Raw genomic sequence first — 121,896 nt, 5'->3', positions numbered from 1 at the left:
CCACCCCCAGTGTGCTCTCCATCCTCCACTTCCTCATCCAGACCAAAGGCTTCGTGCCTGATCTGAGTTCTTGGGAGAGAAGGGATTAAAAGCTGGAATCACTATTTTTGTTAATGAGACGCTAGCAGAATCGACATTTGTACCAAGTCTCTGTAGCCAAGTGGATGCAGGAGAGATGGTCCTCCTCGTGCCTGGGGAAGCACAGCTGCTCCACCAGCTCTGGAGAACAGCCTGGGGCCTGGGCAGCCCCTGACCCCTAGACCTGAAGGGGTGAAGGCCAAGGCAGCCTTTCAGTGGGAAGGCTTGGGAGAGAAGACCCCAGGTGGGCACCGTTTTCCTTCCAAAAAGGACATGGACATGCACGACACGTGAGGGGCTGGGGGAGGGAGGGGCAGCTCTTCGTGGTGGCCAGTAAGAGAAAGCGTCCCCCAGGCTGTGCCCCAATCTCCCCAGTCCCCCCAACACCTTCTTAAAGATGAAACAGGGAATTCCAAAACTGTGGCTTCTGCATACAAACAAAGCCCACCTGGGGGGAGGAACGGCAAGTGCATCTCTGGGCAAGTGGTGCAGCTTGAGGAAACAAACACCCCCAGTGACTGGGAACCCAGTGTTGGGAGTTGGTTTAGAGCACTTTTCACTGTGAATGATAACAGCTTGGAAAATGCTCTGAGCAAAATGGGCCAGTTTAGTCAGGCTCTTCCAGCAAGAAAAAGAGAGACTCACATAAGAGCAAACTCCTGCCCTTTCTGATCCTGCACGTCATGGACTCAAGCAGAAGAGTCAAGCCAGGACCGGGGGGAGGGGAGGACGAGGAGAACACCCACCAGAACATAGCAGGAGGATGTTAAAAGTGTAATAAAAGAGAGGGTCATGGAAGGAGAAAAGCTCCATTCTGTTTTCAAGATACCAGAACGTGGTCAGGTGTGCTTTAAAAAAAGTGAAAAAAAGCTCTGAAAAGAGAGTTAAAGGCTAGAGATCTTTTTAAAAAAAAAAAACAAAAAACAAAACCCTCATCATTTCCACCTGTTTAGCAAGCACAGCCAGCACAAACACGGGTGAAGAAATTAGAATAAAATTAGGGGAAAACTCTCAAGTTCAAAGAAATCTGCATAGCTAGAGATGAGGGTCTCAAGACAGAGGGGAGGTCAAGTGAGTCAGAGGGCGGCTTGTCACAGAATGTTCCAGAAGGTAGGGGAACAATGGTAGACTTAATGAATACTGATGGGTGCAGGTGATGCTGAACGGATATTGCAAAGTGACGGCGTTCTACCTGAAATTACTTCCAGGGATTTCACAGAGATGTCCTGAGAACTGCCTTTGTACCGAGTCCGCTGACCCAGTTAGCTAATTTACAATGTAAACCTGATTCGAATCAGGTAACCAGCAGCAGCTGGGCTGTGCCGCCCAGCCAGGTACTTGGTGAGAGGCAGAGAGCGGGGATGGAAACATCTCCTTCGGGCCCATCTCACGGTCTTACCATCACTCCAAGCCCCCGCCCTTCTGTCAGAGCAAAGCCAGGACCCTGCACAGTGCCGCGCCCATGTTCATCACAGCGCGTGCAGGCAGGTGTGGACGGCAGCGTGGAGCCTGGCTGCCAGCTCTCACCAGGGCTCCAGGGCTCCAGGGCTCCAGGGCTCAGCGGCCGGGCCCTGGATGTGCGCAGTGGTTGACGTACGAAAGTCAAGTGAAGTTACCAGATGCTGAGCGGCGCTGTGATGTGGGGCAGAAGGCGGCAGGCTCCGCAGTCAGGCGAACCCAGATCCAAACTCCCGGCTCTGCCCTGAACCTGTTCTGTGACTTCTCTGAGCCTCAGTTGCTTCATCTGTAACGTAGGTGTAAACAGTGAGGACAAGATGAGAGCACCCTTAGCGCCTTCGCACGGCACCCGGCACACGGGAGCCGAGGCGTGAATAAATGGGGCACAGGCATGGGTGTGGCTCTACCAGGTTAGGCAATGAGGTGTTGACAGGTGGGGATGGATGTGCAAGGAGAGGGTGAAGTGGGCAGCAATAGACGTCACTGAACACGGATGCGAAAGGTCCTCATCACCCCGTCGCCGAGGGCGGCAGGAGTACCAGGGGCCCTGCTGTATCAGGCACATTGCTCTGCGGTGACCAGAAAAGAATAGAAACACTTTTCCCCACCGAGAACCAGTTAGAGCCGATATCAGGCTCCAGAGCAGGAAAGGGCAACTTCCCACAAGAAGGAAGCAGCATCAGAAACACGTTCTGTGTCTAGGAAACTTGGCTGGCCGGACAGGATTGTGGGGAAGAGAGAGACGCCAGCTGCCGTGGCCCAGAAAGGGCTTCTAGGGTCTTATGACGAGGGAGTGGGGAGAGGAGACACACGAATGGTGTCAATAAGACAAAAGTCTCCGGGCCAGACAAAAGTCTCTGGGCGTCCACACACCACTGACGCAGGGCTGGGCCAGCGGAGGGGCAGCGGCTAGGTACACAGCCAGGAGTGGAGTGGGCAGCCGGGCTGGAGATACGCTGCCCGAGAAGCAGGGACACTGGTCGGGCTCCTGCGTACCGAGGCTGCGGCGTCCTGGCCACGGGCAAGATGTGGCCCTGCCCAGGTGGGCCAATGAGCTTGTCTGGCTGGCGTGGCGCTGGTCCTGACCCCCCAGTTCTAGGACCTGAGCCGGTCTAAGCCAGCACCCCTGCTCTGCCAGGCCAGCGCTCCCCCTGGACAAGCACTGGGAGCCGAGTGCCACGTGGGCAGGAGCGGGTCCCCATCTTCTGTTTTGTTGGGCCCACTGTGCTCGGGGTGACTTTGGGCTTTTCCGCAAGTGATGTCACTCACCGCAGAGAGAAGGAGAGAAGACCATGGAACAGTGGCAGCTGACACACGGCGGGGGGGAGGGGGGAGTGACCAACCAGGAAAACTGCAAACCAGGACTGTGTAGCGAGTGGCCAGCACACCTGCCTGGGGCCCTGTGGGCAGTGGTGCATTGTGACAAAGCTGACGGTCACACGCATCAGCTCTGACCACCGGAGTGACATTGCAGCCAGTTCTACAACGATGGGATGTAGAGCACGTGAGGCGCCTTAGGAAGATTTCCACCCAGGATGGTTAAAGCGTCTGCTGTTCTGGGGCGAAGTTTCAGCTGGCTGGAAACACCTGGCGAAAGCTCTTCTTGCAGAGAGTGCTGGATAATAAGTCCATTGTCACCGGGCTGGGTGTGCGTGTGGATGGTGTCCCACCAACCTGCCAAGTCCAGGCAAACTGTGAGCGCCGAGAACCCAGCAGCCCTGGCTGGCAGACAGCTGTGAGCGCAGAGCTCTCAGACCCGCAGACGCGCGACGTGACATCTGCCCCCTGGCAGCCCACGAATCACACCTCTGTTCAGAGGGGACCTGAAGTGGTCATCGCCAACCTCTGATCATGCCCTGTAACGCGGTGTTCGCCCACTGCATCTGCTCTCCCACCAGGAGCACCCGCTTCGTGGAGGCCACTAGGAATGAAGCAGGACAGACACTGTCCCTGGTACCTGGGAGTTTAGGCATTTAACTCAGATTAAGACTTTCTGAGAATTTAGAACAGCCACCCTGGTCCCTTCAAGGATGCTCAGCCTTTAACCTGGATGAAGATGCCTGGAGGAAGCTTGGAGGTGCCGCCCGGAGAGCTGCACTAGGGCGATGGGGTGGGGATGAGTGGCAGGGACAGCTCCTAGTATTGAGCGCCTACTGTATGCCAGGCCCTGAGCTACTGCTTCCTGGCCGCTGATGTCACCCCGAGACCCCGTGAAGCAGGCATCATGTCGTCTCCTTTAGAGGAAGCCCCCTGGAGCTGGGGGGGCAAAGTCACCTGCCCCGCACCAGTCACCCACCCCAGCCCCGCACCCACAGCTGCCAGTTCCAAAGCCGAGGTTGCTGTGCGGCCTCGGTGGGAGCATAGCGTTCAGGGTGCGGGCCCAGCTGGGTTCCTGGGAGGACAGCCCACCACCTCCACGCCCCTCCAGCAGGGCCTGCTGAGCCGGGGTGGCAGTGACGCCCACGCGGTGGGGTCCTCTCTCGCTTCCGGGGTGGATCTCCCTGGGCACGTTCAGGGCAGGGCCGTCCCGTCCCCGTGCCCGGGGAGACTGGCTCAGGGGGAGGGATGGGCAGGTCCCTGCAAGTCAGGGGAGACCTGCCCTGCAGGTTCCTCGGTGTTTTGCCCACAAAACCCAAACGGCAGTGGAGGTGTGTGCTCCGGGGTCAGGTCCCTGGGAGGCTGCAGCCGCCCTCTCCCTGGTTCTGGAGGCCTGCACCCCTCCCCCCAGCACACACTCACACTCACTCACACTCATGGCTCCCTGCGCCAGGTCTCACCCGGCCACCCCCAAGGGGTCACCCGTCCTGTCACAGCTGCAGGGACTCAACCTCCTCCAGGAAGGGGACCCCCTCCTCCTGCAGGACCAGGGCCTGACGCACTGGGAGGGGTCGAGCATCCCTGGGAGACAGAGTTGTGAGGGGGCAGGAGGGTCGAGGCCTGGCCTGGGACGGGGTCAAGCTTCCCTGGCTGACCTGCCGCGATCCCCTCTGCCAAACCCCAGCCTGTCCCCTCCTGCTGTTCCAGGCTCTCCTCCCTCTGCAGGCTGCATCCCCCTTCAGGCGCAGCCATCCTGTGTCCCAGGCACCTGCAGTCCTCTCCCTGCCCTGGAGGGGACCACGGCCACCCTGTTGGCCCCCTTCCCCCCTTGTGCACATGGGACGCCAGCCCCCAGCCCCGGGCTCCTCCTGGGTGGCCACCCTCGACCCCTTACCTGCAGGCCTGTAAGATGCCCTGACCGCGAGGTGCTTCTGGTTCTCTGCTGTCTCCAAAGCGCAGGCCAGGGCCCTGCTGTGCACCAAATGGCAGGGGAAGCAGGGGCTTAACTAGGTTTTGGCAAGAACACCTAGCTGTCCTGTTTTCCCAGCCTGAGTGTTACTGTCACTTGCAAGTGGCCTCCCTGAGGCTGGTGCAGAGCTGCAGACCTTGCCCACTCAGGCAGAGGCCAGGGGGTGGGGGAGGAGGAAAGAATGATGTCAGGACTGATCCATGCTCTGAAAAGAGAAAGCTTGAGTTAGCAGGAAGCAGAACCCAAGATAGCGGTTGAGGATGGGGCTGTGCTCGCCCAGAGGGCCGGCTCCCTCCCCGGGTCACCTCCTGAGACCCCATCTCTCCATGTGGAGAGGATGCAGGCTCACCTCCTGTCCGCTGACGTCGCTGGGCTGCATGCTCTTTCCAGACAGAAGCCCCAGCTCCGTGTGGACCTGCATCTGCTCAGAGACTGGGGCTGCTTGTGTGACTAAAACCTCCAGGCAGGCAGTTTAATTCATCAATTCAGTCAAGGAAGGAGTAACAGCAAACTTGAGAGCAAGGTCCTCTTCCAGTGGATACTTTCAGGAGCGTTGGTTTACACCAAATGCAAACATGAGGTGTAGCATGGAATAACAAGACCTTCTGTGGGTCAAAGATGCTTTGAGCTTTGCTCCTAAGGGCGCTGGTCAGAGATGGGGAACCTATTATCCCATCTCACAGCTGAAGATACGGACACACAAATTAAGTTCCGAGATCATTGATGGAGTTAGAACCCAGAGTTCAAGTCTCCTGAAAGTGTCTGAAAAGCTTTCTGTTTACAGTGTAGTGTTTAATACTAAGAAAAAGTAACAAGAATATTAAGCATCTTGGATTTTTAATCACAAGTCCCACTAATGAGATAAGAAAAGGAAATTTAAAACGTAGATTTGTATCTTCAATATTCTTCAAAAATAAGTAAAGGAATTGGGCTTTAATTGAGAGCCCCACCCTTCCCAAGTGGCTTACGAAGCAGTCAATTCCCTGAGCTGGTCTGGCAGGTGGACCTGTGTCCTCCACCCACCATGGTTGTCAGTTTCGTTGAGAAATCCATCGCTTATTATGTATTGAGGTCTCTGCCCTCCTCTGGCTCCAAGATGAAACAGGGATCCAGCTTCACGATGTCTTTCTGTGAGGAGTGAGGCAGCCAGAGAGCTCCCTCTGTGCCTCTCTCTGCGGCTGCGTCCCCTGGACTTGGGGTGGCCTGGGGTGGGTGTGCATCACCGAGGGGGTGGCGAGCTGTTTGTCCTGCTGCCCTCTAGGGAAGGACAGAACCCTCCTCGGTCTGTTTGATGGGCTGAACCAGAAGGAGTGGAATTTATTAAGTGTCTCAGGAGGAGAGAAGCAGTTTGTTCCTTCCCTGCAGGCGGGGTGGGGCTGGGGGGGGCGATGTCAGGAAATTTTTAGGAATCAAGAGGAGATTTGCTTGAGAAAGTCGCCACGGGGACTCCAAGGCAAATGCCCCTTCAGAGCCTTGGTCCTCACTGTTAAGGACTTGGGGACAGTCCCCAAGGCCGCAGCTCTTGATCTAAACCCTGCTACGCAGAGCAGTGGGCAGAGATGAAACATATGAGACCGTGGAGCCTGGGAGTTTCCTAAACAGGTTTCTGTGCTTAGGGCTGACTTAGTAAATCCACGAGTCAGGCCAAGTTCACAGCTCCAGCCACCTCTTCCTACATCCTCCTGCCCCCTGGCATCTTCTGGGGCTGCCTGCTCTGGCCCAGTGCCGTCAGGCAGGACCCCTCTGGGATTGTAAGTGAAGGGTCCCCTCCTTCCCGGTGTCTCTGTAGAGAACCCTGGACTTGGTAGAATGGGATTAGCTAGAGGAGCAGTATTCTGCAGGGACAGAGAGGCTTTCTCTCACCTCTGAAATCACACTTCGAACGTTCACTTAATAAACAGGGCTCAGCATCACCTGTGCACCAGGTTCTGAATGCAACCGGCTCCCTGCTTTCTTGAAGGCAGGTGGCTGCATCCCCACCTAAGGATCTGCCGTCCACCCTGGACTGGAGAGTGGAGATGCTCACAGTGCCATCCTAGCAGAATGCCACTCAATTCTACCGCCCCCGGCCCTCCACCAGCCCTGCCCTGTGGAACGAGAGCTGCACAGCAGCCCCGAGAGAGGACAGGAATGCTGGACACAGCAACCCCTGTCCTCCGGGGCCTGCCGTGTCCTCTGAGGGAGGCTCCCCTCCTCTTCCCAGCCCCATCTCTAAAATTGGGGAAGCCCTCTTGAGTCCCCTCCCCAGCTTGGCCGGGGTCCCTGGGAAAGTCACGTGGGCAAAAGCCTCGGGGTGCCACGCTCGGCTGTCGGGCGGGTGAGGCTGGGATGCGCTGCTTCCCTGCAGCCTCTCCTGGGCGGACCAGCTGCTCCAGTTCCTGTGTTTCTCATCTGCGGCCAGGCTGTCCCTCCCTGGGAGGAGGATTTCGCCCCAGGACGTGGGGTGGGTGGGTGGGGAGTCTTCCTCCTCCCCTTGCTCGGGTTTGCAGAAAAGGAGGGGGTTCCCATCCCATGGCAAGGCTGCCGCTGGAGCTCTGTCCTCAGACACACGCAGTCGTGGTCCTGCCTGCTTGTCCCAGCTCTGACGTGAGCCCCTTGGGCAGGTTGGCAGCGAGCTTGGAAGGAAGCCCCGTGCGCAGTTGTGAGTGACATGGCTGAGCAGCTGTCCAAAGAGCAGGTGGCCGAGTTCAAGAAGGTCTTCGATAGCTTCGACAAGGACGGGAGCGGCACCATCAGCATCGAGGAGCTGGGTGCTGTGATGCGGGAGCTGGGGCAGAAGATGTCGGAGGCCAAGCTGAGGATGATCTTTGATCAGGTGGACACGGACAGCGACGGCATCATCAGCTTCCAGGAGTTCCTGGCAGTGATGGCCAAGGGGACGCAGGCCTGGGTCAGAGAGGATGAGCTCCGGGAAGCCTTCCGCGCCTTCGACCTGGACGGCGATGGCCACATCAGCGTGGATGAGCTGAAGCAGGCCATGGGCCAGCTGGGGGAGAAGACGTCTCAGGAGGAGCTAGAAGTCATGATCCAGGAGGCCGACGTGGACCAGGACGGGCGGGTGAACTACCAGGAATTCGTGCACATCTTCACCCAGAAGTGAGGCCCCCCCACCCCGCCTCCCCCTCTGCCTGACTCTGGTCCTGCTGCCTGGTCGGGCCCTGCTTCCGTGGTGGTGGGTGGGAGGTGCCTCCCCGTGGAGACGCCTGGCCTCTTCCGGGCCTGGGGTCGGCCCGGTGAGACCTCGCGTGCTTGTGAGATGGGGTGCTCCCTACGTCTCAGGGGTGCTGTGAGGAGCCCCAGAGTGATGTGGTGGTTGGAATAAAAGGGATGTGAGCTCTGAGGTGGTGAGCACTGTGCTTGAATGTGGGGCGTCAGACCCCCCTCTGATGCCCGTGGACCAGGAGGCTGGGGAGCACTGCGGCGTGGGAGGGGGACAGAGGGGACTCGAGGGTCTGCCCGAGCTCCTGGTCAGGACCCGAGGCTGGAGCCTGGACCCAGGGCTGGGACACGCCTACACCACAAACGAAATTTAGCATCCTTTGCATGTAGCCAGCTGTTCTTCAGGCTCAGGTTGAAAGAAAAAAGTGTGTGTGTGTGTTTGTGTGTGTGTGTGTGTGTGTGTGTGTGTGTCCTGTGTCTGAGATACGGGATCTTCTAGAGCAAAGGTGGGGGCTTGCAGGACTGGCCCTGCCTCAGCGGAAGGAGAGCAGGACAGTCGAGAAGTGGGAAGGACCAGAGGTGCGGTGATGGAAGAAGGGAGGGGGGCGTTTCCCAGTCAGCTCCAGGAGCACATGGCTCAGGGAGGAAGGTGCCCCCCCAGACTCCTCGGCTGCAGCCCCTCAGGGACCCTCTGTGGGTGGGGGCTCTGAAGCGGCTCCCAGGCTGCGTGTGTGCCTAACGGAGGAGGAGCTGGGGAGAGTCCAGAAGATGGAGATGGGAGCCGAGGGTCTGCCTGCAGCGTACCCCCTCTCCCCCCTGCTGTCAAGCAGAGGCACCATTTGAACTTGGGTTTCTGTGGTGTTGCCATGTGGTTTTTAAAAACTATCCTAACCAGGGACTTCCCTGGTGGTCCAGCGGTTAGGACTCTGCGCTTTCATGCCCGAGGGCGTGGGTTCGATCTCTGGTCGGGGAACTGAGATCCTGAAGCCACACAGCACGGCCGAAAAAAACACCAGCACCACCACAAACCTACCCTAGCCAGAGCCAAGGCAAAGGTTCTCAGCGCAGGGTGGGGAGAGGCAGAGCCCACTTACCTGGGGGAATTGTTGCAAAACACCTGCCGGGCCCTTTACTGTCCCTCATTCTGCCCCTTGGGTGGGTGAGTGACAGCACTGTCCCCGTGCGGTGGGGCGGGGCCAGGCCACCCAGGTGTGGCTGCAGCATCGATGACGTTGTTTTTTGAGGGACATTTTCAGCGGGTCACTCCGTCTCCCGTGACCTCACACACGGCTGCCCTCACCGTCCTAGCCCTGTCCTCAGGGTCTGGCCACAGTCCCCTCCTCAGGCCTGGGTTGGAGGGTGGCGGAGGCAGAGAAGAGAGGCGGCGCTCCTGTCCCTGAGGGTGGAGGGCGGGAGGGGCGTGGCAGCTGGTGGAGAGAAGATGCGAGATAAGGAACTGGGGCAGAGGCTGCGATCTGAAGGGGGCGGGATGGCAGCCACACGCGCCTGTCCAGGATGGGGGCAGTCCCTCCCCCCAGAAAGCCCCCATCCTCTTAGGGCCGCAGGTCACAGAAGTCAGTTTCTAAATGAGAGATTCCTAAATGCCAGGCTGGCCCAGGATGCAGCGCTCTAGGCTCTGTGTGCAAACGAGAAAAATAAAGACGTTTTGAAGAACTTAAATGTACTCAGTTTTTAAAAGTCTGAGAATATGCTCTTTCTATAGCTTGGGTTAAATGTCCTTTCTTTAATGAAGTGACTCTGATAGCAGATAGTGCTTTTTTTCCCCCTTTCATGTACTTCCTCTGAAATGTGGGGAATCCCATGTTAATTTTGGCATTTTACTGTCCTGTGAGGCCCTAGATTCTGAAACTGACGGCTCCAATCTGTGGAGCATAAAACTGATTTTCTTTCCTTAAGAAAAACTATGTTTCTGACTTAGTAGAAGTATGAGGCACACACCTGGAAACTGTAAACTCCAAGTTCAGGGCTGGTGTTTCCTCTGGGGGATCAGGAGGGATCCGGGTGGCAGGAGAGGCCCTTGAGTGATGCCCCAGGGCTTTGTTTCCGAGGCTGCCTGGTGCTGGGATGCTGATACCCGGATGTACTGTATCCTCCATCTTCTCGCGTGTGTAAAACACGCTCTACTGAGAAAAATGCAAGCAGTTCATGGACGGTTAGAACTTGGAGGAGAGAGGTGAAGCCTCTGGCAGCCTAGGGAGGTGGGGGTCACCCGGCGTGAGAGGTGGGACCCTTGAGTCTCATCCCTGCTGAGCTGTTGCCGAAAAGGGCCTAATGGGGCCACATGGCAAGAAGAAAGCCGCAGAAACGTCTCTTCAGCTACTACTTTGGGGAACAGACAGGGAATCTGTGGGTCTGGGAGAGGAAGTGACTTACTTCAGGGCTTGGATGAGACAAGCGCCTGGATGGACTTCAGGGCTCTACCAGCACAGCTGCTTGCCAGGGGGGAGGGTTCCTCCCCTCTAGGAAGTAGCCCTGGGGAGGGGTCTGCTGGGAGGGCTGGGAGGGACCAAGGCTGGACCGTCTTCTTGAAGCTGCGGGCCTGTGTTTTAGTGCCTTTCTCCTTACACCTGACACCTTGGGAGGCACAGAAACAGCTTCAAGTTGGCTCCAGGGGGCCTGGATGACTTTGGAGGGGGCAGCCCAGGTTACCTGCCGCCCCCACTCCCAGTCCTGAAGCTGCCCCGCCCACTCTAGACCCTGAGAAGAGCTGGAGAGCGAGCTAGGAGGTCCTGGGTCCAGGTCACACTGGGAAGCTGGGGCCTCTGGAAGCCACTTCTCTGAAAATCCACTTGCCAAGACTCATTCTGCAAATGGTCAACTTGCTGGTATTTCCCAACTTACCAAAAAATTATTTCTAAAGACACTTTATAAGGATTGCAGAGATTCACATCAGATAAGATGTTCTCAGCAGTTGTTGAATATTTCTCTGCAGTTCTTTGTTCAGTTTGATATTTTAGTTTTCAGTTGGATTGTAGCTTGGCAGTTGTGTTAGTTGCTGTCAGTTCACCTAAACCTCAAACCTGAAACTGACAGAAATGAATGGTCTCTCTCTCTATTTTTATTTTTTTAGTACCTTGTTGGGTCTGATTTCGGGGAAGCGGAACTGATTTGTTTCAAGGTGGAGTAGTTAAACTCTTGACATCAGAGATGTAAGAATTATAGATGGGGCAGGTTTCTCTCTTCTAATAGATTTTCAACAGAGACTGCTGCTTTGGTATCTCTTTCAATTCACACATTTGTTAACTGGCTGGACTGTCTTCTTGAAGTTACGGGCCTATCCCATTAAAGGGATATTTTGCATGAGTTTTAAGTATTTGGTAAATGCCCGGTGTCTGAAAATGTGAATCACACACAAAACTGACATTTGGCTGAGCAGAACTGAACTGATACATCTATGGGAACCTGTTGGGGTGAAACCATTCTGGTGAAAACAAAACTCATCTCAACTAAAGCCAAAATTCCCCTACATCCTTCGAGGTATTAATTTTAATGAATTATGCTACTTCTGGTCAAAACAAATGTTTCAAATTCCATGTGCTAAATAATACATTTTCTTCACTGAATTGCCCCTGGATCTTTTAAGTCCTCATTTATATCTATTCTTGATAGGCCTTCTAAGGTCCTCTTTTAAGGTCCACATCAAATGCCTCCTCCTCCAGGCAGCCTTCCAGAATAAGACCAAGCATGTAGTGGATCCCTAATGCATACCCTTGGAGTGAATGACTAAACCTCTCCCTCTTAGTACGATTCTCATCAAGGTGCATTTCATATCGTACTTCCTTGTGAAAAAGGCCAAGTCTCCTTCCTCAGGACCCCACGCGATACAACAAAACTCATCCACTCTTACCCTAGGTTGTCAACTCCTTGAGGGCAGGGCGTGTGGGGTTCCGGAGTGGGGCTGATGTAGTATGAACCCTCCCACCACCTGCACTAGAAGCTGGGGGGGATCGGGTGGGCTCCCTGGCTCCCTCCCCCACAGGGCATGGCCTCTGCCCGGAGGAGGTGGCTCCCGTGGTGCCAACAGGTTGAAAAGGAAACTCTGCAACTTCACACTCCACACTCATCGCACTCAATGGGAAGATGTGCGGCTGGAGGGAGAGGGGGCCGTACACCCTGGCTGCTAAGAACCCTGAAGACAGCCTGCGTGTGATCATAACATCCCAGCTGTCCTGTATTCGGGTTTTCTGGAGAAACAGAACCAGTAGGGTCTGTAGAGACACGAGAGGAGGTTTGTGATGGGAACCGGCTCCTGCATTACGGAGGCGGAGAAGCCCCAGGACCTGCCCCCTGAGGGTGGAAACCCAGGAGAGTGGGGGTGCGTAGTTCAGTCCAAACCGAAGGCAGAGCATCGGGGGCTGACGGAGTGAATCCCGATCTCAGTCTGAAGGCTCAAGCCAGACCCGTGTCCGAGGGCAGGAGAAGGCGGACGTCTCAGCTCAGAACGGGGAGTGAACGTGCCCTTCCTCTGCCTTCTTGTTCTGCTTGGACCCTCAGAGGCTTCGATGACGCCCACTTGCAATGGGGAGGGAAGTCTGCTGAACTAGGACACATGCTCGTGGCTTCTGGACACGCACAGAAACACTGTTTCCCCAGCTCTCTGGGCATCGCTTAGCCCAGCCAAGCAGACACTTAAGATTAACCATCACAAGTTCTTTCCCTCTCAGTGTGAGAGGGAAATAGGAGATTCCAGCTGTAGGACAGACAACGATTGAGACGTCAGGCCACTTGGACCAGTTAAGATTTCAGATCAATGCTTCTCTCTTCACAATACACCCCCTTTCCTGAAAAAAAAAAAAAAGTCTTGGAGAGCAGGTTCTCGATAGACACAGGCTATGCCCCAGGTTCTCAGGAACAGCCTAGATAAATTATTCAGCCCGTTTCCTCTGTCAGCCCATCCAAGTTCTGAGTTTGGGGGTCATGAGTACGGCTGCCTTACCCTTCCTGCACGGGGACCCTGCTGGGTGGCCACACTCCAGAGGGTGCAGCCCGGCACCCGTGAACCAGGGCCTGCCTTCCCCCACCCTTCCCAGCATTGCCCGGCGCAGGTGACTTCACCAACCCCCCCGGGCCCCGCTCTGGAGTCGCCGTGACCTGGGAGAGGGCCGGAGCGCCTCTGCAAGCTCCTTCTTGCTCACCGCAGCTGTTCGCTATCGCGGGCGCTCGGGTCTCTTTCCCACTCAGACGCCCTCGCCCCAGGGCCCTGGCAGCAGCTTCCCGCGTCACCTCTGCCGTCCCAGCCCGAGCCTTTGCTCTGAGCCTGATTCTCAGTCCTGGCTGTCACCTAAAGCACCTGGAGAGCTTTTGAAAAAGGCCGTGTGTGGGCAACCCCCACTGATGTCCCGACCCCCGGTTGGTCTCAGGCACCCTGATGTCCTGAACCGCTCCCCCATGGGTCCGGGGGCCGCAGGCTTGGCCCCCTGCTTCACGCTCCCAGGTGCTTGTGTGGCCAAGGTTGAGACGCCGAGAAGGATACGAATTGCTTCCCTGCCCTGAATCCAGAGCTCCACCCTGTGCTCCGGGGCCTGGGCCTCCTCTGCCCCACCGGGCGGGGGGCAAGGCACTGGGGAGAATCGCGGCGGCGGGCACAGGCTCCGCAGCCCACACGGGGAGGCTGCTGTCGCCCAAGTCCAGTCCGAGCTGCTTTGGGAACAGACGGGGCTGCGCTAGGTGACCTGCAGCCCCCCACCTGCTCTGCCCCCAGGGCCTGGACCGAGGCTCCACAGGGCAGCACTCCCGGACCGCAGGGCCCCCCGAGGAGTCTGGGGCTGCCTCGGGGGACAGGGACAGAGGCGATCCCGCAGGTGCTTGGGAGACATTTGGGGAGGAGACACCCATCCCGAAGGGCCTGGGCTGGCTAGACGCTTCTGTTCCCACCGTTTCTGAGTTTCAGCAGGTGTCTAGTTCGGGGATGGTTTCCTAAGGTGGATCTAAAGATCCTTGTTTTATTGGAAATACTGAGTGTTACGGGCTGCATGTTTGAGTCCCCCCAGATTCATGTTTTATTCTAATGACGTATGACGTTTTCTCTGAGAAACAGAGCCCAGACAACGGGGGGACAGAAGCCCATGTGAAACGGAGGCAGAGACAGGAGGGGTGCTTCTACAAGCCAGGTGCGCCGAGGATGCTGACTGACGGCCACCTGCACCCAGAGAGGCGAGGAGGAGACCCCCACCTCCCCCCCCGGAGCCTCTGGCCGGGGACCCCCCCCCCCCCCCCCGCCTGCTCGCAGAGTCTGGCCTCCAGAGCTGTGAAGGCGGAGCCACCAGGTGTGTGGTCATGTGTTCCAGCAGCCACAGGAGACCAACGCGAGTGGGTAAGAAGTGTCTGGCAGTCGCTCACAAATGCACAGCAAGGAAGGAGCCCCCAGGCTCCTGAGGGCGGCGCCCAGCTGAGCCGGTGAGGTTCTCCCACTGCCTGAGCCTCTGGGCAGATCACCCATTCTTGATCACATCTGGAGAACAGATGCTGCAGCAATGGTGGTTTGCTTGGCGAAAACACCATTTGGGGAATTACAGGGGTCCTGGGTAGGAGAAGAGTTGGGAGGTGTCAGATGCCAGGTTCTGGAAGACCCTGCACTGCGAGGCCAGCGTGGGCAGGAGGACAGAGGCCCCCCCAGGCCACGGGGCAGCCACGCGCCAGGCCTTGGGAGTGAGAGCCCGGGGTCTGGCTGGACGCGGGTTCTGTCCTGGGCCTCGCTCTGCCTGCCGCTGGAAAGGAAGATGGGCAAGTTCTCCCTATTCCCCCTGGTCTTGGAGAAGGGCTGGGGGAGAGCACAGTGGAAGACCCCCACGCAAGTCCTTGGGGCCTTCACCCACCCCCCACCCCTGAGGCCAAGCCCCATTCGCCCCGGGCTGGAGGGGTGGGTGGCGGGTGGTCTTTGATGTGAGGACCCAACCCTGTAACTGGGGCCCAGCTGTTCCCTGGGGCCCAGGGCAGAATGGGGGTCTGGTCCTTGAGGGGAGAGAAGGCAGGATAGGGCACCCCATCAGCAGGAAAGGAGGCCCAGGGAAGACTGGGTGGGGGGGCCTGGAGGCACCAGGGCAGATGCCGACCCAGGGTCTCCCCCTGCAGCTGCTCAGGCCCACCTCACCAGCGGCCTTGCCGTTCTGGAAGGACGGGCAATACATCTGGTGAGGCCTTACTCATGCCCACCGGGGGAGGGAGGGAGTGAAGCTGACCTCGGCCTGACCTTGTTCGATCTTGGGCAGAGCTCTTGGCCCTGGTTTTCTCACTTGCAAAACAGAGGTAGCATCTGCTCTTCCCCTGCAGACTTTATCAAGTGGTCATTAGACTCCAAACACTGCGGGCCTGGCAGAACACGGCACAGAGGCCTTGGTGGTGCGTGTGTCTTGTCACAGGCTCCCGGGTCCCTGCAAGGGGGTGCAGAGCCCATGGGCTTCTGGACCCGGGCCCGAGTTGACGGGCTTGTTTTACTCCTACAACTTTGGGTGGAGCCTGAATGGTCCACAGGGCTCCGCTTCCTCCTCTGGGTTTTCCATGAGGCACAGGGGATTTCCTGGCAGGAACCACCGCGGTATCTGTCAGGGCCCGCGGGCAGGGATGTTGGAAACACAGCCCGTTTTGGCTATCGCTCCCCAGACAATGCTGGTGTCTTGCTCAGAGGGCTGGTGCTGGCAAAAAAAAAAAAAAAAAAAAGCCTTTTCAGCATGCGCTTTTAGACCAGAGGGTTGTATTTATGTGTATGTTGTGATTATTATGGGGGAAAGAGAGAGGACAAAGAAAAACTGGTAGATCTGAAAGGGAGCCCATGGTTGACCAAAGCTTCGGGCTGGCAGTATCCGAGTTGATTTTAGGACTTCACCCGGCAAAGGTAACAAAGGAGAGAGCTGACCTCCCTCTGGAGGCAGCAGTGTCTCCAGCAGGACTTACTTGTGTTGTTGTTTTCAGGATGCTGATTGTTACTGTTTCCTTCTATTTGTAGCGAGGGAAGCTGGTTTTCCACTTATAATCACCGTCTTTTAAATACATTTACTAAAGGCAGAATGCATCAATTAAAGAATAGCAAGTAGAGAATGGTACCAAAAAAAAAAAAGCAGAATTGTGACAGTGGCTCTAAGTGACTGGGCCTTTGGAGACACAGATGTGCCTCAAACCTTCCATCATACTGAAGATGGGCAGAGACCACGGAAGGGATGGGCTTGACCCGAGTCCCAAGAGGGAAAGATGGGGTGATGGGGATGGGGTGTGAGTGCCCTGAAGAGTGAGCAGGACAGAGGATGGAGACAGTGAGGGATGCAGGAGAGAACTCTCCCGGGGCAGGCGCAGGCAGGGGCAGAGGAGCCTGCGGCCTTGCCCTACTGCAGGTGCAGGCGGCCTGCCCACCTCAGCTCTCCCCCTGGGGAGGGGACACAGCACAGGTACCTCCTGCCCCTTTCTCAAGCTTGGGACTCGAGCCAGGGGCTGAAATCTGGCCGCAGCCACCGGGGACCTTTTAAAGATTCAGCTTCCAAAACTTCTGATTCATTTCAAAGGTTTTCAAAAACTCCCTGAGGTCTCAAGATGTCTGTTTTCGCTCATGGAGAAGACCACTTTCTGCCTCGTGACATGTGGGCTTCCATCCAACCTGAAGGGAGGCAGAGAAGCGGGGGCTGGGTGACTGGCCTGAAGTGAGGAGAGAAGAGAGAGCTGTTCTTCGGGTCCAGGGGAGTCAGAGAATGAAGGTCCGGTTCAATAACTCCAGGAGGGAGTTAGGAAGACATCCAGACATTCTCAATATGAATGAATAGGTGATAGCAGGCAGGTCATCTGGTAAAGCCGCCCAAACTCTGAGGCAATGGGCTTGGCCAAGTCACTGCTGGAAGCTTCTAGTGTCCACAGGAGTCTAGATAGAAGTGTGGTGTGGAGGTGCAGAGGGAGAGAGCCTTCCTGAGATCGCCCTGCAAGCCCTTCTCTGCATCTCATTCTCCTGCTGGGCCTCCCAGCAGAATGGAGACGTGGCTGCAGAAGCTGGGAGACAGCCCTGGTTTTGAGGAAGAGGTCTCTCCGGAGACTGGAGAAAGGACCTCTCCAAGGACCAGGTGGCAAGAGTCCTGCACAGGCCTGGGGATGGGTGGGAAGGTGTGTAGTTGAGTTTAGGGGTCCCCTGGGGACACCAGGTAAAACCTGGGGGGGATAGCAACACTGCGCGGCCTGGACGTTGAGTTGCCTCTTCAGTGAGATGCACACGCCACCAGAAGTATGAGGGTCAGGCCACTGGGGGAGCGACTACTGTCCTGTCCTCGAGGCGGGGGTGAGGGAGTCCGTCAGCCTCCAAGCCGGTCCGTGGGGCGGTGCAGCCCCGAGTAGCCCTGCTGGAGCCACAGGAACGGGGCAACTCCATGGACAAGTCTGTCCTCCACTGCAAAGTCCAGAGATTGAGTAAGACCGGGGAGTTCAAGGTCAGCTTCTCGGCCTTGTCCAGTGGGATGCAGGACTGCAGGGCAGAGGCCTCAGACCACGGCTGTGTCTGGTCCATGTCTGTGACCTACTCCCCTGTTTGGGGCCCACAGGAGACGAGCCTCGTTTTCTCTTCCTGGGGTTGACTTACTTGCTCCCTCTGGTTTGATTCAAGCCCCAGGGCACCCATGAGCCCCTTGCACCGGGCTGCCCCTGAGTCTTCCCATGACAGCTCCAACCCAGCCGAGCTTTCAGGGCCCGTGTTAACCATCGCTGCGCTATAAATTCTGTAAAAACTGTTACCAAGCCAGGTTTAGTTTGCGCAGCAGCCGGACGCCGAGGCAGGGCCTACCCCGAGGTAGCCAGGCGAGGAGACGGGAGAACAACCCCCACAGCCGCCTCCCTGAAGGTGAGGGGCTGGGGTATTTATGGGGGAGGACACAGCGCGGTCTGAGGTGTGGGGAGTGGGGAAAGGTGATTGGAAATAAGAAAAAGGTGAGCTTCATTGTGGTTCTGAGCAGGTGGTAACAAAGCTGCAGGTTTTTCCACAGGGCACTTGTCCAGAGGATGGAAGAGCAGGTTCTGAAGGTGGCATTTTGGACCCCTGATGTCACAGGTCACCTAGCAGACATGTGTGCGTGCCCCGTGGGAGGGTGGGTGGTCCTACCCAGCCTTATCCGGCTGGAGCTTGAGCCAGACACAGCTGACTCCAAGTTCCTGGAAAACAACTTGGGCAAACATCTTATGGCTTGGGCTCTGAGATGTGTGGAGGGCGTGCAAGTCTTTCATGGCAGCAGTGAAAGTGAGCTTAACAGGTGAGGGCAGGAACGGGTGAGGGCAGGTACAGGTGCAAGGGATTTAGCTGACCATTACCTTCAGCTTCAAGACCTTAATAAACACGCAAATCAGCGAGTGGTTCTGGCCCAGCATCTTTGATGAGGTTGCAGTGAAGAAGCCAGCGGCTGAGGCTGCATCACCTGAAGGCTTGGCTTGCGCATGAGGTCTGCCGCCCCAGCCCCCGGATGGCTCCCTGACGCAGCGGGCAAGCTGGTGCTGGCTGTGGGCACGAGGCCTCAGTTCCTCCGCCCAGGGGCCTCTCTACAGGCCAGCTTGAGTGTCCTCACAGCGTGGTGTCTGGCTTCCCGCAGGACCGAGCAAGGCAGAAGTGGCTTCAAAGTCACATGCTGTCACGTCCGTCTTATTCTCTTGGTCACACAGACCAGCCCTGATGCACGGCGGTAAGGGGCGGGAGAAGGTCTGGATTCCAGGCCAGGGGCTCATCGGAGGCCTGGCGGCCACGGGGCCCTCACGGGGCTGGAGGTCTTCGACCAGCTCGTTTCCTGTCCCACTGCCTCTTGCTAAGGCAGAGCTGAGATAATTCAGCCTTCCTGGTTCCTTCGGGAAACACGTCCGAGCACTTTCTCTGTGTCAGGAGAACTGGTGAGTGAGACGCAAAGACCAGTAACCTTACAGGCGAGCAGAGAAGCTGATGCTCATGCTGGAAAGTGTTAAGTGTCACAGGGGCAGCCACAGACCCCCGGGGGGGCGGCGCAGGGGCCCAGCGGGGGACGGGTCTACAGGGGCATCAGAGGCGGCTGCCCGAACAGGTGAGGCCTAGCTGGGTCCAAAGGACCGAAACCAAGGGTAATCATTAGTTAACTCTATCGCACCTGCTTTACTCATCCAAGGTGGTTTTCACTGTTGCTACAGAAGACTTGCATGTCCTCCAGGCTGCATGGGGCCTGAACAGTAAGGTGTTTGCTCCGGTTGTTTTCCAGAGAGTTGGAGTCCGCTTCGTCTAGTTCAGCTGAGCGAGAGTCAGCTGTGTCCAGTTCGAGCAGAGCTGGTTAAGCCTGGACGGGACCACTGACCCTTCAACCGGGCTGGCGCACGTGTGCACGTGGTGACCTTAGAATGTGCAGAGGCCGGTAGCTCAGTTACGCCTGCACAGAACGAGGATCGTGTACCAGTACCTTCTTCTAATCACCTTTCCCCAGGCTTCCCACACCTCCCACCGCCCTGCTTCTTTAGTCTGCATCCCATAAGTCCCCGGCCCCTTGCCTTCCGGGGGAGGTGGGGGGGAGCCGGATGTGAACTTGTTTTCGCATCTCCTTTCCTGCTGTGTGAGTAATCCCTCCCTTTGCTGCAAAGCTTGGTGTCTGAGCGTTTTGGGGGAGCCTGATTCAGGATCAGAAGGAGGTTACCAGGCAGAGGGAGGGAGGGGGAGGGAGGGAGGAACAGCATCCCAGGTCGGGGAGCCAGCCTAGCTGCTGCGGGGGAGAGGGCTCAGGGTGCCAGGCACTGCCAGGTCAGGGTGTCATTTTCACTGCTCTGATTTCAGAACCTGATTTCGCATCCTTGGGCGCTTCTGTTCAGCAGGCAGATGCCAACAGCTGCACTTGTCTGTCTGTTACAGCAACAAAGAAACTCACTGGAAAGTTCTTGGGGGAGCCATCCTGGGAGGACCTGGCTGTCAGAGCAGCAGAGAATGACTGCAGAAATACTTTCCTCTTGTGGAAAAGATTGTGTCACGCCCCTGCCCGGCAGGCAAACACCATTTCATGTTTCGGGGACTCTGCCCGGTTGCTCTCAGGTGGGGGTGCGGGAGTGTGTATTTACATGCCTGTGTGTCATTTTCCTTTGTTTTGGGAAAGTGCACTGCCTGCTGGGATGAGGCACGCGTAGCTCTAAGACAACACGCCTGACTCGGGCCTGCGGGTCCCCGGACCGCGGGAAGGCAGTGCTGAGTTTCCAGCTACCTCTGCTGCCCCGTAAGATGCATGTGCCTTTGATGCTATGGAAACATCACCAACGCTGTGCATCTACCCCTGTGGCCTGTGAGCTTTGTCCTGTGCGAGCTTCACTGCTGGCTGTCTTAGGCTACACGTTCATTTGAGGCAGAGACCCTGTGCAAAGGGCCCCCCTCCTGTCCTGGGAGTGGGAAGAAAGTGGGGGCGAGGGCTCCACCCTACGCCTCGTTCCCTCCTATCTGCAGAGTCGACCCTGGGGTACCTCCTGCCCTTCTCCTTCCCCCGCTCCCTTCCCTAGTCATCACAACTTCCATGTGTTTCTCTGACGACTGGCTGAGGGCCTGAGGGCTGAACTCACACCTGGAGATGGCCCGAGATGAAGAGCACCCGGGCGGGCCCACAGGGGTGCCTGGCAGGGTGAAGGCGGACCAGCTCGGGCTCGATGATTAATGGTTGGTGAAGATGTACGATGTCAGATAACAGCCTCTTTTCCAGCCCTGGGGCAGCTTCCAGGAGCAGAGGGAGGCCTGGTGCCAGGCTCTCAAGTCACGTTCCATCGGCAGCTGTAGCCTGAGTGGCTGGAGGGGAGAGTTACTCCAACCAGAGGGGCGCAGCCTGCTCCTTCCTGATGCCATGGCCCAGCCGTGCCGGGGAGGGGCTTGAGCGGCAGCCCGGCCTCTGTTCACGCAGCACGGAGGAGAGGCCCCGCAGAGAGACAGGAAAGAGGCCGGGGCCTGTGCCCGCGGCTGGTCCACCCCAGCTCAGCCTTAGATCCTGACCCTTCAGGAGCTGGAGGCGCTGCTGCCCTGGGCGGGTGGGGCCTGGGATCAGAGCCTGAGACCTGGCCTCTGGGTGCACAGTGTCCCCAAGCAGGGCTGAGAGCAGGGGCTCACTGCCCGGACACCCGCACAGACGAGCCTGAATCATTGCGCTGGGCGCGTGTCAGCAGTGTTTGTAGAGCGTGTGCTCTGCTCCTCCAGTTTTGATCTCTGTAGACGGTCCTTGAAAGGTGTGTGCTCCTAATGGCATATTGGGTCTGGGTAATTCTTCTCTTTCTCTTAAAAAACAACAACAACCTTTTTTTAAAACAAATTTATTTATTTATTGGCTGTGTTGGGTCTTTGTTGCTGCACACAGGCTTTCCCTAGTTGTGGGGAGCAGGGGCTACTCTTCATTGTGTTATGTGGGCTCCTCATTGCGGTGGCTTCTCTTGTTGCAGAGCACGGGCTCTAGGTGCATGGGCTTCAGTAGTTGCGGCATGCAGGCTCAGTAGTTGTGGTGCACGGGCTTAGTTGCTCCACAGTACGTGGGATCTTTCTGGAGCAGGGATCGAACTCGTGTCCTCTGCACTGGCAGCCAGATTCTTAACGACTGTGCCACCGGGGAAGTCCCAAGACTTTATTTTCTTAGAGCAGCTTTAGGTTCACAGCTAGGCTGGTGGAAAGTGTGGAGTTCCCGAATCCCTCCTCCCTCACACCCACACAGCCCGCAACACCCCCACCACACAGTGTGTCTGTTACAACTGCTGAACTTACACGGACCCCTCCTCATCAGCCAGAGCGCACAGCTGACGTGAGGGGTCACTCTTGGTGTCGTCTATTCTGTGCGTTTGGACCAGTGTGTAACGACATGTATCCATCACTACAGCATCATGCAGAGTGGTGTCTGTGCCCCACCTGTGCATCCCTCCCTCTCCACCAACCCCTCAGTAACAATCATCTTTTTACTGTCTGCGTAGTTTTGCCTTTTCCATGACGTCAGTATAGTTGGAATCATACAGTCTGTAGCCTTTAAATTTCCCCCATGTCCTATTTGTGGCTTGCCAGCGCATCTAATTTTAGTGGTGAATAATATTCCACTGTCTGGATGCACTGTCGTTTATCTACCCATTCACCTACTGCAGGACGTCCCGGTTGTTTCCAGCTTTTGGCAATCATGAATGAAGTTGCTGTAAGAGCATCCGCGCTGCAAGTTTTCACGTAGACATGTTTTCAACCTCTTTGGGTAAACGCCGAAAAGCATGGTTGCTAGATCGTGTGGTAGGGTTTGTAGTTTGGCTAGAGACTGCCGAAACTGTCTCCCAATGCAACTGCCGCTGCAAGGAATGAAGAGGCCCTGTTGCTCCTCGGCTGCGTATGGCATGATCGGTGTTCTGAATTTCGGCCATTCTGATAGGTGCGTGTCTCATCGTTTTAATTTCCATTTTCCTATTGATATACGATGCTGAGTATCTTTTCATATGTTTGCCAGCTGTGTCTTTGGTGAGGCATCGACTCAGGTCATTTTTTTTGTGGGGGGGGGGGTTTCATTGCTATTTTTTGAAGAACTTTTATTGAGATATAATTGACAGACAATAAACTGCATGTACTTAAAGTGTACAATTTGATTTTTTTTTTTGTATTCGTAATGTATGTAAGGCAATCCCAATCTCCCAATACTGAGGTCATTTTTAAACTAGCTTGTTCATTTTCTTACTGTTGAGTTTTAAGAGGGTTGTTTTGGTTTTCGTGGGGTTTTTTTTGTTGTTGTTTTGTTTTGTATATTTTTGGGTAATAGTCCTTTGATAGATGTGTATTTTACAAATATTTTCTCCCAGTCCGTGGGGCCTGAGGGGTCTGACTTTTCTCATTCTCTTCAGGCAATTTCTTTTTTATACTTTCCTGAATTACTGAATTTTCCATGATGAAAATGTATGAATTTTAGCAGCAGAAAAAATTATTTTTAAAGCTCTAACATTTTGCTTTGATATCTTATGATGGAATTCTTTAGAAAGACCATTCTGCGGGGGGGGTGTATGGAGGGTGGATTGAGAGTGGGGAGGAGTGGAGTGGAGGGACAGAGCTCGCTGCAGCTCACTCTGGGTGGGTACCTGAATGTGATGTGACGTCAAGGTGACGCGACTCAGGCAGAGGTCATGGCATGTGAGTGAATTAGAGGAATCAGGGGTGGATGGACGGGGGTGTCATCTACTGAGACGGGGGAAGGTTTGGGGGGGAGAGCATTAGGGGTGGACAAGCAATGGTCCTCTTGGGTCACGTCAAGTGTGAGATGTTAGACTTCCAAGTGGGCACATCGGAGATGCTGCGGGGGTGGGGGGATGGGCCTGGAGCTCAGGGGAGGGCTGAGGGCTGGAGGTGTGAGGCTTCCAGAGAAGCTGGTGTTTGAGGAGAAAGAAGGGAGACCCCACGTCCAATTAAGCCTCTGCTTCCCCGTTTTGGGGAGGGAGCATCCTGGTTGGGGGCTGGGAACGCCTTGAGGCTCCGCACAAGCAGAGAGCCCAGCAGCCCGGGGTGTGGAGCTCGGGTCAACACCCCGCCCCCTCCCCATTATCTACACCAGGGAAACGGGGTCACATCTTTTATTCCCCTTCACTCCCCAATCTTCTGCCAGCCCTGTGCCACCTCTTCCCTTTCACATTGAAAGAGCACCTGCGGCCACCTGGGTGGGGGCGGGGGACACTGCCAGCCCCCCCACCGCAGGGCAGCAGAGCTCCAGCTTTAACTTCCTGCCACCTCCCCCTGACCTCCTGGGACAGAAGCCGTGAACACAGCAGAGAACATGGGACCAGGAGTCCAAGCCCAGTTCCCAGCTCCATGTTTGTCACCTGCTGGCTAGGAGGCCCTAGGTGATGCTTTGACTCTGAGCCTGTATTTGCATAAAAGGAACATAGTATCCGTTCTGCCTCTGGGTCCCAGGAGTACCAGGCATCAAGGGTGGAAAGGGCTCTGGGTTTTGGTTTCCGATTTGAGAATAGCGTCTGCTCCTGGGAACGGACTGAAGCCAGTTTCTGCAGAGCTGTGTGAAGCGGTGAACGGACCAGGGTCGAACCGGCCGCCTGTTTGATAGACGCCAGGCACGAACCTCCGCCGTGGTCACTACTCATGACACACTCATTTTCAAGGTCTGCGGGAGTCCTCCAAGGCGGGAGGGCTGGCCCGAGCTTCAAGGGCCAGCAGCAGAGGTGGCGTCTTCGGGGGATGCACACAGGCCGGCTCGGGCCTTTGACCCCAGCTCTGCCACACACCTGACAGGTGATCCTGGGTGAGTCTCGTGATGTGTCCAGATCTCAGACGCCTCAGCTGGTGAAGAGGGGATCAGACTAAATGCTCTGTGTGGGGCTCCAGGCCTAGCTTCGCTGATCCATCTCTCCTGGCCCTGCCCAGACAGGGAGGGAGACAAAACCCCCACCCACGCCGCCAGCAGCAGCGGCAGAGAAATCTGAATTCCGTGGGAGGTGATCTGGAGTCTTCGCAGGTACTACTGATTTTTGTCTCTCTTTCTGGGCTACTCAGCAGCACAAACATCACCAGAGACTGCGATGTGTCCCCTCTCTTAAGGGGCAGGGATGCAGTGAACCAACTTGCCCCCGCTGGACACTCTCGGGTTTGGGCTGCGTGGAGCAGCTTCCCTGGGGACCCGGAAGCACACCTGCTTTCCCACTGCCTCAGCTCGGGGAGGGGGGTGCGGACTTCCTGAGCCTGGGAAAGAGGGTGGGTGAAGGGAGCAGATGGTGGTGGAGGGAGAAAGGAAAGGCTGTACTGATTAAACCAAAATCCAGACCAGTCTGGTCCCGTCTCCAGACTGTAACAGAGGACATGAGTGTCAAATTCAGGCAAAAGGCTTATGTATCTGTGAGAGGGCAGAGAGCAAATCTACATCTGATAAACATTCTGCCTTCATTTTGAAAAGTGAAGACTCGGGGTTCAGAGACTGAGGAGTTGGAAACATTAGAATGCTGGAATCTGAAGTTCTATTTTTAACTTTCCCTTTTTTAGTGAAAAATTTCAAACGTCTTCAAAAAGACACGCAAAGAGTGTAATGGATTCTCGTGATCTCTTGTCCTGCCTCAGCAATTCTCAACTTGTGGCCACTCTGGTTTCATTTCTATCCCCAACCACGCTGCTGCCCTGTAATTCTGCTGGGAATCTCAGACCTCGTACAACTTTATCCATAAACATTTCAGTGTCCCTCTGAAGGGGCTGCAATCACAGTATCACTGTTAAACGTAAAGGCAGAACCAGATCTGGGGACTTTAAATACCCACTCAACCCTGGATATTTCAGATTGTCTTCTTTAAAAACAATTTGAAAAAAACAATTTGAAAAAAAAAATAAAAAGTTTGTTCCATTCAGTATCCAAATATAAGTCCACACATTGCAAAGGTCTGACATGTCTCTCAAGTCATAAAGTCCTCCATCTTTCAATTTCATTAAAAAAAATGTATATACATACACGCAATTTTCCTTTGGTTGTGTGGAGTCTTTAGTTGCGGCTCACTGGCTCCTTAGTTGCGGCATGCATATGTGATCTAGTTCCCTGACCAGGGATCGAACCCGGGCCCCCTGCATTGGGAGCATGGAGTCTTATCCATTGCACCACCAGGGAAGTCCCCAAATTCATTTTGTTGAAGAAACTCATTTAATTTCCTGCAGCTGCAACTCAGGCTGATTTTCTCGGCAAGATGGCGTAGGTGGTAGGGGCACCCCCACCAGGAGGTGTGCTGCATCTGGTGGTCTTTATTACTGGCTGACAGGTAGAGCCACCAATTCACAGGGCTTACAAAACAGCGATACCCTGGCACGTCTGCTTCGTTGATTAGCTGGCCTACTGTGATCAGTTTTCAGAGGAGTAAGTTGCTTTCATGAGACACTCCAAAGGGGATTTAAAAAGCGGTGTTTTTCTTACAGGATCATGTTGAAGCTATGGATGTAAACATTTGTCACCCTAGTGGATGCCCCCACTGTCTCAAAGCGGTCATGCGAAGATTACGTACCACTGGACCTGAGCAAACTACCGTTATCTTGGAAGTCCTTGGACTTGCAGCTGGCTCTGGAGTTGCTCCCATATGCAGGTGAAACCCCAAACTCCTCCCATCTAGGAAATTCCAGACTCCAGGATTGAGGGCGATTTTTCTTTGCTAGGATATTCCTCTCACGGGAACTGGCTTCAACGGACAAAGGGATGTGATTCTCTCAAAGGCACTCGCTAAGGTTGATTAAGAAAAGCCCAGGTCTGCAGGTTGAAGTATCACCTACGTTGAATCCCAGGACTTCTAGGCCTAACAGACAATCCGACCCACCGGTTTCCCCTCTAAGGACAGGCCGGAGTTCTGACGAGGAAGAGCACTGGAGAGATGCCCGCCTCGGTCTGCCTCTCAGTCACTGGGGCTGACCGATGGGAGCCTTAGCCAGGCATCTGCTGATGGTTGTGTAGTGAATTCGGTAACACAGCTCCAGCCACACGTACCCTGCAGAAAACCAAGCCCTGTGCTGGGTCTGCATCTTCACTGAAGCACTGAACGTAAAGAAGAGCTAGGCCGGCACATGCGTGGTGAGTCGCTTCCTGGGTGAGCCGAGGAAACGCAAGTCTTAATACTGTCAAGGGTGATTCAGTGACACTGGCGTCCACCGGCTGACAGCTAACCCAGATGCCCGAGCTGCCCCCCGCCGTGTGCACACATCCTAGACTGAGCCCTAGGTTTAGAGAGACCACCCTTTGCGCAAACTATGCACACTCACGGAAAGGAGTCACAAGATTAAGACTGGACTTTCTTGAACTCAGACTCTGAAGAGTTTAAAGGCAAACTGAGACACTAGTAGATACATGTCAGTATTTACTCTATATCATTTACATAATGGCTACTGGCTAGATCAGTGGTTACTAAGTGCTGACCCAAGGAACTCACCGTATCAGAATCACTGGGGGGAGTGCTTACAAATGTAAAGTATCAGCCCTCTATCCCTCTCCCCCACCCCACCCCGATACTGACTCAGTGAAACCTGTGTGGGAACTGGGGGCGGGGAGCTCAGGGGTGAGGCGGCCTCAAAGCATCCCTGGTGACTCTGATGCCCAAACAGGTTTGAGAACTACTGGGCTAAAGTGTCAGATGTTCTCAAATACAGACGCAATCTCTGAGAGTTCATTCTATACAATTATTCAGTTTCTGGGTCTTATTTTTTCCCTTGAGTGAACCCAAGGGAGCTAGAGTTTTCAGTAAAACATCATTTCATCAGCAACATTTGAACTACCACTGTTGCTACAACTTCAGAAGCTGATCAAGGTAATTCTGGAAGAGACTGTATCTTATAACATCTCCAGAAATGATCAGAAATCTTGCTGATTTTTCAGATCACAACCACTGGTATAATCTACACTACTGACTATGAATTTCCAGAGTTAGAAACCCGAGATAACTAAATTAAAATCTGAAATTAAATTAATGAGGATGCGTTGCTAATTAACAGCTTTATTGTATCCAGAAAGTGGCCAGATGTTCAGCTGTCTTCAATTCAACCTCTATTTCTGATCATAATGTGTTCTAAATAGTTTAATAAGACTCAAAGCACTTGATCTAAATGACTCTTTCTCTTACTGTTCAATGAATTGCAAAGGTGTAAGTATTTACGACTTTTTAAAACATCTGTGAGGCTCACTGTCACCTCCTTTGCTGTAGCAACACTTTCTGGCAAATGTCCCCAAATATCCACCCGCCAAGAAACCTTTCAGGATGATGTGTGTGACTTTGTTTTAATTGTATAATTCATTTATACAGAGAAATCATTTGGATGTAACTATATACAGTCTTTTCCAATTTTCATTTCCACTGGCCAAATATAGATCACATAATAGTCAACATATACTTAAACCGATCACCATTACAAATCTGCCATGACACAGGGCTTTCAGTCTCCCCCCTTAGAGACTATGACCTCATTTCAACAGAAACATTTCATAGTACAGGATTCACCAGTCTCTTTTCCCTCGAATAAATCTGCCAAAATTGGCCTAATATGGTCAAATGTTCAACACATTTCCTTTTCTTTTCAAACCCATTATTTGCAAGTACTGTAAACCAAGGCAAATACTGTTCACTTCCCCCAAGCCTTCTACAACTTACTACACACTCTCAAGTTTAGCTTTTATTATCTTTCATAAATGTCTGACACAACCAGACATTTTTACTTTAAGACAAAACTACACTCTTTTCCCCTCTTTTTTTAAAAAAATAACAAAAAACCCCCCCAAAAAACCACAACAACTTATTACCAATTGCCTTCCCTCTTGCTTTTCAGACAATATTAACTTTCCGTGAAATCCTTAAGGTGGTTTTCTCTCAGCAGTCTAGAACAGACAGCCATTTCATGTGTGTTCACCACCCTGAAATACTACACTTTAAAAATCGCAATTTTCTTAATTGGCTCAAAAACAGTATGGCTTGATTTCACCTGGTAAAGTTAATATGATTTAAACATACACACACACACGCACACACAATTTTTAATCGAGGAAGAAACATACTTTAAAGGCATGCCAATCTGAAAAGGTATCAAAGTAAAAAAATAAAAGCAAATACTAAAAACTACTTTACAATAAAAAAAAATTAAATAATCGGCAGGTTAAATCAATGAAAAATGAGGAATGTGCAGTGAAAAACAAAAAGCATTCCAGTTGGTAAAATGGAAAACCTATTAAGTTTTGTTTTCCAAGGTACTTATGTTTCAATGTAAATTTTGAAATATTACACATATATTCCAAGTAGATCTTAGATGCCAACTTTAAAATTTCAAATTCTGCATGCAAAGTTTATCAAAGAAACACTGGTAAAATCCCAGTGTTTGTAAAATTTTAAACTTTGGCAAATATTGTAAATATCACAATTGGTATTAAAAACACAAGATGAATGCAGAATGAGGAGAAAATCCATTTCATAAGCATTTCATTTGATTAAAAACACCAGGCTTGCATGTTCTAAACGATCTGAGGAGAAAAAAAAAAAAAAATCACAAAAAACAAAAAACCTGTTGTTTAACAGTAACCTGTATATGTATTTTTAGCTGCCATTAAAAAAAATAAAAATAAAAAAAAGAACAACCACCAAAACCAACCACAAACACAGAAAATGTGAAGACTGGTATTAAGTAACCCTGCCAGGCTCCCATGCTCACATGACAAGAAAGAACAACTGTACAGTTATAAATAAAGTCTCTCCCCTGGGCACAATGCAGAGCTGCCTTCACACCAGCGTCTCTCTGCGCTCGCCACCGGCCTGGGCTTTGTCCCTGGCTTCTCGGAGGCCAGCCTGGGCTCGGGGTACTTTCACACGCTGCACATCGGCTGCTGGGTGCGCCGGTGCGCCACATGCGGGAGCGTCTCCATCGACTTCGACCCGAGCCACGCTGGACGCTGTGGATGCCCGTCTCTGGGCCCGGGTGTGCCCAGTGGGGGGGCGGTTCTCTCCGCACTCCTCGTGGAGCCCTGGCAAGCCCTGCAGCTCAGAGGGGCTGGTGGCCTGCCGGAAAGGGGCGATGGCGGTTCGGATACAATTGAACCACTGCTGCTTGTGGAACACGTCATTGGCTTGTAGAGTGTGGGACTGGCCGGGAGAGGGGTCCTGGAAGCGAACTCGGAAGATGTTTCTAGCTAGAAAAATAAAAAAAAAGAAATCAGACTTAAAAAGTTTATTTTGGATAAAGTGAACACGGGTGCTCGTACTTAGAGCACGCACATCTATTAGGAGACACGTTAAACAGTGCCCAGACGCTACTTCTTAGATATGTGTGCTGGTGGCAGAGAGCACAACAGGTATAGGATGAAGGAACCCATTTCACGTTGAGTTTTTTTGTGTGGGGACAGAAGTCTTAAAGATTAAACCTACAATCATTCAGGGTTTGAGTTTAGGACTATTGAAGCTATTTTAAAGTGTGTATTTTTACCTTTATCTGAGTTGCTGAAGGCCCCTCGAAAGGACCCGCCCATCCTCACGTCTCCATCCTGCAGGTCTTCCAAGACCAGCTCCTGGACTGGGATCGGCTGCCGGTACACCTGGTAGGAGTGACGCTCGTTTCGGGTAACAGGCCGAGTCAACACCAGGATATCTTGAAACAGGAAAATGTACAGTTTCTGGAGAAACGAGAAACAAAGCTTCCTAAACACAGAACTTTGTGACTGTAAGTGGTTGAAATCTATTGTTAAAACTTAATTTGATCTAATTTCATCACATTGATTTACTAACATCCCCTTACGAATGACTGCATAAAGATGGTGATTTTAAAGCTGTGCATGTTCTCCTTGGAGAGCTTTTCTCATCGGAGACTATACACTGCTTTCTTATCCGCATGTAACAGCAGATTCTGCAGCAGCTGAGCAAGCGTGGTGCACCACAGAGAGCTGACTGTCTTGGTAATGTGACTGGAAACAGTAGGAATGACTGTACAGCACAATTTTCTAACAGGGCGAGAACTGAAAACTGTAAGCTGGTAAAGATGTTACTGGTTCTGTTCTGTCCCACATAAATGTAAGCTTTTATAGAACCATGAGCCCTCACGACAGAAATCAGAGATGAAAGATGAACTCTTTCCAGAAAGAACCTCAACGTGCAGGTTGGGCTTCTGAAAAGGCACACAATGAAATAAAAACACCTTCCCAGGCTTATACTTAGTTCTTGCAGGTACCTTTGTAATTAAGATTTAAAAAACAAGTTTGCTCTCATTTAATTTGCTGCGAAAATTTGTTTAGTAGTAGCTAAAAACTACTTCCATTACTATAAACTCTTCAAAAATTTTTTCGGAAGGATATGCTTTTCTATTAAACATCATAAAACTAGTAATTTATTTAGAAAGGAACCCCTAGCAAAATAAGTTGATTTATGCTTCAAAACTAAAGAATACATTATTACTGATTCTCCAAGCCATTTAAGTCATTCTGCAATGACAGAAACCAAATGTTTGCTCTATCAAAGCTGGTAACAAAACCCAGTCAGCTTCTTTCAGTGCGTGATGAGTTCATTTCACAAACCTGTTTCATGATTCATGTGGAAAAAAATGAAGCAGTGGGAAAGGGCAGAAACCGCTCACTTCATGTTAGCGTTCAAACACACTTACGTGTCCATTTTTATTTTTCAGTTCCCCATGGCAAAGTAGTACTTTGCTTGCTTCAATTCTAGGGTCCTTCTGCTTTTCATCCAGGTACTCCAGCTTGTCGATGTAATACTGGCATTCTGATTCACCTTTCTTCAAGTTGATATCAGAGAGGACTCCTTGCATTATCAATATCTAAACATTACCAAAAAAATCAATGGAGCACTTGCAGCACAGTAACTTAGCCTGTTCTCCTACAGGACTAAAATGTCACATTAAAATAAAACTTTAAAGCTTGAAGGGACTCTAGAAATCAGGTAATTCAGTCAGTCCCTTTGGGTGATTTGCCTAAAGTCACACAGCTAACTAATGGAAGAGATCAGATCAGAAGCCAGTCTTTTGACTAAAACTTCACTGTGCTGATTCAACATGCAGAAGATGTGAGAGTATCACTGTGTATCTTTCTCAGGCAAGCTAATACATAAACTTGAATAACACGAGTCACTTATTGGACGACTTACAGCTTCCTCCAGAAGCTGAGCATCCGGGTGGTCTTTTGGAGTGTGTCTAAGAATTTCCTTCAGCAGTAAAGGGTATTTGACGAGGCGGCTTCGAGGAATATCTAGGAAGCTCCAAAGATCTAATTTTCGACTGAAGGGAGACTCAAGACATCGCTGGAGGAAGTCTTGGACTCTTGGATCCTGTTTCTTTTGGTCAAGAAGAGCTTTGGCTGCCAGCTGGTTACTGCAGTAGCCTTTGTAGGCATTTAAGCCTGGCAACTGAAGAGTAGTAAGAGAAAACAAAGTGTAATACGTTCCTGTTATAATTTAGTCCATTAGTAAGACTGTGAATACAGAACACAAAACTTACAGCTATTCTTGAAAGTTTTAACAAGCTGTAAAATCTTCCTGCAGGTGATAAAGGGGGTTGGATAGTGTTTCAGGCCATCCTGACAATGCCCCTTTTCAATTTCCCTAATGTGGCTAAATCCAAACAGAGACTCACGCCACCTCCTCCCCCAGCCTCAGTTGCATGCCGCTCTCCTGCATTCCCAGGACACCTGAGCCCTCCTCTCTCACAGTCTTCACCAGCCTGAGACTGCTTATTTACTGACTGCTCCCTCACTCGACTATAAGCGCAGAGACTGCCTTTCATCACTGAATCCTCAGTTACCCCTCCTAGAACAGTGCCTGGCATCTGGCAGGCACTCAAATGTTCACTGAGAGAATAAAACAGATAATCAATGCTATATAATCTGGGAATTCTGTCCAAGGAGGAACATATTCTTAAAACAAACGAAAGTGCATCATTCATGAAGTAGTTTTTAAAACAGACAGTGCCTTCTTACAGCTATGTAAATTTGTTCAGTTTTAATGCCTTATTTATCTGATTTTGCAATCCAGTAACTGGATCAAACCAATGTGGCACTCACCACACATGACAAGCCTGACACATCTGTACAGACCTGGCTGAGGGCAACAGCTCACTACGTACCCAGCTGACAAGAATGTGACCGATGTGCTCCACAGTCCCTCCAGGCTTGGTGGCTTCGCCTATTCTTGCCAACAAATCTGAAGTGTAAAGAAGCAGAAATACCAATAAAACTAATTCAGGAAGGAGCAAGATAGGGGTAGGGGGTTAAGAGGCACAGACTGCTGTGTAGAATATAAAGAAGCTACAGGGATATGTGGTGCGGCACAGGGAACGCAGCCAGTGTTTTATAACAACTTTAAATGGAGTGTAATCTATACAAATGAGAATCACTATGTTGTCCACATGAAACTAACATAATACTGTATATCAACTAGACTTCAATAATTTTAAAAATATTCAGGACGAAATTAGAAGTTCAGATTTAAAATCACTTGTTCTTGCTGTTCAGAATCCTGTGACAATTAGGCAGCGTATCTTACCTTCGTGCAGGGGTATGTAAGCGTCCAAGTCACCAAATATGTGCGTGAGTTCCTCCTCTGACATGATAGACAACTTTAACATGGGGTCATGGTAGGCCTGCCAGAGGGGAGAAATGTGTCACACACAGAGGCCAAGCAAATAAAACATGATGAGAGGTCTGCACTTAAAGGCAAGCATGACTGACTACGTAAAACGAGCGTGGGGTCTATTTTCCCATAAAGGAAATTAAGGTATATGTTGATCCCCAAATAGACCCTCATTGATACTCATATTTGAAGAGATGCGTCTAATAAACCTCATCTAAAAGAAGTATTCACCAGGAGATCGTCTCTAATTCTCCACTTACAAAGGTAAGAAAACCATCCTTTAGAATTTGTGAAATGCAATCTTTAAAAACTACGGCACATGACAGAAAGTTATTTTTTTCAACTTTTTTATTGGGGTATGGCTGTTTTACAGTGCTGTGTTAGCTTCCACTACAGTGGAGTGGAGTTCCGTGTGCCGTACAGCAGGCTTACTACTTACCTATCTTATACATATGTTAGTCCCAATCTCCCAATTTGTCTCACGGTAGAAAGTTACCAACTGACCTTTCTTGCAAGCTTGAGATCCTCAATTAAGTCCTGTTCCCCTCGGAACATTTCATAAATTGCCTAAAAAAATCCAGCAAACATCATAGGTCACTCCTCCCTCTGAGAAACGGAAAGTATATACAATTGGTATCTACCATTACTTAGCTGACGTTTTAAACAGTGCTTTTTAAAGTGACTCAGTCTGAAAGCTGTAATTCAGGATGGAATCTCAAATTAGAGGATGCTGTGCATTCCATAATCCTACCCCACCAGAGCGCTAAACTGGATGACTGCCCCCCTCGCAGGCGCTGCACAGCTTGCCTTACTAACTGCATTCAAGTACAAAAATGCAAGTTTATTCTGCCATAGGCATTAGTTTACTATTCTTCTGGCAAAACATATGTTTAGGAATCAGGGTCTATTTTTTCTTTAGTTTAAGCCAGTACACTGGTCTTGCTACTGAGTACAGCATACCTCCTGACGTCTGATTTCTCTGGAGGTTAAAGACTGCTTCATGCTGATGTCTAAGGTCTCCGACCACAGGGCACTGCTTCTCCTTTTGGTGGGCGCGGGGACGGTTGATCTGCTCGATAACTTCTGGGCAGAAGCTGGGGATCTGCTGTCACCACGAAGGGTAAATGACTGAAAGGAAAGAAAGGGGTGAACAAGAAGGTTTGGAGGGTACAGGAATTATTTTCTTTTCTTAAAAAAAAAACAGACAAAAGCAAAGTTCTGAGAGTTTCTCTATGCATGAAACAATCATTTATTCAAGCTTCGATCTAGTAGTATTCCTAAATATTTATCACTCAAAATTACTTTCTGGGGATAAAAACTATCTGAGATCTTCCTTTGATATAAGTTACAAACTAATGTAATGAGGTTATATAAATACTGTTCCAACAACAATATTCCTTACTACCATATTCCAGAAAATGCAAGTTATGCTTAAGTATATAACAGTACAAACTCAAAGAAAATGCAAATTTTAGGCTTCTCTAAAAAGTCTCCTGACTACATTACTCGCGCCTACCTGTATTGTTTGACCAAAGCGTCTGACGGCTCCATTTCTTACAGGAGAGATCAAATTTGCCAAGGACGTGACCCGAGCTAGCGGTCGAACTCTTTTATTGCTTGGCTCCTGTGAAAACAAAAACAAGTTATACTAAATGTGTGTTTAGGTGTAATGATTTCAAACAAGTTTGGACAAAGTTAAGCCCTCTCAAAAACCAGACATTTGTACAGTATAAAATACAGAAACATGGAACTCTGAAAATGAATGTTGTTTCTCATTGTTGAAATACGAAGAACACTAATGAGTAACTGTAATTTATTACAAAATAAATGGTATAAGAAAGGCCAAATATCTGAACGTCACTATAAGAACATAACATACTATCATTAAACAAGAAAAAACAAAATTAAAACACAGAAATTAGATTCTAAAATCCTATAGAAGTTTTTAGATTAATATAGAGAGTAACTTCTTTTTTGTTTGTTTTTTAAAATATTTATTTATTTATTTGGGTTGTGCCAGGTCTTAGCTGCAACATGCGGGATCTTTGTTTAGGCAAGAAGGATCTTTTTTAGTTGCAGCATGAAGATTTCTCAGTTGCGGCATGCATGCGGGATCTAGTTCCCTGACCAGAGACTGAACCTGAGCCCCTTGCATTGGGAGCATGGGGTCTTACCCACTGGACCACCAGGGAAGTCCCTCGAGAGTAACTTTTAAAAATCGCCTCCTTATTATGAAAAATTTCAAACATACACAAAAGGGGAGAATAGCATAATGGACCTCATGTACTTGGCACTCAGCTTCAGTGGTTTTTGGTATAACAATTTATTTCATCTCTGCCCCTACTGAAACATTTTAAAGCAAATGCCAGACATTGTATCATTTCACTTCTAAATACTTAATTAGAGAACAGCTTTTAACTGAACACGTCTGAGGTTGGAATGGGTCCACTCTAAAGACATTGAGGTGCCTCCTGCTGTGGAGGTATTCTAACACACGCCAGATAGTGGTTAAGAGGACACTCAGCCTCTGGAATCAGACTGACTGAGCCCAAATCCTGGTTTGGACACCTGATAGGAAACACTGTGGGTCCTAGTTTTCACATCTGTAAAATGGGATTAATATGAGAACTTCTCTTAACAAAGGTGTTATGAAGATTAAGATATGTTTAGAGGGCTCAGAACAGTTCTTGGGGCATGTTAAGTGTTTAGCTATTATTAACATTCTTTCTTAGGAATATTTCCACTTACTATGTAAACACTGGTATTTATAATAATCAGATCCTTTTCCATACATTTAATTAACTTCAAGGAAAATATATACAAATTTAGAAGACATACTTATTTTATATATATTGTTTTAAAAATAATAATAGTATAGCAAAAATAGTACAGTATTTAAAAAAAGTTATAGTACAGTACAGATACACCGCTTATCATTCAAAGATCTCAAAACTTTACAAACTGCATTGCTCTCATTTGACCACTAGGAAAATGGGGGCACACCATCAGGTGACTCACACAGCTCCTGAGGTAAAGAAGGCCAGATCATACAACGGGCCTCTCCTTCATCTTGGCTACGGAGCATAATTATTTATTTGTATTTGGTGACTCTGACACTTGCGGCATACTTGACAGAATAATTTTAATGAGACTTCAGAAGGATATGTGATTTGAAAATTGTATAAAAGACATGAAAAAAATTTTTTTCCTAAAAATTCTGATATGACTAAAGTTATAAAAAAAGAGATGAGAAAATGAGAAAAACAATCCCCGTAGAATAATTTAAGAGTAAAGTGGCAGAAAGGGTTAAAATCCTCTGAAAAGAAACTTAAACGATTTGAATATTCAAAGAAGCAATTAGACTTATTAAAGCTCCTAAAGATATATACACATATGAGGAGGGAATGGGACCCACTAAGGTGAGGAGACTTTGTGGACAACCAGCAGAGTTCAGGCCCCTGAGTCCTTAAGGGCGGCGGTGTAGACCAAGTCTTCTCTGCCAAAATAATTAGCTCCAAAGCAAAACTGTAACGGTAAAGCCACTAACGTGCAAGTGTTAAATGAGCCGAGAAAGAAACCTCTGAGATATGTAGTGAAGTGACACACTGTGCAGCCAAGGCCATGTGTGGATGCCTTTACGAGACCCATCTGTGCGGGGCTCAAGTGACACATGCACTGCAGAAGGCGGCAGAAGGCATTCCTTTCTATTGAGCAAAGACAGGACAAAGACGCTTCTGTTTGAATGGGGATATAATTACCTCACAAAGTGAGATATGCCAACGCCAACTAGCAACAAAGCAGTTGTCAGAAAGTTCTGTTCCACAGTTTGGAAAGAGAGGCTAATTCCTCTTCCTTGTTTAGAGCATAACCAATTTGACTTCTTAGTAAGGCATAAAATACTCTATTTCAATTTAAAAGTCTTTGGAAAGGTGCTCTTTCCAGTGAATTTGAAAGGAAAAGTTAGTTTAGGTAGAAGAAAAAGGATTTTTGATATCTATTTTAATATATAAAATCAAAAAACTCATCTTTGGATCAGTACAACTACTAATTTCCTGGTAACCTAAAATTGTGATATTTAAAATTAAACCTACAGGCTTCCCTGGTGGTGCAGTGGTTAAGAATCCGCCTGCCAATGCAGGGGACACGGGTTCGATCCCTGGGCCGGGAGGATCCCACAAGCCGCGGAGCAACTGAGCCCATGCGTCACAACTACTGAGCCTGCACTCTAGAGCCTGCGAGCCACAACTATTGAGCTCACGTGCTGCAGCTGCTGAAGCCCGTGTGCCTAGAGCCCGTGCTCCACAACGAGAAGCTACCATAATAAGGAGCCTGGGCACCACAACGAAGAGTACCCTCCGTTCGCCACAACCAGAGAATGCCCATGTGCAGTAACGAAGACCCAACACAGCCAAAAATTAAAAATAAATAAATAAAATTAATCTTTAAAAAATTAAACCTACAGAATTTAGATTTAGATAATTAAATGTAAATATATCTAAAGCATCTTTTCAAAGCTAAAACTCTGAAATGTGGATTTTGTCTTTCAGGGTGGCGGGATAGTACGCTAAACAGTATTTGGTGTTAAAGAAGTTCCACAGTCCTTGAGAAATCCACCTATAATCTCAATTCTTCACAAAGGAGATGTTAGTCTTAGGACTGTACCTAAGCTAAGACACCTGGTAAGAGCACCCGGGGAGCTGGTCAGTACAGCAAGATACTCTTAAAGCGGCCCCGCACCACAGCAGTGCTGAATCAGGAGGTCATGGGGGAGGGCGGGGCGGGGGGAGGCACTTTTGTACTTTTCACACATGCTTTTGGGATCCAAAAGTACCTTTCCCGCCTTACTACAAGCTCCTATGTGAAGAATGTCTGGCAGACACAACACAAACTCTCAGCATACATATTTACTTCAAAAGTATGAAGAATTTCAATGAATAAAGTAACTCACAAAGTGTGATTGAGATGTGAAGGCACCATAGTGAACATGGCCCACTGACTTCACAATAAATACATTATTTGAAAAAAATCATACAGACAATTTTTGTGGGAAAGTGTTATGAACAAGAAATTGTAACACCCTACCTATAAGGTAGGGGAAAAACTGTCTCAGTCCACGTGAGCTACAACCAAAAGTAGTTTTTCTTTAGAGGTCTAGGCGATCCACTTTAATTATCTTGGTTCGGTGTTTTGAGAGCTTGGGTTCTGCCTACCTCAGCCCCCCGGCAGGCACAGGATGCAGGTACAGGGTTTGGAGGCAGAGAAGGAAGAGGGGTAGGAGTCTGGCTATCTTACCATCACCCAAAATAAGGCTTTCGTAATGGTTTTGCTGCTGTGGTTGGTTGTTTTGGACAGTTGTTAACAGCACTATGGCAGATACAAGAAGCTTAAAGAACAAGCACAGCTACTGAAACTATACACCTTCCTCAAAAGACAATGTGAACACCTACGGGAATAGATTAGGAACACCAACAAGCTCTGCATGCTCAAGGAACTTTCTACATGAGCAACCTTTCACCAGGGCTAAAGTTCACTTAGGCGGGGAAAAAACCCCAACACCCTCATATAAATTTATGTTGTTTCTTTGGATTAGCTTTTAACCACACTATCTAGTTTAGCCAGGCAATCACGCGCATTGTTATAGGGAATCTGACTTGAGACCGAGTTTTTAATCCATCTATTTATTTTACTAATCCAGTTGTAGTCAGATTTTATGTCTTAAAATATTTTCTGGATATCTATAAACAGAAAATTGTTAAAATCAATTTAAAGTCTTTTACTGGGATGTACCTTGTGCATAAAAGCAACAACACAGAAAAACCCTATTGTGAACCCAGTTTTTTTGTAAAAAGGTTTTTTCTCCTAATGATGTCACATAAGAGAATATATTTTAGGAGGGTCTCTTCTAGAGTCAACCAAATCAAGACACACAAAAAAACACATATGTGTCTGGGTTTACTCATTTGGGTTACTAGATAAATAATTTTCTCCTCTACCTGGCAAGAACTCTAAGAATGAAAAGAAAAAGTTATAAAAAAGACAAGTTGTCTCATAGGATTTCTTCCCCTTCCTCTTAGTAATAGAAGTAGTCAAATTTAGTTATTTATCTAAGGCTGTGTTGCTAAAAATCTGACAACATTCCTGGTGTTTTTAATCTCTGGAATAAAGGTAAGCCAGAAACATGGCCGGTGTCGGACACCAAACAAAAAGACTAGTTCAGTTTTAGTGTTTACACTGATGACCACTTTTGAGAAAACTGAAACATACACACAAAAGCCAAAACCAAACAAACAGAAAAACAAAAACCAAAGCCAAATCACACCAAATGAAAGCATAACCTTTGAAAGATGGCAGCTATTTTCAACGACGAAAAGGTGTGTGTATGCAGGCTACACAACTATACTGAGACGTACAACACACTGCACATATTTAAAATGTGTAATAAGAAAAGTTCTGATATATGTACACAGCCACAAAGTCATCATCCCAATGAAGATGACAAGTATGTAGTTCCTTGAACACAGGAACACTATTTCTATCACCTAAGCAGTAATACAGTATACACCATAGAGTGTATATACATTGTGGTGTGCTGTATAAACAGAATGCCCACATAGTATTAAGTCAACTATCAAAATTAAAAAAAAAGGCATAATAATCACTTATTTTGATACATGTTCATAAAGACTTCAAAAAAAGTACAACGACTTTAGGTAATTAAAGCACGGAGGACAGAAGCACCTAAATACTGATTCCTTGGCTTAAATATTTTAACATATTTTCTTTAAGAACAAAAGTCACACGCAATGAACTTATCAGACGTGGAAAGAACACTAAAAATGAACGCTCGGTCAGACGGCATTTTGTTCACTCGCAAGCAAAGAACACTTATTTTCCTCTTACTCCGCAAAGCCGTTCCTAAGACTTCCTAGGAAATATAAATACATGCAGGTCAAAACCCCCCAACACCCAGAAAACGGCATTAAGCATCAGAGATGTCACCGATGCAACCAAACTGAACAGCATATACACTTAAAATGCCTTTCTTGGCGGTTCTGTATAAAAGCGTGCACTGAGGCGACGCTATGCACAGGAGGGCCCTGCACAGGAGGGCCCTACACACCGGGAGCCCGCCTGCGCCGCGAGGCCACCCCCCACCCGGCCCCCACGTCCCCCCGCTAACGCGCCTCACCTCCTGCTCGCGGAAGGGCGGGCCGCTCACGTCCAGCACGCGCACCGTCCTTTTAATGGGCAGGAGACCCCCGACCGCATCGTGCGCCACCATGCTCCCGAGAGCCCGCGCGCCCCAGCGCCAGTCCTGCGGGGCCCGCCGCCCACGGCGCAGCTCCCGGCGCCGCCCGACCCGGCTCGGCTGGGCGCTCCGCCGCCCCGCGCAGCTCCCAGCGCGCGTCCCCGGCGCTGCGGCCGCCTCTGTGGGCGGCCGGGCCCTGCCGCCCTCCAGGCCCTGTGGGCGGGGCGGGCCCGGACCATGGGGGTGGGCCCGGAGCTCGTGGGCGGGGCCCGCTGGACACGTGACCGCCGTCGCGGACGACGGCGGCCGCCCCCCCCGCCCCCCAGGCCGCTAGGCTGTCCTGGCCCGGCCTGAGCAGGCTCTCTCCCGAGCGGTTTGCGAAGTCTGTGCGGGAGCCCCGAGGGGAAGAGGAAGCTGGGTTCCTGTGGGCTTTTCCTGGGTTAGAAAGCACTCCCACAGACAAACGAGCTGCACATCCAGGTTACCTGCCCTAGGACTTAGCTGCGGACGGGGATACTTTGCCCATAAAACCCTATTACTTTTCCTCTAAAACCCTAGATAGTAATTTGGAACGGACAGCTTGACAACTTTAAGTAATGAAATCATAATTCAGAGATAAATAATGTATACACTAAAGAAAAGCCTAATTATCCAGAGAGCCTGCTTTTATCTTAGGAAGTGTGATTGCTAGTCCAAAGCCTTGGCTCTATGACGCAGCCCTACTTCTGCGGGTTTGCTAGGCCCGCAACACAGATTTTCTTCTTCCACAGTAAGTACTGTATTCTGTTACAAAGGTAGGATTTCCTCTTACCCACATGCTACTATGAATCATATGATGCTGATAATCTGCAAAAAATGTCTATTCTTAGGATTAGGATCAGAGAAATCTGAGAAGTCTATGTAGAAGGCACTATTCTAAATGCTATAGGTGATAGAAAAAAATAGGTTTCACATCTGCTCCTAAAGTGCTAACAGGCCATTGTGTAAAGCTAGGCCACACGAAGAGACAAATAATGCAAGACCGCTTCTGACAAGTCCACAGTAAGTCGTGCAGCTAGCGAGGAGTGCGGGAGGAGAAACCACTTTGGCAGTATTCCTAGCTGAGAGGAGGGCGGGAAAGACCCAAGGGAAGAGGATGTAAGATTATGTTTCAGTGCCCTGAAGGCCATGTTATGTTTTCCACAGGTCTGAGCAAGGGAAAAAATGCGAGGCTTTCCCAAAGGAGCGCGAGGAGCGAGCTCGCACCTTGAGGCGGCGTGCTGTGGGCGAAGACAGGCCAGCAGAGGGTGTTACAGAGCAGCTGAGAGAGAGGACGAGAGAGATGTTGTAAGGCGGTGTTTATGATGGTTTGAAAGATGGTTGGAAACATAATGCAAAAATCCCAGTCAGGTATCAAGACCTTTGCCTCAGGCAGGGTCAGTGGGAAAAGAAAAGGATGTATGCAGGAGACAGCATATGTGAGAAGTCACAGATGCCGACGGTTGTAAAGTTAGGAGCGGTAACTGTTAATGCAGATTGAGAAATACGGAGGAATATGCTTTGAAAGAAACTTCTGAGTTTTATTTCAGATATACTGAGTCTTAGGTGGTGGAACAACATGCAAATAAAACTGCTGAGCTAGAACTTGGAAATGCTGGGGAGGGGGAGACACAGGGGTCAGAGCTGAGGCTCTGGGAGTGAATGAGATGCTTGGGGGAGAAAATCCGGACAAAAAGAAGGCGACCCAACAAGCTAACTCTGGAGAAATGCTGAGGGAAAAAGAATTCTGCAAAAGGAACAGTCAAAAGGAAGGCAACAAAGCAAGATGCCAAGGGAAGAAAAGGTGTTAATTATGGCAAAAAGGTTAAGAAGGGCAAGAGAAGATTCATGGACTTCGTGATTACAAGTTTGATGAAGACCTCAGGTGTGCTAGTTCAGTGGGATGAAGACAGGAGAGAGACCACAATGGCTCGAGAGCAGAGAGAGCAGAGCCATTGGGGGCACAGACCGTACTGACAATCTATAAAGCAGTTCACTAAGGTTTGCAGGTCAGTGTCACTTCTTGCAGGAAGGAAGAACGCTGTCCTTCCAGAATCAGCAATGTGTTTTGCATTTGGGATGATGTTCCTAATGTGTCTTTCTACTGTGTGACTTTGGAAAAAAGTCATGGTGATTGGTTATGTTTCACCAGCGATTCTTTATGACCAGGTCACACCTGGGCAACATGTGTGCTGCAGCTGGCCTTGGGAGAGGCTGTTTGTGACAGACAGTTCTGTGCTATACGGCATTAAAGTGGAAGCACCTTAGAGATCATGGAATCCAGGTCCCTAATTTTACAGGTAAGAACACTGAGCTGCTTAAGCCCTCAGAGCTAATAAGAACCCAGGGATCTGGTTCAGTTAGTGTCATCAGTTAAAAAATGGTTGCAAGGAAGGCCAGTACTTTCTGGCTACTTTGTTTCCTAAGGGAAGAAAGGACTTAAGCAGAGTGGGAGTGAGGAAAGAAGTTTCTAGGGCGTTCTCATGGTCTCTCACCTGACTGACACCTTTCTCCAAACTATGTCTTTCTATTTAGTTCTGATAGTGCTAAGGCCAAGGTAATGAGGGGAAAGGATATCTCTCATTTCTCTCCTTCAGTTAGGGTCCAGTGAGGGGTAAAGGTAGACGTCTTAAAGGCATAAACAGCCTACAAAAGCCAAGCAGAGTATAACAGTGATAATCCCAGTACAAAAATCCCAGCTCACCAAACCTAGAATCTTACTTCATTTGATGTTCAGGTTTGTGGTCTAAATATCATTTGCACCACTTCAGCCAGCATCTGTAAAAGCAGCAGTGAACAAGGGATGTTCAGTTAGCAAGCACTCTGAGCCATGAGCCTGCGAGGATCCGGACTCCACGAAACAATGCTCCACAAACTCCTGGGACTGAAGAGGCCCTTTGTGACCATTAACTCCCTCCTCAGTTCTCTCAGGGGACACCAGACAGTGGGGAGAAAGGAAAGGGAGATGGGGGTCCTTACTCTGTGCTAGGAGCTCTATGCATATTGTGTTATTCAACATCTTTATGAAGTATTTGTTATTACTTTCATTTTATAGATGCAGTAAATCAGGACTCAGAAAGTTTAAGCAACTTGTCCCAAGCAGCATGGGTCATGAGTGGCTGGACAGGTTTGCATCTGGTCTGCTTGAGAGCTGCTGCAGCGCCCCTTCCCTATGGGACAAGCCCTAGAGCACCTTCAGCCCAGGTCTGCACCTCTCAGCACTCAGGTGCTGCTAGCTGTCTTGCTATGAGTTAGGAGTGGAGCTGGGTTTCAAACCCAGTCTCCTAGTCCCAAGCTAGTTTTGCTAAATAACTGCCAACATTTTATAGAGAAGGAAAGCATAAAAGCACAGTAGAGAGATTACTTATATTATAGGCACGTAACTAAAAATAACAAAATAGTCCCAGCTGCTTAAGTTTTAGAAGAGATCCTATTTCAATCAATGGTTTACTTTAATGATCATGTTAATAACAATTATTTATATGACTTTCTACAACTGGCATAACTGAAACACATTGGTTAAGTGTTTTCTTTGTGTAGAAAATCTAGGATTTATAAACTTAAAAACATAACTGCGTTATCTAAAAATAATAACGCAGCTCTGTTTAACAAATCAGGTCTTTGGTAAAATTACTGTTTTCCAAAAACCACATTTAGTTATAGCCTCTGTTCTTACGTTTCTAGGGAGTCTTCAACACTCACTGTCCTAAACTTGAGTAAGGTAAAGAGAAAGATGTTTCCCTTCTCCGTAGAAAAAGGACTATTACTCTACTTACTTTTTCTCCTTTTAATGTGAAATCAGAATTCTGGAATTTAGAAATAAATTAGAGCTGAAAAATAATCATTACTTTTCTTGGTATAGATATTGTTTTTATTTACTTCTGTCTGGAACAATAACAAGCAATTGGAAATTAGGCTAGGAAAGCCTTATTATGGGTAAAGAAAAAACAAAATCTAAGCTCTCTGCTGCCCTCTGCAAGGGAAATTGTGAAATGCAATTACCAACCTAAGTTTTTTCAACTTCACGTTTGTAAGGACCTTATATTGATGACAGCAAAATTTTTATCTTTAGCCCTGTGTAGCTCTCATGTTTTATATTGCTAAAGTAAACATATATTTTAAAATCATACAAGTGTATAAAAAGATCCCACAGTTTACAGGAAATATTTTAAGGACTTTTTCTAAATATAAAAAAACTATGTTCCACTTTAAAACCCTAGAGTTCACGATTACAAGTAACTACTATGTATCTCATTAAAAATAAGTTAGTTAAAAATAGAATTTCAAATCTGACTAAAAAACGGAAACTGATTGAAATATTAACAAAATGTAACTTCTGAGGAATGAGAGTTCCAAAATATCTAGTGATAAGTTAAAAACACCACCAAAAAAAAAAAAGGCAGTTACATTTGGACGAGATGAGTAAGAAAGAAGTTAGTAATGAAGTTATATGTGGATTTGAGTTTTTAAAAATCACTTGGATTAAAATTTGAGTATGTCCAAGCTTTACTAAGAATTTCTTTTGGGAAAAGATCAACTCAGATCAGTTAATACTATTAGAAAGACTATAAACAGAATAGCTAACAGGCTAAGAAGCTTGGTATCAAAACCATGGTTCTTTTTGCAATGATAATACAAGCAGCAAATAAAATTGGGTACTGGTGCTGTTAGTGGTGACTTTTTATGTCAAGTGCACAGGGTTACCATTTCCAGTATCATGTAAGATCGCCTGTGCGAGTGGGGTTTTCCGCATCTCCCCCCTTGAAACCCAGCTAAGGCCAAAACCTGAAGACCAACAACACGGTCTTGGCCCGGCCTCTTGTTTCCTAGGCCCATTTCTCACTCCAGCTGTTGCTGCAGCAACCAGTTCCGCCTCCGACAGCGCCTAGCCTCAGCTGCTGCACATCTCTTGCCTTCTGCCCTGGGCATCTCGGATGCTGGGTGTGGCATTTACACGTGTAGCCTGCACGTGTGAGGGATCGACACCCCACGGGACAGCCACTGACTAATGAAGCACCGGAGCTGGAAGGTAAAGCTCCCTCCCAGTCCCTCGAGAAGGCAGCTGTGCGGTGTATTTCACGGCCCATCCTCAGAAGGCCCCACACGTAGACGCCTGCATGAGCTGCCTCCTTGCTTCCTGGCACCGCCCCTGAAAGCAGACTCCCTGTCAGTCATCTTGCGTTTCTGGAGGGACCACTGGCTAAGACACTGACACAGAGACTGGCTCTAGAGATTACACTCACGGGGTGGCTTTCTGGAACTGGTCACTCACTGATAAAATGGTGATAAGGACCACAGATATGGACTGGGTACAGGTGAGCTGTGATGCGATGGCGTATGCAGCAGGGGTGACATAGGAACAACATGGGGGCAAGAGTAACTGCAAGGATTGCAGAGTTGACTGCTTTTGTGAATTGCTTTAAAAGCCTGAAAAAGCAGGTGGTAACCTTCACGTTCTCAGAGTCATTACAGAGGGAAGGGCCAAGTGGGCACCCCTGAAGTTTCACCCACTACACCTGGGCCAAAGTAATAACCCAAAGCAATATTGCACACCGAGAGAAAACGCAAAGATGGCCATCCAAGTTACAGCGGCAGGCGTGGCAGTCTCTACTGTGTCTCTGTTCAAGCTGATCTGCGTGCCTCCTGCAATGAGATGGGCTGTGAAGGCTAACAGGGGACCACTGAAAACTTAAGTGGTAGCTGTAATCTCAGCTGTTGTGCAAGATGTAGAACTTTTAACAGATCAACACATCTGTAGTGTTTGGTGTTACAGCTATTGATCTGGCCTGTGTGTTCTTTTCAACAACCATTAGTAAGGAGCAAAGGTAGTTAGTAATCTTTTAGGTGATAAAGACAGCACTCTATAATTCACGTCCTGAAGCTGTTTACATTTTTGTTCTGTCACAGAGTCCACAAGGACCTTGACATCCCATAGAGCATCATGTTAGTCTAGTATACTGACAACACCATAGTAACAGGACCTGGTGAATGGAAAACGGCAAGTATTCTGGACAGTCTAGGGAGTCAAATTCATGCCATGAAAATTCAGGGGCTACCACATGAGAAAAATTTTAATAGGCACAATAGCCTAAGGCTTTCTGGGATCCAAGGTACAGGCCATGTTGTTGCACCCTGCCTCCCAGCACCAGGCTGGAAGGAGCAGATACTGCACTTGGAAGCTCTGCTCTGACCCATTACTGAGGGAACCTGAGACGCTCATGGTTCTGAGTGGGACCCAGAGCAAGAGAAGCCCCCGGAGCAGGGCCAGGCTGGATGGGGTGGGAGCCAGCACATCTGACCAAGCTCGAGGTGTCTGTGGTAGACGAGGATGTGGCGTGATGTCTTTGCCCAGGCCAGGAAGAGAAATGCAACGCAGACTCCTAGTGTTCTGAAGCTACTAGGTGTGCTTTCCACGGCAGGAAACCACCTGCTGTTTGAAGAGCAGCTCCTAGTGTTGCTAGCGGCCCTGTACCCACAGGACATCATGTGGCTGATGCAGTTGGCGTTGCCCCAAATGAACAGGGTCAAGCTCCCGAGTCACAGGACTGGGCAGGTACAGTGGCAATCCATTATACCGTGGACGTGGTCTATGTGGAATCCGGTCTGAGCCAGACCAAAGCGCATAAGTAAATGACTGAACCCCGCATATTACACTATATCCCCTTCACTCCTCAGCTGCTGGTGGGGGTGGGGTGGGGTTCTCAATAATCAACTGATAGAGGAGAGGCACTTGGCAGCGCTTGTGGGCAGGCTTGCGGCATCTGTTGCTTTGCGCACTGTCACGCACCCATTGAGGGGCGGTCCTGAGAGAGCGCAGTGAAGGGCATGCCTCCAGTGGTAGGGCCGGAAGCAGCACACGCGGACCTTCACGTTACACAGCGGGAGAAAGGGCAGGAAGAACGCATACACGCAGGCCCCGGAGGAGGGTGAATGGTGTGGCTAACTGGTCAGGGATTTGGAAGGAGTGACATGGGAAAGATGGAGACCTTTAGAGTGTGCACCAAGTGGGAGGATCTCTGTGTCACGTTAATGCTTATCAAGAGGACAAAGGCTGAGTCTCCTGGAGGCATGAGGTAAAACAGAATGATTTACCCTGTGCATATCAGCAGGTCTCGCCTGGGACCATCCCAGCAAAATAAGAAAAGGCGTGAGAAATAAAGCTGTTGGTCTCTGGGGGCCCCTACTTTTCATGGAAAGAGATTATCTTCTCTTCTCCCTAAGCCGCCCTTCCTTTAGGGACTTTCAAGAGTGGAGAGGGCCCGTATGGCACTGACTCCACGGGAGTTTCTGGTTCCACCCATATAAGGAACAGAGAAAAGACTGGGGATATGGTCTTGCTGGGATGGCTGCATCAGGGTAGGCAAACAGCATGCACTGGAAGGGCTGTTGGTGTGCTCCTTCCTAGAGGGCATCCAAAAGATGTGGCCGAATCTTGCGAGAGACCACCGGTCCCTAGGGGAGTCTCACAGGGATGGACTCCTCACTAGCCACCACTCATTCTCATTGATCCCATGGAGGGAATTTAGAACAGAGGTTACAGCCAACAATGAAAAGGACTGTAACCTCAGCCAGTAAGGTAAAGAGACTTATCTTATTTCTAGTCCTTTCTCCCTGCCTAATATCCTGGAGGAGCCTGGGTCTCCAGGAGGTGAGGAGAGGTATTCAAATAGTAGAATACGTCTCCCCTACAAATTTCTAGCGTCACAGACTGCGCAATCTGTGCCCCCAAGAGGAGGTAAGCAGCATGAGGGCAAGGACTTTGTTTTGTTCTCTGTATTTGGCATGTAGTAGGAGCTCCTAAAGATACTGACAGAAATGAAGACCAAATGTGCTGGGGGGTAGAGAAGAGCTATGAATCAAGTTTGAGATTAAAATCTTATCAAGTACAGAAAACAGAGGCTTAGTATGGCTATATAAGTTACACAGCCAGACAACTAGTAACACACAACCGATAAGTCCAAAAGTGAGAGTTCATAACTTCTAAACAATCTTCACTGGCCATAGCATAATTTCATTTGACTTATGGTTTGTGTTATATTAGTTAATAGAGCAAATAAAGATGTTAAAAGAAATATAATTAATATCCCCAGAAAACTAATAGAGGAAAATATATTAATAAAAAAAAACTTATGAGAAAACAAAATAAAGAACTAGAGATTGTGGAGATTAAAAAAAAAAATTGTCAAAATGTCAATGGTTAGGCTAAATAGCAGAACAGACACTAATGCAAAATTAGCAAATTGAGTTCTCCCAGAAAACAGCACAAAAGACTGAGACGAAGAATTAAAAAAAAAAAAGAATAAAAGAGAGTAATAAACATATAAAGTAATTCTAGACATTCCAAAACCTTGTGAATAGGAGTTCTAGAAACAGAGACCAGAGAATAAGGGGATGAAAATAAACCAAAAAACAAGAAAATTTCACAAAGCTGAACTAAATATGAATCTTTAGATTAAACAGGTTGGTAGGTTGTGTGTTTCTAGAAATGTGCCCACTTCCTCTAGGTTATCCACTCTATTAGTGTACAGCTGTTCATAGTCCTCTTGCAATCCTTTTTAGTTCTGTAAATTGGTAATGTCTCCACTTTCATTTCTAGATTTTAGTAATTTGAGTCTTCGCTTTTTTTTTTTAGTCAATTTACCTAAAGGTTTGTCAATTTTGTTGATCTTTTCAAAGAAACATTTTTGTTTCATTGATTTTTCTCAATTTTTCTCTTGATTGTTCTATTCCCTGTTTCATTTGAGTCTTCTCTAATCTTTATTATTTCCTTCCTTCTGCTAGCTTTGAGTTTAGCTTGCTTGTCTTTTTCTAGTTCCTTAAAGTGTGAGGTTGGGTTGTTTATTTGAGATCTTTCTTCCTTTTTAATGTAAGCATTTGTAGCTGCGTATTTCCTCCCAGCACTGCTTTTGCTACATCCCATTATCATTTGTCTCAAGGTATTTTCTAATTTCCCTTGTGATTTCATCCTTGACCCATTAATTGTTTACTAGTGTGTTGGTTAATTTTTACATACTTGTGAATTTTCCAGTTTTCCTTCTGGATTTCTAGTTTCATTCCATTGTGACTGGAATAGTACTTTGTATAATTTCTATCTTTTCAAATTTATTAAGACTTGCTTTGTGGCCTAAGATATGGTCTATCCTGGAGAATGCTCTGTGTGCACCTGAGAAATATATTCTGCTGTTTTGAGGTATAATGTTCTGCATTTGTCTGTTAGGTCCAATTGGTTTATGATGGGTGGTGTTCAAGTTCTCTATTTCTTTATAAATTTTCTGTCTGGTTGTCTATCACAACAATTGGAAAAAATTTAAAATATTAATAAAATCCAGGGCTAACAAGAGTTATAGGGATATGTTTATTATCATAAACTGATGGAGAAGTGAAAATCTGTCAAGACTTTTTGCAGCCCAGCAATTCCACTTCTAAGTATCTTATCAGAGACATAAACATGGCCCCTCCTTTGTGCACAAGGAAGAGGTACATTAAGCATTATTTTTAACGTGGAAAAAAAAAAGAAAACTATACTAAAGGGCCATTCTTAAAGGACTGGTTGAGTAGATTATGGTACTTTAATACTATGGAATACTAGTTTAAAAAAAAAAAAAAAAAAGCACCAGGTAGCCCTATATGTATTACTAAGATATACACAGAAAAAAGCAAGCTATAGCACATGTACAGTATAATCACATGTATGTCATCATTATTCACCCCATGTGCAAGTAGGTAAATAAACAGAAAAGGACCTGGAACACATAAAATAATAAGTGGTTACTAGAGGATGGAGGTGATAAGAGGGGACTTGAAAAAGCTGTTTGTACAAAAGCTGTTTGTACAAAGACAATGCATTTGTGTGTTACTTTTACAATTGAAAAGCAGACAAAAGTATTTAGATGCACATAGCAGTCTAGGAATGATTCATAGCCATCCAGGAATTATTAAGTTCAAGAATAAACAGCTCTGGATTAATGGCTTTTTAGAGCATTATCAGGAATAATTGTTTTATATCTAATTTTTATATTTTAAGTTAAGAAGAACCATCTGTGGTTCCTCTTAACTTTTATCACCTGTACCAGCAGTTGGCTTTATTGTCTGGAATCTGTCACAGAGAAACAATGTTTTATTATTTTACAGGGCAATCGGTAGAGACCACAAGTTATATCAAAATGCAAGGTGAAGGGCGGCAGAGTAGCTTTATAAGCTTAGTCGCCAGCTTTGCAACTGGCTAACTTTAAACTTTTCCAGTCTGTGCCTCAGGAAAATTACCAGTCACCTGTCATAATTACTAAGGAATAAAATACATAATTTAGTATCATGTTTACTCTAAAACTGCAGAGTACACAATACTCAGAAAGTAACACTTCAGCATCCCATTTAACTTTTAAGAAAATGAGATCCCCAAATCTGAACAGTCAGTGAAAGAACCAACCATTCATATATTTTAAAAGATTTCTTCTGAAATGTTTTGGTTTGTTTTTTGATCATTGACTATCAGAGTGAAAGACTTCAGTCATAAAAATATGACTCAGTATTACTCATCCCAAAATTAATTCATATTAATTCAAGAGTCACTTTTGACGCTTCCTATCAGAAGAAAAAGGCAAGGTTATGGTTGCTAAGAAACAGAGCTGAGAAACACCTTTGGAAAACAAAACTGTGCTCTTTTTAAAATGAATAAATGTATACATACCACAGTAGTAGGGCGACCTGAGAAAAGACAGTGTGGAAATTTTCCTTAGAGACGTGTCTGATAAGCGATCACAGCTTCACAGCCAGTGATGCAGCACATGATAGTTCACATCAGTATTAAATTCTCCAAATAAGACACCCTCAGTCACAATACATAACGCAATGTCCGCATTACGTGCTTACCCAAGTCCAAGGTCTTATTTCATTTATTTGACCTACATTACTTCATCTGTTCATTCATCATATATTTACTGAGTACCATGTATATGTCAGGCCAGGTGGCTATGAAATACAGAGATGAATAAAGTGAGTGACTTGCAGCAACAGCCATCAAATGATCACACAAGCTGACTATATTTAGCTTATTACATACTAACTATTGTACTCAGATGAAAGTCCACACAAAAAACAGGGGTTGGGGAGTTGGTAGAGTATCTATTTTTTGGGGGAGGATAACTTTAAGAATGCCATACTCAGTGGTTTTCAACCCTGGCTGAAAACAAAAACGAACTCCCCCTCCCCAGAAGTTCCTAGGTCCCAAAGTCACCCACCCTCACTCCTTACCCCATTGCCCCACTTTCACATAATCTGGGATAAGGCCCAGCAGCACATTTCTTCCCCCTAAAAGCTCCCAGGTGACTCGGATTTGCCGCCAGGGTCGAGTACCTGTTTTGGCCAGTCATTTTCAAGGTATAAATACAGCTTAAGGCGACTGTGAACGTCTTTGCGAACTTCTTTCCTCCTCATGGAATCCTAATTTGCTCCTTCCCCATTCAGTTCTCCCTGTCAAGAGGGCAGATAGGAGAAGAATCCACCCTAGGTGGGTGGGGAGATGAAATACACGACGAGGGGTAAGATTCTGGGAAGGGCTCCTGGAGACCACGTCTGAGCAGAGCATGAAGAGGCATGAGCCAGGGGAAGAAAGGGAAAGCGGATGTGCAGGGGAAAGGGAACAGGAAGTATGATACGGGAAATTCTGGAGCAACGGAGTAGGGAAGCTCATCATAAAGGGGTTTATGTGGTAAGTAAGAGATTTGGATTTTATCTCTAAAGCAATAAATAGGTTCTGAAAGAACTGAAGCAAGGTGCTAAAAAGACCAAGTTGTGGAGAAAGATCAATATGGCGTCATAAAGAGGCTATAAGGAGGCCAGTTGCAAGGCTCTACCTCTAGAAGCAACTGGATAAAAAGATCTGAACATCAGGACTGTGATCTGACTTCAGGATCCAGACAAGGGAGTCATCAGTTTTAGACAGCAGGATCTACTGAGTGGATGAGTTCCGCGAGAAAGATTAACTAAGAAGAAAAGAGTGATAAATATGGAACCTTAGGAATGCTCTTTTCATTTCCACAGCGATGACTCCAAGGCCTCTAGACTATACCAGACCACTGCTAACCTATACTTTCTACACAGACGAAAGGACTGTACTTCAAAAAATCACTTCCAGAATCCAGAATGTTGTTGCTGTTGATTTTCAAGGGAGATCAATAAATTCTTTAGTCTATCATTTACAGGCTGCAACTAAGTGGCCAATTAACCCTCTGTACTTCATTTCTTAGTTCTTCTTCATATATTTCTTTGACTCCTCCCAAATTATTTGTTCATCATTGTATTAATGTAACTGATCTTAATTCTTGGTATTTGTAGATGGCCCTTCTCCATCTGGGTTGGTTTTCCCAAGTTCAGGTTTGCTTTCACAAAAACCCAACTCCAAATTAAGACCTCCAAAATATCTTCTATTACTCTCATTCCTCCTTCTAACACCAACTGGTACCTCTGCACAGTCTATTGTCATGTATGCAGGTATGATTTTGTCAGAGGTTCTTGTTTCCTGTTTGTATACAGTCTTGTCTCTAAGGGCCAGTACAGTGCTTGGAACACTGTGGGTGCTCCATGAATGTTTCGGGAATTAAAAAAAAAAAAAAAAAGAATAAAAGAAAGAATTTAGATCAGACCCCAGTGAAATTTTGAGTATACACAAGAGGATACTTCAGTAAATAATTATTTCAAATTCATTCTTTCCTTATTGTACTTGTACATGAATCCTTAGCTTTGGAAGAAACAGACACTGCATATCATTGCATTATTCTCTTTGTAGTTGGGCACATGTTTAATGTAACCAAAATTTTATAAGGATTTCCTTCTTGAATATAATTCCTCAATTTAAGGAAGTTTACAATAGTACATGCAAATGTACAACTATTGCCCTAAAACGTACTAAATTTTAAAGGACATATAGAAGCCTATTCTTTGGCTAGTTGATGAGTATTAGTTCATAATATAATATCTACCCTAAAAATTATAGTAATTCAAATAATTCCAGTAAATTCAATGTTAATAAAATCTGCTAAAATTACAACAGGTTTATAAGAAAGCTGAATTTGCCTTTCACCACACTGGGAACAAAATAACATGAGGCAGAATTCTGGGCATAAGGTGGTGGTGGTGGTTTTGTTTTAGTTTTTCCAGATCCTTCCATAAAGACGCATAGAACAAGGAGAGCAATACCAAAACCCAAAGTCAATATGCACCGCACTCTGTAACAAGGTACACATCTCCATGAACCCTAAAACACATGTTAATATGGATAAACTACCAACAACCAGAAGACCTATATTATATGGTACTGGATGAGAAAGCAGAGAAAATAACAAAGCATCTGCCAGGTCTGAGTAGAGAAGAATCCCCCAAACTACCCACAGCTCCTCACTGCAGAGTGAGGCAGGCTATTGTGAGCACAGCAACTGAACCTGGGGAGGGTTTTATATACTCAAGGGTGACAGCAAGGAGTTTGTGACTGGAACACCTGTGCCTCACAGACATTCAAAGCTCATTCCAGGACAAAGCCCTACACCATGGAGCAAGTTCTCGGAACAGATTTCAAATACGAACACAGTAGAATAGAGGTGATAGATACACAGAAAAGAGAAAGTTCAGATAAAAGTTGAGGAGAAAAACTGGTCCTGGACAACTCAGAAAGTATATCTATATTTATCATTTCTTTCTTTTTTTTTTTGGCCGCACTGTGTGGCTTGTGGGATCTTAGTTCCCCAACCAGAGACTGAACCTGAGACCTCAGCAGTAAAAGCGCAGAGTCCTAACAGAAGAGGAAGTTTTAGAGTTGTGAGGCTAGAAGAGCTCTCCTGGCTCATTCCTGCTTTCTTAAACTATTTTCACATAACAATGACCAAGAAAAAGAATCACAGTCAAATCCAATATGAAGTTTTTATATTTAAAGAAAAAGTATAAGGGAAAAAAAATCCCTACAAAAAATAAAAGGCAGAAAAACATGCTCATAAAAATTATGATGTTCCAAAATTAGCTATGAAGGAACATAAATCCGAATTAGAAAGGCAATAAAATTAAGGAAACAATTAGGGAGAAAATATCCAAAAGTTGAAACCAGACAAAAAGGATGCCTGAATGCTTTTCACTGGATTACCTCATCTTCTAGGGCTGTGCACCTTTTGCTTGATTCACTATGTGCTATTAATTAGGTTTTGTTTTTTTTTTTAAACAACTCCGTAAGGGCGTATGTTAACTCTCTAGGAACTGAGAGCAATGTAAAATAGTCGGTAGGCAGACACAGGTGAGGCTATTAATCTGTTTTCTATCAGATTTAGCAATCATATTCCACCATTCTTTCTTTCAGTGATTAGAATACTTCAGTGTTTCCTATGGTCCTTTGACCAGCTTTACCATTCTGTTGGCTTACTCATCAATACATTAATATATCAATCTTTCACAGGTCTTCACTCTTTAAAGAAAAAAAAAAAAGGCAGATAGAGCAACTAGCATAGCAAAACAGAAAACCCAATATACACCAAAAAAGAGGCAATGTTTCCCCCCAAACCTTTCGTTGGTCAGATAGAAGTGACTCACACGGTCCCAGCATCTGTGCACAGAGAAGCAGAGGGAAGGCGACTGGGCTTCTCTGTCGGTCCTGGGAGCAGGGGAACCCCCACACTGGCAAACTCGTCTGAGAACAGGGGTCTACACTGGGGAGGACTCCGAGGATTGAGCCTTAGGCCAAGGGCAAGAACACGGCCAAGGAACAAGGTGTACTGGTGCTGGAGCAGTCTGGGCCACAGAAACTCTGGAAACTAATACTGCACTGAGGAAAACTGGTAATTAATGTTGGGAACATCACAAAAAGATATTACATACCTTCTGAGGGAAGTACATAGCCCCAAACAAATACTCTCTAGATCTAACAACTAATTTATCAGAAATACAGAGGAAAGAGGAAAGAGGAAACGATACCATGGGGATGTGGTCACAACTCTTCAGGCTGTGGAAAGCTACCCAGGAAAAAAAACACATGGTTTCTTCAACAACTACAAAAAATTGCAAGAAAACAAAGGCTAGAGAGGTAAACTTAAGAGACATAATCAATCACAGTGTATGGACCCTACATGAAGTCCAATTCGAACAGACAAAACAAACTAAAACAAAACAAATGTGGTCTTAATTCTGTGTAGGGTTTGATTTGAAGCACACCTGAAAATACTCAGGGTTGCCATTCACACCTTCTTCTCTCTTTGAAAACAAGATTTAAAAAAATGTAACTAAAACTGTTTTGCAAAAAGCCTAACACTTAAATCACATAATTCTTCTATAAAGACATGTACACATACCCCCAAAATCTGGCTTGCCAGATTTGCTAAAATGTTGATGGGCAGACCTATACAAATTTAATTTTTAGAAAATATCTTGTCTTTAAAAAGAAGCATCAGCTGTCATCATTAAACGTGATGTCAAACTTTTTTTTAAAAAAAAACTCACTTAAAAATGTATAAATTTTTCATAACAATCTTTTAAAAGAGGTTCCTTAAAACCAAGGTGGTTCTGTAAAACTTGCCAACTGACAAAAATGAAATAAGTAACACTGGAGGTACCAGAGTTTTGGACTTAACTACAATTTTACAGAAGAGGATGCATAATGATTTTCAAGTGTGCACTACAGTTTGGTTTATCACAGATCACACGTTGGAAACCCCTGGGCCACATCTGGCTTGTAGATAAGTCGTTTGGTTTGCATGGTTTTTTAGAAAAAATTTGATCCGACATTTAAAATTTAGGAGATTTCACACAAAACCCCAGATTTGGGGACTAGAGCACAGAAGCAGCTGCTGCTCTGAGGAGGGGCATAGGACCCTCCTGTTCCCCACAGTCCCATCCTACCTCCCTTCTCTGCACAGACGACAGGCCTGCTCTCCTTAGGCATGTGAGTTTGTGGTCACTATTGTTTAGAGGGAGGTTTTCTGCTCATTCTTGACAAAGAAGTAGAACAGAAGAAGGAAGATATCTGTAAGAGCCAATATTATTGTTTTGCACTTAAAAAATGCAAAACCCCCAGCATTCATTATTTTTATAGTACAGAGATAAAATGCTATCTGCATACTCTTAAATGCTTTTCTTTGCCAGAGCGGGAAGGCTCACCTTCAGATCAAGGCTGCTGAGGCTTACGGCATCATCATCTCTCACTCCTCGTTTTCTTTTCTATAAAAAAGGAAAGATTTCTTTTTTATTTAGAAGGAAAGCATATTACTCCATTAAACAAAGACCACATACAACTAGAAAAATCACTTTTAAAAAGTGAAGTCTTAGGCTGTATTCATAAGAAAATTATTTTTATAAGGGATGCCTATAAATTATTGTTAGCACATACTACGTACTTTTTAAAATGTCCCCTCTGACTAAATCATCCCTTGTTGTGAAGTGATTCCACCCTATTAAAAAACTTACCTAAAGTTTTTCAGAACATAACTCTTATGTAAGCCAAATTTACACTTGTCAGAGAAAAAGTAAAATATGTTTTATATATAAAGGCAATAAGTTTTTTAAAAAAAGGAACACATTATTTATCCCGGGGGTGGGGTGGGGTGATTTCACTAGGAAAAAAATACCCTTTTCTCATGGCTCAAGTAATTAAGATCTGTTGCCTGAAGCAGGATTTATCAGCTGGAAGATGAACATGCCCATAGCTGGAGTACCTTCCAGGGATCACTCATCACCATAGTTCAGCCCTACTGGTGCCAGCAGTGACAAAACTGTGTGCAGAGCTTTAATTTCTGGTCCTTAATCAATACTGAAAAAGAATCCTTAAGTAACCTTTCTTTTCCTAAATCTCAAAATGACTTTTTAAATTACTTGTGATACAGCCTAGCTCTTGTGGACTCTCAAAACTGACCAGCTAGGCTCCCTTCCAGGACCTGGCCCCACCCTGAGGAGAAACAGGTAAGAGCAGAATTAACGTGGAGCAGGATGGGGACAACTGAGAGGAGGAAGGATAAAGTCCAGACAGAAGTGGGGAAAACATATGCAGCCTGGAAGTCTCAGAAGCAAGCCCCCAAAAAACAACAAAAGAGGGAACTCTATGGAGTTAGAAAAGCTATCTGCACCAAGCCTCTTTGTAAAAGTTCAGGAAAACTAAATTCACATTAAAATAAACAGAAAACTCCCTAAGTGAAATTCCACACAAAATAACTCTAAGAAAAAAGAGAATAAAGGGCAGAATGACATCCCTACAGGGAATTAATTCACCTCAAAAGGAAATGCTCAAAGAAGCACAGCAAACTTATAAAATACTATTTCACATTTAGCTAAAAGACATTAAGAAAATGATACCTGAAAGAACAATATAAATCAGAACTGGGAAAAACTAAAAAATGAGGTGACAGAGCTCAAGAAATGTTTACTGATTCTAAGGTTACATCTAGAAGATGTAGGTAAGTATGAATAACATGATCCTAATTCTGAAAAGCAAACTAAGCAAAAATCCTGCTTATGTGTATCTTATCTGTGAGCTGTGTGTGTATCTGTAAATAATTATATGAGCAAAATATAGAGGGATACATACCGTGCCGTTGACATGGGTTAGAGTGGAACTGGGGGATGGAAGGACCCACATGGGGAGAAGAGAGGAAAGGGGGAGGTGACTGCCAAGCAAAAAGAAAACTGTACGGAGGGGAAAAAAGCACGTACACGATCCTACTTACGTATTTACGTAAAATCCATACATGTGTGGGCATATGTATAAAGAAATTTAACAGATTTTAAGACATTCTACTGAGTATTTTAAAGTATTTTTTTCATATTGGTATATTCAACCCATCTAGAATTTATTTTTGTATGTATGTGGTATGAGGTAATTAGGCCAACTGCCCTCACCCCAACGCCATTTGCTGAGAGCACCATTCTTTCACAACAGCTTTGATACAGTAAGTTCTCCTACATGTGTGAGTCGGTTTCTGGGTTCCCTCTGTTATTCCGTTGGTCTGTCTATTGGCACCTGAACCCATATGATGCTGTGTAATTTCCGCACCGTTGGAGTAGGTTTCACAGCTCACATGTTAAGTCCTGTGCTCCCTGATGGGGACACTACTTTCCCTGTCCTGGGCCTTCTACTTCTCTGCATGCACTGAGATCCATCACACTATAAGCAGATTTCTATCAGAACAGCAATGACTTTATGAATTAACTTGGGAAGAATGGACAGTTTTATGCTATTGAGCTTTTCCTTGCATGAAATGATGTATCTGTCCATTTAATTAGGTGTCCTATGTTCTTTATTAACGCTTTCCAGTTTTTCCCATAAAGGTCTCACAGATCTTTTCATAGATTTATTCCTGGTTTAAAAAATTTTTATTTCAATAAAAGCACCTTTAAAAGTTACATCTGTTTATTACTAATACACATATATGCTATTGATTTCTTTTTATCATTTTTATAGGCCTTGCTCAAACCCTTATTAGTTCTAATAGATGCTATTAATATTCTCTTGGATATTCTATGCAGTTATATTATCTCGAAGTAATGAAATCATACTGCCTCTTCCTAATTTGTGTATCACTTGCTTTCCTGTCTTACTGTGTTGATTAAGAGCACTAGTACAAAAAAAAAAAAAAAAAAAAGAGCACTAGTACAATGCTGAATAAACATGATGACAGCATGCTTTTTTCTAAATTTAAAGAGAATGTCGCTAACATTTTATCATTATGTATGTTGTTTGTGGTAGGTCTCAGGCTAAGGAGGTTCTATTCTATCTCTGGTTCACCAAGAATTTTATCATGACTAGGTGTTGATTTTATTTTTTCCACTCTTACTTCTCCTCCTCTTTTCTTTGATTTACTCTATTGTCCTTTTTCTCATCTCTTGAGTTAGATGCTTAATTTTTGTTCTTTTCCCTTCTTAAACTATGTATTTAAAAAGTTATAAATCTCCCTCTTAGTATTCCTTAATCACATTCCAAAAGTTTTAATACATGAACCGTGAGATATTTCTTTCGTCATGCAGACCTCTACAAAAGTGTTTTCCTGAGAGAGATGCACTCACCCCAGAGGATATGCAAGGTATCTTTCCTGGAGTCCAGGAGGAAAATGTTAGAACTTCATTTTTATGTATTTCTTAATCCTTAAGATAAGCTTTACTAAAGTTTAATACACAGATGATGAGCTCATCATCAGCCACAAATAAAAATGTGAGTTAAAGACAATGGCAATCTTATCAGATCCACTGCAGAAGTCAGCCCCCATCTGTAAAATTCCCCAGGCTATCTGAAATATACATTTACGTCCGCTATCATTAATCTCACCCTAAGTGAGAACTGAGCTTTGAGACGTTAGCTAATAAGGTTGCTAGATACCTAAAAATTATAAATAAATATATCGGGGTAATGCTCAAAATATTTTTGCTGATAGTCTTCCAAAATCAAGTTTGGAGACACTTCTCTTTTAAAGTTTTTCTGTTTAGGTTTAGGTTCTTCAACTGTAAGGGAAAGGGACCAAGATTAAAAAAAGTGTCAAAGGAAAATGCGGAATTGCACTAAAGTCAGGAAACTCTTGCAATGACCAAATAATGTTCGTAAACGCTATGAGTACAGAGATCTCCAACAGGAGTCCCTGCAGGAATGCAAATTAAACACTGCAGAACAGAATACAAATGAAATAGCACATCATCAACACATGCACACAGGCAAAGTTTGACAAATGAGAAGCAGAATCATTTTTGCTATTTCCTCTACATAAGAAGAGCATAAGAATCATGTTCTATTCGTACATACTTTAATTATATGAGTATTGTGAAGTAATGAGTTTTTAATTATTTAAAAAAACCCCAATAATCTGGTGTCACATTGCACAAGGTCTGATGCCTCTGTAAAGCCTCATTCTAAACATAATGAAGCACTCCCTCTATACTAAGATGACTAATAACAGAAATACTTTATTATATATATTATCTACAATCTTTTTTATATTTTTCAACCAAGAACGATGCTGTTAGAGTATATGCATAAAAATAACTTCACATTTCATAATATATTCTCTTAATTTTAACGCTGGTAGGAATGAGAGAAAGAATTACACAGAGTTAAAGATGAATAGATCTGATACTTTTCAAAATATATTTTATATTTAATTGAGATAAAAATTTATTTCAGTTTGTTAGCAGAAAAGAATTAAACCAGGCTGCCAAAGATGGTGACAGAAACCCTGTACTCAAGGGCTTCAGAGAGGTACAGACAGCTGAGCTGTACACCAGAGTGAAAGACAACCCAGGAATTCCATCTAACATCTTGAAATAAAAAAGCTAGGTGCCTACTCACCAGAGTGAAGTCCCAATGGGGGCCAGGTGTTAAAAACGTGAAGGAGCTACCTCTCTGAAGGGAATATCTGTTAACAGAAAATTGAAATGATAAATATACTTAGAGTAACTTCAGTAAAATAAAGCCCTAGACAGTAAAAAGCTATCTTTTCCATAGTTTCAAAACTGTTCAAAGCAGCCTTATTAGTCATTCAGTTGTAGAAATAAGGGGAAGCATACGTAAGAAAAAAAAAAAACAACCACCCACAAATACCAAAAAACCAGGGTATAGGTTCTGGTCACTTTCAGAAACTTTACAAAAGTGAAAGTGCCTTTATAAAATTACTGAACAGATTAAGAGTATTTAAAGAAAATAATTCACCAAAACAAGCAGTTTATTTGAGGAACACATGGCTCAATACTATGAAATACATTTATATAACATATTGCACTAATAGGTTAAATAAAAAGCAGTAAATGATGCAAAAAATTACTTGATAAAATTCAGCATTCATGCTTGAGATTTTAAAAATAGAAGAATATTCTTAACATAATAAAACCTAAATGCATTTATTTTGTACTTCGTGTTTAAATCTCTTCCATATACTGATTTTTTTAAAAACAATTATGATTTAATAAACCAAATAAAAAGCTTTGAATAACTATATCTGAGACAAAGGTCTGAGGTGAGATTAAAATTTGACTAAGATTTTGTTCTTTACTATGACATTTTTCTTCTGTGTCATCTTGCCATTCAGTGTAGAGAAACAAAGCAGGAGAATCCTTATGACGAAAACCTGTCTTCACCTTTATAAAATATAAACCCCTATGTTTATAAAACATGTAGAAAATCACAGAACATAGCTAGCACAGGAAATAAAGTTTATAAACTATACTTATGAGAAAAGAAAAGGCTATTAATTCAGAGCTCTCTACAGCACGGGAGCTGGCCACCATCACTTGCGTTTAGGTAGACTCAAAGGCAGGCTGAGGAATGAGAAAGCTTTACAGTGGGAAAAAGGGAAGGCTTCAGGTGCTCCCTGATTGGCAGGGGGAAGCTGTAGGCAGGCTAACTAGGACTGGGGCATGCTATGTGATTTACTGTGTGCAGAGCTGATTTGCTCTAGTTGACTTTAAATTGGAAGCAAGGACAAAAATTAGGGAAGCTGGCAGTTACTCATCCAAGTCCTGGCCCTTTGGGTTCGATTATTACACAAGTTACTGCTTAGCTTCCCGCACTGTCAGGCCAGTGTCCACTTGCATATTCTGTCTCTCAGCCTTGACCGTCATAGTCCTATAAGTTACAGAAACACCACAGATGGCAGTTATTTCTACAAAAATTTACAAGCTTTAGTAAAACATTATATTCAGGAAAATGCAAGTAGTTCCTTATGTCTGAGTATCAAAAGAAATAAGGAAGGACTAGATCATGATAAAAGGCCTCATGTACAACCCTTCAAGAGTATGGACTTGATCTCGAATATGTATGGCCACTGTCAGCAATGGAGTTCTGAGTAACAAGAAGGCTGGTTGGAAGGAGGCAACACTGGCCAGGAAGACCAGCTAAGAGGCTGTTCCATTACAGCCTACTACAGACGTGGGGCAGAGGGACGGCAGCAAGGCTGGAGAGGGGCAGCGGATCAGAAGGAGGGCTCACTGGCATAACTGACCAGAGAATTCCCCCTTTCCTCCCCAGGCCTGTTCAGTCACTATTAACGTTCCTGGCATAGGGAAATAGGATGCCACTAATAATTAGAAACAGGTGCAGAAAGACCTTAAGGTTTTTAAAGCAAACATTTCCTAAGTAATGATTTTGAGCTCAAAAATTGTTTTGAGGGCCTCTGTAGTGGAGCAAAATAACCTAAGGAACTGATGATTTCTTGCTACTGCAGAAAAATCAGGCAACAATGAAGAAAATAGCGTGATTTTTGACAAAACACTAAGACATCAGCAATAAATTATAATTCATATGACCAAAGAATACATATAGTATTATAGTATACATAGATAACATAAATAGTATCATAAGCAAATGCCAGAAGACTACAGGGAAAACAGGACCATCATACCTTATGAGTCCACAGAGCACACTTTTTAAAAACATTGCTCTAGGTAAGTGTTATCATATACCACGTGGTTAAAAAGAGCTACCAGTGGCGACTTGATTAAGGAGCAACAATTATGATTTCTCAGATTATTTTTAATACAGATATTCATTACAAAGTAGTAATCACAGTGGCACTTAAAACAGTCAATAAACACTTCCTTTCAGGTATAAGACAAGTATTAAAGAGAACACAAAACCAAAGCTATTCATTTCTCTATTCCCTACAATTGTCCATACTGACCTCAGAATGAATTTGATGTTTGAAAGTTGGAAAGAATTAGCTGTTAGGAATTTTAAACAGGTCAACAAACTGGAAAATATTTCCACTTGGATGGCAAGATTCTTTCCAGCACCAGCTGTAATCAGCTTTGCAGTAATGCTATTTTTTCCTATTTCAATAACAAGTAACTATTTATTTTGAAAACTCATAAAAACAAGAGCCCAAAAGACAAAATGTGCCCTGAAAGCATGCGAGTCAGTGCCAGCTTTCGAAAATCTTGGAAAGATATACAGTCATTTTTTCACCAGGGTCAGACTTAAAATGTAATAGCTATTTTAAATTCTTGTGGGAAAAATTTTTGATTTCATAAAACATTAAAAGTGGCCTTTCTAGAAGATACCCAGTAGTCCATTTAAAAGGGAGTTCAAAGGCTGAAATAAGTGACAGTTCATCTTTTCAAGAATTTTTGTCCAATCCCCTTTTTTCATATATCCAGATAACTATAACATTTAAGGCATAAACTAAAACCTGAAGTAACTAGCTTGGTATAGTAAATTGTGTTCCCTACTAACCCCACTGTGATTATTCCTTGACCTCTAACATACTTCCTTTTGTATCATTTGGTGTGTTTTCAAACTATGTAAATTATTTTCACTCTAAACTAGATTTAGTCTAAACAAAGCATAATTAAAATGGTAAAGTTGATGTTCAAAAGAAAATCATCTGTTATTTCATTCTTAAGCCAAATCATGTTTTCAGAGACTATGACTGGGGTCAGTGCCCTCCTCCGTCACGGCAGGTAATGAAGAGCTGAGCTGCATTTATAAATGGCAGACAGGTAGCTCAACATTTTCATTAAGTGTACCAGACAACGTGAGTGAGATAACGCTTCTGATTAAAAAGGAAAATAAACCACAAAAATATAAAGATAACGGCTTGTAATAAGATAGGTATTTAGGATTTTACCATGAAGGCAATGAAAATGAGTTAGCAAAGTAATGTTTTTAAAAAGCAAGCAAGATAGAAGGACTAATGATAGGCGTATAGCAGACTAGGTCATTGAAATTAGCAAAAAAGAACACCTGCGGCATAGGGACACTTGAAATATGACAAAGCATAATCGAAAAATTGGGGGGATGCCTCCGGATCTATTAAGAAGAATTACTTCCTATGTGAAAATAAGCAAGAACATAGCAGTACTGATATGGAGCTGTTGGGTGCAACTCAAATACGCTTCTCAGCCTAATTACAAACGATGACGCATAACTCAGAAATAGCTAAAATTAAAAATGTTAATCTGTAAATGCCAAGGGTACCATGCATGTATTACAGAAGGAATTGTGTGAACTCTTCTTTCTAGATAACATTTGTTGATGTTTGGGGCGCTGAACTACTCAAGTTCTCAAGTGCTTTGCAAATTAGACAAACAATGACAATTATTACAGAAACAATTCATTTATTTGAGTCTAGTATCTGGGTAGAAGACATCTCCTACTGTTTTCACTGCTTAGCATCTTAAGGGATTGTCTGCTCTCCCACTTCGGAAAGAGACCGGTGGAGCGGATCACCATGCAGCCCATATCCTCCACCACACTGGGGGTTTCTCGCCTGTATCTGAGAATCCCAAATAATAACATAACTGGACCGTCTCTAGTCTGGAACACAGCTGAGCATCTAGAAACCAGTGTGCACACACACATTCCAGACATCACAGCGTCCCACACTGATGCTCACACTATCATTTAGTGCCTTCGTGTTATGAATTCCTAACACACTTATCCGGCTGCCCTGCCCACAGCTTCAAGTTCAGGAGACAGGGTATAGGTGATGATGTCAGCAGCACATACTGTAAGAGTGAGGGAAGAGAAAAATGTCTAAAAGCATACATCGTTAAAAATCGAGTAGCCTTTGGAAAACAGTTTGGCAATTTCTTAAAAAGTTAAACTTAAGCTCACCATATGACCCAGCAATTCCAGTTCTAGGAATCTACCCAAGAGAAATGAAAACATACGTCCACACAATGACTTGTATGTAAATGTTCACAGCAGCATTATTTATAATCGCTAAAACCGGAAACAATTCAAATCTCCAACAACCGGTAAATGGAGTAACAAAATATGGAATATTCATTTCATACAATGCAATACTAGTTAGCAAGAAAAGGGAATGAAATACCAATGCATGCTCTAACACGGGTGAACTGTAAAGCAGGCAAAAACAAAAGGTTATATGTTGTATGATTCTATTTATATGAGATGTCCAGAAATAGAAAGTTATAGACATGGAAGGCAGATTAGTGGCTGCCTACACCTGGGGGTAGGAGCAAGGACTGACTGCAAACAAACTTGAGGGAGTATTTGGGGTGACGAATGTTCTAACAGTGGATTGTGTCTATAAATTTACTAATAATCACTGAATTGCATGCTTATAATGGATGAATGTTATGATATGCCAATTATATCTCACTAAAACTGTTAAAAAGTACAGTCATTTCCATGTGGGAGCAAAAAGCCTTAGGGGCTGTGGGGCATCCTTTTACTTTCAGCAACTATTAATATAAATAGCAATAGTAATGACAATCCTGGGTTATCAAGGACTGGCTCAATTTGTGTTTATATGCCCTAATTATGTTTTGTAAATGTTTTGAAAAATAGTCCATCCAAGACGTTAAACTCCCTTAAAGGAAACAGGAATCCTCAGCTCTAAGTTAACAGGACAGCTAGCCTGGCTTAAGAGTATAACTTTAACCCTGGATAGCTATTCCACGAATTCATCAGTTTCACTAGAAAAACCAAGTCAAAACTCTAGCAGTGTGCTGTTAGCAACTATAGATACCACCTCCACAATAACTGACAACAGAGCTGACTGCTAATTACTCCTTGATGGAGGGTAAGTTATAGCTCCAGTGTTTCCTGAAGAATGCAAAAATGATACCTAAGATTCATGAGTATTTGCTATGTCTAGGTACTGTTCTAATGTTTTACATGAATTACCTCACAAAATTTTCACAACCTTATGCAAGATACTATAAACTGAGATTTAAAGAGAATAATCACAGCCTTACGAGACAGATACTACTGATGAGCTAGACACTACAAAGTGAGATTTAAAGAGATCAAGTCCTCAAGAGCCAGAGTTTTGAACGCAAGGAGTCTGACTGTAAAGCCTAGGCTCTTTAAACGCTCACGTTTGATTCGACTGTGGGCCTCAGTCTAAAAGAATGAACATTGCCAGAGAACATCATTAGCTGGATCAAAGCTGGGGCTAGAGCAGACTCAGTGTCACGCAAACTAGGCCAGAAAAGCAAGCCGCCGTCTGAGCTCTGAGCCTTGTGCGTTGTGGGGCCTAGGGTAGCCTGTGGGCGAGACCCTGGCCTATGACTACCTAGAATAAAAAAAAGAGAGATGAAGGAGGAAAAAGCAGCTGTGAGGCCTGCCATGTAGGAGGCGGCCCAATACAGAAAGCCTGCACCCCAGTGGACTCCAGATGTCTCTGCTCTGTGCTCCCTAATTATCTTGCCCCTGCCATAGCCTATAGCAGTCAGCACACACACTGCGTTCAAAACATTTTTTTTCACCTCAGAGTGAAGCAATCCCCAGTATCAATATTTAGCAGAGGCAAATCAGCTTCATAGCCCGTTACTTGGTACAAATTTAAAACAGGAAGCTGCCTCTCCCAGGCTCTGCACATCCTCTAGATTAGCCAGTGTCTCCCTGGATGGCTGGGATTAGCAATTAGCAATGGATGTGGCTGGAAATGAGCTCCAACCATGTGGGCAGGCTGATTAAGGGCAGGCCCTGTAAACAGTAATGTGCATGCAAATGTGTACACACACACACACACACACACGTGCGCTGCCTAGTTTCACTCTAAATTCCTGACCACAAATTTCCAGTGATCCTCAGTTCTGCTCAGGAACACTACTGCATTTCCCTTGTCACTTCCTCTCCTACCTCTGAAGTAACTATTTCAGATCTTTCTCTCCTTACTCTTCCAATACTCCTTCCCCACCCCCACCTCACTAACAGCTTAGGACTCTGCATCTTATTATATCCCACATATTTACACTGTCCAATCTACCAACCAGAGACCTTTTCATCTCCCTTGTTATAGTGGATAAGCACTATTATTGAAGGCCAAGCCCTTCATGTGTACACTGGGTTATATCTTTGGTTCTCTACTCTTAAAAGCAGCCAGAGACAAAACATGTTCACTTTCAAGGAACAAGAATTAGATATTAAATATAAATGTACCAAGTGTAACAATACAAATTCCAGGGTAACATCCCTTCTGAATGAGGGAAAATGGCCAGTGTCATAAGGCTGTCTTGAGGAAAAGCAACTGGGTGATCAATCAGGTTGTGAACCAGATTAGCTTTGTACAGAACAGTATTTTTACTTGAGAGAATGACTAGCAGATAAACTGTCATTTGGACTTGGGCATTTTGCAGAAACTTATCATGATGAAGTATTGCTGCTGCCAATGATAAATTTTGAGTTTTCAAATGAAAACTAGAATTTTTGAAAACTGTACCCATCGCTATGAGCATGGCATCTCCCAGTACTTAAAAGCTTTCACATGAGACTGGTGGTACTATTACCAACGGTGATTTTCTGAGAGCATGTAACAATAAGCATCAACCTTTAGAAGATGTACTTAACTCAGTGTGCCAATATTTTCCAAATGACAAATGCAGAATGTCACAAAATCAAGGATGGGTAAAAAAGAACTACTCAAAATTTTAACAAACCAATGGATTTTAATGTAACAGAGTATGAAAAGTTCATTGATCGGTTTCAGATCCTAAATTGCAGCCACCTGTTAAGAAACTACCACTTGTCAAGCTCTGGTGTATTACCAAAGAATATTCACAATTATCTGAAAAGGCTTTAATTATTAAAGTACCCTTGCCTTATTGAACTAAAAATCTATGTCAGGGTAGATTTTCTTTATCTATTACTATACTTCATTCTTTATAAACTGCAACACATTACATACAGAAGCGATGTAAGAACCCAGCCCTCCTCTGTTACACTACATATCAAGAGATGTCAAACTTGTAGAACTGCTTGCTGCCCTAGAGAAAACCTGCACAGATGCACAGAGGAAATGTACCAAAAACAACAAAAAAGAAACTAAAAACCAAGTATACTGTATACAATATACTGAATAAACTCCATCTGAATTATGAAAAGAGATTTTAAAAACTATTATAGCTAATGATATTTCACTGTATAAAAGTATCATGCATTTAATTTTCTCCTGCTTCTTCTACTATAAAAACGTGTTGTGATATACTTCCTCATACATACATCTACACATGCTATGCAATTACTTTCTTAGGATAAAACCCTATAATTGCTTGGTTTACGTATACCGAAGAGGAAAGTTAGAAACTTACACTCAGCTAAAAACAACTCCATGCTCGTTTTGCTTTTGTGAAATATGCTTGCTGGGCAGAGAAAAACAGAAAAACAGGATGACCTAACAATTCAATGCAACTTTAAGATGTTTTGCTAAAAAATGGAATATTCTGCATCTGCTCTTGTAAGTTTCTGTTTGGAAACTTTCATGCTCTGTAAACATGTGCACTATAAGAGTAAAGCTCACCCTGAGTTCGGGGCCCAGAACTTTGGAGCGTTAGCTCATCTAGGGCCGCCGGCTTAATAAACCTGAGTTCTCCAACCCTCCGAGTGCGGTGCTTGGTTTCTCGACAGACCGATTTCTGCAACAATACGTCTTATTAAAATTTTGTCTTATCTACCAGATTCCCCTCCAATATACATGTAGTGAGAGTACCAGGAGAGGAGAGAAAGGAGCAGAAAATAATTTTGAAGAAATAATGGAGCAGCAGGAGAAGGCTGAGGAGGGAACCAACAAGGGAGGGTCTGCCTGGCAACGTCCCCCCTGGAGGAGAAGCAGCAGAACAGGGCGCCACATTCAGTATCGTGTAATAAACCATAGTGGAAAATATAAAAAAGAATATGTGTATATGTATAAATGAATCACCTCTGTACACCAGAAACTAACACAACTTGTAAATCAACTATACTTCAATTAAAAAAAAAAAAGACAACCCACAGAATAGGAAACATATCTGCAAATCATATATCTGATAAGGGATGTATCCAGAATAAAGAGTTCTTATATCTTAATAATAAAAGATAAATAACCTAATTTTAAAAATGGGCAAAGGATGGCTCACTAAAAATGGCCACAGATGGTTCTATTCATGTGAAACATCCAGAAGAAGGAAGTTCACAGAGCCAGAGAGTAGAGTAGAGGTTGGGGTAAATCGAGGAAGGAGTGTTGAGAGGGGATGACAATTAAAGGAGGTGGGTTTTCATTCTGAGGTGAAGAAAATGTTCTAAAATGGCCTGGTGATGGCTGCACACATCTGTGAATCCACAGGAAAAACAATGAATTGTACACTTCAAGTCAGTAAAACTGTATAGCATGTCAACACTGTTTAAAAAAAAGTGATACTTTCCTTTTCCTGTATGTTTTCTGTCTTTCAAATTAGTGTATAGCAAGTTTGCCTAGAAAAAGTTTTATACTTACACTGTCATATATATCCGTCTTTTCCCTTATGATTCCTGGATCTGCTGTCATGCTTAAATAGTTGAGCCTTGCCCCACTACTAACTGATACTCTCCTGTCACACTTCACGTGGTCTTGTACATGATCTTACATCCTTTCCCTCCAGGGTTCTTCTAACTTCATTATTCTCCTCATGCTGCCTTTGTCACCACCCTTTTCTCAGCTGACACCATTTCCAACCTCACACAAAAAATAGAACCCTAGTGGGAAAGCCCTCAAATTCCTGCTCACAACATACTCCATTCCTCAGACTTACCTAGAAGTATACCACCCATAGCTCTTAGCCGGGCTAGATTCTCTACCCTTCATTTGGGTTCCATCCTTTCCTGCCTTTCTGGTCACTTGTTTCATCACCTCTTCAGCCTCTCCCTGTACTTGCTTATTCCCCTGCACCCCCACATCTCACCCTTCTTAAGAGTCTACCCCATGAGCTTGTGTCGCCTCCATTATCCTTTCTTGCCCTCTGGTTGCAGTCAGGCTTCCTGAAAGTGGAACCCACACTCAGTGTTTCAGGTTCTCCAATCTCACTGCTGCCATCAGATCAAACACTCAGGTAGACTACTGCTCGACTTCCCACCAATCATCACCTTCACTTGGAATTTCTAGTTTGGTATCCATGTTGGGCTGCAAGGGTCCACAAACCTGAAATTTTATGTGTATGAGCACTTTTTTGGGGAATAGTTTTTGTAAGACTTACTGTCACGGCATACGAGGCCCCTTCAGGATGTGGCTCTTACGTCTTCAGTATAATCTCTCATCACCACCACCTCTCTATCCCTGTCTCAGTCCTCTTCCCTACACAACTAGCAATGAGCCACAGTGCACTAGCCATAATACCTAGAACTCTTCACTCTCCTTTGCTTAAAGGCCTTTTAACATTTAATATGCTTCCCCCAATATGGTATCATCCATTCACACCCACTCTCTAATCTGGTCCTCCAAGACTCAGGGATTACAACTGGGAATCATTTCCGGTCCTCTCCAGTCAGGGCAAATTCTCCTTTTATTTGATCTGTGACATCATGTATATATACAGCCACAGTCACTGTTATCATACACTATGGTAATTATTAACTTTCTTCCCTATACCATTATAAGTTCTTCCAGAGTAAGGACAGTATTTTCCACCTCCATATTCCTAGTGTCTGACACACATATTTCTGGGACAAGTGACACCTCATTGTCTTCTCAACCCACTACAAGCATTCTAAATTCAATACGTTAACGGTTTTATGGAAACTATCCAAGGTCAATATGCTCTTCTCATTACCAGATTTAATGAGCTTTTTGTTCCTCATCTAACTAAACTTTCCAGTCCTTCCTTCTCAGTCACATCTGACATAGTTTATCACGTCCTTTCTGGAACTCCCTTCTTCATTTGGCCTCCTGGATACTGATCTCCCCTGGTTCTTTCTTGCCTCACCAGCTGCTCCTCTGAGCACCCTCATGACCCCGACCTTTAAATGTAGGGAGTGCTGCAGGGCTCAGTCCCCAACTCTACCTAACTTCCCAGCGCTGTGATGTCAAGTCTATCTGACAACCCCCCAATTTATATCAGGTTACACAGATGTGTTCACTTTATAAAATTTCACTGAGCAAAACACTTATGATTCATGCTCTTACATTCGACTGTTATCTTCAGTAAATTTTTTTTAAAAGAGAAAAAAACAAAAAAGAGAAAAGAAAAAGGGAAAAAAATTGTTGCGATGAACTCCTTAATAGGAGTCTCATAACATATCCCAAAGCAAACTTCTCCCCAGGTCCTTCCTTTGCAGGAACATGGAAACCCATTCTTCTGGTGCTCAGACCAAAAACCTTGGAATCACTCTTCATTCCTCTATTTCTTTTAACTACACATTCAACCCATCTGGCAAAGCCTGTCAGCTCTACTGTAAAAAATACACCCCAAATATGAATATTTTCCACCACGTCTACCACTTGGATGTCTCAACTGCAATAACTTCTTAGTTGGTCTCCCCGATTCTATCCTTTTATCAGAGTGATCCTTTCAAGATACAGATCACATAATTTCCTATTGCTTCCCAATCACAGATTCAAATTTAAAGTCCTTTCGGTGGTTGACCATGTACCATGTAATCCGGCCCCAGTCATCTCTCCGACCTCATCGTCTTCCTTTCTCCTGTGTTTCCCTCCACTCTAGTGACCTTGGTTTTTTTGCAGTCCTTGAACATACCACATAGGATTCTACTTGCACTTACTGCCTTTCTCCCCAAATATTCACATCTTAGTTTCTTAATTTCTTCAGATCTCTGTTTAAATGGCATTGCTATCATCAGAGAGGCTGTTCCTTGTCTTTTTTTTTTTTTTTGGTATTTTGGCCACGTTGCATGGCATGCGGGATGGTTCCCCGACCAGGGGTCCAACATGGGCCTGCAGTGAAAGCACCAGATCCTGACCACTAGACCACCAGCGAAGTCTCCCTTGTGCACTTGTAGAAACAGCACCATGGCCCTCTCCTCTCTCCATCCCCCTTCACATGCCTTAACCCTCTTTGCAGCGGGACCACCTCAGGTGTTATTATTTATTTCGTTATTGTCTTTCCTCCCCAACCAGACTTTAAGCTTCATGAGAGCAGGGACTTCACCTGTTCACCGGGATTCCCAGTATCTGCAACAATGTCTAGCACTAGGCAGGTGCTCAAAAGCATTACTGAATGAAGGTAGGATGAATTTAACACTGATGTTTTTGAAATTCTAATGTTCCTTTGCCCTTAACTAGGCTTTCCTGATTCTCAAATTTGTCAGTCTCAGAGATGATATCTTTGTTCTGCTCTTTCACTACCTCTTAAATATAGGCTGTAATCAGTACAAAGGTTTCAGGCAACAGTTATCCTAACCTTCAAAATAAACACAGTATCTAATGAAAACGATACCGTGCTCTCTGCAGATAACTTACAATGAGTTTATAAGCGCCTTGTCCCTGAAAGTAAGGTGCTTTCCTTTCTCTCAAAGAGGGATTGGCACATGCAGGCATGACGAGAATGTAAATTACATAAGGAACTGTAGTTTATCGCAAGTAATAACGCGAAGTGGTCCACAGGGACTTCTGGAAAGTCGGAGCAGATGTGGAATTACAGATAAAAACCGAGGAATAACAGTTAACACCTGAGAGCTCTCTGTGTGCAGGTTTACACGCGTGACCTCACAGAACTTAGCAACCTGGAGGAAGTGGGTACTATTATACCCCCGGCTTGGTGGAGGGGGACACGACCTCGGAGGTGAAAGGCCCAGCCGCCGGCCCCTGGAACCTCCCCCCGGCAGCACCCTGCCGGGAACGTGGCGCCTTCAGCGCGTTCCCACCCGCTCCTCCTGCAGACCCAGCCTCGGAAGCCCCGGCTCGTGCCCTCCGTCTGCGGACACACCGGGAAGAACATGCCGTGTGTCAGCAGCTGGGGCGACCCTCCTCTACCGCCTTCACCCAGGAGGCTGGCCCGTGCGCTGCGCTCGGAGCACCGACTTGGCCAGGGCTCCAAGGGGGGGACTCTGACCTCGGGCAAAACTTTTCATTTTCATGCTCGTTTTTTAGGCTAAGAGTTTGGTGTCTGGTTGAAGTCCTCCGGCTCCAGGGACGATTCCTGTCCCCTGGCCCAGCAGCTCCCCGCGGGCATTTAGGAATCTCCCCAATCCCAGCCCGACACCTGCCGGGTGTGCAGAGAGGACCTCCAATGCCCCAGAGGGAGGAGGGGAGAAGGAGGAGGGGAAGGGGAGGGGGGGGAGGAGGCGGAGAGGAGGGGAAGGGGAGGAGGGAGAGGAGTGGGAAGAGGAAACAGGGTAGCAGCGAGAGGACGACAGGAAGGGGGCAGGAGGGCGAGAGGAGGAAAAAGGAAAAGGAGGGAGAGGAGGGGGAAGGAGGGTGAGGGGACGGAAGGGAGGGGGAAGGGAGGGGAAGGAGAGGAGGGAGAGGAGTGGGAAGAGGAAATACAGGAGGAGCGAGAGGAAGATAGGAAGAGGAGTAAGAGGGCGAGAGGAGGAGGAAGGAAGAGAAGGGAGGGGGAAAGGGGGGAGGGGAGGGGAGAGAAGGGAGGGGAAAGGAAGGCGGAAGGAAGGGGAAGGGGAGGAGAGAGAGGAGTGGGAAGAGGAAAGACGGGAGCAGCAAGAGGACGATAGGAAGAGCGGTGGGAGGGCAAGAGGAGGAGGGGAAAGGAGGGGGAGGGGAGGCAGCAGCCCCGTGCTCACCTGCCGTCCGGCCCCAGCCCGGGGGTGTCGGCCGAAGGCTCTGCGGCGCCGCCCGCAGGCTCTGCGGCGCCGCCCGCGCTGAGCCCCGAGGCCCGGCGGCTGCGCCTCCGCGGCCGGCTCTGCTCCTGGGCCGCCCGCTCGGGCTCCATGGCGCGGAGGGGGCGGCTTGCCGGCCGGGTGCCCGGGAGGGCCGCCGGGAGCGGCACGGCGCCCCGCCGCTTCGGGCCACAGAGGGCTTCCTGTCAGGAGCGCGCCGCCGCCGCCGCCGCCATGTTCCGGGGTTTGAAAATGGCGGCCGTGCGGCGAGCGGCCAATCAGGGGGCAGCGTGCGGTCGCTAGGAAACGGAGTCGCGCCCCTCAGCTCCTCCCTCCCCTGGCGCCGCGGCGCGGAAGCCAGAGGGGAGGGTTGTCGCGGGGCGGCGCCCTGCTGAGCACGGTTGTCACTCCTAAACCCCCAGGGCTCGATTCCTAGCGCGCAGGTCGTTAGGACGTTCACCGCCGCCAACAGGCGAAGGCAAGTTGGGAGCATCGTAAGATCTTTCTTAGCGCCTGGGGAGAGGTTGGAAGTACTGCCCTAAAGAGAGGTTTGTATACGCTGAATTGTTCACGTGCCACAAAAGGTGCTGGGAAAATGTGTTCTCGGGCTGTCTCTAGGAGACCAGTAAATCTGATGATGAGACCTGTGGTCTCCCAGTGCAGAAGAGACAGCATCTCCTTAGCAAGAGAGTCAGCGTGTCTTCATCTTAATTGTGAGGACCCCACCACATCCAGGAAAGGACCTTCTCAGATGGAAACAGCGCACTCTTTGGTGTAAAATATGGCTTCCTCTACGTCAAAGGAAATAACCTCCCCTTTCACACTGGGAATCTATCCTAAGAAGTGAAAGGGTATATGCATGGAGGGGTGGCGGAGTGTGTAGGATTATTTTGAGCTGCAGGCCCTTGAAGAACGCCAGGTGCAAGACGGGCATTCTGACTTCTCGCTTTCTTCCTGAAAGCAGGAGGTAAATCTCCCCCGTGATAGCGGCCCTCCCCGTATCAGGAGGAGAGAGACATTCTCCTCCGCAGATAAGGGGGGAGTCGAGGGGCAGAGAGATCTGTACGAACAGACCTTGTGTAAACCACTCTTACCTTCCTCTGGTTTCCCCGTGTATTTTGGTTGCTTTCCCACATTTCCCTCTCATTGTCCGGCCTCCTACATGAACGCCAAGGTTTTGCTGCTTCTTTGGGTCTTTATTTTCCTCTGGAGACTCCTCTGTACGTGTAAAACTCTGTTTGTTTTTCTCCCGTTAATTCATCTTCTGTCATTTTAACTCTGATGCCCACCTGGATACCCTAAGAGGGTAGAAGCAAAGTTTTTTGTTTCCCCTACAGTATGAAGATATTAATGGCACGGTTGTTTATAACATCAGGTAAAACAAAGTGGATCTAAATAAATAGTAATAGGAAAATGATTAATGACAGTTGCTCCACTGGAAAGAATATTTCATTGCAGCCAATAAAAGTTAACTATGGGGGCTGCCTAGGTGGTGCAGTGGTTAAGAATCTGCCTGCCAATGCAGGGGACACGAGTTCGAACCCTGCTCCAGCAAGATCCCACATGCCGTGGAGCAACTAAGCCCGTGCTCCACAACTATTGAGCCTGCACTTTAGAACCCGTGAGCCACAACTATTGAGCCCACGTGCTGCAACTACTGAAGCCCACCCGCCTAGAGTGCGTGCTCTGCAACAAGAGAAGCCACAGCAATGAGGAGCCCGCGCACCACAACAAAGAGTAGCCCCCACTTACCGCAACTAAAAGAAAGCCCGCTCACAGCAAAAAAGACCGAACACAGCCAATTAAAAAAAAAAAAAGTTAACTATGAAGTGTGTAATAGGATAGTCTATTGTAGTTTTAAAAGAAGAACGTGCAATATAGAGGTATATTCAGTGACGAATTATAGAGATTTAACAGAGGAAAAAGATGAAATCAATGTATTAACATTTCTCAAGGTGGTCATATTTGGGGTATTAAATTCTTTTAACTTTCCTGAGTTTTATACTTTTTTTTTTTAATCATGAGGTATTGGACTTGCACTACAATTATGACACAAGGAAAATAAGTATGTTTTTTTAATTGAAATATAGTTGATGTACAATATTGTGTTAGTTTCAGATGTACAGCACAGTGATTCAGTTATATATATATAATATATAACATTAATTTTCAGATTCTTTTCCCTTATAGGTTATTACAAATATTGAAAAAGTTTTAGTCTAAAAAGGGTAAGAAGTTAGAGAGTAAGATGCCCATAGCTAAGAATCACCTCTATTCTGTCTCCCCCCCAAAATTAAGGAAGAAAGTATTGCTTTGTAGCAGTTAGAGCAAAACAGTGCAGAAATGTCGTCTAGGGAGTTGGCCTCCACCAGACCGAGCTTCATAGGATGCAGGGATTCAGATTGTACCAGAGAAATTGCTGACCTTTCACTTGTTCTCACAGAAACAACAGTTTCATCCTTTCAATCTAGTGCTTAGTAGAGATCTTCTGAAGTTGGAATCTGTCCGCAGCTCTTTGATGGTGTTAATAAGAGATGATCAGTCCTTTGGGAACTTGTGACAATCAATTCCCACAGTGGTAGGTAATCCAGGATGTTGATATGGGGATTCTCAGTGGGGAGGGATTTCTCATCAGTGATCAGAATACCGTCCTCTGGGCAGAGCATTCCTTTCCAATTTCAGACCCTTGGGAGCTTACTATTTTGTTCAGTTACTCACACGTATTTACTGAATTCCTACCACAAGATGCCCTGGGCTACACACTGGGAAAACAATGAATAGAAGACAAATTTTAATCAGAAAATTTCTGGGTACCATAGAGACAGAGCAAAGGATAGCAGACTGTTCTGAGGGTTGGCTATTCAAGATATGAAAAGTCTGGTGAACTGTCTTGATCTTACAAGAAATCAACGTTCTAGCGTATGAATGGCCCTGCTCCTGAAAGCAATGTCTTACCTTGCCCTAGGACAGTGCTGAAAACACTACAAATGCTCCCTGAGTCCTCTTTTTCTCAGCTCCATGCACTCCGTCCCCCTCCAATAACATATTCTTCAGGACAGGGTTTGAGGAAACTGACTAAATTTCAGCTTTTATATGTATATAAAGACTCTAGATTTCCCTCCCTGAGAAGCTATTCCTGTTATCTTGGTTGGACCTAAACCTTACCAAATTTCTTTAACCATAGGTTTACAATCGTAGATTTACAAATATTCTTTGGGGGGATTTCCTCAAAGATTATTTCCAAAATCTTCAGTCGCGTGCAGTGACACTGATCATTATGTAGGTTGATATTACATATATCCCACAACTAGTGTACTGCTATAAATTAATATGTAAATCAACCTTTCTGAAAGCCATTCTCTTACACTATCTAAACAAATCAAGCTCTGTTTTTGTAAAACTGCTTATCAAGCCATACATATGCTGGTTTTCATACATTCTTAATACAAGTGGAGGATTTTGTTTTCAGACGGTTGTTATTTTCAGCCTCGGTGTACATCAGAAACAGGTCTGGATAAGCTTTAGTGAATTCATCAGTGGTAGTGCACAGACTATCATAGGGTGTTCGGGCAGGCCCATCACGCCTCCTCTGACACCAGAGGCTTGTAAAACTGAAAGGAGGCGGTGCTGCTTTAAGTGTCTCAGCCCTCAGGTGGAGGAGTCATTTTTCCTGCCCTGTGATAAAGCTGACCTGGGTGGCTCCTCCTGTCAGTACCACAGGGCAGAGGGGCACCTGCGGTTCAGCATGGTAAGTGGCTACTTGTATGTTGTGGACAGTGTGGCCGTCAACAGTTGTAGCAAATTTTATCCGTCACCTGTGTCTCTCTTTTCTCCCACCAAACGATTCTTTACAGATTCTTAATACAAGAGAAGAAATATTTAGAGATATTTGTTTCCTTCAACATCCGGGTTTGGATCAGATTCGAATCTGCTCTGAATCTCATCTCTTCATCTATAATTCTGCTGCTTTTAGGAAAAGCCTTGTTGATGTATAGTGGTTTACTGCCTTTAATGGAAGCACTGAGGCAAGATCTTCTCCTCCCTTTAGTTTTTACATTTGCTTTAGACTGGTTTTTCTGTAGAAATCAATGGCTTCACTTTCAGTTACACTTTCAGAGTTTCTGGGGACTTCAGACCCAGGTCACGGTTGCTAAGCTCATAAATGTGTGGCAGGGTGAAGGGCAGGGACCTCTATCTTGTCCTCTCTTGAGTCTAGTTCTTTGGGGACAGTAATGAATACACTTACTTACAGTAATCGTGTTTGGGGACCACCTTTTAAGATCCACTTTCCTTTCACTCTCTTGGTTTTGTTTTGTTTTTTTTAAAAATTGACCTATAGTTGCTGTACAATATTATATGTTACAAGTGTACTATGTAGTGATTCACAATTTTCAGAGCTCATACTCCATTTGTAATTACTATAAAATATTGGCTGTACTCCCTGTGTTGTACAATATATCCTTGTAGTTTATTCTATACCTAACAGTTTGTACCATTTAGTCACCTACCCCTTTTCTGTCCCTCCACCCTTTACTCTCCCCACTGGTAACCAACTAGTTTTTCTCTATATCTGTGAGTCTACTTCTTTTTTGTTATATTTACTAGTTTCTTGTATTTTTTAGATTCCATGTATGTGATATCATACTTGTTTGTCTTTCTCTGTCTGATGTATTTCACTTAGCATAATACCCTCCAAGTCCATCTATGTTGCTGCAAATATCAAAATTTTGTTCTTTGTATGCATACACACCCCACATCTTCTTAATCCATTCGCCTGTTGATGGGCACTCAGGTGGCTTCCATGTCTTGGCTGTTGTAAACAGTGCTGCTGTGGACACTGGGGTGCGTGTATCTTTTCGAATGAGTGTTTTTGTTTTTCTTGAATATATACCCAGGAGTGGAATTGGTGGATCATATGGTAGTTCTATTTTTAGTTTTTTGAGAAACCTCCATACTGTTTTCCACATGGCCTGCACCAATTTATGTTCCTACGAAAAGTGTAATCTATGTTCCAGTCACAGTAGTTTTTAGTCTTAGAATTTTTAATTTTTAAAGGGAAGCAAGCGTTCCAACTGCTTTTCCATCTTCGATCTTCTTACCCCATTGGACTTTCTCTCCAACATTTTAAGGATGTTTGTTTTATATTGTTTTGCTCTCAAAAATTATGCCTCCCTACATCAGGGATCCTTGCAGTGATGGAAGTGCTCTGTGTCTTGATTGTATCAGTTTTGATATTCTGGGTGTGAGCTTGCAAGATGTTTCCACTGAGGGAAAACAGGTAAGAGATACACGAGCTCTTTGTGTTCTTACTTCTTATAACCGCACATGAATCTACAATTCATATTTATGTCAAAACAAAAAGGTAATTAGAAAATTGTGCTGTCCTAGTAATTCCAATAAACTTTAAAGTAGCATTTATTAATGTGCTGTGACATCACTGTTGATATTCAGTGGGCATTTTACAGTCTCTCTTTTTTTTTTATAGTGTGACTAATAGTTTAACAGATAGTTTGGAAAGGAGGAAGAGGCTAAGAGAAGAATAAGGTGGAGATAGCCTTCTGTCACCAGGATCACAGTTATGAGATAAACTCAGCTGCTTCTCAAACCAGAATGGGCAAGATTAGTCCTTCTTGGGCCAAGTATTCCTGCCAAGTTCAAAAAGCTCAGTTTCACTCCTATGTCTGTATCCCTGTGAAGAGCAGTGATTGTTTTTCATGCTGGTGATTATTTTTACTATGAATATTAAGAGCAAATGCCCCGTGTGCATGCCCTGTAGACTGCGTGGAAAATAGCCAGGGAGGGATGTTGTGAGAGAAATCTACATGTAAGTGGTTTTAATGATGCAGAAACAACAAATCCCCCCCCCCCCCCCCCCCCCCCGCCCAGCTTTTAAGTTTGCACCTAAATCTAGGGATTTAAGGTAAGTTTTGATCTGATTACAGTAGCTAATGAAGCTGTGCTTTGCAGACTCAAGTGTTAAAAGGCTGTTGATGGAATATGTTGTTTTGATTTTTCTGTGCCAGATAGAGGTTAGAAAAATTGGTTGGTACTAAATGAAGTGCTTTGCAAATTGAGTTCACTGCCTTTGTCATGAGAGACATGGTTGCACAGAAGAGAATTCAGAGCGAAGCTCTGCTCAGGTAACACACTAGAACTCCTCATGCAGCACAGACTGTGACTCAGGGAGATAAAGTACAGGGTTTGTGCGGCTCAGTGCGAGCAGAGGAAGCGGAGTCTAGGTCAGAGGGCAGGGTTGTGACCGACCAGCGTGACCTCCCCCCACCCCCCTGACTGGTGGTCTGTTTGTGGTTGAATCTTAGACCTTGGGAAAGGGCAGCCATGGACAGACAGAGGAGAGCAGGGTTGCCTATCATCTTAGGCAGCCAGCATGAAGGGTCCCGATGCTGTAGTAAACAGACCTCTCACCCTGTAAGACCCTCTGCATGGCCTCGTTCATGACCACTGGCAATCAAAACACAACGATATTAAAGCCAGCAACTGCTGTCCCTTTAGATCTTTAGGATTTAACTTTCTCCCCTCTCTTAGATGAGTAGATATTTATTTATTTTTAAATTATTTTATATTATTTTATTTCGGCTGTATTGGGTCTTCTTTGCGTCCCGCTGGCCTTCTCCAGTTGTGGCAAGTGGGGGCTACTCTTCTTGTGGTGCGCCGGCTTCTCATTGTGGTGGCTTCTCTTGTTGCAGAGCACAGGCTCTAGGCGCACGGGCTTCATTAGTTGCGGTGCGTGGGCTCAGTAGTTGTGGTGCACGGGCTTAGTTGCTCCAAGGTGTGTGGGATCTTTCCAGCCCACGGATCGAGCCCATCTCCCCTGCATTGGCAGGCGGATTCTTAACCACTGCGCCACCAGGGAAGTCCTAGGTATTTAAATTACAAAAAAAAAAGTTGTTTGCCTTAAAAAAAAAAAGTGATGGTAATTTAAACGTGGGAGATTAGAGGGGAGGCTAATGAGAATGAAGGAAATATGTAAGTTTAAACAGGAAAAAAATTTCTACCCAGATGTAACTAGAGTTAATATTTTGATGCATTTAAAAGACTTTTTTCTATGCTTATTTTTAATTTATTTTTATTGACATATAGTTGATTTACAAAATTGAGTTAGTTTCTGGAGTACAGCGAAGTGACTAAGTTATACATATATACATTCTTTTTCATATTCTTTTCTATTACGGTTTATCACAGGATATTGAATATAGTTCCCTGTGCTCTACAGTAGGACCTTGTTTATCTATTTTATGTGTAGCAGTTTGCATCTGCTAAACCCAGACTCCTGATTTATTCCTCTCCCCTGTCCCCTTTGGTAACCATGAGTTTGTTTTCTATGTCTGTGACTCTGTTTCTCTTTTGTAAAGAAGTTCATTTGTATCATATTTTAGATTCCATATATAAGTGATGTCATATGGTGTTTTTCTTTCTGTCTGACTTACTTCACTTAGTATGATCATGTCTGGGTCCATCCACGTTGCTGCAAATGGCATTATTTCATTCTTTTTTATGGCTGAGTAAGCTTATTTTTAAATGTATTTGACATCATACTTCTTATACAAGTACAGAACTTACACGCTTTTCACTTAACATTTTAAAGTAAGCATTTCCCATGAGATGGAGCTATATATCATGAGGTGGATAGACCTAGAGTCTGTCATACAGAGTGAAGTAAGTCAGAAAGAGAAAGACAAATATTGTATGCTAACTCACATATACGGACTCTAAAAATGGTACTGATGAACTCAGTGAAGACAAGAACAAGGACGCAGATGCAGAGAATGGACTGGAGAACTCGAGGTTTGGGCGGGTGTGGGGGGGTGAAGGGGAAGCTGAGACGAAGCGAGAGAGTAGCACAGACATATATATACTAGCAACTGTAAAATAGATAGCCAGTGGGAAGTTGTTGTATAGCAAAGGGAGTCCAACTCGAGGATGGAAGACGCCTTAGAGGGCTGGGGCGGGGAGGGTGGGGGGGGGACTCAAGGCGGGGGGAGTCAAGGAAGGGAGGGAATACGGGGATATGTGTATAAAAACAGATGATTGAACTTGGTGTACCCCCAAAAAAATAATAAATTAAAAAAAAAATAAAGTAAGCATTTCCCATGTCATAGAATTTTTTGGTAAATATTGAGGCTTTGTATAACATGCCGTTGTACCAATGTACTTTCCTGTAAAGGCCCACAACAGGTGAATGGTTAAGTAGACTGGTTCTTGGTTTTTAGCCTTGTATATAACGATACTGTGAATGTCATTGTGCCTAAATCTTTGCATTTTAGATTATTTCTTTCTTCTGTAATTCATTTGTTTATGTCATTTCCTATTTATCTAATAGATGTCTCAATTATTTTTAAATTGATGTATATAAAATTGCCTGTGTTTAGCTCATATATGAAGAGCTGTACATAAATCCTTTTTTATATACATCAATATTTTTGTTTATTATAGTAGGGAGTTTTTACATTTTGGGGTTATTAAATCTATAGCATGTTTCCTTGGTAAATTTTGCACTACTTTTAAGCTTAGAACATCCTCCCTTATTTAGAGCACATATGAACAATAAATGTAAAATCTCAAGATAAGAGATTTACTGCGGTGGGTTTTAACATCTGTCAGGCTGTACATTGATTTTGGTTTTATTCCTTTCCAATAACTAATTTTTTCTAGATAAGTAAGCTTGATTTCATTCATATATGATATGTCTTAACTCACTGTTAGCCCGTTACACAATAGGTGCTTAATTTATGTTGTTTGAACTGGAGTCCTTAGTTTAATTGTCCCTGAAGCTTCCCTGTACCCTGGTTTTTGGTTTCCATGAGACAGTTTTCATTAGCCTTATCACAAACTTCTCTTGCTGAGTGATATAGCTCCTGTTTTCGTGTTGGGAAGATGCACAGCTGTAACTGACCACGGCTCATTACAGAGGGAGTGCCTGTCTGTCCACATTGGCCAAGCCTGCGTCCAGATTGGGGATGCCTGTTGGGAGCTCTATTGCCTGGAACATGGAGTCCAGCCAGATGGCGCTGTTCTGGACGGCCAGCAGGATCCGTGGGCATGTCCTAAAACGAAGCCTATGGGAGCATCTTTCGATTCCTTCTTTTGTGAGACCAGAACTGGGAAGCATGTGCCCAGAGCACTGTTCGTGGACCTGGAGCCGACCGTTGTAGGTAATGTACATCTTCCCTTCTGGTGTACTTTCCTGGATCTGCGACACAAACAAACAAGTATCAGTGGGTGGGATCATCAGATCATACGAATCTATCTGAAAGGGATCATGTGGCCCTTTTCCAAATCTAGGGCATCTCTCAGCAGCCACTTAGGGTGGTGAGCATGACAAACACACCCAAAGGGGAGACTAGCTCAGCCTTCTTTTTCTCTGTGATGGAAAGAATGAAAACCTTGTTAGTGACTCCACACATATCTACTGTGACAGAACACTAAATCTTTTCCTGGATTTGAAGGCCAGCTGCTAGAAGCTTCTGACAAAGAACCTGAAATTTGGCATTACCTGCTTTTAAAGAGTAGAATATTTGAAAATAATTCCAGAGAAGGAAGGAGCTAAATAAATCAAATTGTGGGGGAAATGGTGATTGAATATAAAATGATTATCTGTGATTATTAATGGCAGATGTTGTAGTATCTTGTGTAAAAACACTTCAAATGGAGCTGGTGAAATGCTGGGGAGAGAAGGGGTCCTACTATCTGAAGAGAAAACTACAGAGGAGTGTGGATTTGGATTTGGGACTATGTATCAGTTACTTATTGCTGTGTCATAAACTGCCTCCAAACTTAGTGCTTTAAAACACCAACCATCATTTCTTTGTCCATGAATCCGCAGTTTGGACAGGGCTCAGAAGGACAGCTCCTCTCTGGCCCACGTGATGTCAGCAAGGAAGATTCAAGTGGGAGCCGAGAAATCCACTTTGAAAGGGGCTCGCTCGCTTGGCTGGCAAGTTGGTGCTGGCTGTTGGCTGAGACCTAAGCTGGGGCTGTGGGGGACGTGGGGTCTCTGTGGGCTGCTGGGGTTTCCTCACGGCATGGCGTCTGGGTTCCAAGAACAAGCATCCCCCAAAAACAAGGCAGGAGTCCATGGCATTTTTCTAACCTGGCCTCGAAAGTCACAGAGCGTCAGCTCAGCTGTCCTCCATGGGCTGAGTGGTTACAAAGATCCCCCCAGGGAGGGGATATAGACCTCACCTTTTGATGCAGAAAGAGTGAGGTTCTAGAAATACATGTGACATGGGAAATATCATTACAGTCATCTTTGGAAAATACAACCTGGATTGGAGTTCATTTCCTCATCAAAACAGTCAGAATCAAGTAACAAACTGATGGAGAAAGTATGTTGATGTCAATGTGAGGGAAATGATAGAAAGGTTTTATTTACTTATTTATTATTTATTTTTGGCTACATTGGGTCTTTGTTGCTGCACGCGGGCTTTCTCTAGTTGCAGAGAGCAGGGGCTACTCTTCGTTGCAGTGTGCGGGCTCCTCAGTGCGGTGACTTCTCTTGTTGCAGAGCACAGGCTCTAGGCATGCAGATTTCAGTAGTTGTGGCATGTAGGCTCAGTAGTTGTGGCACACAGGCTTAGTTGCTCCACAGCACGTGAGATCCTCCCAGACCAGGGCTTGAACCCCGTCCCTTGCATTGGCAGGCGGATTCTTAACCGCTGCCCCACCAGGGAAGTCCCTGCCCAGGGTTTTAAAAGGGAATGAAACAAGCACGGGTTGGGCTTTGTTGTATCAAATACTGACAACATCTTCAAGCTACTTCCCTGCTTCAGGCATTTGTGTTAACCTCACTGGGTCGCGTGGGCATCTGAGTTTGTGTGCTTCTCTGTGAAAGCCTCTTTCGAAGCACATTACTAATCATTTAGATTGGTATGCTTTTCCAGCACACAGCTGGCTCTTTGTCTTAAAATGCCAAAGTGCCACGTGTGTGTGGTGGGTTGAATGCTGTCCCACCAAATGTCTGCATCCACCTAGAACCCCAGAATATGAGTTTATTTGGAACTGGGGTCTTTGCAGATGTACATGGTTAAGATGAGGTCATACCAGATTAGGGAGGCCCTATGTTCAACGACCTGTATCCTTATGGGAAGGGAGGACACACATACGGGAAAGGGGGCACTGTGATGGGGGCTGACTGGCGTGATGTAGCTGCAGGCCCAGAACTGCAAGAACTGCAGGTCTGCAGTCACCAGAAGCTGGGAGAGAGGCATGGGACGTTTTCTCCCTCAGAGGCTCCAGAAGGAACCAACCCTGCCAACACCTGGATGTTGAACTTCCAGCCTCCTGAGCTATGAGACAATAAATCTCCCTTGTGTTAAGCCACCAAATTTGTTGTAATTTGTTATGGCTGCCCTGAGAAACTAATAAAGGGTGCTTTCAATTTATGTGGGAATAATTATACCTTTTTCTAGACTAAGAAAGGCCAATTGAGCCGTTTAAACCCACTTCTTTATACGACATTGGCAGAGAGAAAGGTGGTCAGGGTACAGGGCTGTGCAAGAGTTAGGGGTGGGATGGAGTGGGCTGCGCTGACCTCCTTTGCCCTCTGCAGACGAGATCCGTGCAGGCAGGTACCGCTCCCTCTTCCACCCGGAGCAGCTCATCAGCGGAAAGGAGGATGCTGCAAACAACTACGCCCGTGGTCGCTACTCTGTGGGGCCGGAGATCCTCGACCTGGTGCTGGAGAGGCTCCGAAAGCTGGCAAGTGGCTCCCTTCTCTTCCAGGGCCGTTCCTGAGTGCCCGGGATCCTGCGGGATCCGCCTACGCAGCACTTTCCACCTCCGCCTCCATCACCACCCAACCTCTCCACCGGGAGGAGCTGGGCTGGTCCTGATGTGGGCGCTTCTTACTTACTAGGGAGGGGGAAGGAGGCTTTGCACTTACTGTGCAGCCCCCATCGACTCTTTTGTTTTTCTTTTCACATTTACGAGGAAATGTCTTATTTTATTCCCCCCTCCCCCCCGTTTTATTGAGATACAGTTGACCTATAACATTGTGTAAAGTTAAGGTGTACGAGGTGGTGATTTGAAGCACGTATGTATTGCCACATGATCACCACAGTCAGGATACTTAGTACATCCATCCCTCACATAATCTCCTTTTTTGTGTGTGGAGACAACAACATTTAAGGTCCCTTCTCTTAGCAGCTTTCAAGTACGTGATACGATGCTATGAACTACAGCCACCATGCTGTGCATTAACTCCCGAGAACTTATCCTGTAATTGGAAGTTTATATCCTTTGAGCAGCATCTCCCCGCACCCCCACCCCACCCCCCCAGCCCCTCGCAACTGCTATTCTACTCTCTGTTTCTATGATTTGGCTTTTTTCAATTCCACACATAAGTGAGAGGATGCAGTACTTGTCTTTGTCTGACTTATTTCACTTTGCTTAATTGCCCACAGGGTCCGTCCGTGTTGTCCCAAACAGCAGGATTTCCTTCTTTTTAATGACTAGCCCCTAGCTACTCTTGCTTCTGCTGACTCATAGCTTATCTTGTTATCAGACACTTCCAAAGCACTCCAAAGCTTGTCATTTTCCAATAGTTCCTAAGACTTGTAAACGTAACAGGAGGCACATTCTACCTGGAGATCAGTATATTGTATTTACCACCAGTTAATTCTTTAAGGACCTGTGTCGGAGAATCCTTTGTCTGGTAAATATTTTGGTGTTTGGCATAATCAGTAGGGAATACAGTACCTTTTACACCAGCACAGTAGATTGGGTACGAAAAGTGAAAGGTGCTTCATCTACTGGAGGCAGGGGTGGGGGGGGGGGATTATATTGCTTCAATATTTTGCTTGTCATTTTCTTTGTTATTGATAAAGAACTTACCTTAGATCACGCGCAGGTACATTCATAAAGGGCAGCAAAATACAGTTGAATATTTATGCTTTGATTACAGTAAAATTCTTAAAGCGCTTCCCCTCTTCAGAAGTAACTACTCAAGTATGTTTCAGAGTAAATAAGTTTGTGATGGAGTTAATGATGGTAAACCAGTCCTTTCTGAAAGTTTCTGTTTGTTTATGGGAAAGAGTTGTATCCCACGGTTACCACTGCTTCTGGGTTTATTTGGCAGAATTCTCACATCTTGTTTACTTTCCCCAGGCGGAACAGTGCAGTGGGCTGCAGGGATTTTTGATTTTCCGAAGCTTTGGAGGAGGCACTGGGTCAGGGTTTACGTCTCTCTTAATGGAGCAGCTCTCGATGGAATACGGCAGGAAGACTAAATTGGAGTTCTCTGTCTACCCGGCCCCCAGGGTCTCCACTGCGATCGTGGAGCCTTACAACTCCATCCTCACCACCCACCCCACCATGGAGCACGCGGACTGCACCTTCCTGGTGGACAACGAGGCCGTCTATGACATATGCCATCGCAAACTTGACGTCGAGCGCCCCTCTTTCGTCGGCATCAACAGGCTGCTAAGTCAGGCGGTATCGTCCATCACCGCTTCCCTCCGGTTTGAGGGGGCCCTGAACGTGGACCTGATCGAATTCCAGACCAACTTGGTACCTTACCCGAGAATACACTTCCCCATAACTAGCTTCGCCCCCATCACCTCTGCAGACGACGCCCACCATGAGGAGCCCTCCGTGTTCGATATCACGGCTGCTTGCTTCGAGCCCTCCAACCAGCTGGTCAAGTGTGACCCTCGCCTGGGGAAGTATGTGGCCTGCTGTCTGCTCTACAGAGGGGATGTGGTCCCCAAGGACGTGAACGTGGCGATTGCAGCCATGAAGTCAAGGAACTCTGTTCGGTTTGTAGATTGGTGTCCAACTGGGTTCAAGGTGGGCATCAACGGTCGTCCCCCCCGGGCAGTGCCGGGAGGGGACCTGGCCGAGGTCCAGCGGGCCGCCTGTATGCTGAGCAACAGCACGGCGGTTGTGGAGGCCTGGGCTTGCCTGGGCCACAAGTTTGATCTCATGTACGCCAGGAGGGCGTTTCTGCACTGGTACATCCAGGAGGGCATGGAGGAAGGCGAGTTCTCAGAGGCCAGGGAAGACTTGGCCGTCCTGGAGAAGGATTATGAGGAAGTGGGGCGAAGTTTCTGATGCACATCTGACTGGTGACAGTGAACACTAAGATGAAGTATCACGCTTTCCCTTAAAGGCTAGAGTTCCCTTGATGGGCAGGAAAAGGAACTTAAGTAAAGCAAGACCCTGAGTTCCAATCACATGGGTCAATATTAACAATGAACCCACATTTCCTTGTCTGTTGGTGTCACTCATCCCTGCTCGCTGGGAACCTCCTAAGGTTGGGAGTCCTTTCCATTTCTGGGGCTCATCTTTTTTTTTTTTTTGTCAGAATGGAAACCTGGCTTTGTTCTTTGCTTTTTCAACCAAGTGACTATGAACCCCTAAGGTGGATGCTTTCCCTTTCCTGTTCCTGAGCTGGGAAACAGCACGTAATGATTATTAATGTTATTTACCCCATGTCTATATTTTGTACATTGATTAAATAATGAATATTTTCAGTATGAGTCTTTTCCTTCTTCCAAGGCCTTAAGGTCTCAGTTTGCTTTTTATACAAACAAACAAATAAACAAACAACAAGAATATTCTTGGGTTTTTCTACAGTTTGAGTCTGCGTGTCCTGCAAGTCAGAAGGTAAGAGTGATTTCTTTCAGTGCCTCTGTTCTTGAGGATGTGTTCTGGGAGCGTGGCCAGTGGAACCCTGCATGGGAGCCCTTTAAGAGGTTAAGAAACATTGCAGATTCTTTTTTTTTTTTTTTAATAAATTTATTTATTTATTGGCTGTTGGGTCTTCATTGCTGCACAAGACCTTTCTCTAGTTGTGGTAAGCAGGGGCTACTCTTTGTTGCAGTGCACAAGCTTCTCATTGCGGTGGCTTCTCTTGTTGGGGAGCACGGCCTCTAGGTGCACGGGCTTCAGTAGTTGCGGCACGTGGGCTCAGTAGTTGTGGCTCACAGGCTCTAGAGCACAGGCTCAGTCATTGTGGCCCATGGGCTTAGTTGCTCCAAGGCATGTGAGATCTTCCTGGAGCAGGGATCAAACCCATGTGCCCTGCATTGGCAGGCAGATTCTTAACCACTATGCCACCTAGGAAGCCCCCCCAAAATTGCAGATTCTTGAACTTCGCTGAGGACTTGCTAAACGAGAAGCACTGGGCATTGGAGGGAGGGTCACCTGAGGGTTTACGTTTGAAAACCACTTCATGGAATTAACTTTGGGTGTTAAACTGACTCATGTCCAAACGGTGATAACTTAAAATGGACAAAACAGCTATAAATGCATTAAAACGACTAGCCAGCTTTTAAAGATCCATGGCATTTCATCTACTAGTTGGAATTAAGGTAAACAAGATGCTGCAAAGGTGCTCGCTCAGGCTTAGGTGTTGCTCTCGAGCTGATTGCAGGTGCCTCATTCATCTACTGGGCTGACCTTTCAACCTGGGCCCTCCAGTTATGTGCTCTCTAGGTCTCCACGTGGTCAGTGCTTTTGGCCCAGGTGGACAACTGGAGATAACAGGCTCTAAAGCCTTGGCTGGAGACCTAACGTTGTGGTTCTTGTGAGATTTACCGAAGTGCAACGCTACCACCTTCTTGCATGTACCACCCGGACCCCAGAACTGCCACTCGTGTTTAACACTTTCCTGGTAGGTGCTGTTATGAACTAAAATTACTGCGCTGAGATTTGGCCTTTAAGAGCTTCATTCCAACAATGTACCACTTCGCCTGTTTTCAACTCGCACTGTGGTCACCATGGAGGCCAGCGGCTGGTTTGGTGGAAACGATGTTTAGATACTCTTCACTGTGTTCTCATGCGTTCCATTCAAGCTAGACGGCTCACCCCTTCCCAGCCTGTTTTCTGTCTCTCTCCTCTGCCTCTGCTCCCTCTCACTGCTTTCTCTCTTCTTTCCTTCTGTAATTGTGGGGTGTAATTCCGACTTCACACCTGGTTCAGATGTCACCTGTGCAGGTAGCCTCTTGGGAACCCATTTACTCTCACCCCGAATATAGGGAAAGTGGAGATACACTGTGAAGTTTCTCACTATATTGAAAATACTGTAGTAAATACTCATTGATGAAATATATTTTTTTCATGTGACCATCATGTGACCATTGAACTTTTATTAGGCTTTAAGTAAAAAATTTAATGTACATATGTTATTTCTCTCTTCAGACACTGGAGGGCGCTAGTGAAATGCTTAAATAATTGCTCAGCTGTTTATACGGCTTTTTTTAGCCTTCCGGAGGGCATTTGTATCTGTGTGTGTGTGTGTGTGTGTGTAAAAAGACATTTAGAAAACTCAGAAAAGACCATTTAGAAGTTTCCTTTTGTTTTTAAAAATTAATAATCAACTAAAATTAAGATTAAAATCCTAAAAATTTATTAAATTTTTAAGTTCAGTTTGTAAATCTTATTATTTCTAAGTTTAGCAAATTTAAATAATCACTTTTAAAAGGAATATGTATGAATTTTTGGTACCCTATGCAGTCTTAGATAAATACGCAAATATTTTAGGTTGTTTTTATCAATTTCATTTATTTATTTTAAGAATTTTAACTGTCTGACAAACATTCCCAAGAACTCTAATTCTTTTAGAATCTGAAAAAGAATAGATACATGTATATGTATAACTGAATCACTTTTCTGTGCACCTGAAACTATCACAACATTGTTAATCAACTATACCCTGATATAAAAAAAAGTTAAAAATAGAACTTCTTTTAAAACGTATAAACTAAATTATGAATATGGTGATTAGTATTCTTACAGGTTCCAAACTGTCTATAAACTAGTAAGAGTTTTATTTAAGATCACAGGTGTAGATTATTTACTCAATTTACATACTTAAAATTGGAATTCTAAGGCTGACTGATTCTTTTAGGTCAAATACTCAAATATTATACATACTGCGCTGTAAATGCTAAATATGCAAAGATTCCTTGTCACTAGAATTTTCATAATCCTTATTTAACTAAGCCATTCTCCAATTATTTACTGAACGCCTGTCATGTGCCCCTCATTATTCTGACCACTGAGGATAAGCACTGAATGCCCCAAACAAAAACAATCCCTGCCCTTATGGTTTATATGGTAGTGAGGTGGGGGTGAAAGACAATTAAACATGATAAATAGGTAAGTTACAGTGCCTGTTAAAGGTGACTACAATAGTGCACAAGGGAAACAGGAGAGCATTGTAAGGGGAGGGTGGTTACTAAAGGGCTTAGTAAGAAAGAGGCCTTTGACAAGGACTTGGAGGAAGTGATGAGGGGTTAATGCAGATGGCCTGGAGCAAGAACATACCTGGCAAACAGAACCTGCAAAGGATATTCAGAAGGAGGGGTTATTGAAGAAGGAGGGAAACAGAGTATGACGTCCTGAAAGGTTGCAAAAGAAGTGTGTGCACAGGCAGGTGGTGGTCCACCAGGTGGAGTGATGCTTACAGATGAAAAGGCCTGAGGGCTGAGGCTTGACCACTGAATTCAGCAACGTGGGCGGCTTGGCGGACCTTGGTGAGCGGTTTCAGTGGAATGACAGGGATGGACGCCTGACTTGGAGAGTGAGAGAGGAGTCAGTACAGGAAGCTTCCAAGAGAGCTGCTTCAAAGGGAGCAGAGGCATGGCCACTGCCTGGGAAGGCTCAAGAGGTTGTAGGCTCTCATGTAGGTTTCTATGCCAATGTGAACCATGCAGTGGATGGGGTGACGTTGATGATGTGGAGGAAGAAGGACCAGTTGTTGGATCAACATCTTAAGTAGGAGACAGGGGTTGGGAAGTTAGTGCACAGCACAGTGTGGTCCTCAACCAGGAGTGGGGGTGGGGGGGTGGGGGCAGGAGGCTCACTTAGCATGGTAAGGGCATGAGTCCAGGTAGGTAGACGTGGGGTTGGATTGTGAAATTTTGCTTCTGTGGTCAAATGCTCTACCCCTGAGCTATACCCCCAAATTTTGCTTCCGAAGCATCCAGTTTCCTTGGTGAAGCAGGAAGCAAGGTCACCAGCCGAGACTGGATAGGGAGGGTCTGTTAGAGGTTTGAGGAGAGAAGAAAAGGAGTGAGAGTCCAGGACAGTAGGCATGTGACTGGTATAGGGGGATGTGACCTAACTGCTGAACAGCTTATAGAGCCCTCTTGAGGCATCTCATCAGGATTTTAAAGTGAGATCAATCTCTGTGTGTGTGTGTATGTGTGTTAAGCTATGTTCAGCTTCAAGGTGCAGGGGCAGAATGGTGGAGTGTTTGAATTTCTCAGGGTTTAATCAATTAGGCAAAGCAAAAGGGGAACAAGAGAATGACAGGTGCCTACAAAAAACAATGATAATATTGACCCTGGCATTTAAACTGGCAAAGAATGAAGAGATGTTACAAGTAGAGGGCAAGGGACAGTGAAAAGGTAGCAGGATCAATGGATTGCTGGTCTCAGTGGGGCTGAAAGAGCACTGGAATCGGAGTCCTAGAAAGAGCAAGCTGGAGAGATAGGAGGGGCTGGTCCCACAGTTCCCCCTGTGAGGATGAAATCTGGGGTGTGGCTGTGCACTGGAGTGGCTGAGAGACGGTGTTGGACGGGTTCAGGAAGCTGCCCTGAGACCCGGGATGTGGGGCAGGTCATCTTATGCATGTCGGAATCAGCGATCATCAGGGCAGGAGTGGCATCAGAGAGGTTGGTGAGCCAATAGCTAAAATGGTCAGGAACTGAGAGGGGCTGACTCAGGTCTTGGTAAAAACAGTGACCGTGGGGTGATTCAATCCTTGGACATGAGGTTCAAGCTAGGGGATGATGGTTTAGGGAGGAGGGAGACGGACTATCTCCTGGGGCTGAAGATGCACGCCCTTTAAGAAAACACCGTGTCATCCCATAGGCTTGGGGTTACCTTCCCAAGATAACTTTTTTGTCTTTTGCCTTCTCAGCTTGCTGAGGCTTCTGAGTGATGTTGACCAGGTGGTGGCAGGATCTTTGTGGCTCTCATGGACATGCTGAACCCTAGCAACTGTCCGTAGCAGAAATTTCATTAATTAAAGGACAAGGTGGGATCATTGTGTCGTATACCTGAAACTGACATGATGGTGTATGTTGATTACACCTCAGTAAGAATATATTTAAAAGAGAACAAAATATCCCATAGTGCATACTTAGATTTGAATCACGCAGTCAGTTTTCAAGTCCAATTCCGTCTGTAATTCTTACCAAGGTAGCTAGCTACACCATTTGATTAGATTTTGTCTTTCTCTGGCCCTTAATATGTATCAATGTCTTTTAGTTTAATACTACATACTTTTGAGCTTGTCTACCTCCCATTTCTTGGAATTATAAAAATATCTGATTGAATTCTGGGTATCACTAGGTTTTCCCTAATTATGTGGTTACAGCTTCCAAAATTATTTTACTGCCATGAAGCAGGCACCATTGTCGGCTGTTGGTATTTGTTTGAGGGGTTTCTTGTTGGGTAGAACATTTGGAGATCCTTGTCTCCTTGGAGAAGTTTCCCTTGGCATTTCAGCCTTATTTTATTTTAAAAAGAGAGCTTAAACCAGTTTTTTCAAGGGAGCTCAAACCAACACAATTCTCCCCCGCCCCTGCAAATGATTTTACAAAGTGAAATTGAGAGTGAGTCCGGATTCACAAGGCGAACTCAGGGGTGGCAGATGGCAGAGGTGGTGATCTCTGGATGTGGTCATCTCCTCCTCCCATGTGTTGATGTGACTGTGATGGGGTCCATTCTGGGGACTGGAGCTCGGACAGTTCTGCAGGAGCCCTCCTGTAGGAAACCTGTGCTTTCCCACAGTTCTCCGTGAGTCCAGCTTTGGCAAATTCTCCCTAATTTATTAACCAGATGCTTCTGCTCACATTTAAATCACCTACAAGTCTCGGAGGATATTCTAAACACCAGACCCGCCTGCTGCAGACATAATAATCCCAAGTCTTGGTATCTGTGTGAGGCTTTTCCAGCTCTTTCCGCGTTCGTGGTTCACTGAGGCTCGTGCTAGCCCTGTAAGGCACAACGTGGCTCGTGTTTTTATGCCCCTTGTACCCATGAAGGGTCGGCTCTGCGTGGAGTGCTACATGCAGAGGCTTTGTGACCAGAGGGCTCTGACTGTCACTTACCAGCCAGGAGACCTTGCACAGTTCTCTCGCTTCTCAGGGCCCCGGTCTCTTGCTTCAGGTGAAAGCTGAATCCTCTAGAATTCTATTACATATGCCATTCCCCTTCCCCTGCCAGCAAACCTCACCACCTAAGATATATTTTAGCTTATATATGATGGTGTATTTGCAAAAAGAGCAAGAGAAAATCTGGCATTTGCAGTGATCTGTGCCTTTTTTTTTAATCACTCTCTTGATTGGAGCTTTTGCGATATAGGTACCAGGATTCAAAACAAAGCAAAACAAAACTTTTTAAAGCCACTTATCAAAGTCCACTAGAAGCTGCTGTCTTCAAGGCTTTGCTCACCTAGCCAAAGCTCTTGAGGAGACAGCTGTGAATCTGGGCATGCTTAGGGGTACCAGCGGCTACTTTTACGTTCTCCTAATTTTCGGTTGTTCATGGAAATGTCACACCTGCTTGATTCTGGGGGATGGGAGCTGGGGATGTCTCCCGCTAAACCCAGGGGCCCCCTCGGAAGTGCATCCCACGCTGTGCCCCTGGGTGGGACCAGGCCATGTAGATGGGTCTGGATCGAATGGCAGCTGACAGAGTCCTGCCACCAAGCTCTTCACTCTCTCAAGACCTCCGGAAGCATTCCCATAATGGGAGCATTGGGAATGCTCTCCCCTGTAACCTCCCTCACTAGCTTTCCCCTTTGCAAACTTGGAGGCCTGAAGGCAGCCGCCTGAGGAAGAGGAACTGAAAGCAGCCAGGGGTTCAAGAAGCCATTGGTTTTAATGGGGGTGAGAGGGGAGGGAAGAGGTCTAAGGGCGGGATGCTGAGTGTCCTTGTCTTCCGGGTGGGTGTGGTGGGTGTACGGAGGGAAGGGGCACCCTGCACACCCTCTTCTTGGGTGTGGGGTCAGCAGGGAGCAGCGTGGAGGGCAGGAGTGCGTGACCTCTGCTTCTCATCGTGGGGAAGGAGAGAGGAGACGCAGAATGTAGGGGGAGACATGGATGTGTCGATATCAACACAGCCTCGTCTCTGTGAAGCTGGGACAATACTGCACTGGTGTGTATGTGGACAGAGGGTCGAGGATCTGGGCCAGAGCAGGAAAGAGTAGAGGGGTTGAGTGATGAAGCAGCCTGGAAAACAGGGCCAACCCTCCCCTCCACCCCAACCTCCATTCCAGTCCCAGAGGGGCTGCCCTCCTGCTGGCCTCTGCTTCTACTTCTTCCGCCCGATCTGGGCCATCAGGTGGGCGTTGGCAGCTGCCTTGGCTCGCAGGTTCTTGGCCTTGGCGATGTTGAAGAGGATGTTCATGATGTTAGTGGGGACATCAAGGGACAGAGTGAACTTGGTGCGCCGGTCACTCTTGGCCTTGTCCTTGTACAACCTCCCCCGGAGCTGCGCCTGGGACAGGTATTTGTACCGGGTGCTTCCGGCCCCACTGCCACCCCCGGAACCAGGGAAGGTCCTTTTCTCCTTGTCTTCCTCCTCCTCCTCCTTCTCCTGGTCCTCACCTGAGGAGGGGTCTTGGCTGGGCAGGGAGGGGAAGCTTCTCTTGCTCAGCAGGGGCGCATCCTCCATCTGGCTTTTCTTGACCTCAGACAGGGCTGTGTTAAGACAGTTGAAGATGGACTCGGCTTTGCACCACTTTTGGGAGAGGCCTGTCCTGGGGGCCCCTAGGAGCAGCAGTAGCAGCAGGAAGTGGGCCCGTATCAGCATCTCTCCCTGTAGCAGAAAAGACCAAAGTGTCAGGGGGTGTGAGAAGGGGCTTAGGGCTCAGGAGGAAATGGATCAAGTTCAATAGCGCTTTGTTCACGGTCAACTTCACTGGTTCTCAAAGTGTGGTCTGGGACTTTCTAGGTGATGCAGTGATTAAGAATCCTCCTGCCAATGCAGGGGACACGGGTTCGAGTCCTGCTCCAGGAAGATCCCACATGCTGCGGGGCAACTAAGCCCATGCGCCACAACTATTGAGCCTGCTCTCTAGAGCCTGTGAGCCACAACTGCTGAGCCCATGTGCTGCAACTACTGAAGCCCATGCGTCTAGAGCCTGTGCTCTGCAACAAGAGAGGCCACCGCAATGAGAAGGCCGGGCACCACAATGAAGAGTAGCCCCCACTCGCCGCAACTAGAGAAAGGCCGTGTGCAGCAACGAAGACCCAACACAGCCAATAAAATAAATAAGTAAATAAATAAATTTATTAAAAAAAAAAAAGAGAAGTGTGGTCTCTGGGCCGGCAGCATCATGTGGAAATTTGTTAGAAATGCAAAGCTCTCTCGGGCCTTGCTCCTGTGCTAGTTAATCAAAAACTCTGGGGCCAGCAACCTGCATTTTCACAAGCCTGATGATGACTGATCCTTGCTTTAAATGATCTAAATGTATTGAACTAGCTACATAGCTTGCAGGGAAAACAACACAGACTTCGGAATTAGTCAGAGGCAGGTTCAAATTCCAACTTGGTCCTTATTTGCCTGAGGGTGGTGGGCAGATTACTTAACCTCTGAGAATGTCAATTTCCTCGACGGGTAATCGGGGGTAATAATAACCACCTCATAAAGGTTAAGTGAAAGTTAAATGAAAATGGAAAAGCTCCTGGGCTAACCAAATACTTGATGAAGAAGGTTGGTTCATAACTGTTTACATAGAAATTATCTCCCGGTCCTATTAGGGTAAGATTCAGTGCACACACAGCCATCTCAGAAGTGACCTATCTACATCTATATATCTATAAATGTCCTATAACAGCAGAAACTGGCGCAACAGTGTAAAGCAACTATATTCCAACAAAGATCTGGAAAAATATATATACTATAAATTATATAAATAATATAAATATAAATATAAATAATATGTTATAGCAATATAATATATAAATATAGATATATAGACACGCCAGGTAATTGGAATCTGCAGACCAGTATCTTCGTTGTGTTGTGTTTCTTGCTTTTCTTTTTTGTATACACACCATTTGCTCTCCCCTAACCCACACAGGCCCTCCTTGCCTTGAGCTCATCCTAAGTCAGTGGTTCTCAAGCTTCTGAGTGTTCAGAATCATGAGAACGGATTGTTCAAACACCAGCTGCTGGCCCCCATCCCAAGTGTTTCTGAATCAGTAGGTTTGGGGCGAGGCCTGGGAATCTGCATTTCTGACACGTCCCTAGGGGAGGCTGATGCTCTGGGTTCACGGACCACACTTTGAGGACCGCTTTCTCAGTGTTCCAATCCATCTCTGAGCTCCTTAGAATTGTGTGCTCAATTCCCAGAGGACATTTTACAGGGGGTGTGTTGACTGTGGAAGAGTGGACTTATTCTTTCTGTCAACACTGTGTTCAATAACCAGACTTCGGCTTTATCATTTACCGAGGAGCTCCTTAATTATTTTGGGAAAACGTAGCGTGAACGGTGGCTTTCACTGCCTTACACCTTGGAAGCATCTTAAAGCTTGGGAGCACTTTCAAAGGGCTTGTTAAGCCTGAAAAGATTTAAAAAATCAAAAACCAATTCACAGAGAGAGGGTTAACACCGGTGCGGAAGTTGTCTCTCTCTGTCCCTCTGTCCCTTTGTCCCCCTCTCCTCTCACGGACCAGACTCTGCCCTGACCTCCCACTAACTTGCTCAGCTATTAAATGCTCTGGGCCCCAGTATTTCCATCTGTGAGGTCAGAGGATGAGATCCAGGCTCTCCCCTTTCTCTCTCTCTCTCTCTCTCTCTCTCTCTCTCTCTCTCTCTCTCTCTGTCTCTCTCCTTGTTTAGCTTTGTTGAGCTTTTGCAGCATAAAGGAACGGAAAAGTCCATTGCTCCTCACTAAAGTCTGATTCCTAAGCAAGTTTCTCCTCTTACATTCTTTGGATTCTTTTGCTATTGCCCTTAGAGAAACAACACAAAGGTTTAAGATTTCCTTGCTACCTGCTCTGAAAGCGAGCAGTCCCCACCTAGTTAGATTTAAAAGGGAAAGTTCTACATCTTTATTTTTCTTGTTTGGATAGCTGAAACTCAGCTATTCTTTACGGCTATGGTAGCAGTGCTTCTCTGAAGATACACACATACTTCTGAGACCCGTGACAGTCACGTCACGCCCTGGGGTGAGAGGAGTGAGGGACCTGGGCTGGCCTGACATTCAGAGCACCTGCAAGGGAGACAGTACTAGAAGGAAAAAAGTGAAGCCAGAAGGCAAATGCACCACTCCAGGGCTTTGCCCAGCGCCAGCCCCGTTTTCTAGCAGCGAGGAAGGTGGAGATCGTTCCCATGTTACCCAGATCATCTGCAAACACTGGTAAGATGTTGAATTAAAAAACACTTTATAAAACATAACTGCTGAACCTAGGGGACCTTAAAGCATTTCAAAAGGTGTTATAGTAATGAGCTGTGGACTCACAGAAGCGCTTATGTGTCACACATACACACGCAGACTTCCAAGCAATTCACCCTCAAGTGAGCAGAGGGTTCAGTAATGAAAGACTCTTCCCTCCAAGAGGGAGGAATGGCCCGGAGAAAGTTGACATGTTACAGATAACACTTGTCATTGGCAGCATTCGTGTTCATGTTCTTGATGGTCCCTCCTCTTCACAGGTGGCACCTAATCATTAGACACCTGTCCCCTCCTCCAGTGTCCTCAGCGTAGCCAGGGGGAAAGGGCTCCAGGATTTGCGGGCAGAGGACCTGGGCTGAGAACCTCCCCCACCCTCAGATGCCTTCTGTCAACCACTTAACCTCTCAGGTGCCACATCCTAAAAAGGAGACATTACCTGCCTCACGGGTGCATCGAGAGAACGAAAGGAGATGCCCTTGGTAACCAGCAAATGCGAGCATCCTCCCTCTGGGGCAGGCGGTGGGACATCACACCCAGAGGTTTCTACCCCCCACCTTCCCCCATGCACCCCATTTGTAGACACGATTTTCATGTTCACAACTGGAGTATGTTCAGAAAAATACATTTGTAAGACCCTATTCTGCCTCTAGTCTATTACCTTCTGCAAAGCAGGTCTCTCTACCAACAAAGGAAGGGTCATTTTGCCCCCCCTGAGAAACTTCCCCGGGGTCCCTTTGGGGCTGACATCTCCTTATTTAAAGCACAGACCTTGGCGGTTCAGCAAGGTGCCCCCAGGGGCGTTTGCAACTCTCATCTCTCACCGCATCCAGTCCCCAACACCTCCTGCCTAATGTAGGGCAAATCAATTTATCCTTCATAGAGAAGTCCCCAACCAAAACCTTACCCGTGACCGGACTTCCCTCCGGAGTGGAAACGTGCAGTGAGACAGGTAGCAGCTTCAGGACCGGGAAGTCTGCCCCAGGACCATCCCCTCAAACTTCTGTCTCTGCTGGGGTCGCCTTCTCCTTTTCTTGTATTGTCCGTAAGTGGGCCGTGATATTTCCTCTCTATGGAAACCACTCCACTCCCTGTGTGTGTATATAAAAGTGACAGATCACGGGGTGAATTGTAAACCCAGATGCAGTGTCTACATCGGGTTGCGATTCCGTTTAAAATACAGCCAAAGCAGCTGTCCACGTCATGGGGATGACAGGCTGTCAGCACCCTCGACCCCTCCTACCCATCTTCCCTCCCAGTCCTCCCATCGCCTCCCCCGGCCCTTCCTGCCCTAGCAACTTGCTTCATTGATAAAAAGGAAAAACACAGTTGAACTGAGAAGAAGCTTCTTTGAAGAGGTTTATTACTCACCTTAGTTCTTCTTATTAACTTCAGCTTTCCCGCATCCCAGTCTCTTTAGCCCCCCTTTTGGAAACCTGGAGCCAAGACCTGCTTGAGAGTAGAGAAGAAAGCTCCTCTGCTGTCCTGTGATGCTTGTGGGTTCTGACCTGCAATGTTCTCTCTGGCTACTCACAAGGCTCTAGATGCTTACGTGCATCAAAGGGCACGCAGAGGGGTGGGCACGTACCTAGAGCTTTTGGTGAGAAATCACTGGAAATTTACCCACTTCTATTCATCCATTCACCCAATATCTTTTGAGGACCTGCCATGTGTCAGGTCTTGCCAGGATCCTCAGGAAGTGAAAGTGAACTAAGACCCCCGTTCTTATATGGCATCAGCAGTTTACAAAGATGTGTAGAAGCAGCGTAATTTCTGGGTGGCCAATGCCACAGCACAGAAGGGAGCATCCTGTCCTGGAGACTTGAGACAGGTAACATACCAGAGCAGAGCAGAGGGATTGCAGACAGAAAGGAGGTCTGGGGTGGAGAAAGCTATGCAGAGAGGGGCCTGCAGGAGGCAGGTGGGCAGGAGGTGGGAGCAGAGGCTGGGCTCACACTGGGAGGTACCCTGCGTTGAATTTTACTCTGAATGAAATGGCGCAGGTGTGGAGAATTCTGGCAGATTATTTCACAGATGAGACTGTGAGAGAAGTGACTTGTGGGGATCACACAGGTACTTGGTGACTGAGAATCCAGGTCTCATGAGGGCCCAGAACTCTTCTCACATCCGCCTTGAACCTCGGGCCTAACCGTTATGAAGGACGGTGCGAGACCACGTTCTCTCCAGGTCTCCAGGCCAGACCTCAGCTCCCCACCTGGATGGGCACTTTGATCTCTTGAAATTCCTCAAGATGAAGAGGTGAGTGCACTTCTGGAATTATCAAAACTCTTCAATGCTCACAGGTATCTTTGTGAAACGCACGGAAAGCCCTTGTCCGGAAGGACCCCAAGCTCCGCCAGCTTCAGCTTTCATTGTGGCCATGAGGGGGACTGGACCTCACTTCTACTCCTTCTCTTAGAGCTGTCTGTCTGGCAGGCATCCTCCTGAGATTAGTGGCAACATGAAACTAGGAGATCTAACTTCATCCTTCTTTTATTCTAGTCTTTGGGAGAAGATGTTTGTTTTTTTTAAGTTGAACTTTACTTTGTAGCATACTTATCACTTTTAAAACATTGAAATATAGCTGACTTACAATGCTGTGCCAATCTCTGCTGTACAGCAAAGTGGCTCAGTTATACACCTCTATACATTCTTTTTTTGTATTGTTTTCCATTCTGGTTTATTACAGAATATTGAATATAGTTCCCTGTGCTGTACTGTAGGACCTTGTTTATCCATTCTAAATGTAATAGTTTGCATCTGCTAATCCCAACTTCCCAGTCCATCCCTCTCCCCCACCCCCAGGCTTGGCAACCACAAGTCTGTTCTCTATGTCTGTGAGTCTGTTTCTGTTTCATAGATATGTTCGTTGGTGCCATATTTTAGATTCCACATGTATGTGACATATAATATTTGCCTTTCTCTGTCTGACTTACTGCACTTAGTATGATCATCTCTAGGTCCATCCGTGTTGCTGCAAATGGCGTTATTTCATTCTTTTTTATGGCTGAGTAGTATTCCATTGTATATATGTTCCGTATAGATGGTTGTTGTTTTTGTCTGTTTTTTCCATTTCAGATGGTTAGGCAGTCATGGAATTGGTGGAGGTTGAGGGGTAGAGAGATGGGAATCTGAGTCTAACTCCCTTCTCTGCATTTGTGAGCTCTGACATGCCAGAGGGCAGTCTTGTGATGATACCAAATGTTTCTCCTCAAGAGAGGGGATTCTCAGCCTTGGCAGTCATGACATTTGGGGCCAGGTGATGGCGGGGGTGGGCTGCGCTGTCCTGAGCACCGTAGGATGTTTGACAGCTTCTCTCTACCTATTCCAGGCCAGTATCAACCCTCCCCTGCCCAGCTGTGACGACCAAAAATGTCTCCAAATATGTCCCCTGGGGGCAAAATTGCTCTCCCTGCCCCTCCCTCACTCCTTGAGAACCACTGCCCTAGGGTGTGGGGTTTAGAAAGAGAGACAATGAACATTGGCTTCTCTTTTTGGATCTGCAATGACTCCTCTCAACTTCCTAGAAAACCTCCCCACTTGAGACTGGTCCTCCACGGCACTGAAGCATCTTTGTTCAGGGGCTGGTGGCTGTCTGCTGAGCCTGCCGGTCCCTCAGACAGAGGTGGGCTCCTGGGTTCCCACTGGCCCATCCAGGCTCAGCTTTGGGATTTGCCGAAGGCTCCCAGGAGCTCTGACCATGTGAGCAGGCAGGCTCCAGACGGGATGCTCACAGACCTGGGTGGTGGGGAAAGGTGTCGTCCTAATGGTACTTTTCTTAGAGAAGAAAACTTCAAGGAGCAGCCTGTTTGCTTTACAGCTTGAAAACTGCTTCTGGCTGCACCTGGTGGAGGATCGGAGAGTCTTGGACAGAAAGAGGACAATCAGTGAGCAAAAGTCGCCAGGGTTTCAGTTCTTATAAATGATGATTTCCCTTCCTGCCCTTCTCTGACGTGCACACAAAGCGTTCTGCTATGCTGGCCTGTAACAGGGAAGAGCTATATCTGCCAACATGTTGGATCTGTTTCTTTTACTTTAACCTTTGCTTCCCATTGCTTTTGTTCACTAAAAGGATGCTGTCTATACACAATGGCCCCTCTGCCTGAATGTTAAACCAAAGTGCCTTTGTTCAGGGAAGCATCCTGACCCTGTCTGCCTGTGGATGGCTGCAAGAAAGGAGAAATTAACACATCCCCTCCCCGAGGCTGGTTATTCCAGGGGATATTTTGCAAAATGTTTGGCCTTTTTACTCTACTTCCTCATCTCCTCCCCATCTCTGCCCTGTAAAAGAAACTGGAATCCAGACCCTGATATGACGGTTATTTTGAGACTTTATTCTGCTATCTTCTTGATCTGCCGGGTTTTCCAAATAAAGTCGTATGCCTTCCCTCAACACGTCATCTCTGGGGCTTGGTAACAGGTCCATTTCTCTGCACTTGGTGAGCCATTGGTATTGAAGTTGAATCCGGCTTCTGTACTCTGGCACGGCATTAATTCTCAGAGACAGAGTTTTGGGTGAAGTAGAAAGGAATAGCTTTATTGCTTTGCCAGGCAGAGGGGGTCACAGCGGGCTCAAGCCCTCAAACCTGTGTGTACCCCCTGGAGGGGGCAGTGAGGAGTTTTCTAGTAATGGTTCAAAGAGGGCGTGATCAGCTCGTGGTCTGTCTTCTGATTGGTTGGTGGTGAGGTCATCGGGAGTCAGCATCACCGACCTTCTGGTTCCAGCTGGTCTGGGGTCTACGTGCTTGTGGGCTGCAGACAGGTAACTTCTCCCATCTGGTGGGGGTTTCAGTATCTGCAAAACAGCTCAAAGATACTGTTGTGTGTGTCCCTTAGAGGGGAGACCAGGACCTGCCCCAAGGCTGCTCTGTTGTTTCTCAGGTGCTCCTCCCTTATCTCCGCAACCCCTCCCTTCCCTGATTAGCATCTGTGTGAACCTGCCCTTGGAACTCAGGGAAGGTCATGGAGACTGAATGAAGCCTATTTCCTGTAATCAAGAAATGGGGGAGAGACGAAGCGAGAGAGTAGCACAGACATATATATACTACCAACTGTAAAATAGTCAGTGGGAAGTTGTTGTATAACAAAGGGAGTCCAACTCAAGGATGGAAGATGCCTTAGAGGACTGGGGCAGGGAGGGTGGGGGGGACTCGAGGGGGGGAGTCAAGGAAGGGAGGGAATATGGGGATATGTGTATAAAAACAGATGATTGAACCTGATGTACCCCCCCCAAAAAAATATAAGGCAATTATATTCCAATAAAGAGCTTAATAAAATAAAATAAAATAAAATAAAAAAAAAAGGGGGATACAAAGAGTTTGTGCCCTGGAGCCCCACAGGGTCCTGCTCGGTACCAGTATCTTCTACGAATTCGTCTCTATGAATTAGGGATGTAAACACTTGGTGGACGGTATATGTGTGGTGGGAGCTCCCCCAGAACAAAGTAACACTAGGGCCCAGAGGCCACAACTCAACTAGAAAGGAATGCAGTTGGATCCTGCTGTTATCTTTCTGTGCCCATTAACTCTGAAGCCCCTCTCTTGTGTGATTCCTGCGTAAATCTGTTGCGCTGTAACTCCCACCTAACCCTGTAACTTAGCAACGGCCCAGAGGCCATAGAAGGGGAAGTACCCAATCAGGTTATATGCTCCTTTGCTTGTTACCTTATTTGGGAGACAAAAAAATTCCAATGTATAGGAGTTTAATGAAAGTATGTAAGGGGGTGTCCCACTGTGTTTGGGGCTCAGCCTTTGGCTAAGAGTCCGCTGAGCCTGTGCCGGTACAATAAACATCGCTTCCTGCTCATAGCCTCGGTGTCCTGTCTGCCGCGGCTGATTCCTGCTACATATGGAGGGCCCAGATGGGGAGAAAATCTGATCAGCTTCATATATGGATAGAAATGGCTCTCATTTATAAAGCGCATTTCACCAAAGTGCCCAAATCACTTACGCATAATAACATAATTATGTTCTCAACATCTGAGCTAGGCCGTAAAAGGAAAAGATAAGAGAAAAAGAAGTAGGGAATTGTAAGGACGCTTGATTCATAGGAGAGAGGCTTTACCTTGGTGTCAGGAAAGAGGGTTTTCACTTCTGCCTGTTCCTAGCTTGGCGACTATTGGATTGGGACTTACACTCTCTCCTCCTGTTTCCTGTTTTATAAGGTGTAGATCAGTGTACCCTCCTGCTTTTCTAAGGCTGATGTCAAGATCGCATGTGTAAGAACCTGATAAAGTTTTACAAGGAGACAGAGTATTACTGGCATCCTTATTTCTCAATTCTCCCCTTATTTCCCTTTGTGACGTTTAGTTTACTTGACTCCTTTGGGTTTGTCGATTTCTTCTTGTAAGTGTCCATTTTTGCTTTATACAGTTGGAGTGTTGGGCACGTACACATGGTCCCTTTTATCATTTTGCTGTAAACGCTTTCATGACAAATAGCACCTTTTGTCTTAGAATCTGCTTTGTCTGATATCAAAATAGCTATTCCGGTTTTCTGTTGGTTCACATGTGCTTGGTGCATTTTTTTCCAGTTTCTTTTTTTTTTTTTCTGTGTCAGAATTCTCTTGTAAATGGCATATACTGAAATTAAAACAACCTCATCTAGCAACCTCTGTATTAACAAGGCCTTTGAGACGTTTGTACTAATAATGATTACTGATGTATCTGGACTATTTTCTGCTGTTTTACAGTGTGCTTTCTCTTTGCTCTATTCTTCTCCTTTCCTTCTCTTTACTCTTGTTTTCCCTTTTCTGTATTCTTCTAGATTGATTACTTCTTCATTTCATTTTTCACTCTATTAGTTTATAATACAAGCATTTAAAGCTACAATTTTTCCTCTAAGCACTGTTTTGCTCTATCCCACAGCACATGAAAGGGCCCCCTTTAACCTGGTGAAATTATTCTGGTCTGTTGGGTAGGGGAGACCCTTGCCTTGACTCACAGTTCTCCCAACAGGCAGAACTGATTTAATTACTAGTATTAGTACCTCTGCAATAATAGCACACCCATTACACTATTCACCTCCAGTCCTTTCTGATATGAGTTCTCCAGCGCCGTCTCCCATGGACCTATCAGAAATCGGTTTCATTGGACTTTGCATCCACCTTGAAATCAGCAGCAGTTGAAACAGGTGGGGAAAGTTGCAGCCTGTCTCCATGTCCAGGTGCCCTGGCAAATCACAGACATTTTATGGTCCTCTCTAATGGACTTTTGGTGGCTGAATGATTCCTAGAGCAAAGCTCCTGGGGGCCACGGGCAGGAGGCGGCTACCTCCCTCAGAGCTACATGAACCAGAGCATCAAAGCTGTCTCCCTCCAGGGAAGGGGAGAACTTTACCTTCTTGGGTACCCTTGCACGGCTGTCCCATGGGCACCTTCCCAAACGTGGGCCCCGATTACCTAACGTGTAGACAAGGGGATCAATACCGACAGATGCACTTAGGGGATGTGTTTTCTCTAGTGACAAAGGAACATCTCCACAAAGCAGCAGACTGGGCAGGGGGTCTGCTCCCAGATGGGGGTCCAGGATGGTGAGCTCACCCTTGGTTCTGCACAGGGGCAGAGGCAGTAGTAATGGTGGCCAAGCCGCCCACGTTCTCCCGAGGGCAATAAACTCTCCTCTGCCACCCCCACCCCTAAATGTGTTTAGGAACCTCTGTCTACGTGCCTGCAGGTTAACCAGGTATTGCACTCAACCAACTCATCCATCAATCAGAAATAAAACCAGCATGTTCCTATCTGTCATGAATTTTAATCCGTTTCCCTTGTCAAGCCTAGGCTTTGAAGCTGGCTGTGGTCCATTCCTGCCTGTGTCTGTCTGTAAGCAGCTTGACACTGAGATTTATGCCAGGAAAGGTACAACTAACACAGCACCTGAAGTTTAACAGAGACTCAACAAGTAAAGTTGATTCTCCTTATTCAGTAGCTAAATACACACACACACACACACACACACAATTGCAATCAATCACATATACCTGAATAAATATTCTTTAGGTATTTTAAATGCCTTTTTTTCCATGAACTTTTCTAGAATCCTAGAAAGTTTGGCCTACAAGAGAGGTCACGCTCTCGTTCAGTCACTTAGCTCAGGTCACACACAGGTTACCCTCAGAGCTCAGGCCCCCAACACGAACATTCTCGAGGGTTATTCCCTTTTGCAAAGCTGGATGAGGCTGCATTCCCGACCACGAGGAGGGAACAGAACCTGGCCTTGAGGGTAAGGGATTGTTTTAGACACGGAGCCCATAATTGAAGATAATATTATTGAAATGCAATTAAAATGAGAGATTATTAGAGATTTACTCAGAAAGACAAGTTGTAGGGACTCAGATTGCACTGAGATTCCATTTTCTCTCTAATAATCAAGGAAAGGTGAAGAATGTGTGTGTGGGTCTCCACAGCTCGAGGCTGGGTTGGCAGGCAGCAATATCACTATAGTTGGCTTCTGAGAGCGTGAAATCATACAAAACCATACAACTAATTTCCATTATAGAGGCTGAGGGAGAATTCACACGTCAAGGAGTCTGCTTGTGTGTATATATGTGTACAAGACAGGGAAAGTAGGGAGGAGTAAACAACAGGCAAATCTGCAATTGTGGCCAGTAATTTTTAGGAGATTAGGGAGGGACGCTGCCAGAGGCAGGAAAACAGCTTCATCCTATGCTGCCAGGTCACTGGGCAGATTGGGCAGGGTCCGCCACTACTGATGCCCTCTCTTGCTTTGTTTCACAAGCCAAAAGATAAACACCACTTTGCCAGTTCTGCCTCTACCCAACAATACCCCAGATCCCTTACTCCAAGAGAAAAAGAGGAACACAAGTGGGATGAAAGGCAGATATCTTGATACGGCTTTCCCCCTTTATTCTACTGTTGTAGAAACATTCAATAAACTCAATCATCCCTCCAAATCAGGTTTATTGGAGACCTCCTGAGGATAAGGAACACAGGTGCCAAGTACTTAGTGCTGAGTACTATAGGAGCCTACTGCTCATAGTGTGGTCCATGGACCCTCAGCATCCCTGGGAGCTTGTTAGAGATGCAGAATCAGCATCCCTGGGAGCACGTTAGAGATGCAGAATCTCACGTCTCACCCCAGGCCTAATGAACCCAAATCTTCTTTTTAATAAGAGCCTCAGGAGAGAAGAGCAGCTATGGGAAGCGCTAACAAATGGCTTTACTTGTTTATTTATTTATTCATCTGACCTTGCCGGGCAGCTTTCAGGATCTTAGTTCCCGGACCAGGGATTGAACCTGTGCCCTCAGCAGTGAAAGTGTGGAGTCCTAATCACTGGACCACCAGGGAATCCCCACAAATGGCTTTATTATGGGAATATCTTTGTAGACAAGTTTGAGGAATCAGGTAATTGAATGGGAAGAGAGCCTCGCAAAAAGATGAGAAATAATTAGCTTTTTAATTCTTTGTGGAACACAGCCTGACTTTACCCCAGGGAAAACCGAGGGGAATGGTGTCACTTTGGTCCCATTAGGGTCTATAGCCTTGGGAAGGACACCATGTTACCTTGGTGAGGGGCTGAAAGTGGATGAAATTAAAAGTATCGTTCAGTAAGACACCCCTAGAACTAGCTTGTTGGGCCTTGGGGGCGGTGTGGACGGCAGGTCCCATGTTAGCAGACCAGGGCATGAGAAACTGGACTTGTAACCTGAAAAACGTGGGTATGTGGATTTGTAGCCATGGTGTAGACGTTATTTTATATTCTGCCCATTTCCACCCTGCCCCCCTGCATTTTCAAACATTTAAAAACCTGCTTCTCTTTCTGCTCATCCAAGACTTCCTTTCTGCCCATTCTGTGTCATGGGGAAAGTGACACCCCTACCGTCATCTCACACTCTGTGTACCAGGTGGACAGCTCTCTGGGCTGCTCCAGCTCCCCTGTGGGAGAGGGAGGGCTGAACAGTCATCTGGGTGAGCAGCAGGCTCCCCACCCTGGTCCTAAGTTTTGCAGGAAATATCGCTGACGTTGTACCGTACGGAAGGCAGTGGAGCCTGGGCTGAACTTGAGCTGCTAATGAGAACTTCACTGCTTTCTGGAGCCTCCCTGCAGCAGCTCAGAGGTGAAAATGAGATCGTCCCAAATGATAATCCGTTGTTCATTCCAACCGGCTCGTCCTTCTCTCCTAGGCTTATTTTCAAACATCCAAACTTTGTTATTGAAGAGGTGGCCGGCTTCTCAGTGCTCTGCCGTGATGGTAACTCCACTGTCTCCGCCTTGTAAAACAAGGGAGTTGCCCAAATAACTCTCTGTGCACTCTTTTTAACCCCAAATGTTTCTTTCAAAAATTTTCCAAAAAAGTAGAAATAAGAGTGTGATGAACACAGGTATGCCCTTTATTTAAATCAACCAACTGTCAACATTGTGATTGCGTGTGTGTGTGTGTGTGTGTGTGTGTGTGTGTGTGTAGAATCCAGGCCAGGTATCTTATGGAATGCCCCACATTCTGGATTTGTCTGTTTCCTCATATTTATATTCAGGTTAAACATTTTGGGCAAGAATATCCCATTGATGTTATGTACTTTTTGTTGCATCTAACAAGAGGTGTGTGTTACTGGTAGTGTTAATTTTGATCACTTGGTTAAGATGGTTTTGCTAGATCTCTCCTTCGCAAGGTACCTTTCCTCCTTTCTAGTTAATAAATAATCTGTGTTGATGTTTTAAAAAGATCAACACAATTCATAAACCTCTAGCTAGACTGACCACGAAAAAGGAGAGAAGACCCAAATTACTGATATCAGGAATGTAAGAGGGACTTCAGGATAGCAATGAATATTACTAACAGCTCTATGCCCGTAAATACCATACGCTAATGCATATATATGGAATCTAGAAAATGGTACTGATGAACCCAGCAGCAGGGCAGGAATAGAGATGCAGATGTAGAACGGGGTGGGGGTGGGGAAGGGGAAGCTGGGACGTAGTGAGAGAGTAGCACTGATGTATACACACAACCAAATGTAAAATAGATGGCTAGTGGGAAGCTGCTACAGGGCACAGGGAGATCAGCTCGATGCTTTGTGAAGACCTAAAGGGGTGGCATAGGGAGGGTGGGAAGGAGGCTCAAGAGGGAGGAGATATGTGGATATATATGTATACATATAGCTGATTCGCTTTGTTTTAAAGCATAAACTAACACAATACTGTAAAGCAATTATACTCCAATAAAGATGGAAAAAAAACTCAGTGACTTAGAGAAAGTAGAAAAATGTCTTCTGGGTTCTTTGCATCCCTTGGTCACAACACATAGTCCTTTGCTGCTGTGCTAGGACAGGCATCTGGTCCCTTTGTCTCTCTCTGACTAATTGTCAATTAAAGCTCCACATTCACCTGATTCTCTGGCTGTCACATTTCTTCGATGCCCTAACCTTTGCTGACACTCCTCCTCTGAGTGTAATCTGAAGAAAATTAGATGTAAATGAGGAGATATCCGTCTGGAAGTGGGTTTTCTTCAGAAATATTTGCAAAGGGGGAGTATGTGGGAGCAACGCTTAAATGTCAGTGATAAACACGTTTCGGTTCTCAACAAAGGAAGTGCTTCAGAGATGATGCCCTTCTTTGCCATTTCAAAATGGTAGGACTACTTAATTGTCCCATTTGGAAGAGGAACACGCTGGGTTTATAAAAATAGATTTTTACACTGATGAAGGAAATCTGAATTTTTGGTAAGGTCACTTGTTCACTTAAATATTTATTGAATGCCTATGGCTGTGAGGGGCAGTCTTGACTTCTGGAGATTAAAGATACAGCAGGACAGTCACGATTCCTGCCTTCAAAGCAGCATCTTTCAGAGCAAATGATGAACTCATTTCCTGCTGAGAAGGGATAATTGCTACTCATCCTTCACATCAAAGATTAAGTGTTAGGTTAGATGTCTAAGAACTGCAGGATCAAAGAATTTGTACTTTTATAATTTTAAAAGATATGATAATATTTGAAAAATACTGCCAATCGTCCTCTGTAGTGACTGTAGCAAGTTGCAGTCTTAAGAGCAACATATGAGAATTAAGATCTGTGCGAGTTAAGGTCTGTAGAGTCTGAACCACCTGCCAGGTGGGCTGGAGTGGGCTGAGTGTGGATAAAGAGGCAGTGGCTGGACAGTGGGATGACCCACCACTACAAGAGGGGAAGACCAGGGTGCCGTTAGGACATCTGAGGGCCCCTTGTCCAGTCTTGGGGGCCACCCAAAGATTCTTAGATGTCGAAGCTCACACTTAATATGAGAGTTGAGGGGTGAATGGGCATCACCCATTTCTAACAGGAAGTAAGCTCCCCATTTACTCTGAGAGCAGTTGCTGTCTTGTTCAGTGTCTAATGTTCCTCTCTCCAAATCCCACATGAAGATAAGATTTCCTGTCTCTCTGTGTACACCGAGAGATTGTTTTTCCCCCTCTTCCTTGACCATGTACTTAAAAAGGAAGCACTTTAAAAAAATACATTCCTTGTGATTGAGTTTCCCTCGAGCACAGACCATGGATGGATTATTTAATATCGTCCACCAGCATCAGCTTCCGGTAGACTGATGGACAGCAGAACTTCGTGAACGCCAGCGGAACAGGACTGCCTCTAAACGCGCTCCCTCAAGCCTTAACTCCAAATCTTATTACAGCCCTGACATCCTTAGAACATCCAAGAACCTTTGCCCCCGTCTGACCTGTGCCGGAGGAAAAACGTGAGCAAGCTGTCCCTGGGGTGATGAAGTAAGGACGAGACGGAGGAGAGAGAATCACCGAGGCTCGGTGGTGCCCAGACTGATCTATTGCTTCCTTTGTAGCTTCACTAAGAAATATGAGTGAGAGTCTGGCTCAGCAATGCTCAGAAAGCATTTTCTGGAACACAGTTTTGTACCAGGTCCTGTTTATGGGTCCGCGGACCCCAAAACAGAGGCGGCAGAGCCCCTCAACTCTCTTCCATGACCCATGCACAGAGCAAATAGAAATCACACAATTCAGTCTACGAGAAATCCCTGTAAGTGTTTAAATGCTGTGAAAACTGAGCAATTACAGTGAGTTGGGTGTATGCTGGCACTCACTAGGAAAGACAGTACCTATTCTGTCTCCAACAAACTACTCAGAAGGAAAAAGAAACGCATTTACGAAGACTGGGTGTATTGACAAGGTGGGTGAGTTCTTCTTCTTCTCAAAGCTTCTCCCTCTCTGAACACAAAGGACTGCTGTTTCGGTTGGGATACTGGCATTTCCAACCCAATCAATGTTTTTTGAGGACATACCACGTGAGAGGTTCTGCAAGGCACACAAAGATGAACAGCACTGGCGCCTGTCCTCAAGGGCCATGTGTGTGTGTGAGTGTGTGTGTGCGCGTGCGTGTGTTAGATAGACAAAAAATACCTGCCAGAAAATCTACCGTGGATTGAGTACTTCCTATAAGCCAGGTGCTGCTCCAAGTTATTTTTAATCTGATTTAATTCTCTCAACAATGTGAAGGTAGGTATTATTCTCGATTTATGGTTAAGGGATTTTCCTGGGGGTCATGAAGCTAATAAGAGAAGGATCACAAGAGAATTCCAAACAGAGTGATATGGGGGCTCAGAGGAGGAAATACCACATTTGAATCAGAAGATATCAAAACGGTGTTTTTGCAAGGCCTGTACTTGAATTTGGAAAGGCAAAGACTGTGCGTGTGGGGTGTGGCATGTGTTCTTTTTTTTTTTTTAATTAATTAATTAATTCTATTTATTTATTGGCTGCATTGGGTCTTTGTTGCTGCACACGGGCTTTCTCTAGTTGTGGTGTGAGGGGGCTACTCTTCATTGTGGTGCACGGGCTCCTCATTGTGGTGGCTTCTCTTGTTTCAGAGCACAGGCTCTAGGCACGTGGGCTTCATTAGTTGTGGCACATGGGCTCAATAGTTGTGGCACACGGGCTTGGTTGCTCTGTGGCATGTGGGATCTTCCTGGACCAGGGCTCGAACCCACGTCCCCTGCACTGGCAGGTGGATTCTAAACCACTGCACCACCTAGGAAGTCCTGTGGCATGTGTTCTTAGCAGAAGGATGTGTGAGCAAAAGCTGAGGGTGTTTGTGGAACAGCGTGGGTGGTGGATTGGGAGGTGTTGGGGTGCAGTGAGAAATACGAGTAGAAAGAATGTTTTGGGGGAATGACAGCTGCAATGCAGGGGACGTTAACGGCCGAGAAGCAGACTTTGTGGTGTGGTCTTAGCTGTGCTTTGAAGGGGACTCTGTCGGGATTAATACTGGAGACCAGGAATGCAGGAAGCTCTGGGACCTGTTAGGAGCGCGCCCCAAGAATGTCACTGAAGGTAATGAGAGTCCTAACTAGGGCAATGGCTCTGGGAGTGGATGGACAGCATTATGATGTTTAAGGTGAGCATCATGTGGCTTATCTGGTTTTAGGACTCCCAGGGAAGAAATTGCGCCTATTTCCAGCAAGTAAACCTTGACTATAAAAGCTTTGATGGATAATACGGTTCTGCTAATTCATCTAGAAATCGTATATGCCGATCCCGTCCACGCAACGTTGCTTCCCAATCACTCCAGCAGCCGCCTGCCGATGCCTAAGGCAAAGCACAGGTGGTAACAGCCCCCAGCCCTCGGCCCCAGGTGACAGGCCAGCAGCTCAGCCCCTTGCCCACAGGCTGTGGTGGGCAGGCCGCGGCAGATGCTGTACCTCCTGGTGCCGACGTCACTCAAGGAATTAATCACAGGGGTCTAGGGACGTGCCAGGTGGTACAGGGGTCCTGCTTTTGAGACGTCAACTAAACATAGTGAAAAAGTAACTTCCTCTAGGAAAGTTTTCTGGAGGCTGGTCTTTTCCATCTTGATGCTCCTGTATCATGAGACCGCTTATCACGTTTCAATGTTATTATCTCTTTCTCCAGCTCGCTCCTCTGTTATCTCGTGAGTTTCCCAAGGGCAGGGACTGTGCCCTGTTTACCGCAGGACCTTTATCCCAAAGCCCAGCACTAAGGAGGTGAAACGCTCCATGAGTGCTGGCTGAAGGAGGATGAGTGAATGTTAGAAGGATCACATCATCTTTGATCCCAGGGACCAGGATCAGAGTGAGAGCAGCCCTGTGGAGGAGGGCAGGCGATGGGGGGAAAGTGTCAAGACCCCTTTCATGTTGAGTCCATCCTCTCCTTCCTGTCGCCTAGAGCTTCACTTGTCCACCACTTTTCTGTTCAAACCCTGGGGGGCTTTGAGTTTGATACTTACCACAGAGATCTTTTGCCTTTCCAAACTGGAGGAGTTTGGCTGGTTGTACATGAAAACTATGCTTTTCACTGTGATACTGCCAAAATCCTCCAGCCATAGTGTAAGGAAGCTTTCGAACTTCTTGGTGTGAAAATGAGGAAGGAGGTGAGTATTGGAGCGAGGACAGCAAGAAGTGAACTCTGTGGGATACCCACCTTTCAATCTTGGAGGAGATATTGGGCAGAATTCACCTGACCGAATTTTGTTCTTGGGAGCACGTGAGGTTTTGTTCTCCTTATTTTAGTGAAGATGTGATTGGACCCAAGGTTAAGAGGTTAAATCGTTTGCCCAACAGCTAGTGAGAACCCAGATCTTACGAATTCTAAGTAAAGATTCTCTTCTCAAACCCTCTGAAGCTACTTGAGCAATAAGGAGATCACTTGAGGTTCCTCTGAGGAGTGAGTCAGCTTCCCAACAATTTCACATTGACGTAAATGCCTTTTATTTCTGGGGTCTGGAATGATTAGAAGTCATCTTAGATGTAGACACATCAGGTAGTTCGGGTTAAGGGAAGAAGGATATGGGCTCACCCCCCACCGCCCCCATCCCTGGTAAAGCAACTTCCTGCCATCTCATTAACCTTCCATAGGAAGGCATTATATAGAGAGGTGCTCTAGAGAAATGACATCCTTTTCTGAAAGTTCAACATCTTTTAATTTTGCTAAATACTCGCTAATTCTATTTCTTTTTGTTACAAACTCCATGGCAAACTCATTAGTAGCTTATTAGTGAGGACTGTTGGAGCTGAGCTGATGCTAGGTAAGGAAAATTAGTTTGTGAAGGTTCAATCAGTGCCGGAAGTGATCCTTGTCTGGGCTAACGAGAGCTTGATAAATGCCACAGCACCACTGGCGAATGTTGGCAATCAGAGATAATAAAACCATTAATGAATTTCAATAATTCCGTCAAGAAGGGTCACACGTTAGCCAGGGCTGGGATGAGCAGAGAGAGGATGTGGGAGTCAGGAGCAATCTCATCAGGAATTCCATACAGTTGCCAGGTTTCGGAAAGAAAACAAAGTGATGTTGAAGCCAACACTTCAGGGTAAAGGAATCCTGGTGTTAAATGTTAAAGAAGTGTTGATATGTTAATTCTTGATAACTTTATGACCTTGCATTCCTTACTGGTATGATAGAAATGATCAGTAAGTTTGGATTCACAGTGAAAGGGAAGACAAAGGATGCTTTCTGCTTGTAAAGCTCTCAATTCTGTCCTTAACCATTGCCCCTCTTATGTGATTCTTGTAATGATTCTGTGAGATAGTTAAGACGTTTCAGTCTTGGGTGGCTTAGTGTGTGACTTACAGGGAGGACTAGGTGGCTGTGCCTTCTCTGAAGGCCACCTCCAGCCTCCAGTTTGGATCCAAGAACCTATAGAATGAGGGGACTTTGTCTTTGGCTCAATGAGATTCCAAATAGTTCAATACAAGTAATAAGGAGAAGCCCACAGTCACAGCCACCCTACTTTATAGATACCTGCCCTTCCATCTTAACTGAAGAGGTCATAGCTTCTCTTCAGGCTGATTGGTACCTTTGGAAAACTTCAAAGGCAGAATTTGTGAGGCTGAGGCATTAAAAAATAAATATTTTATTTAAATTTAAATACAGTAGGCTTGACACGTGTGTGTGTGTGTGTGTGTGTGTGTGTGTGAGAGAGAGAGAGAGAGAGAGAGATGTTTCAGCTCTGCTTGCCAAATAGCAAAATTTCCATCATGTTTTACAGAACAACAGATACTTGAAGGTAACCAATAACTACTGCCAGAAAATATATGCGTGCCTGGTGAGGAGTGTCACCCAAGCCCAGAGCAAAAGCCTCTGCTGGATAGTAAAGGTGACAGATAATCTGTTTGTGTGTGCACTTTGTCCTTGATGAGAGAAGGGACAAGCATTCTCATGTAATTTTGAGATCTATTTACTCTTGTACATGTATGTTCTTAAGAACGTTTTGTCAGCTCAATTTCCTCCAACGCTGATGACTCCCACGTTTATATATTCATAACTTCGGGCACTACCTGTCTTCTAATTCAGTTGTATGCAGTCCTTTTCAGTGTCTTTTCTGCATCTCACGTTTCACATGTACAAAACTGAACCCTGATTTGTAACCTACTCGCCCCCTCATCAAACCTTCTCCCTGTAGCCTTCCCTGTCTGGATGAATGGCAATTTTGTTTACTCACTTGCTTAGGACAAAACTTTTGGCATCATACCTGACCTCTTCTGTTTCTCTCATGTATCACATCTGAGCTGTCAGCAAATCCTGTAGACTTGGTCTTCAAAATACAGTTGGAATTAAAAAAAAAATCTATCAACATAATTTGTCACGTGCACAGATTAAAGAATAAAATGATATGTTTATCTCAAAAGCTACAGGAAAAGCATTTAATAATACTTAACATAATTTTTGATTAAAAATACTCTTGGTTAAATTAAAAATAGAAAGGAATTTCTTTAACTGGATAAAGGGTATAAAACTCCATAAGCGTCATCAAGCTAAATGGAGAAATATTAGGAACATTCTCTTTAAAATGAAGAACAAAGCAAGAATGATTATTATCACTTCTTCTACTCAACAAGACACTGGAGGTCCTGGTTCGACCGTGAGAAAAAAAGGAAAAAAGAAGGAAGATGCTGGCATGCTGTCATTCTCGCTCCTCCTATTTAGCAAACATCCTCCCACAAAATCCAACCGAACGTCAGAGCAAAGGAGCATGTTGAAAGAGTCTGTTCAGGCCAGCCTGTGTGGGCCACACAGTAGGGTGAGGAGGAGAGGAGTGAGGGTGTGGGGCAGACGGGGAACCAGCCCACTCTTTGTCACACTCTCTCCTGACGGGTTCCTGCCTGAGACGCTAAGCATCCTGGGGCCGCAGGGTTGTATGACCTTCCCAGAGCCTACCCCCAGGGTGGACGTGTACACAGCAGGTCTTCAGTGAACAACTGGCGGATCAATGAACAAATGAATCAATGAAGGAGATTCGTATAGAGAAGATGTATCAAAGTCACCTTAGGGGAAGGGACAGAAGCTTCGTGAGTTCATTGAACAGACGGTGGGGGGTGGGGGTGGAGGGGTTTCACGTAGATGTGGAAACAAATTCCAGTTTGCTCCAGAAAGTAAGTCAAGCGTGCTGAGCCTGCCCCCCTAAGACTGACCCCTCCCCCAGTTCAGATGGCCATCCCAAATCCAGGTTGTCACCTGTGCTTCTGACCAACGGACTGCAAATCGGGGTTCCCACAACCACCTCCTCAGGTTTGATGATTTGCTGGAACAGTTCACAGATCTGAGAAAACCAGTTTGCTCACTAGATTAGTTGTTCATTATAAAAGGATCAACTCAGGAAGGGCCAGGTGGAAGAGATGCACAGGGCAGGGCACGGAGGAAGAGGCAGGTGCTCTCGGAATGCTCCCCTCTCCCAGCACCTCCACGGGTTCACCAGCCCGGAAGCTCTCGGAACCCCTTCAGTTAGGTTTCTTACGGAGGCAGCATTACACAGGCATGGCATTGAATCGTTGGCCATTGGTGCTCAACTCAACCTCCAGCCTCTCTGTCCTCCCCAGAGGCGAGGGGGTTGGGCTGAAAGTTCCAACCCTCTAATCAGCGGCTGGTTCCCCTGGCAACCAGCCCCATCCTTGGGGGGTTTTTCCAGAAGTCACCTTATTAGCATAAACTCAGGTGCGGTTGAAAGGGGCCTGTTGTGAATAAACAAAGGCACGCCTTTTACTTTTACCGCTCTTATCACTTAGGAAATCCCAGGGGTTTTAGGAGCTCTGTGCCAAGAACTGGAGGGAGGACCAAATATATATTTCTTATTCTAGATCACAATATCACAATGACAAACAGCAACAACAACAACAAAAAACAGTTTTAATGGGATTGTCTCAGGAGGACTCCTGAGTACTTTGTGACATTTGGTTACCTCTGCTGCTCTCATTGACTGACCTGAGACCTCAGGGTTCCCTGAAATAACCCGCAAAGGCTGCTCAGAGGGACAAATGATAGCAGTTACTATCATCTTAAACATCAAAGATGAATTAGATATAACACACGGGTATAAGTTTGCATTTAATTGGCAAACATCTCTGCTCAGGTATATGGTAAGGCAGGAAGCCTTGAGCGTGAACAACCAGACCATGGTCCCTGCATCTGGGTTCTAAGCCAACGGAAAGGACGGGTTAGGTAGATGGGCTGTAAGTTACATGGATCCAAGCCTTGCTGAGAGAGTAATAGAGGGTTAGGGTCTAGTTCATGGTGCCTGCTCTTTGATATATATTTGTTGAGTGGATTTGCTATTGTTGGCCATTTCACTTATAGGTTTATATTGTAGGCACAAAATTATAGGTTTACACAAGTCCATTTAATGGCAAGGAGGATCCTAATGGTCTACATTGAGGACAGGCTCTAAATCAAATCCTATAAAGTGACGAGAAGGTAAAAGAAGCAGCAGAAGTTTGGGACCAGGGCCTCCGAATGCATCAGCAGGAATGGCGGCTCGGGGGTACGGTTCTGGGGTGCCCTCTGTGATCAGCATATTTTAGGGATGGGTAAGGGAGCAATTAGAGGGGACAGAGGTAATTGACAGGAAAGGCACAGGGGTGGGAACGTTGAGTCACACGTAGTGTGATTATGCAGCACTCAAAAATGTGAACACAGAGCTGTCCAGACCAGTTTGGCTAAAATTTTCCACCTTCATTATCTCAACTCTTCTGCATAACTCATTATTTTAAATTTAAAAAAGGCTATTATTACACCACCTTTAAACCATGATGACCTTTGAAAAGATTAAATATTTGTCTCAAACTCACGTAGAGCTACTTTCAATTAAGTATCCCACATGAGTGAATACATTTGCTATAATTTTAGATCACATATAATTTTGTTTCTGTTTAATATTACATGATAAGTACCTTGCTGAGTATCTATCATCTATCTATCTATCTATATCTATCTATATCTATCTATCTATCTATCTATCTATCTATCTATCTATCTATCTATCTATCATCTACCTACCATCATCATGTATCTTTTTAAATGGCTGTAGAATATTCCCTGAAGTTGCTATACTTTGTCTCTCATCAGTTTGTGGGCATTTTCTATTTAAAGGTTTTTTTTTCTCTCCTGTGACTGCCTTGGCACAAAGTATCTTTATGTAGGTAGTTTTTTTGGTTTGTTTTTGTTTTTCCTACTTTTGAAGTATTGGCTTGGGAATAAATCCTGAAGATTGGGTTTAGCGGTTCAAAACATAGCATTTTAATGTTTGCAGTGGACCTGCCCTTCTCACTGGTATCTACATACTGCACGTACCACAGATTTCCCAGGGAAATCTGACCTTCATGACTGTTGGCTTAAAAAAATGCACAACGTGAGAGTTGCGAGTTGAGAGTATTCGGGGCAAAATGAGGACTGCATCCAAGGAGACAGCATCCCAGATAGCTCTGAGAAACCGTTCCAAAGAGGCAGGGGGGAAGATTAGTATATATGTATTCTTGGTAAAGGAGGAGTACAAGCAATCAAACGCGTTTTTTTTTTTTGTGGCGGGTTTCTGCTAGTCCCGAGGAGCAGTTGTCACCATGTAGGGATTTAGCGCTTTTCTAGAGATGAGGAGACGCAAGGGCTGGGCTCATCAAATCAGCTCATGAAAACAGCTAACTATCTGAAGACCTGTTCCACCCAACCTCCAAAGCACAGAGTGCCTCATTCCTGGTCTCCGCCCTGAATTCCCTTCAGGGGATGTGGAAGGTCAGCATCTGCAGCAGCACCTGTGATTTAATCCTTGTAGTAGAGGTAGATGGCAAGTGTCCATGGCAAGTGCCAATTTATAGTTGACATGACTGAGTTTCTTTCCTCATATTCACCAACATGCATTTCGTACTTCAGCGGGAAAATCTCCCCATTGATCCCAGCTCCTGCCGTGTTCACTGTCCTGAAACTCATTCCTGCTTCTAAGGCTTTGATCACCCCATTCTGCCCTTACTTCCCAAACAACAGCCTCGCTGCTCGTCTCTGCTCAAAGTATCTGATAAAAGAACAGATATGTGTATATGTATAATTGAATCACTTAGTTGTACACCTGAAACTAACACAACATTGTAAATTGACTATACTTCAATATAAAATAAACATTAAAAAAAGAACAGTCTTCCTCCTTACTCTAACACGAGTGTCCTCTTCAATCTCCTATTGTGTATCTAGCCTTTAATCAGTCCATTGCTTTCTAGTAATCTCATATAAACTAGTTTTATTCTCCTCAATTTTAAGACTTTAAGCTCCTCCAATTTCAACCACTTTGAGAGCAAAGGCTGTGAGTTATATATTTCTATACCCTGGTTGTATACTTTTTGATCCTCAGTAAGTAGTTTTTACTCCTACACTATTTCTTCCAATGGTCCTTTGAGTTATTCTTTAGAAAACTTGTAATAGTGTTACCAAGTTCTAACTTCTTCAATAAATTGCAGATGAGGTGTTGAGGCAAGAAGTATGACTTTAAACAGGCAGACAGAGAGGGTGGTAGACTAGTGGCTTCAGAACACCATCTTATTGGGGTCTGGATGCCAGTTTCTTTTACAGCCCAGAGAGTGGTAGAAGATGAGGAAGTCAAGTAAAAAGGCCTTAAATTTTGCAAATATCCCCTGGATTGGCCAGCCTCGGGGAGGGGATGTGTTAATTTCTTCTTGCAGCCATCCACAGACAGGCAGGGTCCGGATGCTTCCCTGAACAAAGGCACTTTGGTTTAACATTCAGACAAAGGGGCAGGGTTCCCCGAGGCAGGCCATTGTGTACAAGTGGTATCCTTTCAGTGAACAAAGCGAACGGGAAGCAAAGGTTAAAATCAAAGAAACAGATCCAACATAGAGTCAGATTTGGCTCTTCCCTGTTACAATAGGCTCCTTTTTTATTACTATTAGCAGATAGTAGGGAAGCGAGTGAGACTTTGGGCTTGTGGCTTAACTGCTCCCAAGGGGATGAAATGCACAGAAGTTGGTGATAAAAACAGAAAAAATGGCAAGGAACACATAAACAGGAGGAAATTTAATTCTAACATTGAACATATGTTGTTGAATATTAGCAGTTACTGACTGCACAAATAGTTATGTAACACCCAAAAAACTCAGTTGGCTTCAAATCATAACCATACAGTCAGCTCACAAAGCGGAGGGTTGGCCATTTAGGCTGGTGGTTCTCCTGCTCCTGACGGGGCTCAGGTAAAAGCCTGGAGGTCAGCTGACTGTTAGCTGGGCCACTTAGCTCACGTCTACACATCTCTCCTACCTTGCCAGTCTATCCTCACATGAGACGCTATCCGAGCTGGGGAGTTTGGCCAAAATGTGGATGGAAGTAGCCAGAGGGTGGTGGAGACAGTACCTGAGGTGTAAAGGAAAGACTTCCGAGGGTCCCGTGACCATCAGAGCGGCCGCTAGCTCAGAATCTCATGGCACAGCTACAGTTGGAGTCGGAGGAATTGAGAGGTAGGAAAAACGGGTTCAGTAGTCAAACTGGAAAGGTTATTGGCATCAGGGAGAGGAGAGGAGGGAGGTAGGGGACTGAAACCTCGGCCAAAGGAGCTGGGAGCTGTGCTGGAATGGAGGGCGTGGGGAGCGGGGGTGCCACAGCACACGGGTTGCTGAGAGACTCTGAAAACTGAAAGCCCATCCATCTCAGCGTTGTCACGGCTCTGGGGAAGGCAGGCATCAAGCTCCCGTGGGGCGTGGTGTCTGATGAAGGCAGGAAGGAAGGCAGATCCTGACACAGGTCTTGTTCTCCACCTGGGACGATGGAACAGACGTACATTTAAGGTTTTCTCTACCCCCTCCCTTCTCTCCTGTCAGAATCTGGACATGAGACAAGGGCTTCAATTGCATTAAGCCCAGCACCATGACTGATGTGTGTTCTCTGCATTTGGAAATCTAATCAGGGTCAAATCTGATCACTGAGGAACAGGGAAACTCATTTAAGTCGTGGGCTGTGCTGGGCAGTTCCATCACTTTCAATGCGAGAAGGGGGCGGTGCTCATTTCGTGCACCCGGAGAAGGGACAATGTCTCTGCAGGAAGGATTTATAAGAGAGACTAAAATAGAGTGAGGATGCAGTCCTGGGACGGCATCTTCCCACCCACACGAGGTTCACAAGTGAGGACCTGTGTCTCTGTTCTGTGTCCTCGTCATAGGAGACCCAAGAGCAGGCAGGGCACACTGCTGGCATAACCTTAGGAGCAGAGCTCAAAATTATCCCCTCATTGGTCAGTCATGATGTCTGGAACCAAACCTTTAGAGATTTCCTCCTCTGAGGCTTGAGGCTTGACAATCTTCAGGAAACCCAGACTTAGGTGCAAATGCCAGGAAAGAGTATTTCCTCCAACTGCCACCAGCTGGGTGGGAGAGGGGAGCGGGGAGGGAGGGGCTTGAAGAGCCAAGCAAGGAGATGATGGAACAAAGCTGTTTTGGGAGAAGGAAGAGTAAATAAAAGTCAACTTAAGATGAACAAGATCAGCTTCACAACTTTGTCTAGGGGTGGCTCCAATTCTAAACACTGCCAGAATGATTTTCTTCTAAAGTTTGTGTTTTGGGCAATAAGAAGAGTAAATCA

The 121,896-nt window shown here is 45.9% G+C and overlaps 4 protein-coding genes across 6 annotated transcripts; 2 read left to right on the top strand and 2 right to left on the bottom strand.

Annotated features, from left to right (window-relative positions):
- The first annotated feature begins 7,307 nt into the window (after nucleotides 1–7,307).
- LOC130851635 (calmodulin-like) lies at nucleotides 7,308–8,162 on the top strand. Its single transcript, XM_057732208.1, has one exon. It carries the CDS (start codon nucleotides 7,473–7,475, stop codon nucleotides 7,920–7,922), a length of 450 nt encoding a protein of 149 aa, XP_057588191.1. The 5' UTR covers nucleotides 7,308–7,472; the 3' UTR covers nucleotides 7,923–8,162.
- Nucleotides 8,163–27,656: 19,494 nt separating this feature from the next.
- Nucleotides 27,657–73,895, bottom strand: NET1 (neuroepithelial cell transforming 1). Of its 3 annotated transcripts, XM_057732036.1 has the most exons (12): nucleotides 73,666–73,865; nucleotides 60,565–60,631; nucleotides 56,400–56,459; nucleotides 34,521–34,628; nucleotides 33,965–34,132; nucleotides 33,509–33,571; nucleotides 32,918–33,014; nucleotides 32,499–32,575; nucleotides 31,526–31,783; nucleotides 31,029–31,199; nucleotides 29,862–30,048; nucleotides 27,657–29,568 (listed from the first exon to the last, which is right to left on the bottom strand). In XM_057732036.1, exons 1-12 carry the CDS (start codon nucleotides 73,812–73,814, stop codon nucleotides 29,162–29,164), a joined length of 1,812 nt encoding a protein of 603 aa, XP_057588019.1. In that variant the 5' UTR covers nucleotides 73,815–73,865; the 3' UTR covers nucleotides 27,657–29,161. The 3 variants fall into 3 exon arrangements, with proteins under 3 accessions (XP_057588019.1, XP_057588021.1, XP_057588020.1); XM_057732038.1 differs by lacking the exon at nucleotides 31,526–31,783 and having other exon boundaries at nucleotides 73,666–73,895; XM_057732037.1 differs by lacking the exons at nucleotides 56,400–56,459; nucleotides 60,565–60,631; nucleotides 73,666–73,865 and adding an exon at nucleotides 40,194–40,470.
- Nucleotides 73,896–77,429: 3,534 nt separating this feature from the next.
- On the top strand, nucleotides 77,430–88,143 carry TUBAL3 (tubulin alpha like 3). Its single transcript, XM_057731916.1, has 4 exons — nucleotides 77,430–77,449; nucleotides 82,631–82,874; nucleotides 85,271–85,419; nucleotides 86,827–88,143. Exons 1-4 carry the CDS (start codon nucleotides 77,447–77,449, stop codon nucleotides 87,769–87,771), a joined length of 1,341 nt encoding a protein of 446 aa, XP_057587899.1. The 5' UTR covers nucleotides 77,430–77,446; the 3' UTR covers nucleotides 87,772–88,143.
- Nucleotides 88,144–94,989: 6,846 nt separating this feature from the next.
- On the bottom strand, nucleotides 94,990–95,490 carry UCN3 (urocortin 3). The gene has a single exon (XM_057733667.1). It carries the CDS (start codon nucleotides 95,488–95,490, stop codon nucleotides 94,990–94,992), a length of 501 nt encoding a protein of 166 aa, XP_057589650.1.
- Nucleotides 95,491–121,896: the final 26,406 nt, after the last annotated feature.

Source organism: Hippopotamus amphibius, chromosome 4 (assembly GCF_030028045.1).
Source record: "Hippopotamus amphibius kiboko isolate mHipAmp2 chromosome 4, mHipAmp2.hap2, whole genome shotgun sequence".
Taxonomy (NCBI): domain Eukaryota; kingdom Metazoa; phylum Chordata; class Mammalia; order Artiodactyla; family Hippopotamidae; genus Hippopotamus; species Hippopotamus amphibius.
Note: the sequence above shows the minus strand (reverse complement) of the source record. Positions and strands in the feature narration are given on the sequence as shown.

What these genes read in the sequence shown, in the direction of transcription:
- LOC130851635 (XM_057732208.1), top strand. Translation starts at nt 7,473, where the DNA reads ATGGCTGAGCAGCTGTCCAAAGAGCAGGTGGCCGAGTTCAAGAAGGTC.
- UCN3 (XM_057733667.1), bottom strand. Translation starts at nt 95,490, where the DNA reads ATGCTGATACGGGCCCACTTCCTGCTGCTACTGCTGCTCCTAGGGGCC.
- TUBAL3 (XM_057731916.1), top strand. An exon ending in CCTGGAGCCGACCGTTGTAG is followed by an intron (nt 82,875 to 85,270) that starts GTAATGTACATC and finishes TGCCCTCTGCAG; the next exon opens with ACGAGATCCGTGCAGGCAGG. An exon ending in TGGAGAGGCTCCGAAAGCTG is followed by an intron (nt 85,420 to 86,826) that starts GCAAGTGGCTCC and finishes TACTTTCCCCAG; the next exon opens with GCGGAACAGTGCAGTGGGCT.
- NET1 (XM_057732036.1), bottom strand. Translation starts at nt 73,814, where the DNA reads ATGGAGCCCGAGCGGGCGGCCCAGGAGCAGAGCCGGCCGCGGAGGCGC. An exon ending in CCCATTGGGACTTCACTCTG is followed by an intron (nt 56,460 to 60,564) that starts GTGAGTAGGCAC and finishes CCTTTTTTATAG; the next exon opens with AAAAGAAAACGAGGAGTGAG. An exon ending in CTCAGCTTCTGGAGGAAGCT is followed by an intron (nt 31,200 to 31,525) that starts GTAAGTCGTCCA and finishes GGTAATGTTTAG; the next exon opens with ATATTGATAATGCAAGGAGT.